The following is a 128309-nucleotide window of genomic DNA, read 5'->3' as shown; positions in this document are numbered from 1 at the left end:
TCAATAACAGACATGTCCTACACGCTCCTGGCACTTTGGGAGCCCACCTTTCCCCCTACAGTTACCACTCCGTGTGTCTCATCAGGACTCTCTGTGGAAAGGAGTGGTTGATGATGCCTCTTCCATTACACCTGCCAGCAGCAAATGAACCTGCACCTGGAGAGCGAAGGCTGTGTCTTCATCAGATGCTGGGTGTCTCGCTTGCTCCTTCTCCTCCATGGGAGGCAGCCTGAAGTCTGACAATATCAAGTGTCTCACTGAAAAATGGAACTGAAAAATGGAACTGGCTCCCCACCCACCCTGCGGAGAGCACTCTGACCATTCTAGAGAGCGGCAACTATTAAGATGAAAACACGATGGGGCTGGGACTATGGCTTTGTGGTAGAGTGCTTGGCTAACATGCACGAAGCCCTGGGTTAGATTCCTCTGTACCACACACAGGAAAAGACAGAATGGTAGAGTGCTAGCTTTAAGGGAAAAGAAGCTCAGGAACAGTGCCCAGGCCCTGAATTCAAGCCCCAGGACAGGCAAAATAATTAATAAATAATAATAATAATAATAATAATAATAATAAGTAATGAAAAAAGAGCATATCACATGAGCCAGCAGTTTCTGTTGTGAACGATTCGCTTGCTGCCACCTTGGCATGCTTGCCAAAGAAATCGCAAAGGAAGTAGAACACTGCTCCATTCTCTATTTAAACCATTAAACGAACACAGACAGCACCTCCTGAGATGCAGGGGGGGGAAGGAAGGACAGAGGTTGGATCTGTTTGGGTTTTTTATTTTCATCTTCTTTTTAGGGGGCTTAGTATGTTTTTGTAAGGAGAGAAAATGTGCCAGGTTCCAACCCCGATTTTGATTTTCCCAGCAACGTTGAGGTGGGCAACATTACTGGTCTCTGTTTTATTGATTGGAACCAAGATGCACAGGGAGGTTATGCCTCTTCTCCAAGGTTGTCCAGTAGAGCTGGCATTGGGAATCAAGGTAGCCAGATTCCCACTCCCATTCTGTAATGTTCATGAAATAGCCACACAGTAGTTCATAGCTTAATGTGAAAAGACGCACTCTGTATCAACTGAAAGTTGTATAAAGTCCAAAACCTTACAGGCCGCTTGCTCATAAAAACTTTCAAGGCAATTATAGAACAATAGACAGCCATAAAAAGGTAGGGTTGGTCTTTATGACCTTCATTAAGTTTATTTCCTAGTGCTTAGCAAGGAACTTTATGCAGTCAGACCTTATCATTCATTAGGAATAAATGAACTGACTTCATGTAATGTCTGCCCCCATCTGACTGCAAGCACGGAGCAAATCTCCATCTCTGTGCAGGTCCTAATGTCCCAGGCTCCGGTAGGCAGGAACCAGAGGCTCAGGTTCCTGGAACAAGGAGATGGAGGTCAGTGAGGCTAAGAATGGACCTGGTGATGCCTGGAAGAGCAAGAAAGGATCATCAAACCACAACAAAAAAGATAACTCAAACTAAGCACCCGTGGCTCATGCCTGTAAGTCCTGGCTATGTGGAAGGCTCAGAATTTGAGGATTGAGGTTCAAGGCCAGCCCCAGATCCTAATGTCTGTGAAACTCCATCTCCAAAATAATCAGCAGTTCAAGTGGTTGAGTGAGCAACCAAATAAGCACAAGTCCCTGAGTTCAAACCCTACAAAAAAAAAACAAAACCAAAGTAAGTCAGGTACTGGTGGCTCCCACTGGTAATCCCTGCAGCAGGGGGCTGAGTGGGGAGCCAGGGATTCTGGATATGAAATAAGCAGTGGGCTGTAGACTAGGTCCTTCCAGATTCCAGGATGACCATTTGGTGGCCAGAGGACCCAGGGAGATACAGCCCTTCCTTCTGGAGCAAGCACTTGCCTCATATAGCTTGGGCCTTAGCTGCTTAGTTGCCTGCTTGGAACTTTGAGCTTTACTGCCTGGAAGGAGCTTATTCTTTTTTTTCTGGAGGGTTGAACATTTTTTATTGGTATCTATTAGTTATATAAAAGGGTTTCACTGAGATATTTCCATACATGCATAAATATACTACAATCACATTTACACCCCCCCTCGTATCTCTTGCCCTTTAAAAAATGTATCTTGTTTCATTTTCAAAAGAGGCATTATATATATATTATATATATATATATTTTTTTTTTTTTGCACCAGTCCGGGCTTGAGTTCAGGGCCTGAGCACTGTCCTTGGACTTTCCTCAAGGCTAGTGTTCTACCCTGAGCCACCGCACCACTTCTGGCTTTTTCTATGTATGTGGTACCGAGGAATTGAACCTGAGTCTTCATACATGCTAGGAAGGCACTCTACCACTAGGCCAAACTCCCGGCCCCTATATTTTATTTTATACGTTACTTTTTTCTATTTTTAGTTATATAGAGGGGGTACACAAGTCAGGAGACAATGTGGAGGGGTTTCTTAGACTGAGTTAAAACCCTGTCCGCAACTCCATGTGTGTGTGTGTGTGTGTGTGTGTGTGTGTGTGTGTGTGTGTGTGTGTGTGTGTGTGTTGTCTGTGTGTGTTTGTACTCACATGCATGCCAGGCCTGGGGCTTGAACTCAGGGCCTGGGTGCTAACCCTGAAGTTTTTTTTGCTTAAAGCTAGCATGCTACCACTTGAGCCACAACTCTACTTCCAGCTTTTTTGGTGATTACTTAGAGATGAATCTGTCAGATTTGTCTGCCTGGACTGACTTTTAACCATTGTGCTCATATCTCAGCGTCCTGAGCTGCTGGGGTTACAGGCATGAGACACAGCTTCTGCAGCTTCTTCTGTGATCTTCATGTTTGTGAATCATCTCCCAGCTTGCTAGACTCCTGTACAGACTGAGACTGTCTCTGGTTGAGGGTCAGGCTGGGTATCATGCTCAGGGAGTGTGGTTGATATATTTTACCTTCTCTGTGCTCTGGGTACCAGTGGAAAGCACTGCCTCCCATTTTTGATAGGTTATTCTTTGCTGCCTATCTTCTGGCCTGAATTATCCATAGAATCTAGCTGAAAGCTAGTAAAAGCTAGACACCAGTGGTTCACATCTGTAATCCCAACTACCCAGGAAGCTGAGATCTAAGGATTGTGGCGGCACAAAGCCTTTCCTGAACAGAAAAGTGTGTAAGATTCCATCTCCAGTTAACCAGCTGGACTGGAAAAGGCCTGGTTTAAGTGGTAGAGATCCGGATGTGAGTGAAAAAGCATAGTAAGAACACCAGGCACGGAGTGGCAGTCCCAGTACTGGTACGAGAAATGCATTAAGTCAGTGCTGGGAGTTTGGCCTCGTGGTTAAAGTGCTTGCCTAGCATGCACGAAGACCTGGGTTCGATTCCTTGGTACCACATACATAGAAAAAAGCCAGAAGTGGTGCTGAGGCTCAAGTGGTAGAGCTCTAGCCTTGAGAAAGTCCAAGGACAGTGCTCAGGCCCTGAGCTCAAGCCCAGGACTGGCAAAAAAAAAAAAAGAAATGCATTAAGTCGGGTGCAGTATTTCCCGCCTGTAATCTTAGCTGGTTAGGAAGCTGAGATCTGAGGATCCCGGTTCAAAGCCAGCCAAGACACTAAAGTCCCTGAGACTCTTATCTCCAATTATCCACCAGAAACTGGAAGTGGTGCTGTGGTTGAAGGGGTAGGGCGGTAACCTTGAGCTGACGAGCTCAGAGATAACACTCAAGCTTAGAGTTCAAGTCCCATGACAGACAAAAAAAAAATCTGGCATCTTGGACAGGTAGGTAGATATGAGGGTCTGGAAGATTCTGTCAGTGAGGCAGCAGTGAGACTGCTGCCAAGTCAAGCTTCCTGGGTTAGAGTCCCAGCTTTGCTCATTATCAACCTATCGGGAACCTTATTTGAGTCTCAGATCTCAATTTTACAATGGTATAAATGTCTTGGACTGACAGGACATGCAAGGATTAAGCTCCTGTATGAACAGCATCCATGGGGACGGTGGGATTCTGTAAAAGGCAGGGGTGCCTTCAAGGTGTGCGTTCAAGGAGCACATGGCATTGGTGACTTTGGGGGTGTTCTCAGCTGCGGGTGCTGCCCCCTTTTTTACCTTGGAAACCATCTTGAGGGTGTTATCCTCTGGAGAGAACCCAGGGTGGCTGTCCCCATTCCCTGCGGCCTCACTGCATTCCCTGGAAATAAGGCCCCTTCTTCCGACTCAAATGATAGTCCAGCCAAGATCACATCCTTGGTGTCCTGGAATGCCCTGAGATCAGATAGACATCTGGGCCTGCGCAAGGAGGGGGAGTGAACGTGCTGCGATTGGTCAGCGGGCAGGCCACACACAGGGCCTGCACCAGGCCCGTGCTCCCTTGTCAGCCCTCACCTAGACTTCAGGTTCAGCACGCAGCACTGGGTCCCAAGCCCTTGTTTGCTGATGGGAAAACTGAGGGAGACAGAACCATGTGCCTGCACTAACAGGGGCACAGAGCCCCCTGAACATGGAACTGACTTCTGGCCCAGTATCCACTTCCTGCCCTGCTGCGGCAGAACCCCACCAACAAGCCAGGCCTGGTTCTGCCATTCTCTGGCTGTAGGAGCGGAGCGTGCAGTAACCACCCCTCCCTGCCTCTACCTCCCCATCTGTGAAATGGAATCATAACAAATGCACCTCTCACAGGCTGTTTTGAGGATGCAGGGCATGTGCCTGAGCCAGAAGACAGCGAGCATATAATGTGAGCAGTATGTTGAGCCCACCCAAATTGCTGAGTGATGGCTGCTACTGGATGCTGGGATTAAAGCTGACACAAATGGCAGAGATGCTGGAGGTGGGCCAACGAATGGAATCTTTGGAGACTGAACTCAGGGCCTCAAGCATTTGAGGCAGGTGTTCTACCACTTGTGCCACGCCCTCCTTCCTGCCCAAGGTTGGCTTCAAACCTTGATCCTCATACCTCAGACTCCCTTATAGCTTGAATTAGAGGTGTGAGCCTCTGGCACCGGGTTTGTATTTTGTTTTTGAGATAGGTCTCAAGAACCCTGCCTGGGCTGGATGGGAACTTGAAATTTTCCTGTATCCCAAATAGCTGGGATTATAGGCATGTATTACCATGCCGCTTTGAACAGAGTCCCTTTGCCTAGGAGAATCTCTAGAAGTGGTTCTCGGTTGGAGGCCTTGAACATGGTGGGGGACCCTTCATCCATCATAAGGCCAGAGGTGTAAAGGGAGGGGCCAGAAATAGGAAATATCCTGCAATACTCAGAACAGATCCAAAGGACCAGCCATCATTATTATTATTATTATTATTATTATTATTATTATTATTATTATTATTTTACAGTCCTGGGGCTTGAACTCAGGTACCCAAGTACCTAATAGCAAATCAAGAGCTCTATACATATTTGTCATAGATGGATCTTTAGTGACCCTCCAGCCTAGAGAATGTCACTTCCCCGCCTTCCTGATGAGAAAACTGAGACCCATGGATCAAGTGGCAGAGCCCGGACTGGAGTCAGGCCCCAGTGAATTGGCTGCCCTGTGGGATTCTGAGCGCGTGTGTCCTCATATTAGTGTCACGCTGGGGGTATGTCAAGGCTTGACTGCTGGTCCCCTCTCTGTTTACCAGTACAGCCCTTATCTGTACATGCTTGTTTTTATATCTTGCTGAACACAAGTGTATAGATTTTTTCTTTCCTCTCAGATGTGTGGCTTGAACTCTGGGCCACAGCACTGTCCCTCAGCTGCTTCACTCAAGGCTAGGGCTCTAGCACTGAGAGCCACAGCTCCACTTCCGGTTTTCTGGTGGTTAATTGGAAATAAGAATCTCATGGAGTTTCCTGCCCAGGGTTACTTCAAACTGTGATCCTCAGATCTCAGCCTCCTGAATAGCTGACAGGCATGTGCCACAAGAGCCACCAGGATTTCTTTTGGCTCTTTTGGATGTGTATCTAAGATTGCATAGTAGTTCTGTATATATTTTTTGTTATTGTTGCTTTTTCCTCCTTTTTTTTTTAAACAAACCTCCACATTATTTTGCACATCACATTCCCTTTAGCAGCAGACAAGTGTTCTGATTTTCTCTACCTCCTTGCTGTCTCTTTAGTTTTCTCTGCTGTTGTTTTGTCCATGCCAGTGGCCAACCAACACGCTTCCCTCACACCTCCCTGAACACCAGCGAGGCTGGGTGGTTTGCACAGTCACCCTGGAATGGGTGGGAAAGTAGAGTTCTGGGAAGTTTTAAAAACCTCTTATCCTCAAATTCTGGGCCCATCAGTGATCCAAAGCCAAAGGCCAGGGCTGTAGAAATTTCCAACATGTCTTCAATTTGTGGGGCTTCTTTAATAAAAGCAGGAGCAGCTACCCGCTTCTGAATTCCTGTCTGTTATGGTTCAGACAAATGTGGAGGGTGGGGGGGAATCTGCAAATCATTGTTGTTCTTGGACCTTTGGGCCAACTGGCCTTTTCTTCTACCTAGAAGGAAGTGGGGTCCAACCTAATGCCCTGGCCGGGAAATGTGTGCCCAGGAGATTAGCTGCATTGTGTGCCTTGCTGGACACTTTCCACAGGCTTTGTTTATGGGACAGATTGTTTTTGCAAAGTTTGTTTGCTCCGGTAAGTCTCTAGTTCTTGAGGCCATCACCCTCCCTCCGCCCCTCAGGCTGGGGTGGGGGGGAGGGTCAAATTTACTGGTAAGGGCAGGAAAGAGGAAGCAGATCCCCCGCTCCCACCCCGGGAACTTTAGGAGGCTCCCTGAAAAACTGGGGTGTAGGGGTACTTCTTTTATATGATTTTAATAATTAAATGTGCAATGAGGTATGGTGGATCTTGTCTTCCAGATGTGGAAATTGGGGGACTTTTGAGGTTTCCTCCTCCACTCCAATTCTTTCTTTCTGCCAGAAGCGTCAGACAGCCTCACAGCCCAAGCGTTCGGGTGCCCATTTGTTTCAAATCAACTAGCAGATGGCGCCTGTCGGACACGAGGTGAACTTCCCACTCGGAGGCCATGAGACGCTTCTCCTCTGGTGGTCTTTACGCTGTGGTCCAGTGATGGAGGGAAATCCCCGCATCTGGCGTGCAGCGTGGGTGCCAGCTGTGAACATGTACTCCTACTCATTGTTCTGACTTCCCACCCACCCAGCCAGCCAGCCAGCCCGCCACCTGGGGTCCAGCACCCAGCGTTCCTCCCGTTCCCAACCCTCAAGAATTCAGGCCAGGCAGGGTGGCAAAGAAAGAGACAGAGACAGAAATAAGAAACACAAGGCGTTCTGTGTGTGTGTGTGTGTGAGTGAGTGTGTGTGTGTGTGTGTGTGTGTGTGTGTGTGTGTGTGTGTGTGTGCTGGTATCAGGGCTTGAACTCAAGGCCTACGTACTGTTTGTTCCTTAGCTTTTTCTGTTCAAATCGAAAAAAATATCTGCCGCTGAATGCCACAGGCCTGCTTTCTGCTTTGAGGTACTTATTTGGAGATCAGGAGTCTTTCGACTTACCTACCCAGGCTGGCCTCATATCTCTGCCTCCTGAGTTGCTAGGATTACAGCGGTGTCACAGCACCTGGTTCCCACCAAGCGACTTAATGTCCCAGCCTCAGCTTTCTTTACCCGCATGTGGCACGGGGCCACCTTGACTGCTGAGGTTACTGGAATTGTTAGCGAGAGACTTTAGTAGGAAAGCACCGTGCTGATGGCTGTGGCAGCACCCCCATACTATGCAGGAGGTGTAGCCCAGTGCTAGAACACGTGCCCTGACTTCCATCTCCAACATCACACACAGTAGCAATGCCAGTCCCTGTGGTAAGGTTGCAGGATGGTGTAAGGAAACATAACCTTGTTTCCAAGAACTCAAGGTCAAACAGGAACCACAGTGGACACAGTAGTAGATAGAATGTGTCCATAAAAAGGAGCAGAGAGTAAGTAGCTAGACCCACCCAGGAGAATCAAGGAAGTCTGCCTGGAGGAAGTGGCATCTAAATTGAGACAGAAAATGTCATCCCCTTCCATCCTACCAAAAGCAAGCCAGAGCAAGGCTCTGGGTTCAATCCCCAGTGCTGCAGATAGATAGATGATAGATAGATAGATAGATAGATAGATAGATAGATAGATAGATAAAATGTCTGTGTCCCATGTGTACTACTAGATGCTCAAATAACTTGTGTATCTAGGTGCTCATTTAACAATTGAGCACACATTTTATTTGAGATGTATTCCTTGACCCATCCAGAATGAAAGTATGGTCTATGAATTGTTTGTCCTCAAGGAAGAACAGGGAAATAGAGGCAGATTAGTCTCCATCATGGCTGGGAAAACGCACTCAGTTATAAGTACTGGCAAATATTCAAAACTGAGTCTGCCCCCATGGAAGCCACAGAGATAGTGAAGGTGTGGGCTGGAGTCCCTTGCATTCACTAAATTGTAATCAAGTCTGTACAACAGTACTTACCACTTACCTGGATGACGAGATCTGGGGTCATAGCCTCCAGAGGCCCTGCAGCACCCCCACTCTACATGTTGAACCTCCTCTGTCCCCATACCCTCCAGTTGACCCCTGAGTGGTTTTCATCAAGCTCCTGAGGCGTTCCCACAGAACACAGCAAACCTGCAGATTCTATTTCATTTCCAAGGATTCTGTATGCAAAGCCTGTCCCCTCCTGTTCACCGCTCCCCCCAAAAGGTCTAATCCACCCCTCCCAGGATCCCTGTGGCTTTCTCCTAACTGCCTGGCTCATGTTTCTTAATCAATAGCCTGACTTTCAGCATCACGTAAACACAGCTTCCTGTCAGAGGAGGAGGAAGCTAGAGCGGCAGAGAACAAGACTTTTCCTCTGTAGAGTAATTAAACCATTGGGTCAATAAATAATAGCCATCCCTTGAGCAAGGCACTGCTCCCAACTGCTTCTGAGCACAGACTGACGTTTACTTATTTATTTTTTGGCAGTACTGGGACTTGAACTCAAGGCCCCACACTTGCTTGGTTTGCTTGCTTTCCCATTTGAGCCATACCTCTATTATTTTCTTTTGCTTTTTTTTCCTGGTTTTTTTTTTTTTTTTTTTTTTTTTTTGCCAGTTCTGGGCTTGAGCTCAGGGCCTGAGCACTGTCCTTGGACTTTCTCAAGGCTAGAGCTCCACCACTTGAGCCTCAGCACCATTTCCGGCTTTTTCTATATATGTGGTACCAAGGAATCAAACCTGGGTCTTTGTGCATGCTAAGCAAGCACTTTAACCACTAGGCCAAACTCCCAGCCCTTTCCTGGTTATTTTGGAGACAGAGTCTCATAAACTGTTCTGCTCCTGCTGGCTTCCAGCCATGAGTCTCTGGATCTCAGCCTCTTGAGTAGCTGGGATTACTTACAGGTGTGTTGCCACCATGCCTGGCTAATCCTGAATTTTTTCAAAATGAAAAAAAAAATTAAAAGCAAGCAAAACAAATAAAAACCCTCTTCGGTGTACCTCTCACGTCACAAATCTCAATATTTTTTTAGGGGCTCAGGAAGGTCTTTGATGTTGCATGGTTTCTAATGGCTGGGCATTGGTGGCTTATGCCTGTTGTCCTAGCTACTTAGAAGGCTGAGATTTGACGGTCAAAGCTCAAAGCCATGGGCTGGGAGTTTGGCCTAGTGGTAGAGTGCTTGCCTAGCAGGCACGAAGACCCAGGTTTGATTCCTTGGTACCACATAAATAGACAAAGCCAGAAATGATGCTTTGGCTCAAGTGGTAGAGCTGTAGCCTTGAGAAAGCCCAAGGACAGTGCCCAGGTCCTTAGTTCAAGCCCAGGACAAGAAACAGTGAAAAAATATATCTAAAAAAATTAGAGGGAGGGGCCGGGAGTTTGGCCTAGTGGTTAAAGTGCTTGCCTAGCATGCATGAAGACCCGGGTTCGATTCCTCGGTACCACATACATAGAAAAAAGCCAGAAGTTGTACTGAGGCTCAAGTGGTAGAGCTCTAGCCTTGAGAAAGTCCAAGGACAGTGCTCAGGCCCTGAGCCCAAGCCCAGGACTGGCAAAAAAAAAAAAAAAATTAGAGGGAGAATCCTGCCCTGCACGCATCCTACTCACAGTCAGGATGGAAAGCAGGTAAAGGAGGAGACAGTCTCCCGGAGATCCAGGGTGCACTATCCTGCACACGGGCACACAGGCCTCTGCTGGCTGCTTTGGTGGCAGCTTTTCCAGTGTTAAAATAATAATAATAAAAAAAAAAGTACTAGACTCAGGTTCCCCCACCCCTCCCCCCCACACCACAGAGATAACACTGTAGGAGCTGTGCTGGGTGGAAGTCCCACTCTCTGAGGTCTCTAGATCACAAACTAGACCCTCACCCCCACCCCCAGCTGCATTCCAAGACTTGGGGAGGCGCCAGTGCCCAGTCAAGCCTTCATGGAATTCCCACAGCGACTGTCACCATCACGGCTTCATTTCCTCCTGTCTCCACTGACGTCTTGTTCTCTGACACGGGGCAATTTATTCACCTTTACCCCTTTGGTTTCTGGTCTCTTGATCTTCAAACACACTTCCTTTCCCCTTCCTTTTGATTTCCCATCTCTTTTGACAAGACCAGTGAATTTATTTCCTTCCTTCCTTTCCTTTTCTTTTCTTTTCTTTTTTTGGTGCCAGTCCTAGAGCTTGAACTCAGGGACTTGGCACTGTCTCTGAGCTTTTTTGTTCAAGGTAGTGCACTACCACTCTGACTTTTTGGTGGTTAATTGGAGGAAGGAGTCTACCAGACTTTCCTGCCTGGGCCAGCTTTGAACTATAGTCCTTAAATCTCAGCCTCCTGAATAGCTGGAATTGCCAGGAGCTCAGTGAATTTTCACCTCCATGTGGATGCTAGCAGAACTTTTCACACATAGATCTTCAAAATTCTTTCTGTCTGAAAAGCTAAGCTCAGAACCTTTCCTTTATTTTGTTGTCTGAGAACTGGATTATTGTTTTCATTTCCTTTTTTTTTCTTTTTCCTGATAGATTTGCTGTTCTTACAACACTATGGGTGTGGGAGAAATTTTCTGGTTTTCTGTCCTTTCATGACCACAAGGACTTGGTTTAGCGTGAAACCTCAAAGAATGCCTCACCAAGAATCCTGATTTTGCCCACAGCACTCCAGATGTGTACAAGTTAAATGAAGAAGGGCCAGGTTTGCCCTCCCGATGGCCTGGATAGTGTTATTATTCCAAGCACAAGTGCCTGAGTCTTCAGAGTTTCTTCTGGAAGAAAATAATTCTGTGGGAGGTCTTTTTGTTCCCTCTTTCTTTTTTTGTCAGTCATAGGGCTTAAACTTAGGGCCTGGGTGCTGTCACTCAGCCTTTTCAGCTAGCACTCTACCACTTTGAGTCATAGTGTTACTTCTGGATTGTTTTTGTGGTTCATTGGAAAGAAGAGTCTCATGGACTTTCCTACCCAGGCTAGCTTTGAACCGTGAACCTCAGCTTTGAGTCTCCTGAGTAGCTAGGATTACAGGCATGAGCCACCAATGGCTGACTTTTTTTCTGTTGTTGACAATGCCCAAAGCCCAGGGGGCTGTTTGATTTTGATCCTCCCCCATGGGAAGAGATGGGGACCGCTTTCACAGTGGCTTATGTTAGCCACGAATAAACCCGAAATACCCCACAGCATAGAGACATCAAGTCAGTGAGTCTTAGGCTAACTCCTATTTTCTCAGCCCTCTCCAGGGAAGAAATGGAGTTGTCAGTCACAAACTTCCTGGAGACTACAGACACTTCCTGGGGGTCTTATCCCATGACAGTGCATGAGACAATGGAGAACTCATGGAAAATTCTGAGACTACTAGCCATTCTTGGAGGGGTCGTTGAGGAAAGTCACTTGGGGTTGGTGAGAAGCTGAAAGCTTGTGGTGGATGATATATTGATGATGTCCACAGCAGGCCTCAAAGATCATTACAGCAACAGGTGTGATAAGAAGGTACTGGTGATGATGGTGACAAATGTAGCTGGAATTTTCATTGCCTCTATGAGTCCAACTCTACCACCAAGTTTATACTTTACTGGATTCTCTCATTGGCTATGTGAAGTTGTACTTGTCTGTCCCTCCCTTCCTTTTCTTTCTTTCTTTCTTCTTTCTTTCTTTCTTTCTTTCTTTCTTTCTTTCTTTCTTTCTTTCTTTCTTTCCTTTTCTTTCCCTTTTCCACCCTCCCTCCCTCTCTTCCTTTCTAAATGGCTTTGAACCACAAAGTATGCATTGTATTCCCATTATATCCTTGGTAGTTGGGCCCCAGGCACCCACCATCCTGCACATGGCTCCTCTGCCTTGCTGGCCAGATTGCCCCCTGGTGGGACTCCTGTGGGCCAGGAGGAACACATACTCTCTCCGCTCCCAGGCTTCATCTAGGCCTCATCACTAGCCAGACAAAGTTGACCACAAAATGCCTGATGTCATTGGACAGCACAGATGAGGCCCCAGACTCTGCGACATTGGCACGGCCAACTGCATTTCACTGGTAGACTTAAGAAGGGTGTTCAAGGCCAGAGTGCAAATATGGAGCTAAACTTGATTTATCTGGCGCAAAGCCATACTTCCTCCCACACACCCTCTTTTGTCCATAATGAAGCTGGATGGTGCATGACATTAAAGTTAGTGGATCAAAGCCTGGAATCTGGGCAGCCTCCAGACCTGCAGCTCTTGCATTTACTATGTGTATGAGCTGACAAGAGACCACTTTACACCCATCAAAGAGATAATCAGAGGATGGAAGGGACGAAGGCTACATAGTCTAAAGTTCTTAGATCCAGGTAGGGTAGATGGGGAGGGTGAGTGGCTATGAAGGCTGGAGTTGTGCCAGCTCCGGGCAGAAAGGATACAGATCCATTCCCTAGAAATTGTTGTCTTCTTCTTGCATCTGGATAAATGTGTAGGCTTCAAGAATAGGAGGCCAAGGGCAGTTGGTTAAACCACACGTATTAGCTCAGGGGAGGGAATGTCCAGGGCTTCGTGGGTCTGGACTCAAACCAGCGACATGGTGATATTGAGGATACAGGATCATTTTATGCCAGCCCCAAGGCTTGAGCTCAGGGCCTGGGCACTTTCCTTGAGCCTTCTTAAGGCTAGCGCTCTACCATTTGAGTCATAGCACCACTTCTGGCTTTTTCTGTGTATGTGGTACTGAGGAACCAAACCTGTGGGCTTTGTACATGCAAGACATTCTACCAGTAGGCCACACTTCCGGCCTCAGCACCTAGGATTTTTTGGTTTCTCTATTTTCTGCCATGCAGGTCCCACCTGAAGATCAGTTTCCATCAGCTATGGGTAAAGCCTTACTGGTCACACAGAAATATGCTGACTTCCTAGGGCGCGCTCCCCTGTCTCTGTGCTAGTCTCTGTCCTTGAGCTTTTTCTGCTCAAGTATGGCACTCTACCACTTGAGTGTCAGCTCCACTTTTGGCATTTTGGTGGTTAATTGGAGATAAAAAAAAAAAAAGGTTCAAACTTTCTGTCTAGACTGGTTTGAAATGATGATCCTCAGATCTTAGCCTCCTGAGTAGTTACCATTACAGGCGTGAGCCAGCAGTTGCCTGAGTGGGGCTGTCTCTTATAGCAGAGAAGGTTTCCCTTCTCTTTGCCCTTGGTGAACCTTTCTCCTTCCCTCCCTCCCTCCCTCCCCACTTTTTTTCTCTGGCATCAACTGGCTCAGGTCCACAAGGGGGGGTCAGTGTCTGGGGGTAGAAATGTTCCTGTTTTAAGCAGAAAATAGAGTGCTATCCAGAATGTTAGATATCCTGTAGGATCATTGGGAAGAGTGAAGCAAACAAAGAACATGTGGCTAAGCTTCTAGGAAAAACGCCCCAAACCACACTTCAGGCTGGGCAGGATGAACTAACCACCACCCCGCCCTTGCCGACCTCAAGTGCTGGGTGCCAGGGGCTTGCCCCCACTGCTGGCGTCAGCACTGCGCTGCCTCTCCATCAGAAGTGTGGCCCAGCAACTGCGGTCCCCAAATGGGCCACTTCTGCCAGCAGCCCCATCAGTGGAACAGAGGCTTGGCCTCCATGGGCTCCGAGCAGCAGGGGAGACAGCCTTTAAGCTAGTTATGAGAGTTCACCTTCTCCTCCCCACCCCCTCCTCCACTCCAGACCGGCTCTCTTACCACTTGAGTCACAGCTCTACTTTCTTTCTTTTTTGGTGAGTAATTGTAGATAAGATTGTCATGGACTTTAATGCCTGGACTGGCATCAAACTAGGATCCTCACATCTCAGACTCCTGAGTAGCTAGGATTACAGGCATGAGCCAGCATTGTCCAGCTAAATTCTCTTTATGAACACTAAGAGTATTTCTAGCTGTCAGTAGATCCTGCCTGAAGGATCTACTGCCTGAAGAAAGAGAGAGGAGGGAAAGGGGAAAGAAGGAAAGGGAAAGCAAGCAATGGAGGGAGGAAGGAAGGAAGGGAATTTGCTTCAGCTCTGGGATTAGGAGACATTGGTATTCACTGTGACATACCTTCAACACACAGGTTAGCTTCCCTTCGTTAATAATAATCGTCGTGTTGAGTTGTTCTGGGGACAGGTCACACCTTTCTTCTCCTTAACCTCATATATATTCTGGTCTCTGCCCTGAGAGCCACTCCAATGGGAATTCTACCAGCAAAATGCCAGCAGTTGAAGGAGGTGCTAGAACAGGGTGTTGTCACATGGTCTGCGGGGACCCTGCACAGGATCTGGCCTGGGTGTGTGTGTGTGTGTATGAAGTCCCCGCAATGAGGGAGGCGTATTTTATTGTCACAATGAAAACAATGCAATGAAATCACTCCCCTCCCCATTAAGACTGGGGTGGGGGGGGGGACTGTAGATTGTAGATGACCTCCTGCAATCACCTCTTAACGAAGTCTGGGGCGGCTGGGGGCGCAGAGTGGCCGGGCCCGGGGAGGTCAGGGCCTGTGGGGCTGGCTGCCCTGGGGATCCGGATACGGGACACCCCCGAGCCCCAAGGCCCGGCCCTGCCCGTTCGCCGGCTGGTGACAAGGATGGAGCCAGTCACCTAACCTTGCCTGTTCCCTAAGGTGGAGGAAAGGGACTCGGATCCGCACCCGGCCGGCCGCGGTGCTGCGGGCCGCAGCGGGGCCTCGGGGTCGGGGCCTGGGGTCCGGGCCGGGCGTGCGCATGCGCATGCGCACCCGGGCGGCCAGGTGAGGGCCCGCGGGCGCCTCACACCTGGGTTCTCGCTCTCCCTTCCCGGCCCCGAGGCTGGGTGGTCCGAATGGAGGCAGGGACGGCGTTCGGGGGGGAGGGGGTGGGATACGATCGCCGAGGGCCGGGGTGGGGCGGGGGGCGTCGATGGAGAGCAGAGCCGGAGCCAGGCCGGGGTCCGCGTCCGCAGCGCCCGGCCGCGGGGAGGGCGGGCGGGGGAGGCGGGGGCAGCAGTAAACGGAGGGAGCGAAGTCTCGCGAGATCTCGCGGCGGCGGCGGTGGCGGCGGCGGCGGCGGCGCTCGCGGCGGCGGCGGGGAGGTGAGCAGAGCTGCGGGCGGCGGTGGCGGCCGTTGGGGGCTGAGGAGGACGAGGACGGCGGAGGCCGCGGGGCGGCGGGCTGGCGGGGCGGGCGGGAGCCCCGCGTCCTCCGAGGCCACCCCGCCCGTCCGGTTGCAGCCCGGTCCGCGCCGTCCCGGGACCGCGCGGGGCTGGGCGGGGCGGCCGGGGCCGCGGGCCGGCGGGGACCGGCCCCCCCCCCTCCTCCCCAGACCTCCACCCCGCTCTCGGGGCCGACCCCGGGCCTGCCTCAGTTTCCCCGGGCGGCACGGTGGGCGCTGCCGGCTGGGGCCGCGCGACTTGCGGAGCTTCGTTCGGGGGCGGCGGTGGGGGCTCCAGGCGCTCGGAGCGGCGGGCGGGCGCCCGGGCTGCACGGGGCGCTGCGGTGCTCGGGGCCCAGCCGCCCCGCCGCCGCCCGCGCTTCCTCCCCGGCTCTGCCCGCGTCCCCGGCCCCGGGGGCCCGGAGGGGCCGCAGAGGGCGTGTCCGGGAGACGGGACGCGCCCGGGTGCGTTTCGGGGGCAGAGTTTAGTTTGTTCCCCGGTTCTTTTCGGGGTCCAGTCCCCGGGATCCATCCCTTGTCCCCGCTGGAGAGCCGGGGTGGTGGTCGCCCGGTCAGGGCTGGGTGTCAGGCCCAGTGGAAGGGGGGAGGGAACTTTTTTAAAGCTTATTTTTCTCTTCTTGCAGCACGTGATTCCAGTTTTTTTGGAATCGTAGCGGTTAAGCTGAGAATATAAAGGCTTTTCGAAATGAAATTGCTACCCCGAGATCAAATTCATAAGTAGTATAACCTCTTACAACCCCCGCCCCCCAAACACACACACACACGCGCACACACACACACACACAGTTGAGGTCTGCTTGAAGTGGAAGGGAGATGAGCTGCCGGCAGGTCACTGGAGTCCCTCCTCCTGGCCTGGCCACAGCGGTGGGGGGGGGGGGGGGCCGCCCTGTACCCAAGCTCTTCTGGAACACAGCCTCAGAGCAGAGCTGATGGCGGGGAGGGGGGTCCCCAACGTTGAGAATCACTGTGTGCTAATAATATAAACGGCCAAGGTGCACATAGACATAATGTCCCCTCCCCACCTGGGACACCTCAGTTTCTACCCTGAGACACAGCTTTCACCATCCAAGACTCAGGGACACCCACTGTAAAGAGCAGTGTAGGATTCCTGTTGTATTCACAACCCAATGTTAGCTTTGGCACCAATGTCTCCCTAGTGTGAGATGCGTGATACGGTCTCACACATACCGTCTCTCCCTGTTGGTACTCGTGCTAAGAGTAGATGTCCCTTCAGTGTTCTGTTCCAGTGATAGGCAATGGTGTGAGGACAGGAGCACGGCGGACGCCCGGTTCTCTCTGAAGCTTCCCTTACTGCTTTCTCCTACGTGACTAGGATGGTAGATGGTAGATTCCCTTACTGTTAGGTAAAAGCAAAACTTCTCTGTATCGTGCCTTAAAGTAGTGCTAATTCATAACAGGCTTAATCTGGCCAGACATTGAAAAGACTTGGGGGAAAGAGGGAAATCTTGGTTAGACAGATCCATCCCTCCAAACATTTGTATTCAATCTAGATCCCAAACTATGAATGCCAGTGACGTCCCCCTCTTTGCTAACTAAACAGTGTTCCTTGGGAACAGTTTTTCCTCCTTGAGAACCACTCTAAAGAAAAATCTCTGTGCCAGACAGTGGTGCATACCTACATCCTTAGCACTTGGGAGGCAGTGGTTAGAAGGTTGAGAGTTCAAGGTGAACCTGGGCTACACAATGAGAAGGCCATCTCAATAAAAATAATTTACAGGCCGGGAGTTTGGCCTAGTGGTAGAGTGCTTGCCTAGCATGCACAAAGACCCGGTTCGATTCCTTGGTACCACATACATAGAAAAGCTGGAAGTGGTGCTGAGGCTCAAATGGTAGAGCTCTAACCTTGAGAAAGTCCAAGGACAGTGCGCAGGCCCTGAGCTAAAGCCCAAGACTGGCAAAAAAAAGTCATCTACATTTATCAGGTATAACAGGAAAAAATTCTTTTTGAAGTGTATAATTTATACAACCCCAAACTCTTGGGTAATGACACTTCATCAATGGTTCTAGAATGTCCTGTAAGAGGTAAGATTAGCATCTGTCTGAAAACTTGTCTATTTGGTGGGATTTCTTGTTAGGAATGTTGACAACTAGGCACTTAAATCACTTCACAGTTTAAGGTGAGTGCAGTTGGGAGGCAATAGGAACAATCTGGGTTTACTAAAACACAAATTAGTGGAATCACTTTCCCCTTTTCTGCTTATGTCAGCAAAATTGGACAATACAGGTGTGCTGAGTGAAAACTAAAGTGTCCTACAAGCACATGAAATGCTGTGATACAGTCACACTACCATTGCTTTTACAGTCCTGGTCTGACTCATTGGAAGTTGTCTTCTCATTTGAAACTCTATTCATTCTACTTAGGGGAAAAAAGTCAAAGAAAGTTCAACTCAGACATTTTATAACTACAGCATAACTACTTTCTTCAACTTGCTTAAATCTGGCCAGAAAGTTTATTTTACCTTTAAAAAAATAGATAAAATTGCTCCTTGTTGCAAAATATTTGTTTGTTGCCTTTACTTTTGAAAGGTGCTAGAGAAACTAACATATAAGTGAAGACTTGACATATATATATATATATATATATATATAAAAGGAGATCAGATACATTGAATTCTTTTGAGTTAGAAAGTCAGCCAAACTGAAAGTAAGTAATTTTACTACTTTGAGCAAGCTGTGTCTTGTTCCAGGATTAAATAGGTCCATACTAGTTTTAAAAAAAATTTTAAGAACTACCTTTTAGTGGCGGGGAGTTTGGCCTAGTGATAGAGTGCTTGCCTAACATGCATGAAGACCTGGGTTCAATTCCTTGGTACCACATGCATAGAAAAGAGCTGGAAGTGGTGCTGTGGCTCAGGTAGTAGAGCCCTAGCTTTGAGAAAAGTCCAAGGACAGTGCTCAGGCCCTGAATTCAAGCCCCACGACTAGCAAAAAAAAAACAAAAAACAAAACCAAAAAACAATATAATACTTTTAAAATGGACTGAGTACATAGCAATTACAAAGATGTTGGAAATATTCCACTTTTCAAGTCACAGAGGTACACCGTTGAATGGATTAAACATATATGTCTCTGTGGAGACAGACATTAACTAAAATGAAGATAATCTAGCATACTCTTATTTACAGTCCAGGTATTTCATCCATTTTTAAGATGCACATCTGAGGTAGAGTGGCATCTAAACAGTGGTAGTTTATTTGGCAACTTTCCCTCCTGAGACATGTGTGATACAGTATGTTAAAAGTGGTGGCATTTTCCATTCAGTGATGCAGAGGATATATAAAAAGTGTTCATATACTGGGTAACTTCAACACCAACAACTTTCTGTAAAGGGTGTTTTGCAAGATAAAGATGTCCACCATGTCTAAATGCTTTCACCACTCAGATTCCTGTGTAAATCAACAGAGAGATGAATCTAAATCTAAGAACCATTTTTTTTAAAAGTGTTTGAAGGAGACCTTGCTCAGTGCTCTTTTCTGTGGCTAGCACACATGGTTAATGAATGAATCTGAGGTACACTTAGTAAAACCAAGCAGTTGTATGGGTTCATTTTATTTTCCTCTTTGTTTTGCTTTTCCATTCTGAAGGCTTGTAAATCCACTTAAAATGGAAGGTTTTTTTTTTTTAAATGGGACTTCCTTAAATTGAATTTCAGTGTTTTGTAGTTTCTCTTGTTTTAATAAGAACCATATCAAAACCATTTACTGGGTATGACGTACATGAAGACTTCGTTGGGAAGCTATTTTGTGCTCTGCCTTTGAAAACCTGTGCACAGCCTTTTTCCATGTGATCCTGAAAGCTGGTCTCAGGGCAACCTCGTGAAGATGGTTTTGCACACCTCCTTCCCAGGTGGACTTCACCATTGCTTTTCAAAAGACTGATGGTAGGGTGTGGTGTGTACACACCCATAAGAAGGCACTAGACCAGGTCTGTGGCTTGCTGACTTGTGTGTGTTGTCAGGATTGCTAGCCTGCTACTATAGAGTTTCTCATTCAGCTGTCAGAGCTGGAGCCTGAGAATTTGCATTTTAACAAGTTATCATGGGATGCTGATGCTGCCAGTCCAAGCATGGTAAACTAGAGTGTCTTCACTGGACCCTCCTGCTTCAAAAGGCTTCTTTAAAAGTATACATGTAGCTAGGTACAGCTTAGGTAGGCTTACAGCTACAATCCTAGCTCCTCAAGAGGCTGAGATCTGGGGATTGAAGTTCAAAATGAGCCTGGGCAGGAAAGCTCATAAGATTCTTATCTCCAATTAACTTGGAAAAAAAAAAAAAGCCAGAATGACATCTCAAATGATAGAGCACTAGCCTTGAGCACAAAAGCTCAGGAATAGGGGCCGGGAGTTTGGCCTAGTGGTTAAAGTGCTTGCCTAGCATGCACGAAGACCCGGGTTCAATTCCTCGGTACTCCACATACATAGCAAAAAGCTGGAAGTGGTGCTGAGGCTCAAGAGGTAGAGCTCTAGCCTTGAGAAAAGTCCAAGGATAGTGCTCAAGCCCTGAGCCCAAGCCCAGGACTGGCAAAAAAAAAAAAAAAAAAGCTCAGGAATAGCACCCATCCTCTGAGTTCAGCCGGTACCTTTCCTCTCTCCTAAAAATATGTTAGTCACATGCTTTAGCTTAATAAAAAGGGTGAAGTATGGTGTCATTTTTAATGATGAACACACTGAAATTGCCTGACAATCCTGAAGTTTGAACTTAGGGCCTCAACATTTGCTAGGTAGACTCTACCACTTGAACTATGCCCTCAACCCCTTTGGTATCGTATTTTTGCCCCGCGTTGGACTGCAGCCCCCTTATCTGTGGCTCTCACTTAGCTGGGACTGCAGGTATAAATCACCACCCCAGGTTGAGATAAGACTTTGAACCATAGTCCTCACAATCTCTTCTGCCTCCTGAGCAGCTGGGATTATGGGTTTAAGCTAGCACACCCAGCCTAAAATCGCTTTTTAATATCTAATGTCAGACAAAAATAATCTTAAAGCTCATTAAATTTTTACTCTTGTTTGTAGCTAGTTCTCTTTTCTTTCTGTGAGTGGGAAGTGTGACTCTGTGGTAGAGTGATTAGCAAGCGTGAGGCTTGAGTTCAAACTCTAGTGCCACCAAAAAGGGGGGGAATCAAATAATGGTAGTTGGGGGATAGATAGTTGTGGACTTTTCCTGGGTTTGAGAACATTGTTCCTTTTGGAAGAAAGTGAGAAATAGTAAAGAGGAAAGGTCAATAGAAACGTTTAGTTTAAATAATTGTATGGTTCTAAATTTAAACTGGCACAAAACATACTTTGGGAAATTTTAATTTCCAACTGGTTAAAAAAGATGATATACATAACCTGTACTTGGCTCATGTAGATATCTATTATTTCTTTGTGCAATCAAATGGAAATATGGTTATTTATACACATGTGTGTGGTATATATATGTATATATATCAGCATGTTATCTAACTTGTTCTGCCCCTTGCCTTTAAAAAAATTGTTTATGGGCTGAGAATATAGCTTAGTGGTTGAGTGATTGCCTAGCTGGCACAAAATCCTGGGTTTCATCCTTAGTACCACATAAACAGAAAAAGCTGGAAGTGGTGCTGTGGCTCAAGTATTAGAGTGTTAGCCTTGAGCAAAAGAGGCTCAACAACAATGTCCAAACCCTGAGTTGAAATGCCCGGACAGCTGAATAACTAAATGAAATATACAATTGGTTTAGATATTCTTGAGATTTTTTTTTTTTTTTTTTTTTTAGAGGGGGCAGGCATCGCCCATGAGGTTTGAACTCATGGCTGGGTTGTTATTCCTGAGCTTTTTTTTTGTTCAAGGCTAGCTCTTTACCACTTGGAGCCACAGTGCCACTTCTGGTTTTCTGGTGGTTAATTTGCAGAGTCTCACAGACTTCAGTGGCCAAGCTGACTTTGAACTGTGATCCTCAGATCTCAGCCTCCTGAGTAGTTAAGATTACAAGTGTGAGCCACCAGTTTCCAGCTTAAGACCTTTTCATATTGGCATATGAAAAGTATATAGCATTACTTTGTAGTGTTTTTAAACTGACTCTCTACTGTGTCAGGTTAACCAGCCCTCAACTGGTGGATATTTGTCTTGTGTCCCATCACAGGCAATACCTTGTATTGCCTTACATACACATGCTTTCTACATGTGCAGGGATGTCTGCATGTACAGAGCTGGGTCAACAAGCAGCACATTTCTGTTGTTGGCAAATGCTTTTCCTTGAGAGTGGAAGCATTTTGAATCTCTGTAGAGGCTTTCTCCAGGACCCCAGTGTAAACACCACAACCTAAGGATTCTCCAACCCTTTATACACTGGAATAGTGTCTCTGCATGGCAAATGATTTAGTGAACTTAGGCTACTTACAAAACCCAGTACAGTGCAGATATGTAAGTAGTTGTTACACCATATTCTTTAGGGAATAATGACAAGAGAAAAGAGTCCATATATGCTCAATACAGACATGATTTTAGACCATTTTCCACCTAAGGTTTGTGGAATCTGTGGATACAATTTATAGATACAGGCAGATCTGGTGTGTGAGAGTATCTGCCTCTCTGGGGCCTCTCCATCCCACTGTGTGTGCCAGCCTTCCAGTTTGTATCTGCTGATAGGTGATAGAAGCCAACACAGTGTGTGACAGATGATGAGCCAGGCTATCTTGTCATGTGTTTAAAGGTTAGCTGTAGTTTGTTCATTCTTTCTCCCTTCCTTCATTCTTTCTCTCCCTTCCTATATCTCTTTCCTTCTTTCTGAGCTGCTTGTGCCCTCGGCACAGTTTTCATTTAGATTATTTTTTTCTTTATCAGTTTCTAGGAATACACAAATTAGAGATTATGTCATCAAAGTTGCCTTTTTATCAGTTGGTTTTCATGTGCCTTCACAATCAAAACCTTCAGAATTGAAACCTCTATAATTTTTTCTTTAGGTTTTACATAGTTTGTACTAATTGTTTATGGTGTCTGAAGTTTGAGTCACTCAAAGGCCTCCAAGATTTTTGGAGTTTGCCCAGTTTTTCTTTTAGTATTTTTATGGTTTCACTTTCACACTTACATCTTTGGTCCACCAAGAATTTATTCTGGCATTCAGAGTGGTGTGTACATTCAGCTTTATCCTTCTCTGCCTAGTTAGCTACCAGTTATCTTTATTCTGTCTGTCCAGAATACACTTTGTCTTGTGAACTGGGTGAGCTGAAGTATACCTCTAGACTGTGTGTTCTAGTTCACTGGTCTTTTGGTTCACCCAGCAGTGCCACCTTTTTTGTTTTTATAACATACCTTACCACTGGTTTTGCCTTGTTCTTTCTTTTCTTAGCAATTCTTGCTGTTTAAGTTTTTCCATGTGAATTCTAGTTTAGTTCTGGGGGGCGGGGAAGGGGGGAAAATCAAGAGTATGATAACAATACAATCCTTGACTTTTCTGTGCCTCAGTTTCCCAGTGTGTAAAAGGTGCAATAGTAGGAGTATTCCTCTGTATGAATATAAGAAAGATTCAGAGAGCACAGAAGCTGCCCTCTCTGCATGTCTCTCACCACCATATGCCACTTCCCTTCATTTTCCTACTCTATGGCACCTTGCTCACTTTTAAAAGAAAGAAAAAAAACTATTAGGATTGAAGTTAAAACTAAGCTCTTAATCGATATGGGCAGATACAGTAATCAATCTATTTTGAAACCAGAACAAACTGAGCCTGTCACTTAAGGCCTCTCCCACTTACTGGCCTTACTGTTTGTTCCTGCCTTGCGTACCCCAAACAGTGTGCAGGCACCAAAGTCCCTGTGTTTCCCATGACATCAAAACGTTCTACCTCATTCTGCCATTTAAGTGTTGCCCTTGACCTAGTAAGAGTATCTGCTATGTAGACTGACTTGGCTGTCTTGTGACCGAGACCTTGATATATGGACGGGGAATGATGAGAGTGGGTTCTGCACTGTATAGAATGCCCAGGACCAGCAGCACTCACGTTCCATGTGTGTTGAGCAAGGGAATGAAGAATTGACTTCCCTTGTGCCTTTGCCTATCTGCATCTGGGTAACTCTCATCTCACCCATTGCCCTGTTAGCCTCTTCAGGACAAACACAATGACTTTTGCAATAGTAGCAATGATGAGCATAATAAATAATCGAGGTAGAGGTGGTGAGAGGCAGGTTTGTTTGTTTGTTTAATTATATAAGAGACTGTGTGAAAATAAATCAGTAAACACTTGTTGAACAAGTATGATGTTCCCAGACTGTCTTACTGCTGATGTGGCTGTTTTGGTAACCCTCAGCATCCTATTGGTTCCCATGTGTGGGAAACAGACTCCACACAGCTGCTCCCTGGTGGAGCTGGGCTCACCTCCCCAGCACCATGCTGGGCCTCGGGCCTGTAGGAGAGCCTCCCACCCTGCCTTCACCCTGCTCCTGCCCCCCAGGCAGGTTCAGTGGTCCGCTCAGTGGTCCTGGACAATTTAAAAGTTTTCGTCACACTTTGTCCCATTCTGGAGACTTCTGTTTTGCTCTGATTTATCTCACACATTCTCCCGCCACCCTTGCTGGGCAGGGAGTGGCTTTCCGTGAAAAATAATTTTTTTATTTTTTCCTTTTTTTCAGGTTCATAATAAAGGTGCTAAAACAGAGAATGTAAGACAAGAATAACTATTTTTGCTGAGGTAAGTTTTTAAACTATTTTAAAAGAGTCTTCCTTCCTTGTTCATAGCTTGCTTTGTGAAGGTGTGAATTGTTGGAGTTTAGAGAAGGTAAGGGTGGTGTGGTGAGTGCCAGGATGATCAGCATTGTGACCCAGGCCACTGGCTTTCCCTGTGTGAATGTAATTGTCGCATTAATGTAGCACAGGGCCCTACAAAGGACACCAGCAGTAGAAGCCTACAACATAACAGTTATGTTGACTTGGGAAAATTAGTGAATACTTTCTTTTAAAAATGGGGAGTTGGGTGGGGTTGTTAAAAGAACTTTTTTTTTTTTGGTTGGTCATGATGCTTGAACCCTGGGCCTGGGTGCTATCCCTGATCTCTTCAGCTCAAGGCTATTGCCACAGTGTCATTTCCTGTTTTCTGATGTTTAATTGGAGCTAAGAGTCTCACAGACTTCATGCCCAGCCTGGCTTTTAACCGCAATCTTATTATTATTTTTTTTTGCTAGTTCTGGGCCTCGAACTCATGGCCTGAGCACTGTCCTTGGGTTTTCTCAAAGCTAGATCTCCTCTACTTGAGCCACAGCACCACTTCTGGCTTTTTTCTGTATACGTGGTACTGAGGAATCAAACCTGGGTCTTAGTGCATGCTAAGCAAGCGCTCCACCACTGGGCCAAACTGGCCTCCCAACTGTAATTGTTTTGAACACAGCAACTTTACCTCTGTAAAGAACAATGCCCTTAAAAAAAAAAAGATTTTTAAAAAGATAACACATTAACTTTCTTGGTGAGATATTGATGGTTCACCCCTGTAACCCTAACAATTCAAAACCAGCCTGAGCTAGAAGTCTGTGCGACTCTTATCTCCAATAAGCTACTCAGAAAAAACTGGAAGTGGCATTGTGGCTCAAGTGGTAGAGTGCTAACCATGAGAAAAAGAATCTCAGGGACTACATCCACGTCCTGAGTTCAAGCCCCAGAACTGTCACATATACAAAAAAAGAACAATGCCCTTTCAGTTGCTTTCAGTTATAGGGAAACTTCTAGAAACATCTTTCAGACATGGATACTGATTTCTTAATAGTATACAAAATACATGGTTCCTAATCTTTGGGTGATGTAACACTCTTGATTTTTGTGAACTCTGCACTCACTTGTAAACTTGTCCGTATTCCTATTGAATTTCTCCTGTCCAAAGGATATGAATGTGGCATTTAACCTTCTGTTTGCTCTAGCTTTTATTTCAGTAAGTAAAAGTTCCATAAGGAGTCACATGAAGTACATACCAACTTTGTGCTGACCTACAGTTTGTTCTTTCACATAATAAAAAGGCAATTAAAATTCGCCATGTATAAAGCGCATGTTTTTAGGATCTAGCTTGTCCTCCTTGGGGCTGCTTTTCTTTCAGCTCCAAGTTCACCTCGTTGACTGAACTCTGAGTTGAGGGCACCTCCCCCAGTGGGGGTGGGGGTGTTGGTCACCAGCTCTCATCGGCACCAAGCGCGGCCATACCTGACAGGACATGGCAGTCCAGACGGGCTTGTGAAGAGATGAATGGCAATGTTTCCAGTCATTGTTAAGCCAAAATTAAGACTTAAAAGCATGAGAGCTTCCATTTTAATTTGGGGAAGAAAGCTAGAATGTGATTTTTGTGTGTACCTAAATCTGGACAGTGCCAATTACAATGACATTTGGTACCATAACATTTTGTGACATTTTGATTTATACTATGTCCCATTTATTTTTAGAATCACATAAACTACCACATTTTAGATCTACCTTTGTTGTTGTTGTTAAGGGCAAAGTAAATATCTACAGCAGGTAGGATACTAGGTCCTCTTTAATTTTATTTGTGTATCATATATAGTCATATGACTACTAGTTTATTTGAAGGATTTGAAGTTTGAGGATAAAGTAAATGCCCTCCACTCATGCTGTCACTCATAATAGGGTGAAATTGAATTTTAATTGTATGGTTCAGCATTTGTTAAAAAGGAAACTAGAGAATTAGATTGCCAACAGTTTTGTAGAATGGCTGAATATCAGTGGGGAACCTGCCTGTGAAACTTTCTGAATCCTAAACCAGTTTTTCACAGGCATAGAAAGCAGCGACAGTTGATTGCCTGTATAGACTCAAGCGGCTTTCGGTGTCCTGTCACACTTTGTTTCCGTTGGAGTATGGGAAAAAACTAGTACATACTAGTTTTAACTAGTACTTAGTAGTAACTGAGTGTAAAGGTGTTGTTGTTGTTGTTGTTGTTTTTGCCAGTCCTGGAGCTTGAACTCAGGGCCTGAGGACTGTCCTTGGGCTTTCTCAAGGCTAGACCTCTACCACTTGAGCCTCAGCACCACTTTCGACTTTTTGTATGTATGTGGTACCAAGGAATCAAACCTGAGCCTTCATGAATACTAGGCAAGCACTCTACCACTAGCACTCCCAGCAAGTGTAAAGTTTTTAATTGATTAATAATTTTCTTTCTCTCCCTCTTCCCTCCCTTTCTCTCTCCCCCTCTTCCCTTCCTCCCTCCCTTACTTCCTTTCTTTCGTTGGTTGGTTGGTTGTGGGGCTTGAGTTCAGGGCTTAGGCACCGTCCTTCAACTTTTTCACAAGGTTGGTGCTCTACCATTTTGAGCCACAGGCCAATTCAGGTTTTCTGGTGATTAATTGGAGTCTCTTGGTCTTTCCTGCCCGGGCTGGCTTCAAACTGTGATCCTCAGATTTCAGCCTCCTGAGTAGCTAGGATTACAGGCATGAGCCACTGGCACCCACTAATAATTTCCATGTACTCTTTAATTTGCTTAGCAACACTTTCTTAAGTCGTCCAAAAAATTAGGACTGAGCCTCCTTCCCAAATCCAGGCTAGAAAGGATATCAGTTCATTTATTCATTGATTGGGCCTAACTGAATGAGGTCTTCCTGAACTTGGCCTTCAGATACCTTATTGTGGCTAATGGTATATTCTTGTCTTTGTTTTCAGAAATTCTAAAGCTTTGGTTCTATCATGATAGAGGAATCTGTTTATTATCATTTGTTTTTCTGGCTCATTTAGAAAAGAATTACACTGTGTTTAAATGGATGTCAAGGCTTTTTAAAAAAAATTTTATTGTCAGGGTGATGTGTAGAAGGGTTACAGTTACATTCGTAAGGTAGTAGTACATTACTTCTTAAACATTGTTACCCCTCCCATGTTTTTCTCCCACTTTCCCTCCCCCCACCCTCAAGACTTTCAAACAGATGGAGTGGTTTGGATTTTGTGCATTTGTAAGTATTTTCCTATTTTAGGCATAAAGCTTAAAAGTTTAGACTGGCAGAGTAAGTGACCACTGATTGGGTTGTTGGGCAGAGGAGGAGTTGAGTTTTCGTGTATGGAACTTGTAGCCAAGGACTGTCCAACTGAAACTGGTTTACACTTGGTGACTAGGAGGAAGAAACATAAGGCTGGTGTGTAGTTTGGACAATAGGTCCCTAGAAAAGCCAGCATATGAGCCTTCCCTCTATGGAATCGGACTGGCTTGGTCTCTCCAAGTGTAAGGGGAGAGTTTTGCAAAGGGGAGGAAGGAGTAGTGGCTTTGGGCCACAAGTCCTCTAACGAGATCTGTAGGGAAACTCACTAGGAACTTGCCTGTGCTCTGAGCATCTCCCCACCTCCCTGAGAATTTTCCTTCTCCCCTTACCTGGAAGCTTGCCTGGTGTGGCATGGTGGCAGTTATCGGGAGCTGGGCTAGGGAAGTCTATCCCTGCAGTCTAGAGATTGGCGAGATGTCCAAGATGGGAATGTGGCTGAGAGCCATTATGTATTTCCTCCTCCGTGGGTCAGGGTAAGCCTCAAGGGTTTGAGTACGTGAAGCCTGGTAAGTTTTGTTTTAAATAGTTTTCAGTCTATTCTAATGTGACAAAGTTTTTCAGTCAGAATGTTCTAGCAGCCTTCACTCAAACATCAGTTGCTGTCAGAGAGAAAGGATATCCTCCCACATCCTCTGCAGAGCTTCAAACCATCCTACTTCCTCTTTCTTTTACCTGAAGAACGGATTACTGACACTTGGGAATTATAATCAGATTGCATCAATCTTTATGGAAAGGTTACCAATTATTTCACTGCAAAATATGCATTCTCCCCCAATAGTGAATGTTTCTCTCCATGTGTCTCTTAGTTCAGTTCTTTTAAACTTGCCTCAGGTGAATGAGTGCTTTGTGTCATGCCCTGATTTAATACATTTGAAAAGTTCTTTATTGATGGCTTTCTTACCTTCAGTTCCATGTTGGAGAAGGATGAAGAAAGGAGTTATTTGATATGAAATCTTCACAGGCTCTTTTGATTGCTTAGCTGTTTTGGAGGTAGAAAAAGATGCTGATGTCAGTTACCTGTGCATTGATTTAAGCTCTAAAATGAGTGTTGTGGTGAAGAGTTGGCAAGCAGTGAGGATCTTGTGTGGGGATGTACATTGAGCAATGTGCCATGCCTTTGTTCGCATTACCTCATTGTGTGTTCGTAGCTACTAATGGAAGGCAGCTGTGGGGCTGTGAGATGTGTCCTTGGATATATAGCTTAGTAGGTTAAGAAAACCACAGCTTTTGGGATTGAAGATATGGCTCAGTTGGTAGAACACTAGTTAATGAGTGAAAGTATCAGGTACTGAGTTCAAGTCCTGGTCTCAGATGGGCAGGGGGAACCCACAAACAAAAAGAGAAACAAAACTTGAATCCAAATCTAGCTCCAAGATCTGTGCTGTCTTACATATGGGGCTGAGAGACTGTTAAAGATTTCCTTTGCTGTAGACAATTGTTCTATGGAGCAGAATGACAGAAAAGCTATTTAATCATCAGCACCACCACTTCATTCCTAATATTCTCCCACAGCCACTGGGAAGTGGAGAAGCCTGCCAGGGTGTCTGGCTCGCTGTGTTCAATACAACATAGGATTGTTTAATTTAGTAACGCTCTGAGATGAAAGGTTTATAACTGCCAAGTACAAACAGACCTTCTGTGGGATGTTAATTTGGTTATAGGAGAGAATGCTTGTTTTTCCTTGCTCTGTGTTAATAAAGAAGCTGGCAGATTTTTCCTATGAGTAGAAAGGACTTTGATTTGTTTAAATCTGTGTAATCAAAGGGAAGTGAGCAGTCCTGGTAAACATTTTTTTCTTTGTTAATTCCATTCTGTTACCTGGCAGCTAATTGCAGATTGCATGCTTTTTATTTTTTGCTCTTTTTGCTTTGGATTTGATTTTATAGTTGGTGGCCATAGGGGTTTTTTGGGTTTTTTTTTTTTGGTGTGAATATTACCTAGAATTTTTATTGAAAACAGTGTGCTACTTACTTTTATTTGAAAATTTCTTTTAAAAATTTTTTTTTATTGTTGGGTGATGTACAGAGGGGTTACAGTTATATTCATCAGGTAGTGGGTTCAGTACTTCTTGAACATTTTTCTCCCTTCCTATGTTTTTCTCCCAATCATCTTATTTTTCCCTTACCTCCCCTTTTTGGCCATAGAGATTTATTGGTAGGAAACTAAATCATTCCCCTATTGAACAGATTGTGTGCTTTTATGACAGATGATTCTATTGCAAGCAGAGTGCTCCAAACAGGTATTACCATAGATGCTTTACTGTACAGTTACTTAACACATAGTCTTCTTGATATATAACTCATGTACCATAAAGTTTACCCTTAAAAATATATAATTCATTGATGTCTAGTACTTTCACAGAGTGGCACACCAGTTATTACTGCCTTCATTCCAGAAACTTGGATTCCTCTGCAAAAGCACTCTATTAGCAGCCCTTCTCCATTCTCCTCTTGTTCATTCTGGCAGCCATTAACCTGCTTTCTGTCTGTATGCATTTATGTCTTCTAACTAGGCCATAGAGATGCAGTCCTTCAAGATGAGGCTATTTGGGTCTAGTTTCTGATGCTTGGTATGTTTTTGAGATTCAGCCATGTCATAGCAGATATCAGAACTTTGTGTACTTTTTATTGGTAAACAGTATTCTGTTTACCAATGTGGTATAGACATGCCACATTGTGTTCATCAATTATTAGTTGGTGGACATTTGAGTAGTGTCTCCTGAGGGCTATTGTGAATCATGCTTTGGTGAATGTTTGTGTACAAGTTTATGAACAGATATGTATTTTCATTTATGGACATATATGCTAGATATATAATTAATAGGTCATGGAACAACTTGAAGTTCCAACTTTTTCCAAACTACTTTCTGAAGTAGCTGCTCCATTTTGCATTCCCATCATCAGTGGCTGGGGATTTTATTCTCCACATCCTTGCCAGCACTTTTCCATGCTATTTGGTCATAGTAGCCAACCCTCCTGGGTGGGTGCAAAGAAGTACTTCATTGTGGTTTGGATTTTTATTTCTCCAATGACTAATGATATTGAACATCTTGTGTGTTTCTTGGCCACAGTGTATCTTCCTCAGACAAATACCTAGTCAAATTATTTGCCCTCTTTGAAAATAGAGCTGTCCTTTTGTGTTAAGAGCTGTCCTTTTGTGTTGTTATGATACTTCCTTACGTTTTCTGGACACATGCCCTTGCCTCATACAGGAATTAAAAAATAATTCTTCCATTCTGCAGATTATCAGCTTTTTTTCTTTCTTTGGTCTTTGATACAAATAGTTTTCAATGCTTTTGCTATTATTTTTGAGATAGGATTTTGCTCTGTAGTCCTTTAGCGTCAGCTTCCTGAATGCAGACATTACAGGTGTCATGGTGCCATCAGCCTAATAGTTTTAAATTTTAATGAAGCCAGTAATCCGTTTTTGTTTTTTTTTTAACCATTCCTGGGTCTTGAACCCAGGGCCTGAAAAATGTCCTTAGGCTTTCTCAAGGCTAACACTCTACCACTTGAGCCACAGCACCACTTCCAGCTTTTTCTATGTATGTGGTACCAAGTAGTTGAACCCAAGGCTTCGTGCATGCTAGGCAAGCACTCTACCACTAGGCCATGTTCTTGGCCCTCTGAATATTCCTGTAAATTAAAAAATTGTCCATTTGTCAATATTTCCCAATCAAAAATCTATACAAATTTGAATGGCAGTCGATTAACTAAGCAGTGGGTTTTTTCTTCTTTTTTTTTTTAAAGAAATATTGTATCTTCTGTTCTCTAATTCAGTGTTAAATCTTTTAAAATCAGAACAATGCCTTCTAGTATTCGTAGCTCACCTTGTTCATTGTATAAACATTTGTAGGTATCTAATGTGCACTGAACAGTTGGTTGGGCTTGGGGAAGTGGGGTGGGGAGAGGGGAAGCGTAGTCCATACTTGAAGGAACAGAACTCATGCCAGCCCAGGGGCTTCTACGGAACATCCTGAGAGCAGATGCTGTGCTCAGCCAGTGGATGCTGCAATTGTCTGTCCCAGCCATTTGCTGCTCTGTGTTGTATATGCTGTCACCAGGTATCTGTAGCAGCCTTACTGAAGATCATTGACGTAGCAAAACCTAGAAGGCAGCCTAAAGAAATCCACTTACGTTTCATTTGTTGGGGTTTCCAGGAAAGAAAAGGTCCTACTTCCTTAGGAGCTCATCAGGATGAGTGGATGTCTCTGAGGCTAAGCCTAAGCAGTTCCATGTATTCAGAGCATAAAGTGTGAGGCCTGGGAGGGCAGGTTCTTTTGGCTGGCAAGGAAGGTTGGTTTGGGAAGCTGGGTGTGTCATCTTAGAAGTTAGATTTTGGCCATAGTCTTGGGGAAGCTCTTGAGTCCAACAGAGGAGGAGGTGATAATGGTCACTGTCATTACCAAACTGCAAACCCCGGGGGTGGAGGGCAGGGACTAGTGATGGGCTGTTACTCTAGTGCTGGTGGGAGTTGATAAGGACCTGGGCCAGGGTGCTGCTGATAGAGGTAGGAAGATGGAGACTGGACATGTATAGGAGACACTGGGCAAGATGCCTGGCTCCATATTAAAAGAGACTGTGCTTGTGGGATGGATAGATTTTCTGGAAGTTGCATCTGGAATAGGTTTCTGTGGAGATCAGGGTGATGCCAGGCATGTTGGGGATTAGGTTTCAGCCACATCCACAGGGCAAGCTCTCCAACAAGGAGGCCAGAGCGTCTGCCACACGTAGGTTTTAAAATTCCAGGAGCCTTCTGACCTTGAGTTTTGCTCTTCTTGCTCAGGCAAGGGTCTTTGTTGAAAGCCCCCTGTCACTATCAATGAAAGCAAAGCCACCTTTGCATGTTTCCTCTGGGAACATGAGAGGAGAGTGAGGGAGAGGGCCAGAATGCCAGTGGTGGCACCATTTATACCTAAGAATAAGCTTCCAGGCTGAAGAGGCCAAAACACAGACTCAGCTGAGCTCACTTTTAGAGCAGCTCAGTGTGTGCCATACTAGTGTGTGGCTTATCTTTGTGGTTATTGATGGACTTGACTTTCTTCACTCAAGACAGAGATGATTTTCTTTGCTGTGACTCTAGAGAGTCTGCATGCTGTACTTGCACATGGTAGGTTGTGAGTTGGTATCTCTAAGTAATTGCATGCAGGCAGAGAGATGGATTAAATGCAGGAGTTATCAGTGTGGGGCTGTATCATTTTCAAGCTTTTGGAGAGCTTATTAAAAGATATTTATAAAGTTTAAGTATTATGTATACCAGTCTTTTTCATGTCCACATAATGAAATTGTGTCTGTTTTTCTTTTTTCCTTTTTTTTTTTATTACCTAGTGTTAATGTCAGTAATTATCTGTTGACAATCTTGCCAGTAAATTCTGGTTACCATGGGTTTGTAAGATTAAACTTGTGATGGATAGGGAAATAAAGGTGATACGAGCAGAACTATTTCCTTTTAAGAATAACTGACTCCTAGGATGGAACCATAGCTAGGATTTCAGATCTCTCCTGTAAACACTTGAGATGTTTATAAAACACTCAGGACAATAGAGAGTGTCCTAAGAAAATGTACTTTGATCAACTCTGGAGACAGAGAGCAGGGAACTTATAAATCAACTCTGTGTCAATAGGAAGGCCAGGAAGTCCACTTTAAAAGTAAGAACTCAGGGTGACATTGTCCAAAAAGAAATGTATTCATTACCCGAATTACGTAAATGTAACCCCTCTGTACACTAACTTTATAAAAATAGTAAAAAATAATGGAAAGTCTTTCACCAGGAAACTAGAACTTACTGCCCATCAGAGAACACACTCAAGAGAGAAACCTCATGAATGTAAGAGTCGTGGAAAGTCTTTTGCCCACAAGACACAACTTACTGTCCATCAGAGAACACACACAGGAGAGAAACCTTACGTATATAACATGTGTGGAAAGGCTTTCAGCCAGAAGGGAAGCCTTATTGAACATCAGAGAAGACATATAGGAGAGAAACCATGTGAATGTAAATATGCAAAGTCTTTCACATAGAAAGTACACCTAAGCAGCCGTAAAAGAATTCTCACTGATGAGAAACCTTAGGAATGTAATATGGGAAGGCTTTTTCCTAGAAGAAATTCACAATGTAGCAAATGGGCAGTCCTTCACTCAGAATGCACAGCTCAGTGTTCCTCACTGAACATCACATGAGAGAAACCCTATGAATGAAATGTGGAAAGTATTTTTTTTCTCGTTTGTTGTTACTTTTTTTTTTAAAGAATTTATTAACATTTATTTTTACATCATAAAAAAGAAATACACAAAGAAGTAAAAATTCAGTCCATATCAAAGTTTTGTAGTCAATAATTTTGCATTTTAAATAGCAGATGTTAACAGTTTTATCTTTTACGTAAAAATAAAATGAATTGCAGATTTCAGATCACAGCATCTTAAGGACTGACTCCTGATGCCTATCTCTTAGTAACTATTGGAACAAGAAAGGGAATTTGACTTTGGTTTTTTAGCCTTTAATTTTAACGTGAATGTGCTTCCAACTGTGTCTCTTATATTCACAAACCATTGCTAGCTTGGAAGTGCCCTAATTTTTATTATTTAAATTGTAGAAGCACACAGTAATGTTTTTATGAAGTAATGGGGTTATGTTTCCATTGGGGAGAGGTGTTTTTCTTGTTCCAAAATTTCTTTGTATTACTAAACACCCCTGTCATTCCACACTGCCATATGACACAGTGCTAAAATAAGTTGCACATTCAGTCATTCCTTAGTAAATGTGGGAATGGATCTAGAGATTACCAAAATCTGAGGATACTTTGTTGTGTAATGTAAAATGACATGGTATTTGTCTGTAACCTACGCATATCCCAGTGTATCCTAAGATACTTCTAGGTTATTTACTATTTCTACTACATGCAGTGCTTTTTAAATAAAGGTCTGAACATGTTCAGAACAATACTTTTTGTTTTTCAAATTCTTTCTTCCTTCCTTTCTTTTATTTCTTCATTTTATTTTTGCCAGTCCTGGGACTTGAACTCAGGGCCTGAGCACTGTCCTTGGGTTTTCACAAGGCTAAAACTCTGCCACTAGGTGCCAGAACACCACTTTGGCTTTTTCTGTGTTTGTGATACTGAGGAATCAAACCCAGGTCTTCGTGTATGCTAGACAAGCACTCTACCACTAGGCCAAACTCCCGGCCCTCAAATACTTCCTTTTTGCATTTGGCTCTACATGGATGCGTAATCTATGGAGAGGGAGTCTTAATTGTTTTTGTGTTTTGTTTTTGTGTGTGTGCTGGCAGTGGGACTTGAACTCAGAGCCTGGGCACTGTCCTTGAGCTTTCTCAAGGCCAGAGCTCTACCACTTGAGCCACAGTACCACTTTCGGCTTTTTTTCTATGTATGTGGTACTGAGGAATCAAACCTGGGTCTTTGTGCATGCTAAGCCAGCACTCTACCACTAGGCCAAACTCCCAGCCCCGTTCCCTTAGCTTTTTTTTTTTTTTTTTTTTTTTAAATTAATGCTGGCATGATAGCACTTGAGCTATACCTTCTCTTCTAGCTTTTTTTGGCTATTAATTGGAGCCAAAAGTCTCACAGGTTTTCCTACCCAGGCTGGCTTCAGACCTTTATCCTCAGATCTCAACCTCTTGATTAGCTAGGATTACAGGCATGAGCCACCCAGCATCTGGCTCTCCAGTTGTATTTTTAATGTTTCACTTTATTGCCTATAATAAAGTATATAGAGATGTGAACCATTTTTATTTTAATTTTTTTTGGTCCATTATGGGGCTTGAACTCTTTTTTTGAAGGGGAGGGGGCCAGTCCTGGGCTTTGGCTCAGGGCCTGAGCACTGTCCTTGGACTTTCTCAAGGCTAGAGCTCTACCACTTGAGCCTCAGCACCACTTCCGGCTTTTTTGGTATGTATGTGGTACCAAGGAATCGAACCCGGGTCTTTGTGCATGCTAGGCAAGCACTTTAACCACTAGGCCAAACTCCCAGCCCCCGTGAACCATTTTTAATTGTTTGTTTTTACCAAAGAACTAGGAAACTTGGCCTCAAATTCAGGTCAGTGTATTTTAGCAAGTTACAATTTATTAGAGTGTTTCTCAAAACTCAATTTGTAGCATCTCAGTCTTTTAAATTACTTTGATATACTACTATAAGCAATAATTTAAAAATAACCAATCATTTTCATTTGAATTGTAGATTAATGCTATTCTTTCAGATAACGTTTGAGCAAATATCAAATAAGACCGTATTCTGCAGTTTAACAAATCTTCTCCAAGTCTTAGAAAGAGCACATTTTGGATTTAATGATATCAATCCTGAGTTTGAATTCTGAGTATAGGTTAGTTGACTAATTAACTCAGAAAATTCTGAGTTAAGTTCCGAGACAAATTATATCACTTTTAAAGCCAATTATAGAGTGGAAATTAATGACTGTTGACTTCTAGAGGCACCTTATTCGCTCTGGCTAGAAGTAAAGTGTATCTAATGTATTATGTTTCATTTCTGAAAGTAATTCTATTTTTTTTTAAGAAGTGCTCAGCTTTGTTCTTTCCTAATGAATTCCTTCTTCAAAGTTACTGTCATTCAAAAGAGAAAAGTTCACAGACTAAATCTCAGAGAGGTAATCATCAGAGCTCTTGCATAGAAGGTGCTAAGACCTGTTGGGAGAGCCTGCAGCTTTCCCACAGTTAGCCTGTGCCCCGCTGGGTCACTTCTGATGTTCTACCTAATGTACTTTCACATACACACACTTTCTCTCCATCAATGGGTTTACCACTGACTGATTACTGTCATTAAAAAAGGATCATTAAATAATAGGGTATTGTAAATCCAAGATTTTTAAAAATCCCTATGTGTACTTGTCTACTCGGGAGAATTTGAATAGGAAGGTGTAAAGTAATCAAAGTGTGTGAAGGAAGTAGGCTAAGGACATTACTAATGTACTTTTATATCTGGAAGATCTTGTTAATGCTGTCTACCAGTCTCTTTTCATTGGTAGAGGAAATGCAGAAGCAGTTTCAACCAGTTCTAGCTCTTACCTTAATGAATTTCAGTTTTATTTAGTTTCTCTAAGGTAGGGATATACAAATTCTGAAAGAATGGGTTGTGTTTGTTTTGTCAACTTCTTTTCTGGATGTTATCCTTGAGATCCCATTATGTAGGAGGTATAATAGGGGTTTGGTCACAGAGGGAAGATGGGGCTGACAGCCCTCTAGTAGGCTCCAGGAAAATCACTGTCCATGTTTTCATCAGTGAGATCTAGAACCTTTTTTCGGAGGAGAGAAGGATACATTATTCATTTATGTATCCTGTTGTACCTTTAAACTATTTATTTCTATGATAAACACTAATAACCATTTAAAAGTAGAATCGTTTTAAATATTTAAATCCACTTTAAACATAGGAATAGTCTTGTCATCTTAACCGAAGTCTTTCTTGTCACCTTGCCAGCCTGTCTCAGGATAAGGTAACAGAGCCTCTAACTCATAGCACATAGATGTTGTGTGCGCCCAGCACTACCTTTACATGATTCCTCTCCCATGCTCAGGCAAATTAAGGTGAACTAGATAGAGAATAATAAACCCACTGAGAACTAGTCAACCCCAAATGCTCAGGGTGAGGTGAGTCCTTGTTCTCAGGCAGGTGTTCGTTTCCCCCTGAGACCTGGCTTGGGTGACTTCTGCCAAAGGATTCAAGATGTCCTCTGCGCTGCAAGGAAGGGGAACAGCTGGATGGCCTTGGGCAGAGCAGCTCAGGAACTCGCACTCAACTTGACTGTAGTATGTGTTGTGAGGAGAGCAGACTGCTGCTGCACATACACGTACAGTGCTGAACACATGATAAATACAGATGTGAGGCCATGGGAAGGTGCCCTCCGAGTCCAGTGGAATAGCGGGCAGTGATCATTAGACCACAGCAGAGGTGTCACAAAAAGCCACAGCTGGCTTGAGTGCCACTCGAGCCATAGCGCTGTTGGATCTCACTGCTTTTTGGAGAAATCTCTATGTACATTTACTGTTTTACCAAAACCAGAACCATTTCATTTAGGAAAACCTGCAAAGTAAAAACTAAAAGATAAAATCAATACTGTGATGTTTGCTGTCATCTTTTGTTTGGCTGTTGCTTTCTCTATGGGAATGAAGATCTTTGTTGGTGGTAGTCGTAGTCCTGGGGCTTGAACTCAGGGCCTGGGCATTATTCATGAGCACAATTTGCTCAAGGCTGGCCTTCTTCTACTTTGAGCCACAGCACCACATTTTCTGGTGATTAGTTGCAGATAAGATTCTCACAGACTTTCCCGCTTGGGCTGGCTTTGAACTGTGGTCCTTTGATCTCACCCTCCTGAGTAGCTGGGATTACAGGTGTGAACCAGCAGCACCTCGCTGGGAATAAAGATCTTACGCACTGCGCACACATTTGCAGTCACGGATGGCTTGGTTACTAACATTTGAAGCATAGCGGTATTTACTGTGGCTATGAATTTCAGAACTCGGGATAAGGAATCATTATGTCAGTCGAAATTCACTAAAAGCTTATTGTTGAGTAAAATTATTCATTTGAGAACCCAAAAGTATTCTCAAGTTCAGAAGCAACTTGGAATTTTTAGAATAGGGGCATCATTTCCTGAGGGAGTTTCGTCATACACCAGCCACAGTAAGGGCTGCTTGCTGACTGTATCTATCGCACACATTCATTGGATTCTTCTAGGGAAGATTCACAAGGGAGAGAAGATAGTAAAAGGTTCCTGGAGGAGGATGCCCTGAATAAGTCATAAATTATCTTACAGATTGTGACAAAAGACATTGCATCACTTGTGTAAATCAGCTTCTCTGTACAAGATGAGATTTTTATACTTTCCATACTCAGCTTGGCATGGAAGTCTCCAGGTTCACTCATTAAGAACATGCTTGGTACCAGTATTATTGTTGATTTCAACCTTTAGAGAGTTGACTGAAAACTTCCTAGTTATTATATTGTAAAGTCCTTTGGGCCCTCTCTGTAAGCTTTTCACATCCTTTCCTACTTTCAAGCACAAGGACCTCTTGGGGCTGACATTCTCACTGTGTGTGGAAGTAATTGTTAGTCTTGGTCCTGAACTTACCTAGGCTTCAAGAGCTTCTCATCCTGAAAGTGAGCTACCAGGTCACAGCTCTTCAGCTATTTTATCATTGATACTTATTATTTACCTTGAATCATCAGAGCCATTGCCTATTTTCTTTGCTGTTCTCTCGTTGTGCAATGACTGACAGCTTACAAATGATTCTGAGAGAGAACCAAGAGCAGCTTTCTACTTTGATGCTGGCCTTTCTGTGTGAAATCCAACAATACAACATCTCAAGACATGAGTAGAGTGTGTGTCCAACGAATGTTTACTTGAAATAACGAGTTGCTTCAGGGCGGCTTGCAGTAGTGATATTTTCAGTGTTAAGTTGATCAAGCATTCGGATTCGGTGCTGGCAGTTTGGCTAACAATCCAGCCTTTACTTGAAGCCAATAAACAGAGAGAGGACGATGCAATCCAGGGAGACCAGTTTGTTCACTTTTCTATCCAACAGTAATTTATTTTACAGTTGTGTTTATATAGAGTAAAGGTCACAGGAAAAGGTATATTTGAAGTAGTTACATCAGTTGCTTAGCTACAGACATAGGTCTTCAGCATGCTGATGAAAAGGGACCACTTAAAATGGATATTGTAAAATTCAGGCAGCTCTTTTTAAAGACAGCTTTATTGGGGTATAATTGACACACTGTAAACTGCACACTTAAAGCATATGTCTTAATTGGTTCTGACACCCACGAAGCCATCACTACTCCAAGGAGAATGAACATACCTGTCACTTTCCCGGATTTCTTTGTGTTACTTTGTAAGACTGTTCTGGTCCTCTGCCCTTGTCTCCAGGCAACCTCTGGTCTGCTCTCTGACGCAAGATAGATGAGCATGCCTATTCTAAAGTTTGATACTAAATAGAATCTTGTTGTGCATAATCATTTGTTTGGCCTTTTCACTCAGCAGGATTTTTCTGGTGTTGAGATAGTTTACACTTAGCTGGGCATCTTGGCACATCCCTACAATTTCTGCCAATCTAGAGGCAGAAGCAAGAGGATCATGAGTTCCAGATCAGTCTGGGCTACATTGCAAGAGAGCATCTCGAAACATAATTTAAAAGGAAAAAGGGGGAGTGGGTGCTAAAGACATAGCTCAAGTGGTAAAGAGTGCTTACCTAGCAAGTTCGAGCCCCTGGGTTCAGTCCCCAGTATGCCACCTATTCCTTACAGTACAGGAAGTATTCCAGGGTGTGGAATACTTCCATACCCTGTTAGGTCTCTTTACTGTTGATGGCTATTGGTGTGCTTTTAGAACCAACTGGCACAAGTCTTTGTGGACATGTGTGTTTTCCTCTTAGGTAGGCATGTAGGAGGCATGTGGTAGGCATGTGCTTAAACTTTTTTCTTTTAACTGCCAAATTGTTTTCCAAAGGTTTTGTTTTGTTAAGTTCTATTCCTGGGGCTTGAACTCTGGGCCTGGGCACTGTCTCTGAACTTTTTTTTTTTTGCCCAAGGCTAGTACTCTACCACTTGAGCCACAGCTCCACTTCTGACTTTTTTGGTGGTTAATTGCAGATAAGAGTCTCATGAACTATAGTCCTCAGCTTCCTGAGTAGCTAGAATTATAGGCATGATCTACCAGTGCCTGACCAAAACGGGGTGTGTGTGGGTGTGTGTGTGTGTCTGTCTGTCTGTCTGTGTGTTTCACAAGAACATGAGAATTCCTGGTATTCCAAGTCTGTTGGCACTTGATAGGGCCAGTCTTTTAATTTCAGTCATCTTAACAGGTGCATTGTAGTATCTCACTATAATTTTAGTTGGCATTTTCCTAATGGCGAAGGTGTTGAGCAGATCTCTCTCTTGGTTGCTGTGTTGTAAAAAATAAGTTAGAACATGTCAAAAGTAGTTCTGTACACAGCTAATGTTTCCTCAGGTTTAATGGGCAAGTTTAGTTTTTATTTTCTGTTGAGACTGTTTGCAGTGGTCATGGTAACTGTAGTTGTAACAGTACTGGCAGATGTGCCTGAGATATTGAATAGGAGGAAAATCTGGGGGTGGAGAGGAAGGATTGTTGTAAAGATCTACTTCTGTCTCACTGGGAGGTGAACTTTAAGAAAATAAGATGAGAGAACATCCAGGAGACTTTAACTGGTAGTTTTGCTTGTCTGTATTGCTCTTCCCTAAACCAAACAAGTTTATGCCATTCTCTACCACAGGTGAAACTGGCATACATGAAAAAGATGACAAACAGTGCTCAGGAAAAAATACTCTAAGAACTGCAGGTTGAATGCACATAACAGCCCTGAAGAGAAAACTTATACATACATAGCGTCACTCTAGATTATACAGGAGGGGATTTAGAACCAGGGAGTAACATAGCTATCTTTTTGGCTGTGTGTATGTTAACTGTGATCAAGGCCATTGAAGCTGATTTGTGACTTTTTTTGCGGGGGGGAGTCAGTCATAGGGCTTTTACTCTGGGCCTGGGCACTGTCCCTGACCTCTTCAGCTCAAGGCTAGCACCCTAACCCTTTAGCCACAGCCCCACTTTCCATTTTCTTGTGGTTAATTGGACGTAAGAGTCTCATGACCTTTAGTGCCCAGGCTGACTTTGAACCGCAATCCTCAGATCTCAGTCTCCTGAGTAGCTAGGATTACAGGCATGAGCCACCACGCCCGGCTTGGTATTTGTGACTTTTAAAGCCAAAGGATAAATGTAGGAGAAAATATAAGCTTCTCTAATAATCTGAAAGTTGTGTCATTTCATAACTGTTTCTTGGCAATCCCTATACAAATACATCACTTTTTTTTCATACAGGAAGCTGAAAAAGCAGGCTGTTCCAAAGGAAACTGCTGTGGAGTTCCTTCCTTTCTAAATTTTAAGCCAGTGCTCTTCCTCGTGAAGTTCAAGGGCTTCATTTACGTGCATGAAAATAAACTGACCGCCACCTGCCACTTAGTCACAAAGAGAAGAACATCTTAAAGCTGGAAGCAAACAGCTCAGTTTTAAGCTTTTGAGATGCTCAAAAGATGTTAAAAAGGAAATCAGCTTTCAGAATAGTTTGAGGAAATAAAATAAGAAAACATAAACCAAAGGGACACATTGGATTTCTGAATTGTGTACATTTTTAACTTTTTTTTTTTTTGGTGCCAATCCTGTGATTGAGCTCAGTGCCTGAGCCCTGTCCTTGAACTTTTTCAAGGCTAGAGCTCTACCACTTGAGCCACAGCACCACTTTCAGCTTTTTTCTATGTATATGGTACCGAGGAATTGAACCTGAGTCTTAGTGCATGCTAGGTAAGCACGCTACCACTAGGCCAAACTCCCGGCCTCATTTTTAAATTTTACGTATTTGGATTAGCAAGAGGAAAGAAATATGATACTAAATAGTTGGCTTATACACATATTCAGCAGCATCTGTTTCTAGTGATAGTGCGGTTCGGGTAGTCTAAGACAGTCATTTAGTATCTGTTCTAGTATGGCCAGGAGCTAGAGCAGTTGCCTACATAGGTCCTTGTTGAATACTGAGATGTCCATATTTATGCAGTGTAAAAAAATCATGCTTGTTCATATAAACAGCATTCAGGCTCCAAGTTCACTGGGAAGTTACCTAGAAACTCCTATTTTTCTTCTTCTGTGTATGTGGTACCTAGGAATCCAACCCAGGGCATCGTGGATGCTAGGCAAGCACTCTACCACTAGGCCATGCTCCCTGCCCCATCTTTCTTTTCTATACTTTAAAGCCCCATTATAAAAATACCATTCATGGGTTATACAGGGAGGGATTTCTACAGAGTATTCCCATCCGTCTCCCCCTCTTCGCCCCCCCTTCTCCATTTCTTTTCCTAGAATTCTTTCGATGGCTAGAAACTTGGTTTTGTAGGGAATGATATCTAGGGAAAAATGGAAGCCCTGCTTAGAAATGAAGTGGGGCTGCCCGGCGCCGTGGCTCACACTTGTAATCCTAGCTACCCAGGAGGCTGAGATCTGAGGATCGCGGTTCAAAGCCAGCCAAGGCAATACAAAGCGGAGAGACTCTTATCTCCAATTAAGCACTAGAAAAACGGGAGGTGGGGCTGTGGCTCAAGGGTAGGGTGGTAGCCTTGAGCTGAAGAGCTCTGGGACAGCACCCAGGCCAGAACCATGACCCACAAAAAAATAATCGTGAAGTAGGGCTTCTGTTGTCAGCATAGCTGTGCTTAGCAAAGCCACATTTTAGGCTTGAGGTGCCTTTTTCTTCCTGAATCAGAGTCTGAAGGAAGAAGGAAACAGTAGGATCAGTGTGCTCTGCCCTTTGTTCTCAGAGTCGCTTGAGTGATCCTGAGAGCAGAACTGTCTTGTTCACCCGGCCACTTCGAGATAATGTTGTGTCCGGAGAAGTAGCAGAGGCTGTGCAGGACCATGTTAAAGACAAGCTTTTCTGTAGGGAGGGCTGGGCTACAGTTAGGCCAGCAGCTTTGATGCCGTGATGCCTAAGAGAGCTCCCTTTTGGACCGGATATATGCAGAGACCAAGCCAGGTGGTTATGTCCAGGGCATCATTTTTGCTGGCAGAAAGGTGAGGGTGTGGCGGGTTCCAGAGGAGGCGGCTGTGGAAGAAGCTCAGAAGGCACCCCAAACTTCCCTGTCAATAGCTGGCTTTGCTTCTTTGGCCCTTCTTTAGTCATACAGCAGGGCTGCTGAACCCATGATCTAGAGACCCTGACCTCCACAGCCTCAAAATGTTGGGACTCGAAGAAACTCCACCTGTACAGTGCCATGCCATATGTTAGCCTTGTGCAGGTACAGAATTTGGGCTCAAAGTGCATTCATAGGGTAGTGTGTCTCACCACCGGGCCCAGCCCATTTCCCTCCCTTTCTTCCTTCCCCCTGGTTCACTTGTGAGCATCCAGATGCTTCCATCTTTTAGGGAGATTGCCTTATCTACAAAGGGTGAAGCCGCCTCTCACCCTTCACTGTCCACGTCTCCCCCACCTCATCCTATCCCATCCCACTTCTGCCAAACAGTTTTCTTGCTCAAGAATTCTTCCCCTATGCAGAAGTTTTAAGCGCCTGTCATCTCACCCACTCTACCTTCTATCTTAACTTCACACATTCCACCACATCACAAGACCAGTCTTAGCACTGTTTTTATAAACATGTCCTTTCCTTTTTTTCTCAGAGAAAAGAAAGGACAGATTAGAGAACAGAGCAGGAGTCACACGGAAATGATGTGTTCACATTCAGGGCTTTAGTATTCAAGATCTACCAGAATGTAGCCAGTGTCCATGGCTGTCACATCTGGGAGATGGAAGTGGAGGGGACAGGAGGGTTCCTGTTGTTGAGGAAGTTGTACTTCTGCACACTGGATCATTAGGAAGAATCCCTACTTCTCCAGAGAGGAAACCTGTCAGTGAGGCCCAGACTCACTGAGTGATTTAGGAGGATACAGGTAGCCCGTAGATGATGGACAAATCGAGAAGGGGCGTGGCTTTACGAAGCACCAGATGTAAGCTGTTGTTGCCTTTCCACCAGGCTTGTTCCTCTTCCATTCTCTTTGGGCAGTGTTAGGCCAGTGTGAGATCAATCTCTGGCTTAGTAACTATCTTGACTTTTTTTAGGATAGAAAATATAACACATGTAGAAGTAAAATAAGCTAATGTCAATTTTTGAAAGTCTGCTGCTCTAGTTTGGGATGCCAAGAGTCTGTCAATAAAAATAGATGGTACTGATTGTTAGTTCCTTTGGTTCTTTGGGATAGAGTACCCACATTGGCTTTTTTAAACTCACAAATTCAAAGTATGATTTATACTGATAAGTTTGTGGTTGGAAACTTTAATATTGCCAAAGTCTTTCCAGTTGACATCTGAATATCTTAAATTGGGTTTCTGGTAAATTTATTATTTTAAAGAGCCCTACCAGGCAATAGTACTTTACAAAGTTGGCAGTGTATGGTTGATGGCCTAATTTATTATTCAGACACACTGAGTCTTAAAACATTTCAATGTATAACTTCTTGATTTGACCCATATGAAGCTACTTCAGACTAGTTGTCCCTTAGCTCAAAAGAACAGAACATGAATTAAGCAGTTAGAATGCCACTTCCTGCATTAATTTAGATTGTAGGTGTGAAGTACCTTCCAGACCATCAGAAGAAGTCCAGCTTCAAATAGGCTTCAAATAGGCTTTGAAGCAATTTCCTCCTCACGCTCATGCTGTGGTGTGCAGTGCCCAATGCTTGGTGCTCATGGGCTTAGTACTTCAGTTTGTTTGCCTCCCACCCTCAGCTTCTCACTGTTCTTTCCTGTCTCTGGTTGGCATCAGTTTACTTCCTTCCTCTTCTAGTCCCCTTGGACTTTTCCCATTCTGTAGGCTTCCCAATTTATTTACTAGCTATGTCCTTTGCCATACAAAAGCTCTACAGTTTAATGCAGTCCCACTTATCCAGCCTTTCTCTGATTTGTTGTGATTCTTGGTCCTTATTAAGAAAGTTTCGACCTGTGCCAAGGAGGCCTAGTGTATCTCCTATTCCTTCTTGTAAAGTTTTCAGTGTGTTGGCTTTTACCTCGAAGTCTTTGATCCATTTGGAGTTAATTCTAGTGCAGGGTGACAAAGAAGGATCCAACTTTAGTTTTCTGCAGGTGCTTATCCAGTTCTGCCACACCACTTGTTGAAGAGGGTGTCTTTCTTCCATTGTATTTTTTTGGCTCCCTTGTCAAAGATTAGGTGTCCATAGGTCTGTGGTTTAATATCTGGGTCCTCAGCTCTATTCCATTAGTCTTCAGGCCTGTTCTTGTGCCAGTACCAAACTGTTTTGATGATTATAGCTCTGTAATAGAGTCTAAAGTTTGGTATTGAAATTCCTCCTGTGCTGTTCTTTCTGCTAAGAAGTATCTTTGCTATACGGGGTCTTTTATTATTCCATATGAAATTTTGGATTACCTGTTCTATGTCTTTAAAGAATGCCATTGGGATATTGATGGATATTGCATTGAATTTGTAGGTAGCCCTTGGCAAGATTGTCATTTTCACGATGTTGATTCTTCTAATCCAGGAGCATGGGAGGGTTTTCCATTTCTTCAATTCTGCTTTAATTTCCTTTTTCAGGGTTTTAAAGTTTTCATCAAAAAGGTCCTTTACATTCTTAGTTAAGGTAATTCCTAGGTACTTTATTTTCTTTGAAGCTATTGGAAAAGGAGTTGCTTTCCTGGTTGTTGCCTCATTCTTCTCACTGTTGGCATAGAGGAAGGCGGTTTTGTTTTTTTTGTTTTTGTTCTTGTTTTTGTTTTTTCCAGTCCTGGGCTTAAGCTCAGGGCCTGAGCACTGTCCTTGGATTTTTCTCAAGGTTAGAGCTCTACCACTTGAGCCTCAGCACCACTTCTGGCTTTTTCTAAGTATGTGGTACCAAGGAATCGAACCTGGGTCTTCGTGCATGCTAGGCAAGCACTCTACCACTAGGCCAAACTCCCGGCCCAGGCGGTTGATTTTTGAGGGTTAATTTTATACCCTGCTACCCTTCCAAAGTTTTGAATCAGCTCAAGGAGCTTGGGAGTGGAGTCTATAGGATTCTGTAAATATAGAATCATGTCATCTGCAAAGAGAGAAAGTTTTACTTTCTCTTTCCCTATTTAGATCCCCTTTATGCTTGCTTCTTGCCTTATTGCACTGGCTAGGAATTCTAATACTATGTTAAAGAGGAGTGGAGAGAGTGGGCATCCTTGTCTCTTTTCTGATTTTAGAGGGAATGGCTTTTTTGCCATTTGAACTCGGGGCCTGAGCACTGTCGTTGGTCCTTTTCCTCAAGGCTAGTACTCGTGGCACTTGACCCACAGCACCACTCCTGGCTTTTCTATGTATGTGGTACCGAGGAATCAAACCTGGGTCTTCGTGCATGCTAGGCAAGCACTCTACCACTAGGCCAAACTTCCACCCCCTGGGTGGGTGTTTTTATTGCATCATACTAAATGCCTCCATACTCTTAAGTATTTTAGGGTCACACAGAGATCATAATATGTGTCATCCAAAGATTTTTCCTGTGTAAATCTAATCCACATGGAATTTATTTATGGTATGAGATGAAGGATAATACTCTGCAAATGAGCTAATTGTGTACACCAGCATTACTGATTTCATAGTTCGTCTTTTCCCCCACTGATTTGTGATGCCACCATGTCATGTATTTAGATTGCTCAATATGTACAAGGTCTGGGGTCCATTTCACTGGGCTGTAGTATACCGTTGGTCACTTCTGCACTGTCTTAGTTGACATGGCTTTTGACATCTCTACATTGTACATGGCCTGTAATGAAGGCCTTGAGTAGATATTGATGGTGGAATTTCAGGGTTTCACCCTAAAGGAGAACACTATATAGTTGCACTAGGAAAATTGCTTTTTCCTGGTCCTGTGAGGGCTTTGTACAGCAGTCAGGACTGAGGCTGTCGTCTCTGGCTGCAAATCAATGCCATTTTCAAAGGGAGCTAAGTCTTGAGATCTTGTTGTGTTGCCTATCAACTTGTCTACCTTTTTTTCTGAAGATATTTCAATTAACTCTTGTTTTAAACTGTGACCTCCCTAAAACATCACCAGATGCCTCAAATTTCTACTGCATCAGAAAGCCCTAGCAATTGGTTATTGTGGACATTCTTTGCTTTGGTATTGTAGTCGTCATATGTGGTTTTTTTTTTTTTTTAAGCTTTAGGCTTATTTTTTCCCCTTCTACTTTGTACTGAATTGAATCAGAAAAAAAGAATACTATTTTTAAACACCATTATTCTTTTGAAGAAAAGCTTCAGTTTAAAATGTTTGTTGGAACTGCAAGGGGTTGCTATCAACTGCTCTGCTTCTACTAAGAAAGAATGAGTAACCAGATCTTTTTTGGGTTTCAGAGAATAAGAGCAATGTGTGATGCTCCAAACTCATGTACCTGGCTTCTTTCTTTTGGTGGCATTTGAACTTACACTAAGCAGGCCTGCGTAAGAGTCAAATAAAACTTAGAGAAAGTTGACTAGTTCACAGGTTATTAAAACCTTATGAAACCTCTGGTATTTGTGTGGTATTGGAAAAAAGAAGCATTAAAAGAGATACAAAATAAGAAAACTCCAAAGCAATTTTGTGTTCAAATCAAAGGTGTTTTTTTGTGATGAGATCAAGCTCATTACAAAAATGTTACATAATATCAAAGATATAGGGCAACCCTAACAAAAGCAGCCTTCTGTGTTACTGGCAATATCCTATATGACATGGCACCTCTTAACCACATTTAGTTACCTGCTGAGCACTTAAGACTGTTGTAACTGTGGAACTGAATTGCTTATTTGATCTAGTTGCAATTGACTTATGTTTAATGGTGTTTGGTGTATGTCATTCCCTGTCTGTCTGCCTGCTAGCTTCCTCTGCATTTCATCTCCTTGTCCCTGTGTCATCCCTTTTGTGTCACATCTCTGTTTCTTTGTCATGCAGCTCTCATGTACTCTCCCTGCCTCCCCTCACCTGCCAGTCCACCTCCACTCTACCTGCCTACCTCATTCTCTCACTCCCCCCCTCCTCTCTCTCCCTCCTTCCCTCCCTCCGTCCCTCTCTCTCTCTCTCTCCCTCTCCCTCTCTCTTTTTCTTTTTTTTTTTTCTTTTGCCATTCCTGGGGCTTGAGCTCGGGAACCTGGACACTGTCCTTGGGCTTTCTCAAGACTAGAGTTCTAACACTTGAGCATACAGCACTACTTCTGGCTTTTTCTGTTATGTGGTACCAAGGAACCAAACCCAGGGCATCATGCATGCTAGTTGAGCCCTCTTACCACTAGACCACACACGTGGCACCTCATTTTTTCTCCTCTTCTCTCTGTTATGTGTGCATTGTACATTTTATACCATTAATTACACAGCAAGGGCATTTGCCTTTTAGTTCATAGAGATCCATTTCATTCTTGTCACTTCTGGCATCATTTCAGTAGGGTGATGGTACCAACATTATTGGAAACTTTCTGATGGGTAATAGGTTGTAGCTTTTCCGTATTAATGCTCTTTAGCCACTGCGTGTTTTTCTTCGTGTATGTTTTTCTTTCTTATGTGCCCCTTGATGACCTTGCAGGAATGGCCTGGGTTGGTTTATTCAAAACTGTCAAGTCTGCCCTATCATTTATACTTTGGCACCTAGTAGAATTTCCTTCAAGTGACAAATAAAGATACCGCTCCCCCAGGATCTTGGCTGCAGCCAGAAGGGCTGTGTGCTACCCTTGGCAGCCTGTGCCAGTGCACTGACGGAGTAACTACTTGCTGTCCAGTGTGCTGAGGAGGAGGCTACAATGGTGTATCTGTGCAGTCTGTTTGGAGAGGTAACAGGACACAGCTGTCCTCTTCCCCAAGGCCACTAGGGCAATTGTATATAAAATGGCAACACCAGCGGCCCTGCCCTTCAGAAGACCCCTTTGTTTCCTGGTCAGAGGGCCATGGGGAGTAAATACAACAAAGACAGTGGTCAAGCCGGACAGAGGGTGTGGCAGGAGGGGACTGAGGTTGAGGGTACCCGGTGACAGCCGGCAGATAACACCTCAGTTTTGTCCATTGAGTAACTTTTTTTAAACCACTTCTAAAAATTTCCTAAAAATACTGTCATCACTTGTCTGATTAAAAACCTTTTAAGTCTCTTTCCTTTTAAAATCACTCACTCACGCCAGGCATCAGTGGCTGACACCTGTGATCCTAGCTACTCACAAGGCTGGGACTTGGAGGGCTGGGCTCAAGTGATGGAACACCAGCTGTTATCAAGTCTCAGTATCAGCAGTAAATCAAAGTAATAGAAAATAATTCATGTAATGAGGGTGTTTGCAGTAATTACTGTTTCTCATGTAGCGATGCTCTGAATAATGATTATAGGGCTTTTAATCTTAAAAGATAAACATGAGGGCCGGGAGTTTGACCTAGTGGTAGAGTGCTTGCCTAGCATGCACGAAGACCCGGGTTCGATTCCTCAGTACCCCACATACATAGCAAAAAGCTAGAAGTGGTGCTGAGGCTCAAGTGGTAGAGCTCTAGCCTTGTAAAAGTCCAAGGACAGGGTTCATGCCCTGAGCTCATACCCAGGACTGGCAAAAAAAAAAAAAAAAAGATAAACACGAGCAGGATACTGTCAGGGCAGTGATGTATTTGTAAGAAATGATTAAAATAATGCTGCTTGAAAAACAAAGTTTGCATAACACAGAAATCTGAGACCCCTTTCATTTCACTAGTTTAGTCCTCTTCAGCAGAAAAATAATTATTTATTAAATTATTTAATAAAATAATTTAAATAAATAATTATTTTTCTTGTCAGCCATGGGGCTTGAACTCAGGCCTGGGTGCTGTCCCTGAGCTCTTTTTACCCAAGGCTAGCACTCTTCCACTTGGAGCCACAGTGCCACTTCAGTTTTCGAGTGATTAATTGGAGATAAGAGTCTCAGGGAACTTTTCTGCCCAGTCTGGCTTTGAACCACAATCTTTGGATCTCAGTCTCTTCAGTAGCTAAGATTACAGGTGTGAGCCACAAGTACTGGTTAAATAATTATTTTTAAGGACAAAATTCAAACTCCTGAGCTATTCTGACTGAGGAGAAACTAAAGATAATATACAAACAATGAATAAAAAGTATGTGGGACAATTTTACGTTTGAACTAAACTGAGGGAAATTTTTATAGTCTAACAAAGTTTGTTTGGATGCCAAGGTGTGTGTGTGTGTGTGTGTGTGTGTGTGTGTGTGTGTGTGTGTACGCGTTTGTGCATGCGCCTGCATGCGCATACACATATGCATACGTACACATGTGCACACATGCTGATCCAGGGGTAGAACTCAGGCTTTCTTGCTCTTGATTTTTTTGTTTGTTTACTTAATGACTGACATTGTGCTATTTGAGCCATGTCTTCAGTTCTTGGGTCCCTAGTTTTAGGAAGAATACTTTTCTTTCTTTCTTTCTTTCTTTTTTTTTTTTTTTTTTTTTTTGCCAGTCCTGGGCTCGAGCTCAGGGCCTGAGCACTGTCCTTGGACTTTCTCAAGGCTAGAGCTCTACCGCTTGAGCCTCAGCACCACTTCCGGCTTTTTTTCTATATATTTGGTACCGAGGAATCAAACCCAGGTCTTCGTGCATGCTAGACAAGCACTCTACCACCAGGCTAAACTCCCGGTGAATACTTTTCTTTGTACCTGTTTATTTCCTTAAAATTTTTTAGCTTTTACAGATAGCCATGTTTTGTTATCAAATATCTTAGAATACAAATGCTTGTTAAATACCAAATATTAGTGAAACAATGAAAAAACATAATTATGAAGTTTAGTGTCTGTTACTTTAAAACTAGTCTGTCCTGTCTTGAGAAAATTTCAAGCTCTATTGTCATTATTCATGAGAATATTTTCTGTGTATGTGTCAGAACAATGGGTAGGAATGAACTTTTTTTATAATTTAGAAGTTTGAAGTATAATTACACAGTCAAGAGAAACTAGAAATGAGGTTTGACATGTAGTTAGAAAAAATTTAAGTAATGGTGCTTTTTGTGTTTTTTTCACATAAGAGATACAGGGAACCTGGAATATGGTAAATGAAGTAATAACACTAACTGTTCTCATTCTTGACACTGATTTATTCAAACCTCTGCTGGATTTCTTACACTTCTTCCATCAGTCCCTGAAGTAAACACTTCTGTAGCCCTCATTTTAACTAAAGATCTTGTGGTTTAAAAGTGTAACTGGGGGCTGGGAATGTGGCTTGGTGGTACAGTGCTTGCCTAGCACACATGAAGCCCTAAGTTCAGTTCCTCAGTATTGCATATGCAGAAAAAGTCTGAAGTGGTGCTGTGGCTCAAATGATAGGGTGCTATCCTTGAGCAAAAGAAGCTCAGGGGACCAGGAGTTTGGCCTAGTAATAGAGTATTTGCCTAGCATACACTAAGACTCAGGTTCGATTCCTTGGTATCACATACATAGAAAAAGCCAGAGGTGGTGCTGTGGCTCAAGTGATAGAGCTTGAGAAAGACCAAGGCCCTGAGCTCAAGCTCCAGAACTGGCAAAAAAAACAAAAAGCTCAGAGACAGTGCCCAGGCCCTGAGTTCTAGCCCCAGGACTAACCAAAAAACAAAACAAAAAAGAAGTGTAAATGGTGTCCTCCTGTACTATAGGAAGTCTGAAAGCCGGAATGTAGGCCTAGGCACACAGGCAGCCAGGGAGAGAGCTTTCCTTCCCTCAGCTCCAGCACACTGTAGATGACAGGTAGTAGGGTGGGTGCATCAGCTAGGAGACACAGTACCTGCAGTGAAGCCATGAGGTACCCATGTGTCCTCAGGGCCAGCCTTATGTCTAGATGCTTACAGTGGCTTGAAGAGGCCCAGAGCCCTTGGTTCTACTGTTCGAAGCCTCAGAGGCTCGACTGTGAATGATGATGCAACATCAACTTAAGGGCAGTTTTATTAGTTAAGATTTCTGTAGAGTTTAGTTCTAGTTTAATCAGTGATTAATATGACTATATAAAGGGAAACAAATTTTAGGTGAAACAAAGCTGTGTACTCTCAATGACAACGTAGGGGAATGTTCCAAAGATCTTGATTTGATTTGGAGTACATTTTTACGTTCCAAGACAGTAACGACACCAAACATCCCCTTGGGCCTTTGCCAGTTATTTCATTACACTGTCCTGCTCACAGACAGCTGAGACATGCTCCTCTGTGTAGATAGATGATAGACGACTGACCGTACAATCAGAAATGTCCTTAAATATGTCTGCATACATATATGAATTAACTTTGCTAAAATGAAACTCCAGATAAATACATTCGTAGTCATTTCTCCTTTTTTTTGTCATTTAATAACACAGTTGAATTATTTTCCCTACCAGTTTCACATAGAGTTTCCTCATCCTTCTGTGTGGTATAATAGCACATAGATTTACAATAATTTAAACCTATCTCCTGTTGAACATGACTAAACTATTACTAATTGTTTGCTGTTAGGAACTATAGTTTAGTGACTAGTCTTATATAATACTGTTACCTTGAATGTATTTGGCTTATTTTTTTACATTTTTATTAGCATCAGTTAGCTGTACAAGTGGGTTTCATTTTAATATACCTGTGTAGGCATGCGGTGTACCTTATCAGATTCGCCTTCCTTGGTCTTTCTCCTCCATTCCTTCCTCTGCTTCCCAAACCAATCTCTCCAAGCTTCATTGTTCTGTTTTTATACATTTGCATAAAGTATTTTGATCCTATTCACTCTCCTTTGCCCTTTCCCTCCAGTTAGTGCCCTCAGCAGACGACTTATTTTACATTCTTGTCATTCTTTTTTTTGTTGTTCTTTTTCTTTTTTGTTGGTTATGGACTTAAACTAAGGGCCTGATCGCTGAGCTCTTTTGCTCAACGCTACTACTCTCCCACATAGAGCCATAGCTCCACTTCCAGTTTTTGAGTGGTTCATAGAGATTAGAGTCTTAACAGGGACTTTTCTACCTGGGTTGGCTTTGAACCACGATCTTCAGATCTCAGCCTCCTGAGTAGCTAGAATTGCAGGTGTGAGCCACCAGTGCCAGGCTCTTTTCATTTCTCTCTCTCATGTGGGGGGCGGGAAGGGGGAGTCCATCCTGGGGCTTGAAAGGCTGCTGTTCTACCACTTGAGCCACGGTGCCCCTTCAAATTTTCTGGTTGTTAATTGGACTCTCGTGCTGGGCCAGGAGTTTGGCCTAGTGGTAGAGTGCTTGCCTAGCATGCACGAAGACCTGGGTTCAATTCCTCAGTACCACGTTCATAGAAAAAAGCCGGAAGTGGTGCTGAGACTCAAGTGGTAGAGTGCTCGCCTTGAGAAAATCCAAGGACAGTGCTCAGGCTCTGTGCTCAAGCCCAGGACTGGTACCAAAAAAACAAAACTTTGATGGACTTTCATCTCTGGGTTGACTTTGAACTCCTCAGATCTCAGCCTCTTGAGTAGCTAGGACTACAGGCGTAAACCATCGGTGCCTGACTCCACTGTCTTAATTTTGTTCACATTCTCTTTTTCACATGGACTGTAGCAATTTACCTTTTGCCTCTCTTCCCACTCTTTAAACAAATGGTTTATTCTCTGTTTAAAATAAGAGGTTCCACTAATTCAGTGATTCTTAACTCTGATTATACATTAGATCCTTCTCCCCTGATCTGCAGTTAAATCCCCAGTATGGTGGGGTACGGTAAAAAGGAGAAAAACAAAAGCAGTATGTTAAAATAGTTCCAAATGGGCAATTGATGTGATTTTATTCTTACATTAACAAATCAGTTGTAAACATTCATAGCATATATTTACAAATTGCTACCAGGAATTTGGGGGAAGAGCAGATAATGTAAAATAACTAACAGCTGACATCATCAACATGCCTCAGCAGTGACATACTGTTTCCTAAAAGCACATTTGACCCAAAACTTTGTTTGATCACAGGAATTTATCGTAAATACTCTTCTGATGTAGGGCATTCCTTTGTGTATGCAGTTAACTTTGTCTCTGAATTTCTTTATCCAAAACTCTGCTATGATACTTAGAACTTAGAAAGTTCATTATACTGGCTATTAGACAGGAAGCTTTAAAGGACAGGGACAATGGCAATAGCAAAGCATTATTGCCAATTTTTTTTTTTTTTTTTGCCAGTCCTGGGCTTGAGCTCAGGGCCTGAGCACTGTCCTTGGACTTTCTCAAGGCTAGAGCTCTACCACTTGAGCCTCAGCACCACTTCCGGCTTTTTTTCTATGTATGTGGTACCGAGGAATCGAACCCGGGTCTTCATGCATGCTAGGCAAGCACTTAAACCACTAGGCCAAACTCCCAGCCCCCAAAATGTTTTTTTTATCCTGTATAATCTACCTGTGTACGTTCAATCAATTACATATTAAACCTCTGAAATTTAATACTGATATCTTTGAGCTTTCCTGTTTAGAATTTCTTATACATAGCAGAAATTGTAGCTATGTTATTTACTAGTCTGCTGTTCGTATTAGTCACAGTAAGGCCCAAAAGATAGAAGTTACCTTTGGATTTATGTTAAATTCAAAACAAATGTTTTAGCCCAATAGCCCAAAATCTCTTTAAAATCATGTTTCTTGGTGTTAATCTTGCCTTATCCAGAAAAAAAAAAATCAGTGAGGAAATGAAGATCTTAAGAAATGAAAATGTAATGGCTCCTTGGTTTGTGGCATTGTCTTTTTTTTTTCTGTATTTTTTCTGTCATGACAATAGTATCTGACAATGAAGTGGTTTGTTTGGTGAGAACTGAAGTGGTATCCCAGATTGAGCCTATTGTGCTGTGCCTTAGGTTAGTACCAGACAGTATGGCATGTTTCATTTTAGGACACAGTTAAATTATTGATATTTGTCCGGTATTAAGCTCCTATTTGTTTATTCTGTCAGTTCAGCCAAATTAGTGTTTTGTCATTTTTTTGTCCAGTAAGAGCTAAGTGATTGTTTCACTCTCATGTGTCAGTTGTGAAAAAAATCCATTCTGATGTAGTTTCTTAACATCTTAATGAATGATTCCTACACATAGCATCCAGTTAGAGACTCTTAGAGTGATTTTTATGATGAATGTTGGATTTGGTTTTCAAAAGAATTTGTCAAGCAGCTGCTTAAGTAGATTTTAATATGACAGCTAGCAAAATTTTAGAATATAATCCATACTTCATCAAAAATGTTCATGAAAGGGCTGGGAGTTTGGCCTAGTGGTAGAGTGCCTAGCATGCACGAAGACCCGAGTTCGATTCCTCAGTACCACATACATAGAAAAAAGCCAGAAATGGTGCTGAGACTCAAGTGGTAGAGCTCTAGCCTTGAGAAAGTCCAAGGACAGTGCTCAGGCCCTGAGCTCAAGCCCAGGACTGGCAAAAAAAAAAAAAAAGTTCATGAATATTGAATTAATTTTTTAAATGTAATCTTTTCCCTTTGCTTTATTTCATAAAGATTTGCTTAGCTTATACTTTGCTTAATTCAGAGAGATGCTTAAGAGTTGAAGGTAAGCATGATGTTTAAAGCGTAATAGGTTGAAAAATCTTTAAGAATAGATAATATTGCCATGGAACTATACATCCATATATTTTTTGGGTGCTGGTTTAGGGCTTGAACGCAGGGCATGAGCACTATCTCTGCTGTTTTACGCTCAAAGCCAATGCTCTGTTACACGAGCTACAGCTCTACTTCTGTCTTGTTGGTGATTAATTGAAAATAAGAGTCTCATGAACCTTCCTGCTTGGTTTGGCTTTGAACTGGGATCCTCAAATCTGAGCCTCTTGAGTGGCTAGAATCTCAAGCATGAGCCACTGGTACGTGTCTTATTTTTTAAACCTATGCATAAAGTACCTTTGACATCACTAGAATTAATGTTTGGATCTTTTCATTATAAGGCCATTATGGTACTCATCTTAAGAAAATACTGATATGAACTGATAGGATTTTTTTTTAGCCAGTCCTGGGCTTGAACTCAGGACCTGGGCACTGTCCTTGGGCTTTCTCAAGGCTAGTGTTCTACCCCTTGAGCCACAGCACCACTTCTGGCTTTTTCTATGTATGTGATACTGAGGAATTGAACCCAGGGCTTCCTGTATGCTAGATATACACTCTACCATTAGGCTACGTTCCTAGCCCCCTGACATGATTTTGTGCAAATAAATAATTCGAAATTAAAGTCAACAGTATTAGGGCCACTTATTTACCCATACTTTGTTTTGACAGTCTCTTCAACAGCCACGTGTAAGGTGTGTCTCATACTCCCTGTTGCCAGTAGCTGGACACAATGGATCACGTGGGGGCCATAGACACAGAGGACGAGCTGGGACCTCTAGCGCATCTTGCACCAAGTCCTCAAAGTGAAGCTGTGGCTCATGAATTCCAGGAGCTCTCCCTGCAGTCCAGTCAGCACTTACCCCCTCTGAACGAAAGGAAGAATGGTGAGTTCTTCAATATGTGCAGCAGTGCTTTGACTTAAGAGGCTCATTCTCTTCATGCACCCAGGATTCCAATTTGATTATTTTTGGCAGTTACAACCAAGAGTCATGGAAGATAGCTGGAGGATCTGGATGGTTTTGAACATTGGGCAGAATTTTACTTTGCAGTCAATCCCTGCGGTGTGCAGTATATGTAGGTAGCTTTGGTCGCAGCATTACCTTTACAAAGCATCTTAGTGCAGACGATCTCACCTGGAGTGGCCCTGGGCACCCACGCTGTGTTAAGTGCCAGGAAGGCAGACCACGATTGTGACTTTCCTCTCCTCTCTCTCCTCCTGCTCATCTCCAAGGTATTAGCATTCATTTCAGAAGTGACAAGATTCAGAGTGCTCAGTAATAACTGAGAAGGCAAGAACTTCTTGTTTGAGTGTTTTTATACTAGTGGGTTTGAGACCTGGCCAGAGGCTCATGCTTTATTTAGCTAGGTTATCCTTGTATATAAAGGAGTGATTTCCTTTCATTCCTTACTGGTACAGCAAATGTTGAGTCAGAGTTCTAATGAACCTTGCAATCATAAACATTGTTTCTTAATTTCATTTTACAAGCCAGAAGAAAGAGAATTATTCCCCTGCAATTGCCCCTTCCCTCCCCCCTTCCCCCATGTACCTTGTGACAGGTTTCTTGGTCCTGCGTGTTTCCCACTGGTGATATTCCTGATCTTACATGGGGAAGTGGCTAAATAGAGTCCCATGGAATAGTAGTCCCTGGGTGTGACTTTGTTTTCCCTTCAAATAAGGTATGGTTGCCTTTGTAGTTGAATCGTGTTAGGCAATGGCTTAAAGCAACATCTTAGCTAAGTTGCCATCAGAGACAGCAGGAGCTGAGGCCCACTAGTGATGGCTTTTGAACGTTCTGCTAATAGGAGCCTAGTTTTGCTTTGAACAGTGGCTGAGACAAAGGACTGCATTTACTGAGAAATGACTGCATAGATAAGGTTTACGTAATATCCATGAGCCAGTAAAATGCCAAAGTTTCTTCCCTAAAAGAAATTAAATAGGGGTGAGGTGGCTCACACTTGTAAATCCTAGCTACCCAGGCTGAGATCTGAGAATCTCCATTCAAAGCCAGCCTGAGCACTAAAGTCTGTGAGACTCTTATCTCCAGTTAACCGCCAGAAAACCAAAAGTGGCTCTGTGGCTCAAGGGGTAGGGTGGTAGCCTTGAGCTGAAAAGCCCAGGCCCAGAAATCAAGTCCCAGGAACCACCAAAAAAGAAAAAAAAAAAAGAAATGAAAGGAGTCCTATTAGCATAAAATCAGAATATTCTACTGTGCACAAGTCTGGCCATATGCAGGGGAGGAACTCTTATCGTGTTCTCATGTTCTCTGTCTTAGCATCTCCCCTACCAATGCTTAGTAATGTCACGAAATGGTCAGAATTAGTCCTGTTAGTGTAAACTGTACCTGAGAAGCAAGATGGAGGATTACTTTTTCTTCTCTTCCAGTTCCTAAAATCATAATGTTCAAACTTGCACATGAACCCTTACAATTGTGTTTTTACCAAGTCTCCTATCGAATATCTGTGTCTTCATGCCTGCCTCTTTTGTTTGAGTTCCAAAAATTTTTGAATACATGCTGTGACATGGAAAATTTCGTATCTAAATCCTAAGCACCATTCATAAAACAGTAGGGCTGTTTTTTTTTTAAGATGTTGTGTAGTTAACACCTGCATAATCTCCAGAGAGTAATCATGTAATTTGTGTTTTGTTATTGTAAAATTTTCTAGGTGAGAATTTTTGCTTTGAAGTTATGTCACCTTTTGGGTTGTTTTCTGGTTTTGTAGATAATGTGTTGACATGACTTAAGATGCTCTGTGCACATAGTAAGAGCAACTTCTTTACCTCTTTTACCTGTCTGGTTTTCCCAGAATTTACTGCTCTCCCTTGTATTGCCTCAGATAGGAAAAACAGCCTTTTATTTATTTTTTTATTTTTTGCCAATCCTAGGGCTTGAACTCTGGGCCTGAGCACTGTCCTTGGACTTTCTCAGGACTAGAGCTCTACCACTTGAGCCACAGCACCACTTCTGGCTTTTTCTATGTATGTGGTACCTAGGAATTGAACCCAGGTCTTCGTGCATGCTAGGCAAACACTCTCCCACTAGGTCAAACTCCCAACCAAACAGTATCCTTTTTAAAGAAGCAGTTTTTAAAAGGCTTCTTTGTAACATTAGTAATGCTTTAATTTTAAAAATATAGTTTAAAAATATAGTTTTTCCCTCTTTTTTCCCCCTGAGTCTCATTACTATGTTTGTATAAACCTCAAACTGTGTTTTCTCTGAGTGCTTCATAGTTTAATAATACTGTATAAGGATTCAATTAAGAAGTAGTTCCTGGGCCGAGAGTTTGGCCTAGTGGTTAAAGTGCTTGCGTAGCATGCATGAAGACCCGGGTTCAATTCCTCAGTACCACATACATAGAAAAAAATCCGGAAGTGGTGCTGAGGCTCAAATGGTAGAGCTCTAGCCTTGAGAAAGTCCCAGGACAGTGCTCAGGCCCTGAGCTCAAGCCCTGAGCTCAAGCCCAGGACTGGCAAAAAAAAAAAAAAAAAAGTAGTTCCTTTCTCTAATAAATGACTTCAAGAAATTTGAAGCCAGGCACTGATAGCTCACACACCTGTAATCCTAGCTACTCAGGAGGATGAGCTCTGAGGATTGCAATTCAAAGCCACCCTGGGCAGGAAAGTCCAGGAAACTCTTATCTCCAATAAACTACTCAGAAAATGCAGAAGGATGCTGTGGCTCAAGTGATAGAGTGGTAGCCTTGCACATGAAGAGGTTCAGGGACAATACCTGGACCCTGAGTTCAAGCCCCAGGACCAGCAAAATTAAATAAGAAATTAGAAATTCTTTTTTTTTTTTTTGTCAGTCATGAGGCTTAAACTCTGGCCCTGGATGTTGTCCCTGAGCTCTTCAGCTCAAGGCTGCTGTCCTACACCTTGAGATACAGCACCACTTCTGATTTTCTAGTGGTTAGTTGGAGGTAAGAGTCTAGTGATCTTTAGTGCCCAGGCTGGCTTTGAACTTCTCAGCCTCCTGAGTAGGATTACAGGCATCTGTGCCCCGCTGAAATTTGAAATCTTATATTCAGGTTCATGATATACTAGCCAATATACCTTTAACACATTAAAAACACTCCTGTGTATAGGGACCAGGCGTTTGGCCTAGTAGTAGAGTGCTTGCCTAGCATGCACGAAGACCCGGGTTCAATTCCTCAGTACCACATACATAGAAAAAAGCCAGAAGTGGTGCTGAGGCTCAAGTGGTAGAGTTCTAGCCTTGAGAAAAATCCAAGGACAGTGCTCAGGCCCTGAGTTCAAGCCCAGAACTGGCAAAAAAAAAAAAAGCACTCCTGTGAAGATAATAAAAGTCTGGGTTTTAGGGAGATGTTCTTCAAAGGACACACAATTTTAGCTAGAGGAATAAATTCTCTATGATTAATAGCAGTTATCATATTCTTGAAAATTGCTAGTAGAGCCAATTTGAAGTGTCCACACCACATAAAATGATGTTATCATGACAGTTATATACCATTTTCATCAATTAGAACAAATAAAAATGCTAAGTAAAAAAATAAAATAACCAGTGGGTGCAGTGGTTCCATTTTTTTGCATTTACATTGAATATGATAGCTTCATTCATTCACTCAGCATTCCCTTCTCTCTGTCTGCCTTCCTCTTCTCAGTCTCCCTTTCCCCACAGCGGTAAAACCCATTTTAGATTTTCATTTTGTTAAACTGTTTGCTGGTTGTTCCGAGGTATAACATCTTTTAGTCCGATTATCCTTTCCTGAAGACATCTTACTAGTTGTAAAGATTGCTTATACACAAATTAAATGAAGGGTAGTAAGCTAAACCATATAACATGATGCCACCATTCCCGTCTCTGCCTTACTTGTATCTTCCCAAGTCAGGACAATAACAAAAAGGTTGTCTGGTGCCAGGCACTGGTGGCTCACGCTTATCATCCTAGCTCCTCAGGAGGCTGAGATATGAAGATCACAGTTCAAAGCCAACTTGGATAGGAAAGTCTGTGAGACTCTTACCTCAATTAATCACCAAAAAACAAAGTGTTGCTGTAACTCGAGTGGTAGAACACTAGCTTGGAGCATCAAAAGTTCAGAGACAAGTTGGGCGCAGTGGCTCAGGCCTGTAATCCTACCTACTTAGGAGGCTGAGATCTGAGGATAGTGGTTCATAGCCAGCCCCAGCACTAAAGGCCGTGAGACTCTTTTCTCCAATTAACCTTTGGAAAACTGAAAGTGGCTCTGGATAGCTGAAGGGGTGGGTAGGGCGGTAGAAGAGCTCAGAGGCAGTGCCCAGGCCCAGAGTTCAAGCTCCATGACCTGCCAGAAGAATAAATAAATAAAAATAAAAATAACATACACTGAGTGGCTGGGTGTTTGACCTAGTTGGTAGAGTGCTTGCTTAGAATGTAAGAAGACATCGGCATCACATACACAGAAAAAGCCAGAAGTGGTTCTGTGGCTCAAGTGGTAGAGCTCTAGCCTTGAGAAAGCTTAAGGGCAGAGTTCAAACGTCAGGACTGGCACACAGACACAAAAGATACATTGAGACTTTTGATGATTATGTGAACGGAGCATATTCATTCATATAAAAAATGCATAGAGGGGCCGGGAGTTTGGCCTAGTGGTTAAAGTGCTTGCCTAGCATGCATGAAGACCCGGGTTCGATTCCTCGGTACCACATACATAGAAAAAAGCCGGAAGTGGTGCTGAGGCTCAAGTGGTAGAGCTCTAGCCTTGAGAAAGTCCAAGGACAGTGCTCAGGCCCTGTGCTCAAGCCCAGGACTGGCAAAAAAAAAAAAAATGCATAGGAAACCAAACTTTCTTGTTTTAATGATCTTCTTAATGTTTGTTCTTCATAATTTTAGCTCTTTTTAGTGTCAAATTTAAATCATATAAAAATTCAGGGCCTGCCCTAAAATTAGTCACTACAAAACACTATAGCTATTGTAGAAGACGCAGGGTCAGATGGTCTGGTCTTGTTACTCTTTTCTCCAGGATGATATGGTGCTGTGTGGATCTTGATAGGTCATCGTGTGCAGAAAGGAAGTTAACTTTAGGGAGTGCCTCCAGGGTCACTGTTGTATAAGTTCTGAGGTGAGTACTGAGAATGGAGTGGCAAAGTACTCCTGTGAGGAGTACTCCTGTGCTCTAGGTGCTGAACTTGGAAGGCAGCAAGAGGGATGAGCTGGAGTTGTCCTTCATGCCGGATGTGGCCAGTGTAGATAGAAAGCAGCTCCTCGGAGTGGCACAGCCAACTGGGCAGTTAGAGAAATGGTAATGTTCATTTGGATGTCATAGGGTGTTCCTCACAGCGGCCAGCGCTGGGGACGGAGGGGAACAGAAGAGACTGGTCCACATGGAGAGAAGGCACAGGTGGTGGACATTGAATATGGCCTCAGAACAGCAGGGCAAGGGAGAGTCATGGAAATGACCTTCAAGAGGTACCGTGCTTAGCCTTGCCATCAGACCCCATTCCGAGGGGATCCTGCCACCGTCCTCCACTGAAGGCTTTTGACTAGTCACTGTGGAGTAATATGTTTTCAGCCTCAGTAAGAGATTTTGTGGTTGTTTTGGCCAGTACTACAGTTTAGTTTGCACTCAGGGCTTTATGCTGGCTAGGCAAGTACTCTAACAGCTATACCATACTCTCAGATCTTTTTGCTGGTTATTTTTAAAATAAGCTAGTATATTTACCTCCAGGGGCCTCAGTCCTTCCATTTATACTGCCCACCATTGCTTAGATTATAAGTGCATTTCACCCTGCCCAAACCTTCCTGTTGAAATAGGGTCTCGTGAACTTTTTGTCCAGTTTGTCTTCACACTGTGGTGTTTGATTGATCTCTGTTTAGGAATGTAGGTGTGAGCCATCTGCACCTAGCTTGGTATTACTAGTTACTACAGTTAGAAGGATTCGCTTTTGCTCCTATCTTGACTTTTTTTTTTTTTAAGATTTCTCATCCATTAAATTTATCACAGTGAATAATTTTAGACTGTCACTTAAATGATAACTTACTAGAGAGAAAATAACTTACTAGAGAGAAAATGACTTCCTGACAACTTTGTTGCACACAATGTGGCTCTTTGCCTTGGATTCTGCAAAAAGTCAGAAAAACTACCAGGTTGGGGAACCAAGCCAAGGACAACTAACTCATCTCATACCTTAAAAATAAATGTCCTAGCTAGGCACAGTGGCTCACACCTATAATCCTAGCTACTAAGGAGGCTGAGATCTGAGGATTGAAGTTCAAAGCCAGCCGGGGCATAAAAGGACCTGAGACTCTTACCTCCAATTAACCTCTAGAAAACGGGAAGTGGGGCTGGGCTCAAGGGTAAGGCCATAGCCTTGAGCTGAAGAGCTGAGGGACAGCGTCCAGGCCGAGTTCAAGCCCCATGACCCACCCAAAAAAAAAAAAAATCCTACATTTTCAACTGGCCTTTTCTTTGAATTTTGCTTAGAAAATCCTTTCCTATTACTCTAACCTGTCAGCTTTCTGTTAGTCCAGATATTTGGAAGTACACATTTGTGCCTTTGTCTTGAGCGAAGCTCAGTTCTTCAGACCACATAGGAGCTGATAGAATTTAGTGGAGGGGGGCCGGGAGTTTGGCCTAGTGGTTAAAGTGCTTGCCTAGCATGCATGAAGACCCGGGTTCGATTCCTCGGTACCACATACATAGAAAAGCCGGAAGTGGTGCTGAGGCTCAAGTGGTAGAGCTCTAGCCTTGAGAAAGTCCAAGGACAGTGCTCAGGCCCTGAGCTCAAGCCCAGGACTGGCAAAAAAAAAGAATTGAGTGGAGGTTGGTGGGGCAAACAGGAAATGTCTGTTTTTCTCTGGAGCTGACAGCCAAACAGAAAACTCTTACAGCATCATAAGCGGGAAGTAGCCAAGACAGAACTATGGGATTTTTCACTTGTTCTTTCTATATTACTAGAAGCAACAGAAATGAGTTTTTTGCTGTAAAATTATCTTATATTGGTTTTGCTGTTAACAAATAGGATTATGAATATTAATAGATTAAGGGCACCAATAAACATTCTGATGCTTTTGACCATTTCTTGTGTTTTTTTCAGAAGTTAGACTGAAAAAAGAAATATTTCCTGAATGTAATTCATCTTAGCAGACTTACTTTGTTGTTGTTGTTAGGCTTAAGGCTTGAATTCAGGGCCTGAGTGCTATCCCTGAGCTTTCTCTGAGATTTTCTGCTCAAGGCTAGAGCTTTACCACTTTGAGTCACAGCTCCACTTCCGGTTTTTGGTGGTTAACTGGAGATAAGAGTCTCATGAGTTTTCTTGCCTGGACTGGCATTGAACCATGATGCTCAGATCTCAACCTCCTCAATATCTAAGCCACTAATGCCCAGCTTCTTTATATTTTTTGATCAACCTGTAAAACATATATTAAATACAATTATAAAGTGCAAAAGTAAACTTCTTTCTTTCTTTCTTTCTTTCTTTCTTTCTTTCTTTCTTTCTTTCTTTCTTTCTTTCTTTTTGGGGGGGGGTCAGTCCTGGGCCTGAGCACTGTCCTTGAGTATTAACTCTACCACTTGAACCACAGCACCACTTCTAGCTTTTTCTATGTATGTGGGGTATTGAGGAATCAAACCCAGGTCTTCATGCATGCTAGGCAAGTTCTCTTACCACTAGGCCAAACTCCCAACCCCAAGTTCGTTCTTTCTTTCTTTCTTTTTTTTTTTTTTTTTGTTGTTGTTGTTGGTCATAGGGCTTGAACTCTGGGCCTGGGCGCTGTCCCTCAGCTCTTCAGCTCAAGGCTCCACCCTACGCCTTGAGCCACAGAGCCACTTCCAGTTTTCTAGTGGTTAACTGAAGATAAGAGTCTCATGGTCTCTAGTGCTTGTGCCCTGATCTGGCTTTGAACCACAATCCTCAGATCACAGTCTCCTGAGTAACTAGGATTACAGATGTGAGCCACCACACCCGGTTAAGGTTTTTTCTTAATTGCTGCAACTTGGGTCCCTTGTGTGACAATTTATTTGTGGAACCCTTCAAAATGCAAGAAGCCTTCTAAGCATCTTAAAGATGACATACTGTCTTTCAAAATGGCCTTTACAAAATCTCCTATTCGGTAGCATGTTTTGTTTCACAAGGTAAATAAAAACCCAGAACATCTCTGTTCTTTTTTTCTGAGCTGGGTTTCTAATGATTTAGTTTCATTGTTACTAAGAATTTAGTTTGCTTCAATGTGTGGCTGAACACATCCGAACAGGACAGGCTGTGTGGGAGTCATCTTCCCATCTGTAGCTGGCACTGAGTCTGATCTCAAAGCCAATGTGAACACTCTCTAGCTATCTCTGGGTGGAGGGTGGAAGAAGTTTTAATATAGCACTCCTGGAATCTCATTCTGAGTAATTTATCAGGCTTTTTAAACTAAGGAAGGCTAATAGCATAATAGTAATTGGCTATGTAAACTTAAACTTATAAAAATAATTACCTACAAAATTGACCTGTAGGCATAGAGGTACATTATTTCTTTTCTAAAGATGATTGTCAGGCTGGGAGTTTGGCCTAGTGGTTAAAGTGCTTGCCTAGCATGCGCGAAGACCCGGGTTCAATTCCGTGGTTCCACATACATACAAAAAAGCTGGAAGTGGTGCTGAGGCTCAAGTGGTAGAGCTCTAGCCTTGAGAAAGTCCAAGGACAGTGCTCAGGCCCTGAGCTCAAGCCCAGGACTGGCAAAAAAAAAAAAAGATGATTGTCTTAAAATTAGAGTCCACCATATGGTTTTTGCTAGACGTCCCACTTGTGGGTAAACAAAGTAATTTATGAAAGACATTCTTTGCCGTACCTCAGAAAGCAATTTAATATAGCACATTTAATATAAATAGCTACTTAAGAAATATCACTACCCAGGGGCTGGTGGCTCTTGCCTATAATCCTAGCAACTCAGAAGGCTAAGATCTGGAGAAAGGGAGGGAGGGAGGATTACTAAAGTATAACTTCCTAGCTACTAGACATCTCAAGACTTCTTGGACTTGAATAATTTACTATCGGTGGCTCTGCTGGGCCGAGAGATCTAGTAAAATTAACTTGTGACTCTGTTTACTTACGTCTGCCACCTGACCCAACCACTGGGTGAGAGAAATTATGGGCATTGGCTACCTGTTCTCCATCATAACTGAAAAACAGCCTATCAACTACGGGGACTATCCTGGGAAAAAGCGACCCATAATTAAAAATGTGTTATTTGGCTTATATTTTAAGGCATCACTCGTGTACTGTTATGACAGAAAGCAACAATGTAGTTATATTAGAATGACAAATGTATTAGAAATTTCTCTGGTTTGTAATTACTAATCACATAGACTAGTAAGCCAATTTCATACTCAATGTCTTTCTATCTCCTTTAACTGATCTGTACTGTTGGCTCTCCTACCCTCACCTGCTGCCCTCCTATTAACAGGAAGTGTAGTCTTGTGGGAGTCAGGACTCCAGCCTCCTCTGCTGGCTCAGCCTGTGAGCGTGGGTAAGTCTGAGACGCGCTCCGTGGCCTTGTGACCATCGCAGTGTCCGTGTGGGAGCTTCTGGCCCATGTGTCTTCCTTTGGCTGCCCCTCATCTCAGCACGTGCTGTCCATGTCCCTGTCACCCGCGTGGCACAGGGAAATATGCCTCCATCGAGGGAGCTGATGGAGTGTTTGTAGGTCCCAGTTAATCCTGTTGCTGTTTAAACACTGTCCTTGCAGAATCATTAAACATACATGCCAGCTCTCTCAACTTATCAGACTTCCCTTTGTTCTTAAAAGGAAGGAGAAATTGATTCAATTTATATCACTCACCAAAATAAAGTGTCTAATTTAGAATATGCAATATTTTCCTATTTGTGATTTTCAAGAGTTGGCAGGTATGCATTGTTTTTATAGTAGCATCAGAATATCAGTTAAAAATGCAGTATTTCAGCTTTTGTAAAGTCCAAATTGTTTGTTATTTTATGGTCATGTATGTTGTTGTTTTCATTAAGAAAATGCGAATGTCTGTATTCATTAGCTTAAAATTTTGATATGTAGTATCTGTGTTTAATAGAAGCCTAACAAGGAAAGCTATACCATCTGACTGTCTCTGGTGTCGAATGCCAGGACTGTCAGTCAGCACTCCAGACTCCAGGTGCTTAGTAAAAGCCTGGATCCTCACGTAGCAGAAAGATACTGTTCCAGAAATAAGAAACATTTGCTCTATCAAATACTCTGATCTGTCAAAGTATTAAAAAATTGGTGTTCCAAGGATGAAAATGAGGATATTTTCATTATCATTAGGAATAACATTTGTTGACTGATCATTATATCTCTTACCCAAAAATAATCTCTAGATTTTATGCCTCTAGCACAAAGTTGACATTTCAAAAATGAATTGACTCAATATTATTTAAAGTTAATTCCCCTGACTTTATGCAGAAAATTAATGTATAGTTGATACTTGCAGATGATGGAGAAGATGAAGAACCTAGGATCTTAAACATTACTAGACAAGTTCTCTGAGATATATAGTTCTCTGAGCTATATCCCTGGCTTTGAGTGGCCTAATGCCCAACACCTACTTCAATGGAGAGGGCTCACCCCAGGTTGGACCTCATAGTCCTCCTCCTTTAAACCAGTTTCTTCGAGCACTAATTGTAGGCTAAGAGATGCAATGATCTTTTGGCTTCTGGGAGAACAGCTAAGATGAAGCATGACAAGTGACTGGTGCTCACATGGCTGATGGAAAGCACTCAACGTCTAGACTGGTTACCAGCCTCAGCGGCTTGACCCTTACTTGCCAGGAAGGTTTAGAGCACCAATGGTCTAAGGCCACTGAGGCTGAGTCTTGGTCCTGGCCTCACCATTAATTGCTGTGATTTTTCTGCTTTTGCCTGCATTTGCTCATCTTCAAATTGAGGTGGGAGGGTTACCCCTCAACAATTAGGTAAGTTCATCTCTATTTGGTGTTGATACAGAGCACAGAGTTAGCGTTTATATTAAAATATTTATTTCAATAGCTCCAGTAGTTTTTTGCCCTGTTCCATGAGTATTTCTTTGTAAAGAAATCAGAATGACTTCTGTGTCTCAGGTCCCTCATCATATTTGAAGAGCAGCTTATCTGATAAGCTGTTTGTGGGCCTGGGTGGTAAGCATGGATTTCCCATGAAGCTCGTCTCCTATGGGTACTGCCAGTTCCCACAAGCCTCACATACTCTGGGCATCAGTCAGTGTCTACAAGGAAAGATTTTCCAATAGTAAGGCATGTGAAAAGACAAACAGGCCAAAACTCAGAGCCCTCTAGGGACTCTGACCTCCAAAACAAGACTCCATTCTGACATTTTCACAGGCTGCTTGAAGGAATTCCAGTAGGGTCATTCCATTTGGTGAACTCCTGAACAGACCCTCAGTCATATCAGGGGCTGATTTACAGGGTTTCTTTTTCTCTCCTTGTTCTAGGAAGGTGGAGAGTAGATAGGATTGCTGTGACTCTAAGGCATGGGAGACATATATAAGTACTATACAGAAGACCTGGGATTTGGAAGTAATAAAACAGTTGTCGTGTTTCAAGGGATGTCTTATTCTAAGTCATCGTCTACATTCTTTATCATTTTCATTTTGATGTTAGGAAATGTAAGTCATAATTGTATTTATATTTTTTTTCATTTTTTAAACCCAGCCATTTAACAATGAAATAGGTTAAATTAAGAAATCTTCTTCTAACAAACCAATATGTATGTTAAGAACATAGATGTTTCCCTGTGACCTTTGGGACGGCAAGAGCAGCCTTAGCTCCTGTGTCAGCGTGTTCCCCTGAGGACCGTGGCTGGTGGCGCCTGTCCCACACAAGGCTTGAGGTCACCCTCGAGGGCAGCTCTGGAAAGTGTTTTCACTCCATCTGGATCCCCTTAAGATATTTTACTGTGTATTATTACACATTTCTTTAAAACAAAAAAAAAGAATATAATGCTAAAAATAAATGAAAAGGGCAGAACCCAAGAGATCTGGAGCCTGAATAACTTAAGGAAATGAGTGGGTAATTAGGATTTATTTGCATTGTACGTGGCCTTAACTGCAAAGAGCCATTGCAGAGGTGAACAGTGTTCCACATTGCAGAGAGCAGGCTTGCTGTGAGATTTTGTATGGATTGTTTTGGGGGTTTTTTTGTCTGCATCTTTTTTTTTCAAAGAAGTAATCCGTGGGTGAGTCTGTAGAGTTGTATTAAATAGGGGCCCTGAACAATCAGACTCCTTACTTGACATTTGATTCTCTTCACATTTGATTCTCTTAATAGGCTTTGTATGAGTTTAAAAAATGGAATATAAACAAGTTAGTTGATTTATGATCTCAAGCAAACCTCTCAAAATTAGTAGTACAAATGAAAACTTATTTTTTGTCATCTTCTAAAAAACAGTCAGAAATGCAGGCTAACAGGAAAATGTTGGCTTCATGAATGTACATGATTTAATAGGTGAAGAGGCATAAACTTTCCTGTCAATATAAATAGTATTTTTAAATGTGCATGGAAAAAAAATCTCATAAATTGTTACATTAGGTTTGTTGGAACTAATTTTTTTCTTCAGTTCTTACTTTCTTTCATTTTTTTTTTTTTTTGCCAGTCCTGGAGCTTGATCTCAGGGCCTGAGCACTGTCCTTGGGCTTTCTCAATGCTAGAGCTCTACCACTTGAACCACAGCACCATTTCTGGCTTTTTCTATGCATTTGGTACCAAGGGAACCAAATGCTAGGGAAGCACTCTACCACTACTCCAAACTCCTCGACCTCTTTCCAAATTTTACACAATGTGGTTTTATTGTTCTTATAGTAAATACCTAACTTAAAAACTAATCATACAAATCTTAAATTTAAAAAAAAGAAACCCAGGTGATTCTAGATTACCTAGGTTTAAAGTTAAAAAAAAAGAAGAAAGAAACTAAAGCAAAGTAATAAATTGATCACAAATAGATCCTGGAATGTACTAGAGAATTGTATGGCCCTTGGTTGGTGCTTAAAATATAGGTAAGATATAAATGCTGAAAAATGAGCGCACAGGAAGGTGTTTGTCTCTCACAAAGAGTAACAGTGGGTGTTGAGGATTTAGTTCAGTACAAGAACACTGGAGGCCCTGAGTTCAGCCCTCAGCTCTGGGGGAAAAGCAGTGATAGTGAGACATTCATAACATGAGAAAGTGTTACTTTTCAAGTATATTTTAACACCATCTTCTACATTTATGTATGTTAATTTCCATTTTTTTCCAAAGAAGTGATATTCAGTTAAATAACAATTTACTGATGGGGCATAATTGCATGTTTGCTGTCTGTGGATATAAGCAATTATTGAGCTTGCTTGTTTTCCTTCCTTTCTTCCTTTCTTTCTTCCTTTCCTTCCTTCCTTTCCTTCCTTCCTTCCTTCCTTCCTTCCTTCCTTCCTTCCTTCCTTCCTTCCTTCCTTCCTTCCATCCGTTATGGGGCTTGAACTCTGGGCCTGGACACTGTCCCTGAGCTCTTCAGCTCAAGGCCACCACCTTACCACTTTAGCCACAGTGCCACTTCCGGTTTTCTGGTGTTTCATTGGAGATAAGAGTCTCTTGGACTTCATGCCCAAGCTGACTTTGAGCTGTGATCCTCAGATCTCCGCCTCGTGAGTAGCTAGGATTACAGGCATGTGTCTCCAGTGCCCAGCCTGGTGTGTTCATTTCTGCTTCAGTGCTTTTTTTCTGTTTCATGTGTTTGGATCTGATAAGTGTCCTTGATGCACTGATACCTTCACATTTTGGAGCATTCCTTCCTTGGTAATGGACCTTCTGAAGTCAGCTTCCTCATACTAATATAGCCGCATTGGATTTCTTCGCGTAGCCTGATGTGAGATACCATCTTCCATGTTTTTACCCTTAACTCATCTGTATCTATGACGTGGTTACTTACAGAACTCATTTCATGTAGCTAGATCTCTCTTTTTGACATAATAACCTGATAATCTTAATTGCTGTGTTTCACCATTTACATTGAAGGGAATTGCTGGTATGACCAATGTATTGATGAACGATTGCTGTTAAATGACTTGAAACTGTAGCACTATAGCACCTTAGTATGGCAGCACATGTCTCTCCTCTCTGTTTGTGCAGGGCAGGGTACAGGTATGAATAGCTGGTTGCCTCTGCCTCGGGGTCTTTCAGGAGCCAGGAGATGGTGTCAGCCAGGGCTGATCTGGAGAAAGAACCTCTTCTAAGCTTACTCCCACCATTCTTAGCAAGACTAGCCCTTGGGGACTCCAGGCTTGCAGTTGCTGGAGGGCATCCCCTGGGCATCCCCAATATGGCAGCTTCCATGTTGTTTAAAGCCTGTGACTAAGAAGTCTGCTACCAAGACAAAACTGTGAGCTTTTCGTAGCTCTTCTATTGCCATGTTCTATTGATTAGGAATACCAATACCATAAGGCTGGGCTTGCCTACCACAGTTATGTTTAAATTCTTCATTTTTCACTCAATTTTGTTTGTCCGATCTGTTGCCTTTTAATTCTTTTTTGGGGGGGGATGCCTTTTATAATAATTTCACTTTAATTTTTATAATGTCTGTTAACTCCGCCTTTGTTTTTGAGACTTTACTGGTCTTTCTTAAGTAGGTCTACTGTTGCTAATCCCACTCAATAAAATGTCTAGGTGTTTTTTGATTGTTTGTTTTTTTTTTACCTAGAAGTTTCCTTTTCTTTTCTACATTGTCCATTTCTCTTCTCATGTCCTCATGTTTTCTTTTAAATACTTTTCCATAGTAATAATAGCTATCCATAGTTACATTTGTTGTCCTTTTTAATCGATGAATGTCTCCCATTAAATAAGTCACATTTTCTTGCCTCTTGTTAAGTGTCTAGTTTTTGGGGGGGTTGTTTTATATTTTTAATATACCACTGTGAATGTTACATTACTGAGTGTCTGGATTTTATTTTTGTTGTCTTCCTTTAGTGAGTGTTGTGCTTAGGTTTGGTAGGTAGCTAAGTTGCTTTTGGATCACCCTCAAGGCCTTTCCTTCACTCTCTTTGAAAATGCAACTACCAACAGGTATTTTTCTGGACCCACCTACAAATAAGGCTCTGTCCACTGTTTTGTGCATACCACATTCTTCTCGCCAAACACAGGGCCTACAACCAAGTGGCAGCTAGCCAAGTAAAAGCCCAGCAGAGGTTTTCCTCTTCACTGGGCCTTTTACCCATGAGGTAGGTTCTTAATTTTATAAGACCTATAAACTGAGGGTCAGGAAGATTTAATAAAGTAAGGAAGTCCAGCTAATAAAGAATATAGTTTTAAAGACACAGTTGCCTCTGGAACTGACTCTGAAATTATAAAGAGCACTAGTACAATAGAAAAGATTGGCTTTAATAGAGAGTTAAAACAAGGCCATTTTTAAAGTAGTCTGTGGCTTTTCTCTTTTGCGTAAGGCAAATAAAAATAAATGATGATATATAAAACTAATGTAAGTGTAAGATTTTACTTGAACAGTATAGTTCTTCTTTCAAAGTCTCCTGAAGCCAACTGTGTTGCTTATACTCAACATCCCGGCTACTCAGGAGACTGTGGGTTTGGAGGATCGTGGTCCAAGGCCAGTTCCAAACAAAAGGGAGAAATAAGTGAAGTTAAAGGGCTGGAAGTGTCACTCAGTTGGTAGAACACCTGATTAGCAAGCACAGGGGCCCGGGATTCTGATGCCAGACTCCAGTACTGCAAATAAATAAGCACATACAAATAAATACCTTCTAAAGATTAAAACATTCTGTTTAGCCATCTACGTCATTAAGCTAGTCAGGGTTGCATATGTGTATACATGCGATCCTGTGTGTGTGTGTGTGTGTGTGTGTATTTATGTATATATTACACATTACTTGTGTATACCGTGTATATGCACTGGTTGAACCTACATATACATACCTACATAGTATATGTACATATTTAGTAGTTCATATATATATATACATATATAATAAAGTATTCATGTGAACATCCATATAAACTAATCCATTTCAGTCTTCATTACCCTCTTCTTGCACTGAGTCCCACATTGCACTCTTTGCAGAAACTGTGACCATATTGGAAAAATTCATTTCTAACCAAGCACCATGCTGATTGTGAATACAGAAGTATGCTCAGTGTTCTGTATATTCACCGTAACACAGTACTTGAAGGTACTTAACTAAATGAATGAAATAAAAATTTTAAATGCTTCCAGTAAATGAGCAAGTAACTCCTTTGTTCTTTTGAATCTTTTAGGCACATATCTTTTTATATTTCCAGGAAAATCGAGAGCTTACAATAGATCATTCTCTTATGGCAATATTTCTTTGACATTTAAAGAGTGAAATAAAAGTCTACTAGTTCTATAAATCAGCTCTATGTTTTCTATGATTGACTATCAATGAGCATTTTTCTTTCCTGATTTCTCATTATAAGATAACATGTTTTGTTAAACTCCCTGAGTTAGAGCAACAGTAGTGATGCCATGGGGGAACATCTCTGCCACCCAGAGGGCATGACCCTCCTGTACTGCACACAGCTCCTGCAGCCCTGACTGCTCTGTGGGTCTGAATGTGGTCCAGAAGCTTCCTGAAGGCTTCTCAGGATAAAGCCTGTATATTCCATAGCTTGCAGGCCCCATGTAGTCTTTCCCTGTGCCTGACTGCGCCCTGTACAGCAGCCTGGCTCAAGTGTGCCCCTTGTATTATTCTTCTTGGGTCTTGATATCTTTGAACACACTGTTCTCTGCATGTTCTTGCTGTCCTTCCTTTCCAGGCTTCTCAGCCCACAGGCTTGTTTGTGAGGTACTCTACCTCACTCCTTTCCCCCTGTGTCCTGGTAGATGATTCAGAGTAAATCACTGTGTCATTCTGAACCAGAAAATGCTTGACCTTGCCCTTCGGGGTTAAACCTGAATCTGTGATTTCCATTGTGTGTTGGTTTTTAGTTCTGGCACACCGTCATAGAAAATATTTAACATTCCCTGTTTTGTAGACACGATTTTGTACTCTTCTCTGAATATTGTGTTTGAATTGAGGCATAATCCTATGTTTCAGACTCGGCTTTTGGCTCTCAGAGCACTTGTCTTGCAAGCACAAGGCCTCTGGGCCCTATCCCTAGTCTGTGTGTCTGTCTCTATCTCTCTCTCTGTGTCTCTCTCACATACACACACACACGCACACACGTCTGAAATATTTGAAGCTTCTCTTATGTGCACAAACACAAAGGATATAGGAGAGGGTATGCCAGTCAAAAGGAACTTTGGGTGGATAGCCATTTCATGTTGTCACACGGTTTCAGTGTCATTTTGTGTTCTACTAGATAGAACAAGTCTGTCGGCCTCTGTTGGTTGGAAGCATCCCTATTTTGAGAACTAATTGTCCTTGCTCCCCCTCCCTGTTACTTCACCAGGCCACTGCCTGCCGCCCCTGCCGCCCCGGCCTTCTCTACTGTGGGATTTCAGGAAGACCACCCAGGTCTCCCTCTGAATGAGCTTTCTGCCTCCTCCCTCCTCCTTCCTCTTTCTTCCCTCCTCCCCACACCCTCCTCCCTCCCTCTTACAGGGAACATTCATCCAGGTTACAGAGTGGCATGCCTGAAAGGGGAGGAACCAGCAGGCAAGGAGAAAGGAGAGAGTGATGGGAAAGCTTTTCTCAGTCCAGACTCTGAAAGAGAATTAAGTCCTACAAATGTGATTTGAATGACTTTTTCTCCATTCTCCAAGGAATAAGAGAGTGAACCATTTTAGATACTTAAAAGTTAATTCATTGTGTACAGTGAATGCCTTTGAGAGCTCAGTTCTCTCACACAGCTCATTGAGAAAAGCAAGGAGACTCAAACCATATGCCTAGGTTAAAAGTTGTGTGTTCACTTCTTCAGAACCACAGCTGGACAAGTCATTTAAGCTTCCAGGGCCTCACTGTGGCATGGTGATGGAAGTAGTTGTTGAGTGGAGCAGGCGGGGTTCATCTAACTGTAAACTGTCGGAATAGTGGGAGAGCTTGAGTGGTTTTCCCTTCACATCTGTACCACTGCTCTGAGCAGGAAGAGACCCAGCACTCTCCACTCAGGGACGTCAGCATGCCCCCATTGAGCCAGGTGGTGGAATGGAGAGGGTGAGGACAGGGCACACAGGAGCTGTGAACCCCACTCCACAGGACACCTCTCCTCTGTGTGTGTGTGTGTGTGTGTGTGTGTGTGTGTGTGTACATTTTCATGTCTATATAGTTTGGGGAAGTAGCATCTCACCATAGAGCCCAGGCTGACCTCAGCCTCTTGAACTTCTTGCCTCTGCTTCCTAAGTAACTTGAGTTATAGGTACATGTCACTGTGCATCTCATACATACACACACAATTTTAGTAATAAAAATGAAGGTCTTATAAGATACATTACCTGATTTTTGGAGATACACAGTTTGGTTTCCTTTTATTCTGTGTACAACAGAATATTTTTATTCAGTTGTTCCTCTCAAAGTCTTTTGGTTTTTTTTTTTTTTACAAAGAAAGTCTTACACCGTACCCATTTAGAAATGATCTGAAGGTATAGTATTTCTCAGTAGTATTTAGAATGGGGATCAAATATACCTATTTTTCTTGAAATATGGCACCCTAGAAAAAATCTTGACTATAACCTCCACTGAAATGTATTCAGCACACATTAACTGAATTTAGCACACAACCTCTGCATGAAGCCTCAGAGCTCAGTGTCATTTACCCGCTGACTAGCTACAAAGCAACACAACATGGAAAGTCCTCTTCTCTCATCTCCATGGCAGGAACACTGGGAGCAATGAGCCCTTGAGTCTCCACAGGCTCTTTACGTTTGTGACTTTTGAGTATTTGGCACCAGTGAAGCCTTACTCATTAGTAATATGCCCAGCTTCTTCCTTATTGAGGCACAGCGTCATCACAGAGAATCTTTTCTTCAACGACTTTGTAAGCATACATTGGCTCTGCCAAGTTTCTCTGTAGATCCCCTGAGCCACGTCTGTTTGTGTTCTAATTCCCCAAAGTCTTTCTTGGATTGCTGCTACTCTAAGCCATACAGTTTTTCTCACGCTTATTAAATATCTCTGCTTGGGGTGGTGGGAAAGTTGACTTGATTTATAGCAGTAGTAAAAACATGGTGGAAGCAGATCTATCATATGCATTTAAGTGACCGAAACCACATACCATCTGAAGTTGCCTCATGTGACAACAGAACTAAATGACAAAGTGGTCAGAAACATGCAGGAACCTAAAGGAAAGCAATTTTGGGAGTGACCCTGGGCCTCTTATGAAAGAGAATGAAGGCTTCCTTCCTTCCTCCATAATTCAATCCAAAGACATGTGGCTGAATTAGTAGCTGGCCAATTGCGGTAGGGGCAGCAGAGGCAGTGAGCTAGGCCAAGGAGAAACCTGAAGGGTTCAGCTGTAACAGTAGCATGATGGGCATACAGGGCAGCCATGAGTTAGTGCTGGAGACTGTAGGATTCAGTGAAGGGAGCTACCAGTGGCAAAAAGAGAAATGAGCCCATGACTCTGGACTTCGTTTTCAGGACTTAAAAGCAGCTTCCTGGGAAAGAAAATGTTGGCTTTGGCTGTTTTCAGTATTCCTTTTGCAGTGTCATTAAGAATGTAGATGCTGAGCCAGGCTCTGGTGGCTTACGCCTTTAATCCTAGCTACTCAGGAGGCGGAGATCTGAGGATCACAGTTCAGAGCCAGCCTGGGTACTAAAGTTTGTGAAACTCTTATCTCCAATTAACCACCAGAAAACCAGAAGTGGCACTATGGCTCAAGTGGTGGAGCACTAGCCTTGAGCTGAAGAGCTCAGGGACAGTGTCCAGGCCCAGAGTTCAAGTCCAACGATGGACCACCACCACCAAAAACATAAAAAATATAGACCCTGGAGTCTACTTGTAATGGTGTCCTGGCCACCACTTACAAGATAGGCTGCCACTGACAGAGTATTTGATGTTCTATGCCTCAGTTTTCCCATCTGCAAATTGAGATAATAAGATGGACTTCACAGGTGTGCTGGCAAGATAAATGAAATAATGTATTAAAAGCACTTAGATCATTGCACACAACAGGCACTAAATAAAGCGCTTACATTAGTTCATAAAAAGTTAAAATTCTGTGAAATCATCATGGCATAATTGCTTCTGCTTTCTTTCTCCTGTAGAATTACTAGAAGGTCACAAAAATTTCTGCTCATAAATGTCTAAAGATCAGAATGAAGCCTGGAAATGCTGATATTCTAGAGAAAAGCAATGTATTGATTTGCAGTAAAAAAAAAATCTGAGCATTGAGGAACTAAAACTTGGGTTAAATTCTAAGGCTACAACAAGCTTTGTCATGTTGGTCTTAATGTATAAAATGTCTAAATGCCCAGATAACTATAGACATCACAAGATTTCACAAGGGGTTACATGAAATAATCTTTGCAAAGTGATCAACCTAAAAAATACCCCCAGAAATGGCGCTTATTTTTTATTACTAATGTGGAGGCAGACACAGAAGAAAATGCTTTTTATTGGGGGAGGTAGTCTGGTACTGGGATTTGATCTTGGCCTCGTATTCTTGGTTGGCTTTCTTACTAACAATAGTGGAATAGGAGAGGGCATGTTTGAGAACTGTGCTAAAATAAGCCCCTCCCTTCACCTGCACAGGGCGAGGCTACCTGCAGACAGAGTTTCCCTTGACAGGAAGCGTGTCCATTCTCGGGAGGGCAGAAGGAGAGTTGGCAGTGTGCCTTTAGTGCCCAGCAGCCTGGGAACCAGGGACAGGGACCCTCCGGGACCCTCCTGGGAACCAGGGACAGGGACCCTCCGGCCCCATCTGTGTGTAAGCTGGGAAGCCCAGGGACTTCCAGCCTGCTTTGTTCCGCAGAGGGGGTCGTGCTGAGTGCCTAATTGAAGTGTGTGTGTTCATTTCCTTTCAAATAGATGTGCTTTCTTTAGAGAACAGTGAGTTGTTGGTCACAGATTGGTGGCTTAGTCAGCTGATGCTAGACTTCTTCAGAACTCGGTGTTTATTAGCAGCTTTCTTGTTACACTTGATTCATTCATTCATTCATCCGGGTCTCTGCTGTAAGTGGAGAATGAATATTCTGGGCACTCTGCTAAGTGTTGGTGGGCAGCTCGTAGAGCAAGGCCTGCTTTGCACCATTTTTTGAACACCCATCCTTGGGCGGCAGGTAGATGCTCGGTGTGTGTGGAAATCGGTTGCCTGGCGTTTCTTCTGCCCAGGCCCGCAGTGCGCGCGCCCCGTGCCGATGGCGCCTGGGGAGTGAGCTGGGGCCGGCGGCAGGCGGAGCTCCGAAGCTCCCCGGGGCCACGCTTCCCACGCGGGGCTCCTTTTCCTGCAGGCCGGCATGGCGATGTTGGCTCGGGCTGACTAGTGGTGGGAAGGGGAACTGCCGCCCGGGGCTGAGCTGGGTCGGCGTCTCGGGTACAAAGGGGAGCTCCGCGCGGCCAGCGCTGGCGGCCGCCGCCTCCTCGCTCCCCCGCCGGCCCGGCCCGCCCGGCCCGCGGCTCCGAGGGACGGGACGGGACGGAACCGCTTCCCTCCCGGGCCGGCCCTCACTCGGCTGCCGCCCTGAGAGTCCGGTAGGAAGCGTTTCCGCAGCCCCGAGCCCAGGGGACCACAGGCTGCAGCGGCTGGTCGCCTTAGGTATCCGCAGTCTTCTCGTCACCACTGGGGTTTATTTATAACCGCCTGACTCAGTGCTCGTCAGCGCTCGGGCTCTGGGGCTGCAGATGGAGGCGCGCGGCGGCGCGGGGGAAGCCGGCCGGGGCGGGCGGGGCGGGCGGGGCGGGGCTTAGCCCGGTGCGCTGGCTCGGGGGCGGGCGTGGGAGCCGGCGCTGGGCTGCGGGCCGGTGAGTGTGCGCGCAGGGTGTGTGTGCGTGCAGGTCAGCCCGGAGCGGAGCTGAGCGGAGCTGAGCTGAGCTGAGCCGACGGGGATGGCCGCCCTCTGCCACTCCGAGACCCGCGCCCCCCGGGCGTGAGGAGCCGCGTCCTGCGAGCCAGCCTTCTCCCGCCGCCGATGCTGCCGCCTCCCAAAGCCTCTCACCATGATCGATAGCGCCAAGAAGCAGCCACAGGGCTTCCCAGAGATCCTCACTGCTGGGGATTTCGAGCCTTTAAAAGAGAAGGAATGCCTTGAGGGGAGCCTCCAGAAAAGTCTCAAGGAAGGTCAGTGTGCGTCTGTCTGCTTGCGGTCTGTGGTCTGTGCGTGTGCCTGCTCCTCCCCGGAACGCGGGACGCTCGTGCCGCCACCATCCCATCCGCTGTGGGGCCCGAGCCCAGCCAACTCCAGGAATGTCGCAGTCAGGATCCAGTGAGGGGGCTTGGGAAGCCCATCCTGATTTCAGGAAAATATTGTCTTGCATTTTGTGTATTTTCTATGCTTTTTTTTTTTGAGGAGCCATTTGCTTTTCAACATTAGAGCACCCACCGCTTCTTTTAGGTTTGCATACACATAATTCCCGGAAAATTAATTTTCCCTCACTTAGCATATTAGCCATTTGTATTGTTTAAAGCCAGGAAGGAGCTAACTGTTTCTTAATTAAATCCTGAATGACGGTCAGTTGCTTGTAATGCACAATACATTTTTTTTTATTTTTTGTTTTAAAAGTATATTGCACAGTTTTTGGCTTGGGTTGGTTTTGGTGTTTTTTTTTCCTCCCCAACAAAGCAAGCAAAGAGTAAGCTTGAGAATACGGTTAGTGACTACTAACCGCAAGCCCAACCCAGTCCTGACCCAAGAAAATGGTCAGAGGCCGGGCAGTGCTGTGCCTGTCCCTACCCTGCAGATGCAAGCCAATGCGAAGGCTGCGCTGCGGTAGCTAGACCCCATGGATCATGGTTTAAGGACTGAATTCAGGGGTCTCAGTAAGTTCCTTGTAGATTTGAGGCCTCTGCCTGCTTTCTTTGAACATTGTTTCAAGTCCTACCTCAGGAGCCTTTTTTTCCTTTCCCTGGTGCCTGGCCTTCCCACTGGCTCTTGTTCATCCTATAGAATCTCAGAGTGCAAATACACTGTTGCCACCAAAGGACCACTGAAAACCCCTCCACATGGATGTTCCTCTCCCCACTCCCCCCCTCATTTAGAATATGAGCATATAATGACAGATGATTATAGATATAAACTATAAGAAGCGATAGTGACTGGGCTTGGTAGAGTTGAGATCGTTTTTGGTATGGATAGAACCAAAGGAGCCTGCACAGGAATGAATGACACACAGTGAAGTGTCAGTAGCTGCTGCTGTGAACTGAACAATATGTTGCTCCTGTTTATACCCAGCATGCTTTATTGTAGACTTACATAAAAACCAGTGTCACTCCAGTTTTTAAGGCACATTTCTGGAGAGTCATTGGGCAGAATCAAAACTTTATAAATCATTAATTTTTTTTTAAAAAACTAACTTTTATCTGTGTTTCATTTGAGTCACATTTACAAGTATTAGTTCCCATTAGCTTCATATATTCATATACCACTTGAAAAACCGTAAAGGTAGAAGCAAATGCTTAAGGAGCATAAAAGGCAAGGATTAAAGGCAGAAAGACAGGAACTAGGGGGTTTAGCCTCCTGTAAAGGAGTAAAGCACACGCCTGGCACGTGCACAGCCCTAGGCTTGATCCTGGGCACCAGGAGTACAAAATGGGGTGGGGCACTGTCAGCACAACAGCATTGATGTCTCCAGAATGGGTGGGTTCTCCTCCCCAGCTCAGCACTTCTGAGGTGCAGCTTGAGCTGCGGTGATACGGTGATATGGAATGCATGAACTAGGGAGTGAGGTGTCCTCAGGCTCAAATCCCTGGTGCATCATTTACTAGTGTGGTGTCCTGCCCATGTTCATTGTTCTGAACCTTTCTTCATCCGTATCATGAGGAAAAACAGAATCTACTTCCTGCTGTTTACAAGGGATGTCTGCCTTAAGGCTAGCTTCTCATCCTCTTCCTCTTTGCTAATCCTGTGTTACCTCTTGTTACATATATAAACACTAAATTCAGTCTGTATATGCCTACAAAGTAGAGACGTGCCTGTGCAATACCATCCTAAAGATTTGTAGATATAAAGAGGTAAGGAAAGAACTTTTGTTCATGTTTCAAAAAATACTGTACAAAAACAAATTGGATGGTAAAGTTTGTTCATCTTACCACAGTTGTGTTGAACTGGGCTTTGATTTATATCTGATGAAAGTATATATTATTACTACTCCTTTTCTGTGTGTTCTGTGTGGGGGGGGGATCTGCTACCTCAGATCAGGGTTTATTTAGAAAAGAAAAATAGATAAATTTTGTAGAAATCTACTTTGAAATCATATGAAAAACTTAGTTCCTGTGAGAAACAGAGCCCTGCAATGGGCTGTGTCACAGCTGCTGTCTGCAGATGAGCAGCAGCAGTCCATCTCACAGATCACCGGATTGCCACATGGGGACAAGGCACAGGGGCTTCATCTGCATTGAGTGCTAGATGACAGAACACGCATTGTAGTAATTTCTGAAAGGCCGTCAACATGCCAGCCGTTGTGCAAACACCTGGGATTAATTTCTCACTAGAGTTTTAGTAGTCCTATACTGTTTTGTCAGCTAACTGTATAAATGATGGTTAATAATGCCTTATAGTTTATTCCTCAAGTGTGAAATTTCCCATCAAATCATATCTGATTTTCTACTCATGTTTGACAGGGTTTTGTTTTTAATCTGTTTGAAAAAGCAGCATCTAGATTTATTTTTATTTTTTTTTATTGCCAGTTCTGAGGCTTGAACTCAGAGCCTAGACACTGTACCTGAGCTTTTTTTGTTTAGGGTTAATTAGAGATAAGAGTCTCATGCACTTTGCTGCCAGGGCTGGTTTCAAACTATGATCCTTAGATCTCAGCCTTCTGGGTATCTAGAGTTTTAAGCCCCTGGGTTGGATTTTCTTTTAATGCATTAATAGTAAATTTCTAGGTGATAGGAGAATAATTTTGGTTCATATAATTCTAATCACACAGACACTAGCCTGCTGTCTGAAGTTGCTGACTTAATGTCTACTGTAAGCGACTTGGAGGTACCCTGCTTCTCAGGTGCTTGCTTGTTTATATTGTGATATTTTTGTGTTACTGTGGATAATGCTAGTTGGCTGAAAATATCATGGTGTGGGAGCAGAGAGAAACAGTCTTTGAGTAAATTCTGGCATTTTTGAAATAACTCAACAAGAAATGTTAGTAACATTTGAAAAAGAGACCCTCCCCCCACTTCACACAGATCTTGCACATGCCAGCCAAGCTCTGTGTCCAGCCCAAGGGGAGCTACTGTCTCGACCACTGGTCACTGGTTGACACCACAGCATGGGAAATGTTTGAATAACAAGTGGTATTGCCACAAGTTGGTCTACACTTAGGTGATTTTTCCAGTAAGTACTATTTGGAGAGGTTAGTATTTTTTGCTATAGGCAAGAAATTTTCATGAGAAAATTCAAAGCAGCATTCTACTTAGATCAGCTTCTTTTATCATAGCAGCAGTGGAGAATCTCTTAGCTTTGAACATGTTCTAATTATGCTCCACATACATAGGATTTAAAATTAATTTCTAGACACACTGAGCAAAGGAAGGTGTTACAGATCATGCTGACTTGACAGTAGAAAAAATGATAATTATGAATTTTTCAGGGAAAAAATCATGTCATATAATATAATGAGATTATGTCATATAATTATTTTAATATGAGTCATTTTGGGGACAAATGACTCATAATACCAATGCTGCAGCATACTTACTTAGCAAAGGCAAAATGGTAATAAGTGGACTAAAAAGATAGAAAGGTTGATAGAGAGAGTTCTCTAACGTTGAAGGTAAAGTGCAATAAAAAGAAAACTGCGGCCAGGCAGAGTGGCTCATGCCTGTAATCCTAGCTACTCAGGAGACTGGGATCTGAAGATCGAGGTTCAAAGCCAGCCCAGGCCCTAAAAAGTACATGAGACTTATCTCCAATTAGTCACCAGAAAATGGGAAGTGGTGCTGTGGCTCAAGGGGTGGGTAGGGTGATAGCCTTGAGCTGAAGTGGTCAGGGACAGAGCCAGGCCCAGAGTTCAAGTCCCATGATAGACCAAAAGGAAGAAAGGAAAGAAAGAAAAAAAAACTGTGTTGTGCGTAACTTGGCTAACAGTCACTGATCGCCTCAAATTCAGTGAGTGACCATTAAAATACTGCAGACACTCCAGTGTGATTTGTGGTACTATCTCATAGGTCACTGTCCTCTTGACTCTATGATTCAACCCAGGAGTTGGGATGAGAAGAATTTCAGAGATTCTCAACTCTGCCTCAGACTATTTGAAGAACATCCAGGATGAACGGTGTGGCAGTTTGTAATAGATTGCCTGGAAAACAGGACAGTACTCTGGCATAGATTATTGAGGCATATCTATCGTGGACTTTGAAAGAAGAAAGTGGATGTTTGAGGTATTCCGAGTGCAATAGGCTGGGAACATAGATCGGATAAAGTAGATAACTGCCAGTTCATGGAAATAAACTGGTACGGAACTCTGCCCGTCATATTCACTATCCACACGTGGTGAGCGGGTGTGGCACCTGTCAACCAGCTATCCATCGGTACAGGAGGTTGAGAGGATGGAAGGAGCCCAGGAGTAAGCCCAGGAGTTCACTAGATAACAAGGTGAATTGACTAGAATACTTAAAAAGAAATAAAAACTTAAAAATTCACTTCCTCAGGCACATTGGCCACATTTTAGCTGCACAGCAGATAGCCACATGTGCCTGGCAGACGCCACATGGAACGTTCCCATCCTCACAGCGCTCTCCCACAGTCTCCAGAGCCACGGATTTACAGTGTGCTTGGGAAAAAATCCAAAACCTTGAGGTCAGAAGCCCCGCTGTGCCCCCAGAGCTTCCTCCTGTCTCTCAGATCACGTCTCTGCACACCCTTCAGGTTCTGCACACCAGCCTTCTGGGACACAAGTGAGTGGTCCGCGTGCACCCTGACCATGTGGTCTCCCTCTGGACCCAGGTGTGCAGGCAGAGCTGTGCATGTCCTCAGGGAAGAATATTTGAGAGCAGGCCTCTCTGTCCTGGGCTGAGACGTCAGGACACACCCAGGGACCGGGCATCTCGGCTGTCCTGGGCCTGCCCCATCAGAACTCCCCTGTGGCCCCTGGAAATTTGTCTGCAGTCCCACCTCAGTGAGGTGACAGACTAGTATGACACCAGCCTGCTTTTATTCAAAGCTTTCAAAAAAATCTGCTAGTTTCAAACAGTGGGTTTGGGGTTATTTCCTAATGGTGGCTTTATCAGGTTTGTTAAATGGGCTTCTGCCTGATAAAAGGGCAATGCTTAGCATTCCTCTTGTGTCTGCAGTCGTCTTAGTCAGCTCAGGCTGCAATGACACAACACCACAGCATCACTTTTCCCACAGTTCCTGAAGGCTGGAAGCGCATAGGGCCTGGTTTCTGGTCAGGGCCCTTTCTTGTCCCACCGCTGCTGTGTGCTCACCCCAGGGCCCCTCCTGGAGCGCTGCTGTCTTTGGTCAGTTCACTCACCCTAGTGAGTGAGGTCCCGCCTCGTGGCCCATGTCATCTTAGCTCCATACACAGTCGCATAGGAATTTTGAGGACACTATTCACTAGACACCAGCGAATTCTTGTTGGTACATAAAACTTTTTCTGTGGAATTATAATAAGAGCCCATATGAGTAAAAGCAACTACTGTAACTATAAGACTTAAGAAGTGTATGCTAGGGTTTTTTATTTTAAGGGAGGGAGGTGTTCTGCCCTCAGCACCACTACCAATCCTTCCCCTCTCCCCAAAACTGATGCATTAAGGTAGCTTTCTATATGTTTGCATGGCTCATGCTGTCTCTGGCTTAATAGTTCATCATACCACACGAAACACACTTTGAATTCATTCCAACTTTTGACAAAAAAAGGAGCCAGGGATTTGTGTGAAGGTATGATCAGTTTAAAGAAACATGCCCCATTTTTAGCAGTCTGTTTCCATGACAACAGAGGCAGCAGCCAACCAGCAAGTTATCAGAGCTCCTGTAAATTTCCAAGGCTGGGTGTCGAAAACATTGTCTTTCTGACCTCATGCTGCAGATTAATGCAGGAAACTCACAGTGAGACAGCCTGGAATGACAGGAGTCTTGTCAGCCTCCAGTTTTTCCTACAGTTTTACTCTTTCCTTGCTAATAGAGGGTAAATGCTGCATTCTAGTTCAGGAGACCTTCCTATAGGTAAAGGACAGCGGCTCTGAACCTGTCTCTCTGCAAGATAGCAGCCTGTGTAACACAGGTGCAAAGGAATGGTGGTAGCATTTGCTACTTGGACCAAAGGCTGGCTCAGATTTTTAGTTAACTTGATGTTGCCACTCCCTTTTTCACTAGAAAATAGTCATGACTATGGGAGTTTGGCCTAGTGGTAGAGTGCTTGCCTAGCCTGCATGAAGACCCGGGTTCAATTCCTAGGTACCACATACATAGATAAAAGCCAGAAGTGATGCTGAGGCTCAAGTGGTAGAGCTCTAGCCTTGAGAAAGTCCAAGGACAGTGCTCAGGCCCTGAGCTCAAGCCCAGGACTGGCAAAAAAAAAAAATATTAAAATATTCCTGGTACAAGTGCACACTGCACCATTCTGCTTTTGTCAAAGCCCGGCTCTTACCAACACACCACCATTTTATTCATGGTATCTTTGCATCACGCTTTAAAAAAAATGACATGAAAAGGAATCTTAGTTTATAATAGGCAAATTAGACCCCCTGAAAATATGCTCAGAACCGTGATGTTTGCTTGCTACTTGTTAGCCTGTGTGAGAACATGCAATGCTTTGTTTCTCTCCTAATGTGGCACAAATTAATTGTAATGGAGATGAGAAGAACCTGGCAACTACTGCTTCCTCAAGATCTTTACTTTGCCCATAACTCCTTCTTCTGGCTCTTCAAGGCAACTTTTGTCTCTTATCTTCCATCAAGATCAATTCCAAAATAACTTCAAAGCCAAGTGCATTGAATCGCGCCTGTAATCATAGAAACTTAGAAGGCTGAGATCAGAAGAACCATTACTCAAGGCCAGTCTACACAGTTTGTGAGGTCCTGTATCAACAGCAAAATCTGGGCCTAGTGGTATGTGCCTGCCATCCCAGGTATGGTGAGAAGTGTAAATAGGAGGTCCAGTTTAGCTGAGACCCTGTCTGTCTCAAAAATGACAGCAAAAACAGCTGGCAGAGTGACTGAAGTGGTAGAGTACCTGCCCAGCAAGTGCAAAGGCCCATGTTTAAACCTAATACTGCAAATAATAATAATAACCTCAGACTCTAAATTGACACAGTGAAGTGAAACAATTTTCTCTCAATCACCTCTCCCTTCGGGGAATTTATTCTTAAATGCAAAAGTGCATAGGGAGCCAAACAGCAGCATCTTGATTCAAAACTCAGGTAAAATGTTTAGATTGGTATAACAGTAATAGGTTATATTTTAAGGTATTTTTGCAGTCTGAAAATTTTTGTCACTTAAAACCATTTAGGGTTTGGGGAAAATAATTAAAAGATGCCTTTTGATACTTGGAACTATTTGTGTTACTAAGAAATGATATACTAGTGTATCATTGGAAGTTTCAATGAAATTTTTGCTTGTGTAAAGGTAGAGAAAATTCAACTTAGGTGATACTGCTTTTAATCTATTGGGGCAAGAAATAAGGATTAAATTTTCAAAAGTGTATGCATTTTTCTTTTGTTGGCATGTAATAGGAAAGAAACCAACTTCTGAGGAAATAATGAAGGCACATTGTCTTGGCAAAGGTCTGTAATTATTTAAGTTTTTGTTCTCTAAATGAAATAGAAAGTCATCTGGCATGATTTCAAAAGATGATGGCTGGGAACAGAGAATCTTCCTACTTAGCAACTGTGCCCAGTCACACTCAGAATGGGACAGTAAGACAGAGGTCTTACTCCATCTAGGAAAACGGATATTTGGAAATGAGGAATTGTCACCCATAGAGCATTCTGTAGAGATGCAAGAATTGGAAACAAGCTGAGCAGAGAGGATCTCTTGTGACCCAGCAGAGCCATTCAGATATGTGTGTTCCATGTTTGTAGACTATGGCTGTAATTTGTAAGAACAGTCAAGGTATGCTTAATTAAAAGACAGCAAATATACCAAGATAATATAACAACAATTGGGTTTCTCGGTGACACTTCTGGCAGTTTTCTTTCTTTTTTATTTTCTCCTACATTTTTATATTTCCTCATTCTATGTAATGAGTATATCAGTCTTATGTATGGGAAAAAATTGATTTAAGATGCTTTGGTCGGAATCTAGTTAAGAAAGATGTTATACAAACACAAAGCAAATGGCATAACCATGTCCTGGCCACTCCACTGTGGGTCCTGGGAAGTCCCTTGTGCTCTGCCCCTCTGGAATGTGCAGCTGCCCTGTTCTCACATGTGGCTCATGTTTTCCAGGGAGAACACACTCTGCCTGTATGAAATGGACTGTTTTGTATTGCCCACCCCCTCCCCTTTTTTTCTGGTAGTTATCAAACTTACAGATGACTTAGGGACAGTGTGTCGATTCCTCCAGATTCTAGGTTTTTCCAGGGCATTCTTTGAAGTGACCGCATACAAGCATTGTAGCATAAATTCTGTCCTATGGCTTAGGCCCTTGTTTTTTGATAAGATGTTAATGCTATCACTGAATGTTTTGGACTGTCTTCCCTTCTGAGAATTCTACAGCTTGCATGTAACTCTTTGCAAGATGACCACAGGAGAGTCTCCTTACCAACAGCATGGTGACTGTGAGTCAGGAATCCAAAACGCACAGTTCTGCCATTTACTCAGTAAGGCACCATGTTTTCCATGTACAGTACCAAACACACACAGGCCAGTACCATGGAGAGAGGAAGGGCAGCTGCCTGAAGAGGGCGCCCTTGCCCCATGCTCTGTCCTGTGCAGTTCTTACATTAGGCTCTTTCTAAATTGCATGTTCTAGAATAAAGCAGCAATGATAAAGGGCCTGCCTCCCTGCATTCTGTGGGCCATTCTAGCATGTTCTCAAACCTGAGAAGGGTATGGGGAGGACCTTACCAGTTGGTAGTCTGTGCTAGTGACTGGCATCTGAAATGGAGCAGTTTGGAAATCTGATCCTCGCTCTGTACTTAGAATTGGAAGTGAACCACCTTGTCTGCGGTGCAGTTGGCGTGCTGAGACAGGAGAGCTGATGGTGCAGGCAGGCCTGCAGGCTGGAGCTGGTAGAGGGACATGTGTTCACTCCGTGCTGCCCCATGATTTCGGGTGCTCTGACACAGAAAAGGGGGCTGGTAATGTGTTCTTGTTACTCTTTCTTCTTGATGCTTTTCCATGAGGATCCCATCAGGAGGAAGGGAAGACACATGGCTGACCCTGACTCTCAGCTCCACGAGCTCTGGTGTAGAACTCAGCCGCGGGCTCTGCCAGACCCAGAGTTCCATACCTTGCTTCTGTTCATTCCTGAGTGGCACAGAACACACCATCCTCAGTGAACCAACTTCCAGAGCACAGCTGACTCACACAGTCACCAGACGTGTAAATGTCAGAAACGTGCACAGTTCTTCTAAAGTATGATTTTTTTTTCCTCTTGTTTTGTGTAACACAACCCTTCATCACTTGCTTCAGGTGTAAATGAGATTTGGTTGAAGCGCTTGACCCTAACAGAAACCATAAGGACATGTGAGAGCCATTGTGAAATGAGTGCCAGCCAGAGTGTGGGGGGAGCTATACCCCCAGCTTCCTGCCAGGAAAATGCCTTTGTTCCCCACTACTGAAAACATGCATAGTTATTTTTTAAGCATATTGATAACCCTTCAGCATAGGCTTAAATCTCCTAAGCTTGATTTTTATTGGTTGTCTGATATAAAAACCTAAATAAATGGAAGCTTAAAATTGAGCATAGTAATTAACCAAGGAAGCATTTTCCACCATCTCATCATTTGAAAAGGGCTCCCTTTCTAACTAAGACTATGAGATGCCGTAAAAGAAATCTGCTTGAGAAACCTAGGGATAATTTGTCTTTCACTCAGTTCGGCCAATCAGCTATCCTTGCTGTCTACCGGTTCTCATAATTTACTCTTCCATTAAAATAAGGTGTCAATTGATTTGTGGCTTTCTTAGAACTTATAGAATGAGATATGGTACCATGTGAGTGCAAAAATTATGAAACTTCAATTCCTAATTTAGAAGTTTCCTTTCAAAGGGTGTGGATATAGCTCAATAGTGTAGAGTTCTTGCCTCATGTTCACTAAACCCTGGTTTGGAGCCACACAATGAAAGAAAAAGAAGGTTCCTCTCAGGTCATTAGTGATACTGTATGTCGTAAGTCTGAGTTGTATATTTGTAGACTTCATAAAAGCTACTGAAAGGTTATTCTGATAGAGTGAGTTCCTTTTAACAAGTCTTCTCTTGAAATAAATGTTACTGTTAACTTGTTTTAAAAAAGAAGCTGAAGGAGGGACCAGGAGTTTGGTCTAGTGGTAGAGTGCTTGCCTAGCATGCACTAAGACCCAGGTTCAATTCCTCGGTATCACATACATAGAAAAGCTGGAAGTGGTGCTGTGGCTCAAGTGGCAGAGCATTAGACTTGAGGAGGAAGCCCAAGGACAGTGCTCAGGCCCTGAGTTCAAGCCCCAGGACTGGCAAAAAAAAAATAATAATAATAATAATAATAATAAAAGAAACTGAAGGATGCCAAAGGATCTCCCATTCCTGTTTCTCCAAAAGAGAGTTCTTTTTTAGTAAGTTTTAAAGTGTTAACCTCCAATTTCAGTTTATTTGCTTTGCTGCCATATGACTGTATTTAAATAAGAAATCCTTAACTTCATAAGTAAATGAAGGTTGTTAGTTAAACAAAATATATGCTGAGTAAATTCAGAGTTCATCCAGCAGACAAATCACAAAACCATTCTCTTGGCAAACTGGGGAGTGCCGGGCCATGTCTTTGTTGTTTGTGAGATTGGAGTTTAATAAGGCTTGACTCGCTGCACCCTGCAGTTGTCGATGAGCTCTGATGGTCACTGTTTTTTCTCCACAGTACTCCAGCTGAGGCTGCAACAGAGGAGGACGCGGGAACAACTAGTGGACCAGGGCATCATGCCACGTAAGAGAGCCAGTGCTCAGCATGTGTGTGTAGTAACAGCGTGAGCCGATCCTGCCCAGTGCAGGTGTCCATTCAGGCGACCACAGAGCTAGCCAGAAAGGCGGCCATCAGCACACCAAAGTAACAACCAGGCTACACTACCAGGATACCTTTTAAATTATATGAAGAAAACCATCAGCACACCCAAGTCCCTACTTCCTACTCGAGTGAAGTGATCACCACTAATGAATATAAGATTAGACCTGCAAAAAGTGATACGATGAAGTCAACTCTAGCCATTTAATCCAGATTCAGTATCTTTGGTACTGCTCTGTGGTCTGTGTAATTAAATGTATGTTAATTATAAGACTAATGAGCATTCTATTTTTAATTAATAGCATCTTTCTGGCTCAAGTACAGATATTTCCTGACTATTCCTTGGGCTCAACTTTTCAGGAGATTTTTGAGTATTTGCCTGAGTTGTGTTCTTTTCCTTTAAGCCTTCCTTCCTTTTGGGGTGATTTTATATTTCAAGGGAAAGCTAGTTGTTTTATGTAGGTTTTAAAATCATCTGGATTTTTTTTCTAAAAATTAAATTTTACAATAGTTACACACTCAAAAGACATTGAAGAGTGAATTTTTTGCTTACCAAGCTTCTAAATCACTGCCAGCCCATAAATTATTTACTCATTTATGGTAAAGGAATTGTTTTTTTCAGCAGTAGATTTTTTTTTTCCTAGTGAAGCTTTTTTCCTAGACTACTATTAATTATCCCAATAGCTTCAATCAAGAATTACAATAGTCAGAGCCTATGTTGATAATCTGCCAGCGCCTCTGTGAACCACGGCAGCAGGATTCGAGGGTGATGTTTAAGACATCATAACTCAGCCATTCTTAACTCCTTAGAGAGCTGGGCCCTAGCCAGGCTATGGGGCTTCTGGGAGCCCCTACAGTGCCCCAGGCCAGCCTTGATAGTGATGCTCAAGGGCTGACTGGCTGAGTCTCCGCAACCAGGGAAGCCTAGCTCTGGTGGATGGGTGATAGATCCCTTCCACTCACCTGTGGTCATACATGCAGTCTACTCTGAAACACTGACGCACACAGACAAAATGATTTTACAAGGACACACCATAACAGGTATGGTTTCACCACCTACTGCCTATCCTTAGATTGAAATTCTACAATATTTAATATGCTGCTGGTTAGTATATTGAAGAGTCGCTGTATCTTTGGAGTGCATGAGAGAAGGAACATGAGCCTTTGAAATTCACACTCCTAAATTTCAGTCGCTTTGACTATTACCTACCTCTGTGACCTCAAGAAGCCATTGGCCTCTTAGGCCTTTCCTGTGTGCTGGGGCAGATTGACACCTACCATGTGAGGCTGCTGCGAAGACCAAAGCCATGTCACTGTGATTGCCCTGGAGCTAAGCCTCTTGTGAGTTGGGAATAAGTGTTACCTCAGATCTGTGTGCAGGATGCATACAGGAGCCTCCCGTGCAAGCCTAGATTACTTCTGAGGCCACATAGGCTTTGAGAGCGAAGGCCTATGAAGGGCTGGTCACACAACAGAAGCTTGCCCAAGTAGTGGTGGGAAGTTGTTTAACCTAGAGTTATAATTCCGTATGCAAGTCCACATTAAATGTATTTGTTTTATTGGTGAAATGCATATGTTTAATTCTATAACATTGGGGACAGGAGTTTGGCCCAGGACTGGCAAACATAAATAAATAAATTAAAATAAAATAAAATAATTCTATAACATTTCAACTTTTTGGTATCTCCTAGAGGAATTAATAAATAAATGGATCTCTTGGTATGCACAATTAGAATTATCAACATGAATTGGTGTAACTTTGGGCTGAGGCATGAACTCCTATGTTTATACTATGAAACAATTCATTTTCCCCTCACAGCTTTGAAGAGCCCAGCGGCATTCCATGAACAGATAAAAAGCCTGGAACGAGCCAGAGTAAGGAAAATTAAAGTGTTTTACTTTTCTGTGTTATTGGATTGTATATGTAGACACACCTAAGTCTGCCAATAGAGAAACACAGTCTGAATGGCATGGTTTCTAAGATGGTTTGATGGAGTTTGAAGAAAATGGGTCACGTTTAAATAGTATAATTTTTAAGCCAGAAATTCATTTTACCAGAAATTCATTTTACACATAGAGGTGGGTAAAACAATTGCATTTGTTCATTTTGTTCTCAAGGCCTAAGGACAGGTTTTAGAGATATGATAAAAGAGTAATTTTTCCCTCCCTCGCCCTTCCAAGAGCAGCATTTCCCCACAGTGGGAAGAGTGGCTGCAAAAGAGCACTGGCCAGGCCGGGAGTTTGGCCTAGTGGTAGAGTGCTTGCCTAGCATGCACAAAGACCCGAGTTCAATTCCTCGGCACCACATACATAGAAAAAAGCTGGAAGTGGTGCTGAGGCTCAAGTGGTAGAGCACCAGCCTTGAGAAGAAAAGTTCAAGGACAGTGCTCAGGCCCTGAGCTCAAGCCCAGGACTGACCAAAAAAAAAAAAAAAAAGCACTGCCATGACTGCTCGGTTGCTTCATCCCTTGTGGAGGCACTAGGATGGTTGTCTCTCAAAGTGCCGTTATGCTCATTTTTGTTCCTTGTGGTTTGTTTTTGAAGGTATAATGTCTATGGTACATACTGTAAACATTGCTTAACGGTTTCCCCAGCATGCAGTAATAATCCCTTAGAATTTTATAAGATAAAAGGCATTTCGCCACCCCCACCCCCGGTTGTGGGGCTTGAACTCAGGACCTGGGCACTGGCCCTGAGTGGCTTTTGCTCAGAACTAGTGCTCTACTATAGCCATAGCTCCTCTTCTGGTTTTTGAGTGATTAATTGGAGATAAAAGTCTCACAGGGACTTTTCTTCCCAGGATGGCTTTGAACCAAGATCCTCAGATCGCAGCCTCCTGAGTAACTAAGATTATAGGTGTGAGCCCCCAGTGCCTAGCTAAGACTTGTTTTAAAGCCTTATTGTTAAGAAGTGAGTATAGTTCTGATTAAGGAAATTCGAATGAAGATAGGATCTCCTCAAATATTAATACTTTTTAGAAATCCAAAAATAATATTTTACTGATATATGTTTAAATGATTAGATTTATGTCATTTCAAAAATCACCTTGAACAGTTTGAGCTTTTGACTTTGCCAAGTTTTAATATAAAATTAGGAAGTAGTTTGTACTCACATGCATTTCAAGCCCTTGGAGGATTTTGAAGATAGCAATTTAAGTCATACTGGATAATAATTTCTCTAAGTACTAATTTCTACTCTTTTTCTCACATATGTGACAAAAAGAATACAGTTTACTTAGTAGATCATCTTAAAAATGGAAAACCTCAATACATTATAAATTATTTATGATAAGACTTTGTTTACCTCTTCTTTTTCAAGACTGAAAACTTTTTGAAACATAAGATTCGAAGTCGACCAGACCGTTCTGAACTTGTCAGGATGCATATTTTAGAAGGTAAAAAGCTTTATTTCTAATTATTTTGCTGCACTTTCTCAAGATGACAAGTACAAATTCCATTATTTCCTCTGATTCCCATTCTAGTAACTTTTTACCTCACGGGCTGGCATTCTACAAACCCGAAGACCCTGAAAATACTGTGTTTGGTCCATGAAAAGATTTGACTCTCCAAATAACCAGTTGCTGGGCTGGCCCTTCCCACTGCCCATGCTGCGGGTGCCCTGCCAGATGGTCTGCGCAGGCTTCATCCAGGGGATTTTTTTTTAATCAATGAAGGACAATGCTCCCTGCTTATTAAGTCATAGAGCATAATATGTCCATAAGTCTAACCTCAAGCCCCAAGTCCTTCATATCTACCGGGTGTGACCATAATCCTTCATTACTAATGATTGTCCTTTAGTCACCCCTCCCAGAATCTCCCAGTGACATTAGAACCTCCTCCCTAAGGATCCTGGGAGGGACAGCTGCCCTGTCCAAGAAAAGCAGCCTTGAAAGATTGTGCCTCTGTCCATTGACTTCGGCCCCCACTGTTTTGCTTCTCTGATTTGATGAGCAGGATGAGGAGCTTGATCCTGTGATAGTCACATGTGTGTTGAGCCTTGAGAAGATTCTGAAAGAATCTGGAAACTTCAAAGCACTTAGAGATAGTTGTTGGGTAGAAAAAGACATTTGGTCTGTGAGCCTGAATATAGAATTAGAATTAGGTTCATCTGGGGCTGGGAGTTTGGTCTAATGGTAGAGTGCTTGCCTAGCATGCACGAAGACCCGGGTTCAATTCCTCAGTACCCCACATGCATAGCAAAAAGCCGGAAGTGGTGCTGAGGCTCAAGTGGTAGAGCTCTAGCCTTGAGAAAGTCCAAGGACAGTGCTCAGGTCCTGAGCCCAAGCCCAGGACTGGCAAAAAAAAAAAAAAAGAATTAAGTTCATCTTAAAAGATAAGGGATTGCAGCTTACCATGAGGAATAACCCTTAAATGTCAAACATGTCCAAAAGTGAAATCTTCAGAAGGTAAAAAGTTTCCCTTGAACTGAGAGCAAGAGATATGGATCCATGCTTTCCTGGAGCTTGTGTTCTAATGGCAGAAACGGATCATAATATGCAAAAAAGGTGAATTTGAAGCTGAAGCAGTGTTCCACGGGAGAATAATGAGGCAAGTGTGGTAGAGGAAAGGCACAGGCTGACCCTCATGCTGAGTTAAGACTCCAGAGTAGGGGCTCCTGTGGCCTGAAGAACCAACCCATGGTTATGTGCTGGTCCTCGTCCCCCTCCTCCTCCAGCAGGGGTAGAGGGCACAAAGGTACTTTGCTCTCTTTGGGTCATGTTCTCAGAAGTCCTCTGGATTGAAAAGGCTTCTCCCAGTGTTTCAGTAGGGCAGACTACCTACCAGCTATCAGCTGCAAATAATTTCAAAGAAGCCAGCCCTCTGGTAAGTAACATGGAAAATGGCTCCTTTTGGATCCCAGGTCAGAATTTCCTCATGTGTGAGAGACCGCATTGTGTAGTAACAGTGCTGTTTGCTTCCAAAATTCCTTTTGCAATTTATCAAAATGATTAAAGTCAAGGCATATTTAAATACAAAAGGAATCACCACCCAGCACCAGTGGCTCATACCTGTAGTCCTAGCTACTCAGGAGGTTGAGATCTGAGGATCATGGTTCAAAACCAGCCTGGGCATGAAAGTCCATGACACTATGTCTCCAATAAACTATTCAGGAAAAGCTAGAAGTGGCGCTATGGCTCAAATGGTAGAGTGCTAGCCTTGAGCCAAAAAAAAAAAAAATCTCAGAGTCAGTGCCCTGGCCCAGAGTTTAAGCTACAGGACCAGGAAAAAAAAAGTGTGTGTGTGGGAGGGGGGAATCACCTTTAAAAATGTCTTAAAACTATTCCCACTGCACTTTTAACATTAAATCAATTTGGATTTAAAGAAAAATGGGGGATGTGTCTAAATTATTTTCTGAAGTATAGCAGACTTTTCTGCACTGGCTGGCTTTAAACCAGGATCCTCAGATCTCAGCCTCTCAAGTTGGTAGGATTACAGGCATGAGTTTACTAGTGGCTGGACTGGGGCATTCATAGGCAGTCGGCTTCTCTTCAGCAAAGATTCTAGGAACCTGCAATTGTCTCGGCCTGATTTGGAGATGTGTTAGCCAAGTACTGATGAGAGCTGTTTCCTCCTTTAGAAACATTTGCAGAGCCCTCCCTGCAAGCTACTCAGATGAAGCTGAAAAGAGCTCGCCTGGCTGATGATCTGAATGAAAAAATTGCTCAGAGACCTGGCCCCATGGAGCTGGTGGAGAAGAACATCCTACCTGTGGACTCGAGTGTTAAGGAAGCAGTCATAGGCAAGAGCGGGATTGTACAGTCTTCTGCGGGAAAAGTGGGAGGGAGGAAGGCAAGGCAGGCTTCAGATAAAACACATCCAGTGAAAAGGCCAGCATCAATCACGGGTGTGGTTTTTCTTGCTCCATTAGAAGTTGCCTGACACATGCAGTGGTGTTTGGGCCTGTTCCTTCCTCCCACTTCACAGAGTCTTCTTTCATGTCTGAGATTTAGGTCTGACTTTTCATTATTCCATTTCCTAGGATGAATGTCAATGTCACACTTCTTTTTTTTCATTTCCGTTACTATTTTTACAAACCTTTCATTATATTTTCGCAAACTATTTCTCTTCTCTTTTAGAAAAAAGAACAAGAGAAATGGCTTGTTCACTGTTCTTTAGGAGGTCAATAGCACAAGAATAATGACTATTCTGTGAACTGGTATTCTCTGTCTGTTTCATCCTTGGCTTTACCATACTTTCTGATTTTTGCCTCTCTTCCTTGTTGCTAAGGATTGAACCACTGAGCTATACCCCTACCTCCACTGTTTCTCTTTTTTGTTTCTGGTATTAGTTTTAGCAGGGGGGAAAGAGTCATTTCAAAAATAACAGTAGTTATTCTTCATTTCTTTCTTTTTTTGGTTGGTCGTGGGGCATGAACTCTGGGCCTGGGCACTTTCCCTGAGCTCTTTAGCTCAAGGCTAGCACTCTACCACCTGAGCCACAGCACCAATTCCCAGTAGTTATTCTTTTGAAAGGTTAGGTTCCTGTTTTAAAACTATTGTAGCTTCCATTGCTCCTGGGAACTTTTTATTTCCCCATGACCTTGTGGAGGTTTTTTTTGTTTTGTTTTGTTTTTTCCCTTTGCCAGTCCTGGGGCTTGAACTCAGGGTCTGGGCTCTGTCCTTGGATACTTTTTGCTCACAACTAGCACTCTGTCACTTGAACCATGGTACCACTTCTGACTTTTTCTGCATATGTGGTCTGGAGGATTGAATCCAGGGCTTCATGCATGCAAAGCAAGCATTCTCCACTTCGCTATACTCCCAGCCAACCTTGTGACATTTTAGTACTTGATTGTCAAAGCTTGATCCACAGTCTACCTCAGATCCTTGCAGCTGGCTTTCTTTTTTATCTTACTACTAATTTGTTGACAAACAGTCCTGTGTTTTTTTCTAAGGGAGCCACAGAATTTTATTCCTGCCCTCCACACTTTCTTCAACTAGTAGTTGGATCTAAAGGCTTGGTCTGATTCATGTTTGTTTTTTTTTTTTTAATTCTCCTCTCCAAGATAAATCCTTGCTAGCAGTGTGTGCTCCCATTGAAAAATACCCAGTGTTGCTGGCCATAGTAGCTCACACCTGTGATCCTAGCTTCTCAGGAGGCTGAGATTTGAGGATCAAGGTTCAAAGCCAGCCCCAGCACAAAAGGACCTGAGACTCTTATCTCCAATTAACCTCTAGAAAACAGGTAGTGGGGCTTGGCTCAAGGGTAGGGTGGTAGCCTTGAGCTGAAGAGCTCAGGGACAGTGCCCAGGCTGAGTTTGAGCCCCATGACCCACAAAAAAAAAAAAAAAAATACCCAGTATTCAAAACAACAACAACAAAAAACTAGCTTGTTAAACTCGTACGGATGCACTGTCTCCACTTGTTCCTTTTAAGTGTGGCATTCCAGGGCCAGCAGCATATGTTAACAGTCAGTTCTCTCTCCAGGCGCCGGGAAAGAGGGCTATCCCCACAGCCAGGGTGATTTCTCATTTGACGAAGACAGCAGCGATGCTTTGTCTCCCGACCAACCAGCAAGCCAGGAGTCTCAGGGGTCTGCCTCATCGCCAAGTGAGCCAAAAGCCAGGGAGTCGCCATCTCCTGTGACTGCAAACACTCCAGCCCAGGTATGGCCTAACTCTGCTCTGCTGTATCAGGGCCGCGTTTTCACCAGAAGAGAAATGTAAACATATTGGAAAATACAATAGACTTATTTACCTGTGATCAAACTACCGTTAAAAACTTTTCAGTAGTTCCATACGTATTACTTGTGTTCTACATACACATTTATGTTTTATTTTATATACCACTTTGAGGCATAGTACCCACTGTTGGTTTTCTGGTGGTTAGAGATTATAGTCTCACAGACTTTCCTCCTTGGGCTGGCCTTAAACCACAATCCTCAGACCTCAGCCTCCTGAGTAGCTAGGATTACAGGAGTGAGCACTAGTATCTGGCTACATATACATTTTAATTTTAGTTTAGTAACTTAAAAAAAAATCACATAATATTTTTGTCATAAACTTTCATGAATCATAGATTTTTTTTTTGGGTCTGTAGTCAGGATTTGAACATAGGTCCTCAAACTTTGTATGCAGATATCAGTGAGCTATACCTCCAACTCCCACCTTAATCATTTTTAAGTGTAAAGAGTTCAGAAGTATTAAGTTTATTCACATTGTGGTACAGTATGCCTCTCTTCATTTCACTTTGTAAAAGTGAAGTCCCAAATATTCTCCCATTTTCTCTCCATTCTGCTCTATCCAGCTGTTGGAAATCAAGATCTGTTCTCTATCTATAAATCTGACTACTCTGAGTTCCCATGGAAATGAAACCATACAGTGCTCATTGTATGTGTGTGTGTATGTGCACGCACACAATGCACGCATGCACACACACACATGCGCGCGTACAGTTTTTGTTTGTTGTGGGGCCTGATCTCAGGGCCTGGGTGCTTTCCCTGAGCTGCTTATGCTCCAGGCTCGCACTCTACCACTTGAGCCACAGCTCCACTCCCAACTTTTTGGTAGTTTATTGGAGTCTTGTGACCTTTACTGCATTTCAAATTGTGGTTCTCAGATCTCTGTTTAGGATTAGCTAGGATTGTAAGTGTGAGTCATGGACCTGTGACCAGTGTTCATCTTGTTGTGATGGATGGCTTCATTCAGCCTACTGTCCTTAAGGTTTATCTATACTATGGTCTGCTAGGACGTCATTCTATTCTAGTGGAAGTGTGTTTATTCACTATGTTTATTTGTTGGTGACTGTGTTATCTTCCAGTGTTATAGTTTGGGGTCCTGTAACTATTCCATCTGTTTTGAGTTAAAGTTTTATATGGTATTAGGCAGAGGGTCCACCCTGTGGACAGCTAGTTCTCCCAGCACCGTGTGTTGAAGAGACTGTTCTCGCCCCATTGGAAGGCCAGGGCTAACTTCTCAGCTGTGCTTGTCCCGCACAGAAGGTTCACGAACACCATCTTTCCTCATTTTTTCCAAAACTATCCTTAAGAATACCAGGAAGTTTGAATCATATTAGGTGGTTCCTAATGATCAGAGGTTAAACTAGCCTTCATAACACTTGTGTTATAGTGGGGAAAATCCTGTAATGCTCATTTTATAATAAATATTGAATATTTCATGGAGAAAAAGAATACCAGGAAGATTCCATATAAATTTCAGTATTTTTTTATTTGAGGGAAGATTTGTCCTTTTAACAATACATTTGAATAAGTCTCAACATAGTAGAGTTGTACAATCATTGCCACTCTAATTATACAACCTGTTTACTACCCCGAAGAGAAATCACTGACCCGTTAGCAGACACTCTCCGTTGTCAAAGGTGAGGCAACCACCAATCCATTTTCTATCTGTTATTAGGTTCAAGCTGAGCAAATCCACATAGTGTTATACCTGTGGTCTCTCACTTCCTTCCTTAGTACAGTGTTTTGAAGATTCATCCATAACTAACCATCTATGTCACTACATCATTCTTTTAATATTCATCCTATAGACTCACCATATTTTGTTCATTTATGTTACTATCCATGTAGATAGGCCTAAGTGCTTACGTGGACCATAGTTTTATTTCTCTTAGCATTCTACCTAGGATTAGAACTGCTGTTTCATTTAGCAAATCCACATAGATTTTAACAACATAGATTTTATTAACACATATACTTGCCACACATGACGTGTACTTAATTCCAGCACTGGGAGGTCTGAGGATCACTGAGTTTACGGCCAGCCTAGGCTTTATAGCCAGTACTAGGCCACCTGTGCCCTGTGTAGAAACTGTCTCAAAATATAAAAGCAAATATATATCTCTATCATTTTAGTTGAATTAATGTATCTCTACTAACCAGTGCCTCAGTTATCTAGAACTGTTTTTTCCTTTCCACTCTTGTGTTTATAAGACCACTATTGTATTCTCACGTACTTGCTACAAATATAGCTAGATAGAGATAAGTAGATATTATTGGGTGCTTGTCTGTTCCTTTGGATAAATTACCAGATATTGAAATGAGTTTGTTGGGCCTAAGGTAGGTACTTGATTGCTATTCCTGGAATGTATTACAGATTTCCCCATCCCCGTCTTTCCACAAACAGCGTTTCTTTCAACCCTGGACATTTGTACTTGTATTACAGCGCTGGGGATGGATTCCCAGGGCCTCACACATGCCAGGGAGGTGTTTTACTACTGGGCTACACTTTCGCTTAGACTTTTCATGGTATGACTGTCATTTTTAATGGTTTCTGAGACCAAGTTACTTACCAAATATTTATTGAGCTCCTATTATTCGTTAGATTGTGTTAAGAATTGGAAATGCAGTACATGAAAAGGAACCTTTATTACACTGGAATTTCACGTAGCTGTAGGTTTGATAGGAGTTTTAGTGTGTATATCACTTGCTGGTCTTCATCTCTCAGTGTTTTGCCTTCTTGAAATGCTAATAGCATTTGGTTATTTTACAATGAAAACCATTGGCAGTGTTCATTGGGAATACTCAGTTCAGGAAAATGTTCTTGTTAAGCTTAGCATCCTGAGATTTCTGACAAGCACCTGCTTTAATCCTTAGCCTAGCGGCAGCCTGTGCTTACATAAGCATAAAAGCCTGGAGACTATTTTCCTACATTCTCCCTTTTCCCCCACGAGCATCCATGTGACAGGAACTATGCTTTCAGCACTCTTTATCTCATCACTGTGCTGTGAAGTCCGTTTATTTTCTTGTTTCTCTTTGACCCTTAGAGGTTAGACCTAGTTAGTGTGTATGTGTGTTCAATGTCTTGTGCAGGCCTTGCACAGAAAGTGCTCAGTGAAGGGTGCACTGGGCTCCGAGTATAGACAGACATGGACTTCTTGTAGCAGGCTCTGCCCACCTTACTCTGAGTAGGGCCTCCTTGGTGGTGGTGTGAGGACCAGCAGTTCAAGTCACCAAGCAAGCATGACCACGCAGCTCCGTGCACAGCCGGCCTGCAAGCAGGGTGAGGGGAGCTGTGCCCACAGATTTGTTGTACCTTGGTTTGAGCTTTAAAAATAGGGCTAAAAAGAATGTCAAGCGTGCGAGCAACTAGCATTTTAAAAACCCAGTTCTACTTAGGCTGTCCTCTGCTTCTGCCCACGAAGGTCTGGATGTCAGATGGCTATTAACATGACCATAAGCTGGCCCATGTGTCTATTAATGGCTTTGTGACATAGCCTCTGTCTATGTAGATTATAGTCTCCCTTTCCCTGTGTTGCTTGTAATACTTACTCATCTAAGTTAACAAGGGGCAGCCCTACCCAGCAGGCTGGCATTTAGAATCTTTGAAGGAAAATAGGAATGGTGGCGGTATTAAAGAATGAATGTGGACTGTTATGTGAGACAGTCTCTAAATAAGTCTGGTATAGCCAGAGCCTCTGTGCTCCGTGCAGACTGCTACAGACGCGCCCTTTGCCCAGCAGCTGCACAGCCCCACAAATCCCGCTTTAGAAAATGCTGGCAGGCCAGAGATGAGCCCTTCCTGTGTCTACCATAAAATTCCCTTGTATCAATAAGGAACATGACCACGGTGTTTCTTGTATTTTTATTCATGGACTTAAACTATATCCATGGAAAATGTGCCACCTTGCTATGGGAGAAAGATGCACCTTTGGGAGGTTTATAAATACTGGTGAGGGTTCTCTTGACATTGCTGTATGGATATGAAGTCTTCCAACTCCAGGCCTTGAGCCCTCACTCAGCTTTGTCATAACTAGTACTTTACCACTCAAGCTGTACCTCCACTTGCATGTTTTTGCTGATTTAAAAAAAAAAAAAAGTTGCTCAGGTTAGCTTGGAATGATAATCCTCCAATCTCAGCCTCTTGAGTAGCTAGAATACAGGCGTGAGCCACCAGTGCCTTGCTTTGTTTTCATTTTTAAATGCCAAACCCTGGTACCATAATGTTTCTGGGGTTTTTAATAATGTAGAACTAATAATAGAGTAGTTTCGGTACTTTTTATAGAATTCGTCCAGACTTCTTAGTTGACCTGTATAAAATATTTACCTACTCTTATTTCTCTCAAGCCCTTTCTTAACGCCTCGTTAGATGCCGAGATTTTCTTCTCTTGGCCAGTAGCTTGCACCAAATGCATGGGTTCCACACACAGGTAGTTATTTAATGAGATACCCTAGAAGAATGCTGAATATTTTTAGATCAAAACCCTACCAAGCGCTGGTATATTAAAAGACTTGAGGCTGGGAGTTTGGTCTAGTGGTCGAGTGCTTGCCTAGCATGCATGAAGACTCCAGTTTGATTCCTCAGTACCACATACACAGAAAAAAGCGGAAAATGATGCTGTGTGTGGCTCAAGTGGCAGAGCTCTAGCCTTGAGAAAGCCCAAGGACAGGGCTCAGGCCCTGAGCTCAAGCCACAGAACTAGGGGGGAAAAAAAGGAAGGACTTGAGGTTGGGGTAGCCCTGGATTCAATTTCTCGGTACCACATACACAGAAAATGCCTCAACTGATGCTGTGGCTCAGGTGCTAGCCTTGGGAAAGCTCAAGAACAGTGCCGAAGCCCTGAGTTCAAGTCCTAGGAGTTCAAGTCCTAGGACTGGAAAAATGAAATACCTGGTTTACAGCCAGTGGGCTTTTAGGTAGTAATTGGGTTGAGAGAGGTCTGACATCATTAATGGATTAATTTATTGATGAGTTCATAGGTGAATGGATTATTCAATCCTCCTCTTCTTGTCTACCATTCCCAGGTGAGCAACATTCTTCTTTCCTCTTCTCTGTCCCCTCTCCCTATCTTCTCTCTGTACTCCTTCCCCTGTCCTCTTCCCTGTCCTCCTGTTTTTCCCCCCTCACCTCTATCCCTTTTCCTTTCCTTTCCCCTCCATACTGTATCCTCCTTCCTCTGCACTTTGTCCACCCTCTTTTCTTTTCCCTCACCTGGTCCCTCCCTTTCTTCTCCCTCCCTTCCCTCTGTTCTTTGTGTCTTCTCTTTACTCCTCTCCCTCCACTCCACTTTGTCCTTTGTGTGTCCTCCCTCCCCTCCCTATCTCTTTCCTCCTGTCTTCTCTCCTTTTTCTCCCTTCCTCTCTACTTTATCCTCTCTGCATGCCTTGTCCTCAGTCATTTTCTTTGCTCCCTCTCCTTTCCCTTTCACTCTTTCCTCTGTCTCTTCCCTAGTTTGTACTTTGTGTATGCCTGTCCACCCTCTTTTCTCTTCCCTCACTCCCTTTCCTCCATCTCCCTACCCTGTCTTGTCTTTTCTTCCCTTTTTTCCCCTACTCCCTTTCCTGTCCTTTGTCTTATCTCCCCTTTCTGTCCCCTCTCCCTCCTCTCCACTTTGTCCTGTGTGACTGTCCTCTTTTCTCCCTTTCCTGTCTTTCCTGCTGTACTCCTGCCTTCTTTCCCTCCCTCGTTCCTCCCTATCCTTTCGTGTGCCTGTCTTCCCTCTCATTCCTCCCTCTCTCTCCCTTCCCCTCTGTTCTTTGTGTGCTTTCCCTTTCACTCCTGCCTCTCATTGTCCTCTCCACTTTGTCCTTTCTGTATGCCTGTCCACCTTCCCTCTCTTCCCTCACTCTCCCTCCCTTTACTATTTTTTTCTATCTTCCTATCTTCTGTCCCCTTTTCTCTTCTTTATCCTTGCTATGTGCCTGGCCTTTGTGTCTTCTCTCTTCCATCTCTACTCCTCTCCCTCGCCAATTTATCTTTCCTCAGTGCTTGTCCTCCCATTGTGCTTTCTTATCTCCCTCTTCTTCCCCCCTCCCTGTCTCCTTCCCCCCTCCTCCCCCCTCCTCGAGTCTACTTGTGTTCTTCATTTGAAAGGATTAAGACAGACAGATGCCTACCTGACTAGCGGTGGCATCTCACAGTGGTCAGAGTGCAAGCAGCTAGCTGCTCATTGTCAGTGGACAAACCCAGTGTTCAGTACACCGGCAGTGGCTGTCCCACTCGGAATGGAAGACAGTTCTGCCAGGCCCAGTACATGGGGTGAATATCCACCATGATACCAAACCAAACAGCCCAGCCCCTAAAGCTGCTCTTATTTCGCTCCAGAGACAGGACACATAAATTGTCACTCTGAGTTAGGGAATAATAGGGTCATGAAAAAAGCTAGCTGTGACAAGAATAGTGTAAATGTACCTGCAATGATCAAAGTGGTGACTTTTATGTACATATTACTGTGAATTTTAACGATGTACTTTTAAAGCAGTAATTTATGCAAATCTGCACTACTAATCAGTGATGTATGTAAATCAGCTAAATGTCCGCTAGATTTTATGCCAATAAATCAAATGGCTTTTTATGTTGTTCTAAAAGTAAAATGCTTAAACTGAAAATTAGAAATTAGAACAATCAGAGCTAGACAAAGCTAGAGTTTTACATAAAATATCCATCTGTCAAACATACAAAACATGTATTCAGTTTTTATTGAACCCATTCATTGTTCATGTTGTCTAAAGATTCATATATGGAAACGTTAATGAATTGCTGCACTTGAAATTCCTATTTGCATGTAGACATCTTAATCAAAACTCTTACACAGCCTAAAGTAAAAACAGACTTACTGTAGATTTAAAACCTATAGTCTACAAAAGCTTTGAGTTTGTCTTTTCCAGTATCTAGTTTTGGTCCCCAAGGTTGCATAAAGAAAATTATAATTAAAGAAAGCACTTATAGCCGGGCACAGTGGCTCACGCTTGTAATCCTAATTATTCAGGAAACAGATCTGAGTATCTCGGTTCAAAGCCAGCCTAGGCACTAAAGAACATGAGACTCTTATCTCCAGTTAATCACAAATGGGAAGTGGGGCTGAGGCTCAAGGGGTAGGGCAGTAGCCTTGAGCTGAAGAGCTCAGGGACAGCCCCCAGGCCAAGAGTTCAAGCCCCATGACGATTTAAAAAAAAAAAAAAAAAAGCATTGCTACTGGGTGTTGGTGGCTCACACCTGTCATCCTAGCTACTCAGGAGGCTGAGATCTGAGGATTTTGGGTCAAAGCCAGCCCAGGCAGAAAAGTCACCATGAGCCTTACCTCTAATTAACCCCCAGAAAAATGGAAGTGGTACTGTGGCTTAAGTGGTAGAGCACTAGTCTTGAGCACCAAGAGGTCAGGGATGGTGCCGCCTCCACCCCATATTTAAGCCCCTGGACCAACAACAACAACAAAAAAGGCACTTGCCAGAGAATGGTGCTTGTCCTTGGTAAGTGAACTATTCTGTAGACAGAGCCTGCTTATTTGTTCCAGCCTTAACCTTTCCATGGTTTAGAACACTCTTTGGTAATTGCAGTAAGAGAACCACTGCTTTGAGCATTTTTTTGATGTCCTCTCATGGTGCTAGCATGACAGTGAAAGAATGACGCCTGTGACCTAAGAAGTTATAACAAGCTATCACGGAACAAGAAGAGTCAAGTCCACAGCTTGCCTGTTTCTCTATGAAATCAGTTCCACAGCAGTTGTTTTTTTTTTTTTTTTTTTTTTTTTTTTGCCGGTCATGGAGCTTAAACTCACGGCCTGGGCACCGTCCCTGAGCAGCTTCTTTTTGCTTAAAGCTAGTTACCAATTTAGCCATACCAGCACTTCTGGCATTTCCTGTGTATCTGATGCTGAGGAATTGAACCAGGGCTTCGTGCATCTAGGCATGCAGTCTTTCACTAGGCTATATTCCCAGTCTGAAAGTACCAAACTTAAGCCCAGGTGGCAGTAGCAATGTAAACACTTGCTCGTGATTATTTTTAAGATTTTAACATATTGCTTAACTTACTGTAAGACATCATATCTATGGCCTGGGTATTCTTAATTGTTTCTGGGAGAATAGTCCTTTTTTAAAGTTACTAGTTTTTAAGTTATTTTGGTAACCTGAGCCAATAGGAGTAAAATACATAGACACAGCCTTAATGGAGGTCATGGAGGGCTGTTGTATTTGGGGAATACAGTACTTGTACCTAGGCTCAGGGCCTCAATTTTGCCAGGCCTGCAGCACCTCTTTCAGTTGGTTGTCTCAAGGTAGGGGGGGGTCTTTCTTTTTGCCTAGGCCAGCTTGGACTGTGAGCTCCTGCTTGTGCTTTCCTTTGTGTCTGGGAAAGACAGGCCAGGGCCTTGATGGCAGCCTTCAGGCAACAGGCCCATACCAAGCCTCTGACAGAGATGGATCTTGGGTCCTTTTTGCCAAGGCTGGCTTCTGTCAGCCATCCCCTGCTTACTGCTGCCCCAGATCACTAGAATTAACAGGCTTGAGTTACTAGGCTGGCTTGTTTATTTTATCCCTTTTAAGGCACACTACAAAGACTAACAAACCAGTGACACCTGTCATCTTAACTGCATGGGAGACTAGGAGTAGAAGGAGCATAGTTTGAGGCCAGTCCAGGCAGAATTTATAAGATCCCTTCTCAATAAAGAGCCAGACTCGCCAGTACGACGCCTGCCATCCTAGCTATTGGGGGTTGAGCACACCCGTGCAAGAAGCTACACTTGGATAAACAAGTGAAAAGGCTTACAAAATATAGCTGGGTGCTATTGTCCTAGCTGCTTGGGAGACACAGATGGAATGGCTGAGGATCTAGCCTAAGAAAAATGCTTACAAGACCCTCAACTCAGCCAGTAGCTTAGTACTGCATACATGAGTGTCACCCCAGATACGTGGAAGCTTAAATAGGAGGCTCAAGGTTCAGACCAGTCTGAGAAATAAAAACAAGGCTCCATTTAAGAGCAAAAGGGGATGGAGGCATGGCCCAAGCTGTAGAGCAAGTACAAAGAAACAGTATTACCAAAACCGGGGTGTGTGTGCTACAATGTGAAAAAGAGTTTAGATACATCTCTTTTTAGTAGAACTTACCACCTTTGCATGAAGGTTAACTGAGAACCACTATTTCAGTTAAGTTATTCTTATTGTCTTCTGAAATTCCAAAGGACTCAATGAGAACTTGTGTTTGCAACTAAGGATGATTTGGGACAGCCTAGAAATGAGGAAAACATGTGCACAACTCTGACAGTGGATACTGCATCTGTGCTTCTGCATTCTTGTTCAGATTATTAATCCTGCTTACTGATTCCTCACACTGTCTTACCAGCTAGACTGGTAAGGTGACTCCACAGTTCAGAAGTCATCTGGAGTAAATACCTGCATACATAATTCACAATTCTAACAGTCTACTTCAGATAAGTACAAGAGAGCCAAGGAAATGGTTTTTTCCCCTCTGTGATAACTTACCTAGAGGTAAGTTCCCTTGTTACCAGAAAGGATGCTGGGATTGAGGAAGGCCATGTCCCATGAGAGACCAGCAGGCATCATCTCCCACATAGAGCACTAGGTCAGGGCTGCTGGAAAGCAGAAACCTGAGTCCAGGGCGACATTATCTCCCTTCATTTCCACTTGAAATGCCATGGAGGAGGGCCATCTTTCTGAAGGGATTCATATCACTAACCATTACTTACTAGCCAGTGTCCATGAAGAAAGCCAAGCTGGACACCTGCAGCTGCACACTCACACAGCTCCAGCAGGGCTGGAGAATGTGACCAAGCTAAGCAAAGCCACAGGAATGTCCATTCATCAATTCAACAAATGTTCATTAAGAAAGATGCACCACGCTTTGTATTTCTTGCTAATAGCACTCTGGGTTTTCAGTTCATTTAAGAACAAAATATGGTTTGCTCAACTTTTAAAACTCAAGTATTGCAGCAAGAGAACCGATTAAGTGTTAGAAGCTGAACATTGGGAAGGGAGAGTGAAGACATTGTTCTTAAAATAAAGGTGGCATTAAATCATCCAAGCAATAGCTTACCACATCTCTCCCACTAACTGCTTGTCTAGTATACTCTCTTGCCACTGAGAACCCCTCAGCCCCTCTCCCACAACACGAAGTAGGATATGGTCAAGGATTGCTGGCTGGCTGAGGACACAGTAGTGGAGGGTGTGACCCCAGGACCTGTAGCAAAGACCATGCGCCAGCCCTCAGCTAGGCAGGCTCCATGTCACCTGTCTACCAAGAAAATCTTACAAATACCACATCTTCTTTTAATCGTGAGGGGTTTTTTCCTGCCAAAAAAAAAAAAAAAAAAAAAAAGAGGTTGGTTCTACCAGGCAAGGTGGCTCACACCTATAACCTTAGCTACTCAAGAGGCTGAGATCTGAGTATCGAGGTTCAAAGCCAGCCTGGTCGCTAAAAAACATGAGACTCTCATCTCCAAACCGGAAGTGATGCTGTGGCTCCAGGGATAGAGTGGTAGCCTTTAGCTGTAGAGCTCAGGGACAGCGCACAGGCCCAGAGTTCAGGCCACATGGTGGAGGAGGGGAAGGGGGCAGGTTGGTTCTGAGCTTATTTCTGAGCACACACAATAGTCAGGCCAAGCTCATTTAATGTGTATAGCTTGTTGCTACAGGGCAAAAACTAAAGTGCCTCCTCTGGAGTAAAGCATGATATTCTGCTTTACTCAGACAGACTATATTTTTCCTTTGTTTCTTCTCTAGTGGACTTTTTGTTTGTTGTTGGGCTTGAACTCATGGCCTGGGTGCTATCCCTATGCTCCTTTGCTTAAAGCTAGTGCTGTACCACTGAGCACAGCTCCTATCTTTGGAGGTAAGAATTTCATGGGAAGCGGGGGAGGGGGCAAGGTGTGGTAGAATGTTTGCCCAGCATGCACAAAGACCTGGGTTCAATTCTGGAAGTGGTGCTATGGCTCAAGTGGCAAAGCTTTAGCCTTGAAAAAGCCCAAGGACAGTGTTTAAACCCTTGAGTTCAGTCCCCAGAACTGGCCCCAAAAAAAAAATCTCACAGGGACTTTTCTACCCAGGCTTGCTTTGAACCATGATCCTTAGATCTTACCCTCCTGAGTAGCTAGGATGATAACCGTGAGCCACTGTCGCCCAACTAAACTTTTTTTGTCGGTCATGGGACTTGAACTCAGGGCCTGGGCGTTGTCCCTGAGCTCTTCAGCTCAAGACTACCACCCTACCCCTTGAGCCACAGCACCACTTCCAGTTTTCTGATAATTGGAAATAAGAGTCTCACAGGCTGGCTTTAACTGTGATTCTCAGATCTCAGCCTCCTGAGTAGCTAGGACAGGTGGGAGCCAGCATGCCTGGCTAGACTTATTTTTTTGCCAGCCCCGGGCCTTGAACTCAGGGCCTAGGCACTGCACTTGGGCTTTTTCAAAGCTAGCGCTCTACACTTGAGCCACAGCACCATTTCTGGCTTTTTTTCTATGTATGTGGTATTGAGGAATCAAACCTGGGTCTTCATGCATGCTAGGCAAGCACTCACTCTACCACTAGGCCAGACTCCCAATCCTAGATTTTTTTTTTTAATAAGGTCATTTCTTGTCATTTCAGTTTCCTTGTTCCTTTTCTGCCTTTTTCACCAGTTTACTTCAGTAACCCCAACAGTTCCTGAATTCTTGAAAACACCTCCCCCTACAGACCAGCCTACCACAAGGTCCACAGCTCCTGTCCTCCCCACAAACACTGTGTCCTCTGCAAAGCCTGGCCCTGCCCTGGTGAAGGTAAGTATGAGGTGCAGCCTCACCTGCATGTCCAAGAGTGAGGTGTGTGCTTAGCTGCATGTCCAGTGTCACCCAGGGACTTGCTAGACAGGCCCATGACAACTTATCATCCTGCACATCAGTCAAATGGCACAAGATGAGGCCCGTGGGAACAGACTTCAAGAGTACACCCACCAGTGGTTCCTAGGAAAGCTTCAGATTTGGGTCCATTCCCTACATTTCACTTGATCAGTGTAACTCAGAATGAATCCCAGGGGAAAAGAAAATGCGCCAAGTTCTTCCCATGGTATTTAGAACCTCTTGCTGAAGTATATAGGGCAATGAGGAAAATTGTCATCAATTCATAGTGGGTCAGAGCCGGCACCATCATCCCCAACCCCATCCAGACCATGCAGTGGTGCTGTACAAGCATCCTGTGAGCACAGAATGGTCGCAGCACGCCAAGGCGGGGAACACAGGCCAGCACACATCGGCCGTCGCCAGGGCCCACTCCAGTCAGATGCAGATGCTCTCCCTTCTCTTCTTTTTGAACAGGAAGATCCACAAAGTGATCCTGTCCCTATTGTGTCTGTACACTTAGGTTGTATGTGCCACCTCAACAACCTAGTAATTCCCGGTTCTATTCCTTGTAATTTTCAGGTGACATTATCTTATAAATACTGAAAAGTAGAAAATGAGCTGATAAACTGAAGAGAGAACTCAGGAAAAAGTTGTCTGATTACTAATCATAAGAGGAATAAGTATGTGGTCTCATGCCTCATTGTCCAAGTAAAAGTGTGATATTTTGAAAACTTGTAGATCCGTAAAACTGTTCTTTTCCTCTGTGGGTTTTAAAGCCACACAAATCCCATAAAGAACAGTTCAGGCCAGGATGCCCAGTCTTTCTGGCTCTTGCAGTATGATATTATACTAGGTGCACTGCTTTTTACCTTAGTTCTTCCATTACCCACCACAATCAATCGCCTGGGGTGACTGCTGTGAAAATGTTGTCTTTCTCCCTCAAAAAATAGCAAAGCCATCCGAAGAATCCGAACGATAAACACCGCAGCAAAAAGTGCAAAGATCCTAAGCCACGGGTAAAGAAGTTAAAGTACCACCAGTACATTCCTCCAGACCAGAAGGGGGAGAAGAATGCACCCCAGATGGACTCCAACTACGCCCGGCTGCTCCAGCAGCAGCAGCTTTTCCTGCAGCTGCAGATCCTGAGCCAGCAGCAACAGCAGCACTACAGCTACCAGGCCATCCTGCCTGCGCCCATCAAGTGAGGCCTGGGCCTAGTCCTTGGGCAATGGGCGGGGCTCTGGGATCTGAAGGACCCCTGGTACCGGAAGTCAGGTTTGGTTTTATGTGGGTGCTCAGTGGTTGCTCACTCTCTGCCGTCCAAGCTCACCACTGGAAGTGGCTGTGAGGGTGGCTTTATATGGTAGAGGCCCTTTCATGATTAGTCCTGCAGGAAGGATTCACCTGTTGAGGAGAGGTGGGCAGAAGAGTGGGAGCCCTCCAAGAAAGCAAGCACTTGTGCCGGAATGGTTCAGGAAGCATGTGGAAGGGCGGGAGCCCGGTGGGAGCCCTGGTGGAGAGGATGCATGCCCCTGCAGTGCCTGGGTGCTGGGTAGAGGGGAAAGCAAGATCCCATCTCAACAAAAAAAAAGGGCTGGGCTTGGTGGTTCAAACCTGTCCTCCCAGCCATGAAGGACACAAGACCAGGGACATGGCTGAAGCGGTAGAGCAGCTGCCTAGCCAGTACAATGTGCCAAGTTCAAACCCCAGTACCATGGTACATTGTTTAACTTTACCAAAAATCCTCACAAACTCTGGGGCCCCATAGCACCCACAGCAGTAGAATTTACCCACATCACGTAGTCCGCTGAGTTGTAGAGGGCTTCATTTCATCCGCCTAAGCCAGATTGGACAGTCACAGAAAGCCAAGGAAGCACGCCAGCCCCTAGAACTTCCATCTCCCTTCCCAGCAGCTTCCTTCCTCCTTCCTTTTTCTCTGGATTTGAGTGAGAGATTAGTGACACCTTTAAAGTAACAGAAACGTAAACAGTATTTTGTCAACCAAAGAGGGCGATGTCCCTGTGCTCACAGAGCACAGGCCCATGCAGGACCTGCAAGTGCCATATGCCTGCTGCTAAGCCCCAGGGAAGCACAGTGAGGACAGTAGGACTGACATTTCATCCAAACCTCTAGAAACTCTGTGTCGCTGCCGGAACTTCATCTCTGCCACCCAGCAGTGCCCACGCTGCTAGCTACGAGTGTGGAGGTGGCTCCAATCCTGGTCCCTTCTGTCTCATTTGGCTGCTCTGACTTCCATCAGCACCATAGCAACATAGTACCTAGAGCACAGCCCATGCTCGTGGCACAGGGGGAGGCTCTGCCAGGCTTGCTGTCCTTCTGCTAGGGTGCCCGGCCTCAACAAGCGATTCTCTTGGAATGTAGTCTACACTTTTGACTCGCAATCGATGACCAGGGCCTTTTTCTCTTCATAAGGTAACAAACCGTTAGGAGAAGCAATGCAACCTAGAAACTGTCTAATTATGAACCTCGTTTCTTTTGAAGAAATGACAAAAACAACAACAGTGGGACTTCAGCTTTGAACAGCACCACGCCCAGCACCCCCAGACAGAGTACCTCTGCATCCGGGAGAAAGCCGGGGCCTCTGCCGTCCAGTCTGGACGACCTAAAGGTGATGCCACATAGAGCCTGCTCTCTCCTACCTCCCCAGCACCTAAGCAAACCTGACAGACCTGGGTAGCACTCAGCCCACAGCCCCATTCACTTGCTTTTATTTCCTGTCCTTCCAGGACGCCCATAACAGCTCTCAGATACTGAGCCTGGGCCTTGTGCTGGCACTGTGAAGAGAAGCTGTCATTGGAGGGTCTTTGGTTATTGTTTGTGGATCTCCTGTGCCTCGCTTACCAACTGAGCTTTTCTGTAGGTGTGTGTGTGGAGGGAAACAGCTCAGAGGCCTCAGTGGCCATGGTTGCAGGCTGGGGACACAGCCCCATTGGCAAGAGCTGGACAGCAGCCTGTGGCTGTGCCAGAACCTTGTAAACCAAGAACCTGTTTTGTTTGTGTCACCAGGTGTCAGAACTGAAGACAGAACTGAAATTAAGGGGACTGCCAGTGTCAGGCACCAAACCAGATCTCATTGAGCGCCTGAAGCCCTTCCAGGAGGCGAGCAGCGGCCTGGCTGCGGGCAGCATTGTGGCTGTGTCCTCGGCTGCTATCGTCACCAGCAATCCGGAGGTCACCGTGACCCTGCCCGTCACAACACTGCCCAGTGCAGGGGCGGGCCCTGTCCCTGCTTTCAAGGCAGAGCTGCCACCTGCTGTGCCCAGCAACCCCACCCCGGCGGACAATGCACATTCCCCTCTGCCCATCTCCCCCTCGCCCTCCGAGCAGTCCAGCCTCAGCACCGACGACGCAGCCATGGCCGACACGCTGACCGAGATCATGACCATGATGTCGCCCTCGCAGTTCCTGTGCTCCTCTCCCCTGAGAGTGGCCAACCATGAGGACAGCCTGAGCCCCACCAGCAGCACTCTTTCCACGCTGGAGCTGGACGCTGCCGAGAAGGACCGCAAGCTGCAAGAGAAGGAGAAGCAGATCGAAGAGCTGAAGAGGAAACTGGAGCAGGAGCAGAAGCTCGTGGAGGTTCTCAAAATGCAGCTGGAGGTTGAAAAGCGAGGGCAGCAGCAGCGGCCACCCGAGCCCCAGCCTGGCACAGCCCCGCATCCCGTCCGCGTGTCAGACCCGAATCAGGGCAGCACGGCTCCCGCCATCAAGGACGAGGCCTCACTCCCTGACTGTTCCAGCCCTCGGCAGCCCGGCCCAGTGGCCAGCCACTCCGTAAGCCAGCCCATCTCCACGGGCGGCCAGACCCTCGTTGCCAAAAAGGCCGTGGTCATCAAGCAGGAGGTCCCCGTGGCCCCGGCGGAGCAGCAGGGCATCGTCTCGCAGTTCTACGTGAGCCCCCAGGGACAGCCACCCGCCACTGTCACCCAGCCACAAGCTGTACTCACCACGCAGACGGCCCAGCTCCTGCTCCCTGTATCCATCCAGGGCTCGGCCGTCACCTCTGTGCAGCTCCCGGTGGGCACCCTCAAGCTCCAGGTGGGACACGGGTTACCCCCCCTCCCCAGCCTTGCCAGAGGCACCCGCAGTGGACCTCACCACTGACAGGAAAACCAGTGTTCACAAGTGGAAGGCTAGCCCTGTTTTCATGGAGGGAACACATACTTTTTCTATCTCCACTGTTTCCCCTTCATGTGCAGTGTCAGGAGTGGAGACTCTTTTAAAAGATGAGTGGCCACCCATTAGCACAGGCCCTAACCTCCAGTTCTCCTGTCCCCAAAGGGTCCCACTGTTAGAGCCTGTTCCTGGTTAAGGACCTTTAAACCCAGGTCTTATGACTCCAGATCTGTTCCTGGAAGGTACTGATAATGTGGAGCTGCCTTACCCACAGCCCTGGGGGGGCGGGTGCTTCACTGGAGCTTCCAGGCCCTTCAGTTGTCCACGTATCATCTTGTACCTCTTGTCTGTTTCTGTGTAGTACCACTGGGTAAATTTTAGCCACATGTGGACCCTAAGTCACAGCAGACCATTTAGACCAGTGCTTCTTGGCCTTGATACCTGTAACAACAGACAGGAACCATCTTGAAGCCCTTGGCATATGCAAAAAGTCTTAACACATTTGTCTGTAGATCATCTGTGAATTCAAAGTCTATTCAATCTGTATGTGTGCACGTGCAAATGTGCCAGTTCTGGTGACTGAACTTAGAGGCTGGCCACTCTTCCCTTTGCTTTTCCACTCAGGGGTGGTACTTTACCACTTGAAACACAGCTCCACTTCTGGCTTTTGCTGGCTAAAGATGAAACTTTTTCTTTGAACTTTGATCCTCAGATCTCAGCCTCCCAAGTAACTGGGATCACAGATAGGAGACATCAGTATCAGTATCTGTTTCCGTATGATTCCTTTAAGAAATATGTATGACTCTGGCCTAGTGCCAGAGTACTTGCCTAGCATGCACGAAACTCTGGGTGTAATTCCTAGGTACCACATACACAGAAAAAGCCAGAAGTGGTGCTGGTGTGGCTCAAGTGGTAGAGCTCTAGCCTTGAGAAAGTCCAAGGACAGTGCTAAGGCCCCGAGGCCAAGCTCCAGGACTGGCAAAAAAAAACAAAAGTACAAAGTGGAGCTGCAGGACAATGGCAGAGCACAGCCTGGTGTGTGAGAGGAGAGGCCCTGGTTCACAGCCCAGCACCAAAAACATAAGAGTTTCTGGGCTGGGAGTTTGGCCTAGTGGTATAGTGCTTGCCTAGCCTACATGAAGACCTGGGTTTGATTCCTCAGTACCACAATGCTCATGCCCTGAGCCCAAGCCCAGGACTAGCCAAAAAAAGAAAAAAAAAAGAAAAGAAAAAATGGATTTCACCTGATTTTTAAATACTAAGTAACATCTACATGTGTGGATCAAAACATGGCATCCCATTAATAGTTATTATGTCTACATATCAAAAGAATGGTTCAGAATCAGTTCTATACAGATGAACTGACAATCTATAAATGCGGTATCTCATTTCATTTTAAATATGATTGGCAATTAAATTCTTGATTCCAGATGGGCACAGTGGCTTACGCCTGTAGTCCTAGCTACTCAGGAGGATGAGATCTGAGGATTGCAGTCCAAAGCCAGCTCAGGCACTAAAGACCCTGAGAAAACCGGAAATGGCACTGTGACTCAAGGAACAGAGCAGTGACCTGGAGCTGAAGAGCTCAGGAACAACGGTCAGGCCTACGACCAACCGAAACAAATGAAAAAAACAACAAAAAAAAAATCTTGGTTCCAATTTTACTCCCTTTGATTTTCCCTTGATTTCTGTTTACTTCCTAGACCCCACAGCAAGCAGGGATCCAGCCTCAGATACCAGCTGCTGCCTTGTCCTCTGGACTGGCCCCTGCCAGGCCCCAGAAGCAAGATGCTTTCCCACAGCATGTGCTCGGCCAGCCTCAGGTCAGTGAGGTCCGGGGTGCTGCCCAGGGCACAGCTACTCCTCCTCCTGGAGGAGGCCTGGGCTCAGGAAGCGCCCACAGGCTCCCGTCCCGCCATCGAACGAGCCTTAGGTTAGAGGCTACTGGGCTACACAGCGTCCAATTCTCTGGGATTGAGGGGCTCTTTAGTGCTAAAGACAGCCTGACAGTTAACTCTCTTCTCCAAGTACATTTTAGAAGTGCTTTTTAAATTTGCTGCTTTAAAAAAACATTTCTTTGTGAATTAAATCTGCTGTTCCCTGGGAACAGAAAAGATACTTGCTGTTTTTATCTCAGGCTCTTTCTCTTTTTCTCATACATACACACACGTGTGTATATAAAGAGTTTGCCATCTACTAAGAACCAAGAGAGCACGGTGAGATGGTTCCTACCTCTAATCTCAGCACACAGGTTGAAGCAAAAGCATTAGACTTAAGCCAGCCTCGGCTATATGGCATAACCCTGGACTCCAGAAGAAAAAGCCTGATGGCTCAGATTTGTAAGCCTAGCTACTCAGAAGTCTGAGATCTGAAGATGGCAGTTCAAAGCCAGTCCAGGCAGGAAAGTCCATGAGATGATTATCTCCAGTTAACCACAGAAAATTGAAAGTGGAGCTGTGGCTCTAAATGGTAGAGTATTAGCCTTGAACCAAATTGCCCAGGGACAGTAGCCAGGCCCACAACTGACAAAAAAAAAAATCCTTTTTTTTTCTGCCTGGACTTTGCCACAACTCAGACGCTTGGCCTCATGCAAAATTCATTGTCGGATTTTCAGTTTTCTCCTGTGTACAAGCCTGTACTCCAATTCTGAGTCTGGCTGTCAGGCTCTCTTTATCCAGTAGGTGGCGTTCTTTGTGCTTCTCCTTGCCGGAAGAATCCTAAGGCCTGCGGTTTAAACAGCTGCTCCACTTTTAAACCTAGCCCTTTACTGCACTAAAACTGGCTTGTCTTCATTGGAACAAAAGACGGGATGATGGAGAAACACTTGTGCATTCCAGGTTTTCACAGCCTCAGCACCCACTGCGATCCTCCCCTATCAGAGACAGCCTGCCCCAGCAATCCCCACAGCTCCGCAGCCCTTCATCACTAAGGCTTCCAACAGTGCACTTCCAGCCAGAGCCACCCCACTCGCTCCTCCGCAGAATGGGCCCAGAGTCACCCCGCTTCCTTCCCTGCAGAATGGGCCCAGCGTGCCCAGCAAGGTAACCTTGGTGGCTACAGGCCACAGCGCATGTTGGGTGGACAAGCTGATGGTGGACACAGTACATGCTGGGTAGTAACCTGGCCACAGGTGCAGTGTATGCTGGGTGGGTGAGCTGACCACAGGCGCAGTGCATGCTGGATTCCCTCAGTGCTCCCAGTGTATGGTGTCAGCCATGGAGAGCCTACAGTGATGCTCATGGGGTGAAATGGCCACTTGACCCACAACCTTGTGCTCTGGGTGAGCTGGCAGGCTGACATCCTCTTCTTGGTTTGCACAGCCTAGCTCACCCCCTCCAGCCCAGCAGTTTGTGGTCCAGCACTCTCTGTTCGGGACCCCTGTCACCAAGACGAAAGACCCGCCCCGCTACGAGGAGGCCATCAAGCAGACTCGCAGCGCGGCCCCGGCCCTGCCAGAGGTGAGTAGGGCTGCCACAGCGCCCGGCCGTGCCACCTGACTCCCGCACAGCCTGCGCCGAGGCTGTTCCCAAAGCCAGCTTGTCTCTAGAAACACCACAGTTATGCCTGGGAACTTTACCTATGAACTAGCTGTGTAAAATTGCAATTACATTTATCGTGAAGAATCCCAGACACATTTGTAAACCTGCACACCCTTCGTTCCTGCCCATTCACTGTGCTTCTGCGGCACACTTAGTTGGGCCTCATGCTTCACTTTGGTCCCTCATCTCTTCCTATCTACCCCCCCCCTTTAAAAAAAATTACTTGTGATATCCTTAAATGGTGCTATTTTATCTAGGATGGCAATTTTCCTGTGTTTACTCTTGTCTTCTGAGAGCCTCAGTTTTAAAGCCACCATTTGCCAGGCCATCGGCAAGGGCTGTACACCTCCAATCCACTTGGCCCTGGCAGTTTCCACCCAGCAGGCCAGGCCCCCACCACTCTCCAGACCTCACTACACTAGTGACAGTGTAACCTCGGGAGCCACCATCTCCTCTGAGCCCTCCTTGAGCCACGGCTCTCCCAATGCAGGGCATGGTGGAGTGTGCCAGTCCACAGCTGTATGCAGCCAGCGGGAGCCCAACAGCGGCAGCGCGCTCACCCACCACCCGGGGCGCCTCCTGACATCCCGCTTCTCTTAGCCTCCCCCTTAACTTCCTTTGTGAGGAAGGCCCACATCTTCCTAGAGGATGCTGGGAGCAGCCCTGCTGGCATGGATCCTCAGTGGGTCCCGGCAGGACTGGCCCTTGAGTCATGGCAGACAGCATGGCATCTGGCTGCTGTGCCACCCACTGTCTAGGCAGTGCCTACCACCTCAGACATAGTTGGAGTCACGGCCCACCCACGCCATCCCTAAGCTCCACAGACCTGCCACGGAGGGCTTGGGGCCATCAGTGTAGCGACAGATGGCCAACGTGCTACACAGTCCTACTTTAGACACAGACACGGGCTGAGGGTGGATGCTTAGACACACAGACCATCTGCAGTTGGCAAGAATCAAGCATTTCACCAAAGAAATAGATGGCAGAGAAGCACATGGGATGATGCCCAGTCATTTAGTCCTCAGGAGATAAACTGCTGACTTCACTACATGCATCCTGTCTGTCCACAAACATCCAGCATTTCAGAACCAGCCACATGAACGTGAGCACCGAGAGATCTCCCACTGCTGAGGGGAATATAAAAGTTATGATTGGCCTGGTACTGGTGGCTTACACCTGTGATCCCAGGCTGAGATCTGTTGTTATTAAGGAGTAGACATGGAACCATGAAATTTCTCTAGAAGGTCAGCTAATCAAAAAAAGAGTTGCAGGTCTATCCACTTAGTATCTAGTCACTCCAGAAAAGAAAGCATATGTTTATGTCAAGACTTGCCCCACGGAAACCCAAGTGTCCAACAACAGGTGAATGATCAAGTCCAGCATTTCCACCCAGTGCAAGACTACTTGGCAATAAAAAGGAAAGAACTGGGGGCCGGGAGTTTGGCCTAGTGGTAGAGTGCTTGCCTAGCATGCATGAAAACCCGGGTTCAGTTCCTCAGTATCACATGCATAGAAAAAGCCGGTAAGTGCTGTAGCTCAAGTGGTAGGATTCTAGAGTGCTAGCCTTGAGCAAAAGACGCTCAGTAACAGAGCCCAGGCCATGAATTCAAGCTCGAGGTCTTGGGTGGGGGTAGGAAGGGGGAAGAAAAAAAAAAGCTATTCCTAAAGTATACGGTGTGGGTAAAATATCAAAGTAAGTACACTGAGTAAGAGCATCTAATTCCTCTCACCTCTGCCACAAAGAGAGGACGCACTGTGAATCCATTTCCCTAACACAGACCTGTGTGCAGAGGGCTGCTCAGTAGCCCGGGGGGAAGGACAGCCCAGGCTGCCAGCTGCCGGATCCCATCTGAACCAGTCAAACCTGGGAGCACTGGCCTGCACCTGCTTGTCCCAGCTCTGTGGGAAGAATAAATAGAATCATAGCTCAGACCAGCGAAAAATCAGGACCCTACTTGAAAAATGATACAAACAAAATGAGGTAGGAATGTGGCACCTGCCTGGCAAGTGTGAGGTCCCGAGTTAAACACCAGTACTGCCCAAAAGAAAACCTACGTGGTGGAAGAAAATAGGCCGGTGAGCAAAGTGTTACAGAAGGCACAGAGACCAGAGCAGGGGGTTACAGACACATTCATTCTCCCAAATCATGTAGTGTCAGAACATTAAGTGGTATCACATTAAAAGCACATTCTTCTTTGGGAGGTGAAAGTCAAAGCTGGCAAAGCATGCCCAGCATAACGTTGATCTGTTGATGCATGGGTGTTTACCCCAGTGAGTGAAGGCACTCTTAAAGTGCTAGACACCTTTGAGAAAGAAGCTCCGTGACAGGAAATAAGGGAGCGTGGAGGTGTATTGACTTTTCACTCTGCTCTTGGCTCACCGACACTGCTGTGACACTGGGCTCATTCTCAGGTGGCCTCCGTGGTTTCCAGAATAGCACATGCTGTGAGCTGCTCCCTGAGGCCTAGCCACCAGCACTGGCCCACACAGGCGGCTCACGCTGCATTCTCCTTCCCTGCAGATTTCCACTGCGCACAGCCAGCAGATGGACGACCTCTTCGACATCCTCATCAAGAGTGGAGGTAGGTAACGTCACGCAGGACCCCACAGGGACACCACTGCACACTGGGAAACTTGTTTTTCAGTCTGTTTCATTTAATACCCCTTGCTGCCGAAGGAAAGAAAGTAGGGATGAGTGCTCCAACAGTAACTGGACAGCTGGGTATGCACAGACATACGCAGGATGGAAAGGAAAGACCATCTCCCAGCCATGGAGTAGAGGCGGGTTGTAGTTCTGGGTGTGTGTGTCGGAGTTATTGCACTGAGCTGGCCGCCTCACAGAGCTGCTCTAGTCCCCGGACAGCAGGTCCCCAAGACTCGGGTTTATAGCGCATAGTCTTTAAGAAGAGGTAGCAACCACAAAATCAGAAAAAAATATAAACAAGGGTAGCTTTGCCTTGGCTTACATAGCCTTCAAAAGGAAGTGTCACAGCTAGTTCAAAATTCAAGGGCTCTGATTATAGCTCAGTGGTAGAGCACTTGCCTCGCATGTATAAGGCCCTGAGTTCAGTCTCCAACACCACAAATAAAGAAAAAGAGAAAACAATGAACAAACCAAAGTTATGTGCTCTTTCAAAGTACTTTTAAATGACCCTGATGAAAGGAGTTTTGACATTTTCAGTTGTGATGAAATGTCTCCATTGGTGCCACCAGGCACTTTTCACAGCAAGCTTCATGTTCACCAGAGAGCTCTAACGTGACTGCGAGCAGAGACGTGCGAACTGTGGATTTTGCTAAGAACTCTGTTGGCCTTGCAAAATAACATAAGTTCATGGTCTATCTCAACTATAGACTTTTTTTTGCCAGTCCTGGGGTTTGAACTCAGGGCCTGGGCACTGTCCTTGGACACTTTGCTCAAGGCTAGCACTCTGCCACTTGAGCCACAGTGCTACTTTGGCTTTTTCTGTGTAGGTGGTTCCAGAGAATTGAACCCAAGAGGCATTCCATGGTCCAATGTGAGAGTTCCAAAGTAAAATGTATGGGCTCACACCTGTCATCCTATCTACTCAGGAGGCTGAGATCTGAGGATCAGGGTTCAAAGACACCCCAAACAATTACCCACTCAAAAACCCGAAGTGGCACTGTGACTCAGAGTGGTAGAATACTAGCTTTGAGCAAAAGAGCTCAGGGACAGCACCCAAGCCCTGAGTTTCAACCCTCATGTTGAGCCAGGAAAAAAGTAGACATATGTCAAGTCCTCATGAATTTATACAAATTCAGAAAATGAACCTGGAAACAAGCAAGTGGGTGACCCACCGTCTCTTCTTTAGCTTTTGATACTTTACAAAGGTGGGTTACACTGTGGTGTGTTCATACTTCCATGTTATGTATCCACTGGTGCCCTCATCTTCCTCCCCGCCCCATCACCCTCCTCTGTTCTCATGACTTTTTTTGAAATCTAAATTCTGCGCATAAGAGAAAATGTGATTTCTTTCTAATTCTGACTGGTTTCGTCTTGCATCCTGATCTTCCGTTCCATCCATTTGTCAGCACACATCTTTTCATTCTTTGTGCAGAAGACCCCCACGTGTCCCTGCGCTTGTTTTCTTTATCCATTCCTCAGCCTCAGTCCTTTGTTCTAACACAGATGTGAGAAGGAATCAAAATAGTAAGTCAGCCAGTAGTAAGTGTGTATGCTAATCCTGTCCATCACTTTACACAGAGATCTCCCTCCCTATAAAAGAGGAGCCCTCCCCCATCTCCAAAATGAGACCAGTGACAGCCAGCATCACCACCATGCCAGTCAACACCGTGGTGTCCCGGCCGCCGCCCCAAGTCCAGATGGCACCCCCTGTAGCCTTAGAGCCTCTGAGCAGTCTCTCTGCCAGCCTGGAGAACCAGCTAGAAGCCTTTCTGGATGGAACCTTGCCTCCAGCTGGCGATATCACGCCCCTGCAGAGTGGGGGTGAAGACAGAGAGACCTTCTGCCTGATCGAGGACCTGCAGGCGGATCTGCTGAGCCAGCCCGGCATGCTCGAGCACTCTCCCGCCCCCATGGAGACCACCGACGCCCCCTTCACCGTTGGCACCCCCTGCCTGTCTCTCGACCTCTCAGACTCCAACTTGGACAGCATGGAGTGGCTGGACATCACCCTGCCCAGCTCGTCCTCAGGCCTCACCCCCCTCAGCACCACTGCCCCCAGCATGTTCTCCGCCGAGTTCCTGGACCCCCAGGACCTGCCGCTGCCCTGGGACTAAGGCATTGCCACTCACAGAGTGAGAGGCTCAGAGCTTGGAGAGGATTCCCCGAAGTTGGGTGTTAAGAGACAGAGCCATCGTTGCATTGTTGCAATTAAATTAAAATGCATTGTCACAGAAGCACACAGCTGGAAGGTGCGAGGGGAAATGTGTGGTTGCACCCACACTTCAGCTGATTTCTCCAATTGAACACAGACAGCACGGGGTGTGGAGGCTCCGAGCACTCACACTTCAGGAGTCTCTTGTCTAAGTCCCTTAGGCACACACACAGGCAGGTGAGGGATGCAGAAATGACCCTAGGTTCCCCGTATCAACTCCATGCTGCCGTGTGTGTGCCCTTCGCAGCCCAGGCTGCCCCGGGAGGCGGGGGCCTGCACGCTTCCTAGAGCCGCCGACCCAAGCCCGGCCAGCCGAGCGCGCTGCCAGCCCAGGACTCTCCGTTCCACTCAAACCCATGTTGCTGGTTTTTTCGTGTTGTATAGTTTACTTTGTAAGTTTTGGAATCTCATTTTTAGATTTCCAAATTTAGATGCTATAAAAGTACTGATGTCAAACAATCCAGTGGAAAAGGCCCAGGTATACTGACAACCCAGAAAGTTGTGTGAGCAGCGATCAAGGGCGATGCACTGCGGTCCCGTCCTGCCGGAGTGGAGCCGAACCGTTGCCTATTTAAAGAGTTGCTGGGTAACTTTCAGGTAACCAGACCCATCTCAACCTGCCAGGCGGCAGGCAGGCAGGCAGGCAGGCAGGCGAGCGTCACCTGTCACAGCCAGGGCGCTGCTGAGAGTTTGGGTGCCTCGGTCCTCACCCCTCAGTCTCGTAACTGGATGTCCCACCAGAGACCCCGTCCCCTCAAGCCCAGACTGAAAAACTGGAGGTGTTTTCACAGAGAAAAAGCTACCATGTCTGTCATTTCTTGAGAATTTTTTCAATGCCAAATATCACGGATTCCCAAACTTCTTTCAGCCTTGTCATTTGCACAGATGCAGAATGTAAGTAACAAGTGGAGAGTGGGGGTGTTTTTCTGGTGGTTGTGGCCCCACACTTGCTCCTGGTCCCCCACGTGGCCGGCCCATGGCTGGAATGAATTTGAGTCGTTCTCAGCTTGTGTTCTGTCTAAAAGACATCTTTAAGTTTCTGGTGGCTGAAAACCTTGCTCTGTGTAACAGTATGGGCGCCGCAGCGCGGTGGCCAGGCAGTGACCGCAAACGTGGCCCTGGACGCTGTGCGGCTTCCTCCCTGTGGCTGGCATGGCCTCCATCACTCCCAGCCCTGGCGGGAGCACGATCACCCCCTTCTTACCAGGCTCCGCCGAGGGACGCTGCTCTCCATATCACCAAGAGCAGAGCCGGGCGGTGAAGATGCCAGCCCATCCTGCTGCCCAGCCGTGACCCCCGGGACACCCCCGAGCCACACCCGCACGCGCAGCCCTTCCACCTGGGGCCCACTGGGTTCAAACTTGGTGGCTGGGCCAGGACCCCGCCTGGGGAGAGAAGGGCAAGAATTGCGCTACGGTGCCGTCCGCAAGGTCCTGGAAACCGGTGGCCGCCCTGGCCCACTTCTTGGGCTTTCCTGAAATGTGCACCTACTGTACAGGACCTGCCACACACGCACCCGCCTCCCAGCCTGGGGACTTTTCTCTCAGAGACTGTGTGGCCCTGGGCCCTGCTGGCCTGAGACGGCGAAGCCGCGGCCACAGGAGAACCACGCAGCGAGTCCCCTCCTGCCTCCACGCTGACTCGGGCCCGACCACCCACGCCGCACCTGGGCAGCTGTCCCGAGGCGGGCAGTCCCCCGCCAGCCTCGACGAGGCTGGTGTGTGAGGGGAGCCCTTCTCCGTGCCTGCCCCTTCCACCATGGCTGGCCAGAAGCTACCAGTCCACCAGGAGTTTGGGACACATCCGGGGATGGAAGAAACCCATAGGGCAGCGCTGGCAGTGGACATGTCCAAGCTCGAACACCCCTGCTCGGGAGAACACAACACTAACTGGAAGGTCAGGGCCACCAAGGTGCGCAGCTCACAGCACCCCGCGCCCGGAGAGACCCCAGCTCATTTCAGCCAGAACTGGAAAGGACCCGTCGTCATTCTTACTTCCGGACTCACACCCTCTCCCCGGGCTCAGGCAGCACTCTTTCTGGCGACATTTTCATCTGTACAGTGACAATCCCTGTACCCCCGCAGGCCCTCCCCCACGTCCCGCCCGTAATTCACAAAGCTGAACATGTTTACAAAAGCGCTGTCCTCCGCGCCGCCACCGCACCCAGCCAGGACGAGAAGGTGTCACCGCTCTAGATGGCAGGGTGGCCATCTCAGACCCGCCAGGTGCTGTCCAGATGAGGTTTGATGGCACTGGAGAGGCTGGCATAGCCGCAGCGTGTGGCCGAACTCTATGCCAACAGCCAGACAAAGCTTTAACAAAGCGTAGAGCCACCAAACCCAAGCATTACCTCTGCGCCCTGTGCCACATGGCCAGGAGAGACGCTCATTAGGGTCTACCAAAAGTACTTGACTCGAGCAACCAGTAGTAATGCAAATTGCTTCAGCGGAACCAAAGGCGTTGCCAAGTATTTGCCAAAAGGAGGCACTTTGTATCTACAATCTGAGACGAATGAGATCTTAAAAAATAAAATAAAATCAGTCCAAAAAAAGGTATTACCCACATACGGTGAGGATTTCCACAAGATGTAGATATTTCTCTTCCCAGTTCATGTGCAGTGTGTCGGGTTCTGTTGGGTGAAGAAGAAGACACATTCGACAGCAGTGCAGTTCTCCTTTCTGGGTATACCAAGATTGGCGTTCTTTCCTTGCTTGCAGTAGAAATGCAGTGTGACAGGCATTTCCTTGTTCTCATTGTCACATAATGTCTTAGCATCTCACTTCATGAAAAAAGGGAGAAAGTATTCATCCGCAGAGCCCTGTTCACGGAATAAACTAGTCAGTGGCAATCCGGGTCCATTCATGTATTGCCTTGTGTTGGTTTTTGTTGTTGTTGCTTTGTGCCTGTCCTGGGGCTTGAACTCAGGGCCTGAGCACTGTCTCTGAGCTTTTTTGCTCAAGGCTGGCATTCTACCACTTGAGCCACAGCTCCGCTTCCAGCCTTTTCCGTAATTAATTGGAGATGAGTGTTACGAATTTTCCTGCTTGGGCTAGCTTCAAACTGTGATCCTCAGATCTCAGCTTCCTGAGTGGCTGGGATGACAGACGTGAGCCACCGGCGCCCGGCTTGCCTTGTGTTGTTTTTTAAAAAAGAAAAACCATGATGCCTTTGTGCGTGCTGTTTGCGCCCTGAGATGAGTCCCCTGTCATGTTTGATGCCATACATTTTGCACATGTACTGTACATAGGTTCTGCATACTGTATTTTTATATGTGTGCACATTTATCATCAGATCTTTTGTACATAGGTAGCGGTATCGTAGCTGGTCGGGAAATGTTTGATATCTCAGCGATTTTGCATTTTTGTGTCTCAAATAAAAGAAACCATTTTGACAAGCTGTGATTTTTGCAACGCAGAGAACAGATCCTGCCTGTGGGTTGGTGGGGCCGATGATGACCGATGGGGACTGCCATGCCCTCCCATGCTCACACATGTGTGAATACACATATAACTACCACCAGCACACTCTCAGCAGGCCTTCCAGTTGTTCACTACATCCATAGTTGCAGTGGTAGAAATGGCAGCAGGGGCCCTTGGGCTCCTCAGGAACGCTTTGTGTGTAGGAGCCGCTGGAGTCTGTGCTCGGGACCACTCAGGACCCGAGGCTTTCAGCACTAGGAAATCACAGATTGGGCCAGGCATCTGAAACCCTAGAACCAGACCAGTGGTCTTGGTCCAGCCAGGCTGCCCTCGGAGTGCCTGACACAGGGTCAGTTGTCCATGAGGGCAGCATCCCCTTCCAGGGTGTGCTGTTTCTTCCTCCCCGCCCTGACACTGGAGGGCCTCCTTGAAGCCCTCCTTCAAGTGATCGCCATCTCCCGTAGACTCGGAGACTGACAACGCAGCACTGGTTCCCATGCTCTGCGGGACTCACTGATAGAGGGCTTAGTAGACACTTGTCCATCACAGACGGTAAAACCGCACGGTGGAGGCCAGTGCGTTAACCCAAGCCAGGGGTCCAAGCCTGGGTCACCTTACATGAGACTGACGGGGCCGTGCAAACCACTTGTGATGAAGGAGCCTTTTATCCAAAGGCCTCCGAAGCCATGCACAAGCTCCACAGTGACCGCCAATGTTGGGGTGCATGTTTATAATTAAAGAACTAGCTGGCTCATGCCTGTAATCAAGGTACTCAAGAGGCTGAGATCTAGTAGACCAAGGTTCAAAGCCAACCAGAGCAGAAAAGTCCTCAGAACTCCATCTTCAAAATAGCCAGCAAAAAGCTGGGCCGACCTGGGCACTGGTGGCTCACACCTGTAATCCTAGCTACTCAGGAGGCTGAGTCAGGATCATGGGTTCGAAGCCAGCCCAAGCAGAAAAATCCCAGTGAGACTCTTCAATAAACCACTCAAAAGCCAGAAGTGGCATTGTGGTCCAAGTGGTAGAGCACTAGCCTTGAAAACAAGCTCAGGGTCAGTACCCAGATCCTGAGTTCAAGCCTCACAGCTAACCAAAAAAATAATCTAGCAAAGTTAAAAATGCAGGGACTTGATAACTCCACAATTCTGTCCTTGAGAGCCTGGGAAGTAGAGTGGAGGACTGAAGACTGAAGCACTGTATGCAAAGCCAGCACTGCAGATGATGCCTCTCCTCTGCCTTTCAATGGCAAGCGGTTACACAGAATTCCATTCCAGTTGAATATGGTGGTGATGAATGCACCATCAACAAAAGAAAACTTAAACCTCATCAAGAAGAGGAATCACTTAGGATGTGTATTAATGCGTCTAACAAAAGATGTACAAGGCTTGCACTCCGGAGAGTACAAAAGCGTTCCTGAACAAAGACAAATACATGGAAAGACAGCCCAAGTCCATGGGCGGAGGCCTTTATTTCTTCATTTAACAAAAAAAAAAGAGGAGGCCTGGGAGTTTGGCCTAGTGGTAGAGTGCTTGCCCAGCATGCACAAAGACCCAGGTTCAAGTCCTCAATACCACACACATAGAAAGCTCTATACATAGCAGAAGCTCTATACATACATAGAAGGCTCTAGCCTTGAGAAAACCCAAGGACAGTGCTCAGGCCCTGAGCTCAAGCCCACGACTGGCAAAAAAAAAAAAAAGCCGGGTGTGGTGGCTCATGCCTGAAATCCTAGCTACTCATGAGGCTGAGATCTCAGGATTAAGGTTCACAGCCAGCCCAGGCACAGAAGGACCTGAGACTCTTATCTCCAATTTGCCTCTAGAAAATGGAAGTGGGGCGTGGCTTGAGAGTAGGGTGGTAGCCTTGAGCTGAAGAGCTCAAGGACCGGGCCCAGGCCCCATGACCTTCCCCCCCAAGAAAAGGAAGGTGAAACACCCACCTACAGCAACCTACTGCAAACCACTAAGGTGTAACGCCCACATGACATGGCGACTCAGGCCTGTGATCCCAGCTACTTCAGAGGCCGAGATTGGGGGATCCATGGGTCAAGAAAAAGAGCTTCTCTCCATCAGGAAGCCTGGTGACGCCTGTGGCACTTGTCACCTTAGCTCCTCCAGAAGCTGTAGGCCTTGGTCTAAGACTAACTGAGCAAAAACTCAAGATCCTCCTGGATAAAGACAAACGAAGGCTTTGGGAATGGCTCCCAATCAGAGCCTGCCTGGCAAGGTAGCATGTCCCATCACTTCCCCTCTCCCTCCCCACCCCCCCTTCTTTGAAGTTTGCCTAGGAGGGGGTCATGGGGAGAGCCCCTCCCACTAGAGTCAGGTGACAAGTGACACACCACAGTCACTCTATTCCTTTATTTTTGCCAGTCCTGGGCTTGAACTCAGAGCGTGAGCACTGTCTTTGGACTTTTTCCTTAAAGCTACAACTCTACCACTTGAGACACAGCACTACTTCCAGCTTTTCTATGAATGTGGTACTGAGGAATCCAACCTGGGTCTTCATACATGCTAGGCAAACACTCCACCACTAGACTACCAGGTATTCTATTTTTAACCCTGTGCATACCACTCTGCCAGGGAAGACACCCAATAGCAACCAAAACCCAACCAAGACTCAGTCCCTAGGCTTGCAGGACCTGGATCAGAACCCAGGGCAGGCGGGCAGGCGTCAGGCAGGCAGGCACGCTTTCCAGTCCAGGTATTTTGGGGACAGGGTCTTGCCTTTATGCCTGGACCACAGTCCTCCTGCTTATACTTCCTGAGTAGCTGGGATCCAGGCCTATACCACCAAGCCCCGATGGTTTTTACTGGGTAAGAGGGGTAATGTGCCCTGCTAACTTTTCACCTTGGCTGGCCCTGAACTGCAAGCTTTCTGGTTTCTTCCTCCCAAGTAGCTGGGATTACAGGTGTGAGCTACCAAGCCTGTGTTGACATAAATAAGACAAACCAGAAGGCTGTCATTTATATAACAGTGCTTTCACAATGCCAGGTCTAGAAAAGGGGCTGTGTCTACCTATGAAAATAACATCCCTAGAGCCGTGTGAAACTGTTGTACTTTTGAAATGTTGCATAACAGGAATAAACTTAAAGGGCAATAAATTATTCTTTCATTCACCAGCTCTCTATCATCCAGGTAAAATGCTCCTAGCAGTTGACACAAAGTGCCAACAAATGTGGGGAGACCAGTTTTGAATGCTCATGGGTTGTGTCTGACAAGCTCCTAAGAGAGAGAACTGGCCATGGCAGCATTGT

At 44.6% G+C, this 128309-nt stretch overlaps 1 protein-coding gene across 4 annotated transcripts; it reads left to right on the top strand.

Annotated features, from left to right (window-relative positions):
* The first annotated feature begins 56165 nt into the window (after nt 1-56165).
* Mrtfb (myocardin related transcription factor B) lies at nt 56166-123028 on the top strand. 4 transcript variants are annotated; one of them, XM_090324668.1, is made up of 16 exons: nt 56166-56376; nt 65875-65937; nt 89460-89525; nt 91420-91475; nt 92919-92994; nt 95178-95339; nt 97027-97205; nt 108904-109041; nt 110052-110302; nt 111604-111730; nt 112129-113160; nt 114942-115061; nt 116076-116279; nt 116559-116696; nt 119299-119359; nt 121000-123028. In XM_090324668.1, the coding sequence occupies exons 1-16, from the start codon at nt 56223-56225 to the stop codon at nt 121533-121535; spliced, it is 3363 nt and encodes a 1120-aa protein (XP_090180794.1). In that variant the 5' UTR covers nt 56166-56222; the 3' UTR covers nt 121536-123028. The 4 variants fall into 4 exon arrangements, with proteins under 4 accessions (XP_090180794.1, XP_090180795.1, XP_090180797.1 ...); XM_090324669.1 differs by lacking the exon at nt 65875-65937; XM_090324671.1 differs by lacking the exons at nt 56166-56376; nt 65875-65937 and adding an exon at nt 78399-78599.
* Nucleotides 123029-128309: the final 5281 nt, after the last annotated feature.

Source organism: Megascapheus bottae, chromosome 36 (genome assembly GCF_031878675.1).
Source record: "Megascapheus bottae isolate mThoBot1 chromosome 36, mThoBot2.hap1, whole genome shotgun sequence".
Lineage (NCBI taxonomy): Eukaryota > Metazoa > Chordata > Mammalia > Rodentia > Geomyidae > Megascapheus > Megascapheus bottae.
Note: the sequence above shows the minus strand (reverse complement) of the source record. Positions and strands in the feature narration are given on the sequence as shown.

Bases quoted from the DNA above. Each gene is read 5' to 3' on its own strand.
- Mrtfb (XM_090324668.1), top strand. From the start codon at position 56,223: ATGGATCACGTGGGGGCCATAGACACAGAGGACGAGCTGGGACCTCTA. The intron at 111,731-112,128 runs GTGATGCCACAT...TTGTGTCACCAG, and splicing joins CCAGTCTGGACGACCTAAAG to GTGTCAGAACTGAAGACAGA. The intron at 116,697-119,298 runs GTGAGTAGGGCT...CCTTCCCTGCAG, and splicing joins CGGCCCCGGCCCTGCCAGAG to ATTTCCACTGCGCACAGCCA.